Source organism: Bufo gargarizans, chromosome 1 (genome assembly GCF_014858855.1).
Source record: "Bufo gargarizans isolate SCDJY-AF-19 chromosome 1, ASM1485885v1, whole genome shotgun sequence".
NCBI lineage: Eukaryota > Metazoa > Chordata > Amphibia > Anura > Bufonidae > Bufo > Bufo gargarizans.
Genome location: NC_058080.1, coordinates 271,138,080 through 271,282,258, shown reverse-complemented (window position 1 = coordinate 271,282,258; position 144,179 = coordinate 271,138,080). Strand labels below are relative to the sequence as shown.

Genomic DNA, 144,179 nt, shown 5'->3' with positions numbered 1-144,179 from the left:
CAGTTTGATAAATGTGCCCCAAAGATCCTTCTTTCTAATCTTGGACTACCACTTTGAAGGGGTTGTTCAACCCTTAACTCAAAATTAATTGAGGGCTGGAATTTGTTTAAAATAATTAAAAATGGCACCTCTTCCAAGCAGCTCAGTTACAATACCACTGGTCCTGCCCTGCTGCTTCCTTGCCATTCACTGGCCTTAGCACTCATATGCTGCTTTGGGACACATCGCCAGTGAAGCCTTTTGAATAGTTGCAGTGATGCATGCGACAACAGATGGGATGTCACACTTGTGGTCCACAGGGGACCTGAAGCAGTGGATATGTGCAGCTTTGGACTAAAGTCCCTTGGGCGCACCAGAGAAAATTATTCTGAAGGTCCACTTCTGTGTATGTCACCTCATTTTCACCTATATAACTAACAGCATTGCCTCACAGAAGATTGCAAACACATTCCAAACAGCTGCAGAGCTGGGCGGGTTTGGTGTTCTAAGTGCCCATTTCCAGCTTTCAGACAATATCAGACTTAGGCCTCATGCACACGACCGTTGTTTTATTCTGTGTCCGTTGTTCCGTTTTTTACGATTTTCTGCGCACCCATTAACTTTCATCCGCGTCCATGATCCGTGGTTCCAGTCTGTCCAAAAAATATAATCTGTCCTATTATTTTCGCGGAACACGGTTTGCGGCCCCATGCAAGTCAATGGGATCGCAAAAAAATACGGAGGCACACAAGATTGTCATCCGCGTCCATGCGTCCGTTCTTTTCCTATCATTTGCATGGCAAACCTGACTTAGACTTTTTTTTACTTTCCTTTATGTCTGGTGGTCCTCCAAAAATAAAGGAAGACACACGGAAACAAAAACAGAAATGGACCACGGAACAACGGAACCCCATTTTGCAGAACGGAACACAACAACGGTCGTGTGCATGAGGCCTTACACCATTATATCCATTACATCTGAAGATACAGCTGTTAGAATTCAAGTCAGGAGTGAAATAAGTGAAATCTGCATTCTCCGCCATTCCAATTTCTAACAGCTACACATGCCGATGTAATGCCGTGATACCCATATCTCTAGCTGCTACCAATCCCAATATATGAGCAGCTAAAGCAGCCCTCCTCTACTTAAGTCTAATTTGCTCTGGGGACTTAGAACAATACACCTCGTACAGCCAGACACTTGGGAGCTGTCTGTGTGGCAATGCTGTTGGATTGGCGAACATGATGTGACAGATTCCCCTTAAGGGCCCTGTTTTATTAGGGCTCCATTTTTGTCAGGACTTGGACCCACCGTAGGATTCTCTGGTGGGACAGTCAACACTGAAACGAAGCTGTATGGAATACGAGAGGTCTTTTTTCTTTATTGTAATTTATATATTAGCAATATTGATGTACATCAGTAAAAAAGTGGCAAGTGATCCTTGCCACTTTTAACAGTGATCTATGCTTAAAAGCTAAAAGTGAGATTAGACCTGGCTTACGTCTTATTTACTCTGTGCGACTTTTGCAAAAGATGCAAAAAAGTCACAACCCAAACCAATCAACCCATTGGTCTACTTTTACATCTAAAGGTGTAAACCACATTACACTCACTTCAAATATATTATTGCTGTGTGCCATTTCATAAATTTGGTGCAATCACACAATGCAAAACCAGACTTAAAAGTGACATGAAAACGATCTCCAATGATAATTTACCCCCTAAGTGTTTTAGACACTGCTTGTCCGCCAAGGGGCATGACTTGAGTATCACTTATCAGAAATGGACATGGTATAAGTGCACCAATGTGCGCAAAAATGTTGCCACAAAATTCTTTCATAAAGTTTCATAAAGGTCTAAAAATGTGCCAAATTTATCATCTAGCATCAGCCACTGTGATAAATGTGGTGCATCTAAAAATTAGACAGGATAAAAAAAATCACGCTCACATCTTTACAGGGTACTCTCCTGTACTTTAAATAAGAATAATTATCTATTATCAGTGCTACTATAGTGTGCGGTCTACCTCCGCATCCTACAGTAAAGTGGCTCATTGCATTATCTCCATAGGTTCTCTGGTCTTTGTGCTACTATAGCATGTGTTTTACCTTTGGGCCAGAAGGCACCTACACCTCCTTTTACAGTCTCCATTCTGCACCCTCACACCAGAATCTGCACAGGCCAGATTGCACTCACAGTGCAAAGAGAAACCTTAGCCTGCATCCTCCATCTTGGCCCTCACTAGTCTTCACCAGCCTTCCTTCTCTGGAGTCCCTGGTGAACACATATGCCATCCAATTACAGCCTAAACAACTCCTTGAGTCTGAATGGGTATTGTCCAACCCCCACAGCTCCACTGAAAAACTGGAGCAGAACCACCAAACTGCGGCAACAGAACCGGTCCTGCCCTCTCCACCTTAGGACCTGCTACCAGGTGCTGCCTCTTATGTCCTCAGCCATAACTGATGAAAAGGTAAAGACTAGGGATGAGTGAATCGACTTCAGATGAAACATCCAAAGTCGATTCGCATAAAACTTTGTTTCAATACTGTATGGAGCGAGCGCTCCGTATAGTATTAGAATGTACTGGCTCCTGAGACTTTGCATAATAACTTCGGAAATTTTGGCTCCAATTCTAATACTAATACTGTACGGAGCATTCGCTCCGTATAGTATTGAAACAAAGTTTTATGCGAAACGACTTTGGATGTTTCATCCGAAGTCAATTTGCTCATCTCTAGTAAAGACCACAACCCCCAAGGAGACACTAGAATGACTGCTCTCACTGATGCAGGAGTCAATAGGAAACATGCTGCCTGTAATACCCTATGATCATAGCCTTGCAAATACTTTTGATTGAGTAGAGGTTACTTAGTATAAGACCTAGTGGCATACATACAGAAGTAAGGGCCCCATAGCAAGGATCATACCAGCCCCCCCACACAGGACAGAAGGGTTTCTGCCTAAACCCCTTTCAATGACCCTTGGGCCATTTTTCCACTGCCTCATTTGCTAAAAGTTGTTCCTTTAGAGCAGCGGTCCCCAACCGCCGGGGGAAGCACTTCATTAGTACCGCGGTAAAGACTGCCCTGAGCGCCGCGGTCTGGCAAACAATCTTCCAGGGCCCGGTCCTGGGTTGCGGCGCTCAGGGCAGTCTTTAATGCGGTACTAATGAAATGCTTCCATTATGGAAGCGCTTCATTAGTACAGGAGGACCAGGAAGCGGTGAATAATCTGTACTCATTGCTTCCTGGTCCTCGGCTTGGCTATCGGCTGTGCAGGGTTGCGCACAGCGTAAGGTCGCTCTGTGACCTCACACTGTGCGCTGCGATACACAGCAGACAGCAGGTTGAAGAGTATTGCATTGTTGACCAGAAGCAGGAGGGCTAAGTGTTTTTTTTTTGTTTGTTTTTTGCCCTGGGGGCTGACATAAGGGCTGATGGCTCACATATGGCTAATGGCTGACATAAGGGGCTGATGGCTAAAATGGGGGACTGATGGCTGACATGAGGGACTGATGGCTGACATTGGGGGCTTATGGCTGACATTGGGGGCTTATGGCTGACATAGGGGGCTGATGGCTGACATGGGGGACTGATGGCTGACATAAGGGGCTTATGGCTGACATGGGGGGATGATGGCTGACATAAGGGCTGATGGCTGACATAAGGGGCTTATGGCTGACATGGGGGTTGATAGATGGCTAAAGGTTGGGGGGTTGATCTGAGGCATTGGGGGTCTGATCTGAGGTCTGATTAACATTGGGGGTCTGATTGCTGGTCTGACCTGAGGTGTGATGAAAAATATTTTTTCTTATTGTTCTACTCTAAAACCTAGGTGCGTCTTATAGGGCTAAAAATACGGTGCAGCAGAGACCCTAGAAGAGGGGAAGATCCCAACTAAGACTGGGCCCCCTCTTGCCCTGGGCCCCATAGCAGTCACGTGGTCTGGTAGTTACACCCCTGATAGGAACTTAGTAAACATTACATTGGAGCATATTTAAAGTAAGCCACAGAAAACATTGTTACAGGACAGCAGAGCCCCCCTTTGTAAGAACTCTAATCAACATGAATTGTGGTTATGAATGGGTTCAACAGCCAAAATTAGACAGTTGTAAGTTCTTTCCCATTTTTTATAGATTTACACACTCCAAATAGATACTGATGGGTTACTTGATTTCCTATGAAACTGGTCAAAGCGTGTGCTTGATTAAACAACATGGTTTGTGAGCCTTCATAAAGGAAAGGACTGATGTGAATGGTGACATTCTCTGTTGTACTGGATCAGTATTTACCAGAACCTCGAGGAGCACCATGGAACCACAATTTGAATATTAGCCCTCAGGAGAAATGTTAAGATATAAAGCAACTAGTCAGCATATTTGAATTTCATATGACACATTTATAACTTCGTCTGTGGTAGATTAGACAGTTCAGCATTACTGTTTTGTCTACTACCAGATCTCCTTACAGGAGACAATGTCATGTACACTCCTTTGCCAAGTAAACGTTCCCTCCCCACCTTGTACCTTTTACATATTGACATACTTTATTACTCATCCTCATCAACAAATGGCCCAGACAGATATTCAGTGACAGTGGGGATGATTCATACTCCGGAGCGTGAATTAGGGAGGAGGAAAGCGTGCACGGAACAGATGTTATGTCAGAGCTTGTTTAACAAGCTAATAAAAACCACTCAGTTCTTAGATTCAAAGCTGAAGCGAGTTCACATCCACAGTATATTATTAAAGTATTCTAACTTTCAAGGATGGACCAAAAGCTTATATTTCACTGTCATTAGCATTGCTTAGTGCCCCATCAGTACCTGAGCAATACAGCCCAACATGTAGTATTCTGCATATGGATCCAGAAGGCACTACTATGTTGCAATTATATTATGTATATACAGGTCCTTCTAAAAAAATTAGCATATTGTGATAAAGTTCATTATTTTCTGTAATGTACTGATAAACATTAGACTTTCATATATTTTAGATTCATTACACACAACTGAAGTAGTTCAAGCCTTTTATTGTTTTAATATTGATGATTTTGGCATACAGCTCATGAAAACCCAAATTTCCTATCTCAAAAAATTAGCATTTTTCATCCGACCAATAAAAGAAAAGTGTTTTTAATACAAAAAAGTCAACCTTCAAATAATTATGTTCAGTTATGCACTCAATACTTGGTCGGGAATCCTTTTGCAGAAATGACTGCATCAATGCGGCGTGGCATGGAGACAATCAGCCTGTGGCACTGCTACCTCATGGAGGCCCAGGATGCTTCGATAGCGGCCTTAAGCTCATCCAGAGTGATGGGTCTTGCGTCTCTCAACTTTCTTTTCTCAATATCCCACAGATTCTCTATGGGGTTCAGGTCAGGAGAGTTGGCAGGCCAATTGAGCACAGTAATACCATGGTCAGTAAACCATTTACCAGTGGTTTTGGCACTGTGAGCAGGTGCCAGGTCGTGCTGAAAAATGAAATCTTCATCTCCATAAAGCTTTTCAGCAGATGGAAGCATGAAGTGCTCCAAAATCTCCTGATAGCTAGCTGCATTGACCCTGCCCTTGATAAAACACAGTGGACCAACACCAGCAGCTGACATGGCACCCCAGACCATCACTGACTGTGGGTACTTGACACTGGACTTCAGGCATTTTGGCATTTCCCTCTCCCCAGTCTTCCTCCAGACTCTGGCACCTTGATTTCCGAATGACATGCACAATTTGCTTTCATCCAAAAAAAGTACTTTGGACCACTGAGCAACAGTCCAGTGCTGCTTCTCTGTAGCCCAGGTCAGGCACTTCTGCCGCTGTTTCTGGTTCAAAAGTGGCTTGACCTGGGGAATGCGGCACCTGTAGCCCATTTCCTGCACACGCCTGTACACGGTGGCTCTGGATGTTTCTACTCCAGACTCAGTCCACTGCTTCCGCAGGTCCCCCAAGGTCTGGAATCGGTCCTTCTCCACAATCTTCCTCAGGGTCCAGTCACCTCTTCTCGTTGTGCAGCGTTTTCTGCCACACTTTTTCCTTCCCACAGACTTCCCACTGAGGTGCCTTGATACAGCACTCTGGGAACAGCCTATTCGTTCAGAAATTTCTTTCTGTGTCTTACCCTCTTGCTTGAGGGTGTCAATGATGGCCTTCTGGACAGCAGTCAGGTCGGCAGTCTTACCCATGATTGCGGTTTTGAGTAATGAACCAGGCTGGGAATTTTTAAAAGCCTCAGGAATCTTTTGCAGGTGTTTAGAGTTAATTAGTTGATTCAGATGATTAGGTTAATAGCTTGTTTAGAGAACCTTTTCATGATATGCTAATTTTTTTAGATAGGAATTTTGGGTTTTCATGAGCTGTATGCCAAAATCATCAATATTAAAACAATAAACGGCTTGAACTACTTCAGTTGGCGTGTAATGAATCTAAAATATATGAAAGTCTAATGTTTATCAGTACATTACAGAAAATAATGAACTTCATCACAATATGCAAATTTTTTTAGAAGGACCTGTATGTGATCTATTAAAATCCACCAGTCATCAATACTTTCCTATAAAGGAAATCAGTTTTTGAGATTAATAATGTTGATGACGGGGGGCATGGCTTGGCAGCCGAACGAGATGGCCGCATGAACTCATAGCTCCGGCACAAACCGACAAATTTAAGGCTAGTTCCCCCTCTCTTAAGCAGCATCACCTCTGCTAATTGTGCCAGGTTCCCCACACAAACACTTCCAAGATGCCAAGAGGAAAAAGAGCTCATGCCAAGCAAGGCAGGCTCGAATTTTACTTTGAAAATGGTGCGGACGCTGCGCTGACTGTGCCGGCTGAGCCTGCAACCTCCTCACCATGTTCTGGAGCGCCACATGCACCCTCCTCACCAAGACAACATGTGGATCCTCAGGGTGAAAACAGTCCCCGTCACTCACCTTCTGGCTCCGGGCACGCAGCTGGGGGCTGAGAGAGCTGTGGTACAGCGAGAGCTTCTCCTCTTCAGGACCACGTGGGAGTACGGTCGCCATCTTCCCCGGCAGTAAGGAGCCCTGTAAAACAACGGCCCAGACTTCAGGCTGCAGCCTCAGAAGAGGTCCCCTGCCACTTACCCTATCACAACTGTATTGCAGGAATCCCCCACCTCTGATCACCCTGCTTTCAGGCACCTTTCTGAAAAATATGCTGATAGCGTTCAGCACAGCTCTGCACAGAGATTTCTCCTCACTATTGACCCAACTTCAATCCTTTATCATGGGCCTGGATTCCAGACTCTCACATGTGGAGTCTAAAATGGGAGAGTTTGCTGCCTCCTCCAATCAACTAATTGATAATCAGGAGGAAATGTCTAGTGAGCTTGACCTCATCAAAGCTAAAATAAATGACCGGAGGACATAGGGTCCGCTGACCTCATGAACTAAAATCCCTTATGCAGAAGCTTCCACCCTTCTTCTCCACCCATGATTTGATTATTGGTCGGGCCCATAGGATCCTTAAACCAAGGCACCTATGAGAAACAGCCCCCAGAGACATTCTAGCCAGGATCCATTTTTACAAGACCAAAGAGGCTGTCCTGTCAGCTGCCCGCTAACTCCCAGAGTTGCCAGTGCCATAACAGTCAGTGAGACTTTACACAGATTTATCGGCTGCAACACTGTGCCAGAAGCATCTGCTGGCCCCTGTCACTATTTGCTCTGAGGGAGCACAAAATCCCATACAAGTGGGGCTTCCCCGTAAAGTTGATCCTCAATGACAATGGCATGGGGGACGGAGGCCTGGCTGCCTCATGACATTTTCCCTCCAAAGCATTTTCCCTTGGAGTTCAGACTAACAATTTAAGCTTTCTGAAAATATCTCATGGTTCTTAATATAGTCCCTTGAATGTTAAGGGCCTAAACAGCCCTCAAAAGCGATCCTATTTGTGGTCATAAGCATTACACTTAAAAGCAGATATACTGTATAATATAATTTCTATATAGTGCATTTGTATTGTTCAGCAGTTGTTTGCGGTTCTGCAGTGATACCGCAGCTATACAGAGGGACAAACGCTATTGGAACAACTAATTGCATCTAGTGTGATACACCAGTTGCCCCCCAAAAAACTAACTGAGGCAGGGGTGTGATATACCTATAATATAATTTCTATATAGTGCATTTGTATTGTGCAGCAGTTGTGTGCGGTTCTGCTGCAATACAGCAGTTATACAGAGGGACAAATGCTATTGGAACAACTAATTGCAACTAGTGTGATACACCAGTTGCCCCCCAAAAAAACTGATTTAGGCAGGGGTGTGATAAACCTATAATATACTTTCCATATAGTGCATTTGTATTGTGCAGCAGTTGTGTGCGGTTCTGCTGTGATACTGCAGCTAGATAGAGGGACAAACGCTATTGGAACAACTAATTGCAACTGGTGTGATATATCAGTTGCCCTCCAAAAAAACTGATTGAGGCAGGGGTGTGATATACCTATAATATAATTTCTATATAGTGCATTTGTATTGTGCAGTAGTTGTGTGCGGTTCTGCTGAGATATCGCAGCTATACAATAGGACAAACACTATTAGAACAACTAATATCAACAGGTGTGTTATATATGTTGCCCCCCAAAAAACTGATTAAGGGGTTGGATATACCTGCTTCCAGCAAATAATCATTAAAGTCTGGGATCCCTGATGTTGTCTGTGGATGGGGGGAGGAGACCGAGGACGACATTCTCCTGGGCGATGGCACATTATGGGGGCACTATAGGGACATTAGCTCAACTGGGGGCATTACAAGGGGGTCATTTTTTTGCACTGCCACATTATAAGGATAATTATTTCTACTGGGGGGGGGCATTATGGTGGGCTTTATTACTCCCCCATGGTATGAATCCCTGGTAGCAGCACCAGCCTCTCTCTGCTCTGCTATCCCTCTGCCCCTTCAAATCCTTATTATAAAATCTTTCTCATTAGGATAAAACACAACATCAGCTCCAGCGAGCCCCCCAGCAACGTGTTGAAGTGGTGTCCGAGATCCCCAAGGGCCAAGCCAAGTAATTGTAAGTTTTCATGTGAAATATGTTTGTTATGTACAGGATTCGTAGGTTTCGAGATTCGAAAGGTTCGAGAACCTTTTTGGATTCGGTTTCGGATTCGAAAAAATTTGATTTGTCCCACCTCTACTAAAAATGAATGAGGCATGGATCTTGGAGGAATACAACACCTGTGACGACCACATTTAATTGATTTTCACCTATTACTATTGTTTTTTTTTTTTCAAGAGGGGGATTTCGTTAGCCATGTTTTTATTCCAATTTAATATTTTTAGTTATTTTAAACATATGTATTTGACATGTATTTGTACTGGCCTGCAGTAAAATTGATATCGAATGACCGTCTAATATACCTCCAGCCACATAATCACTTGATATTTTCTGTCCGGTGAATGCCTGATGTTTGGGGCCTATACTCCACTGGCCTGCAGTAAAATTGATATACAATGACAGTCTAATATACCTCCAGCCACATAATGACTTGATCTTTTCTGTACGGTGAATGCATAATTTTTGAGACCTGTAATCTAACTGACCAACAGTAACAATTTTATACGGTGAAAGCCTAATGTACCTCCAGCCACATAATGACTTGATCTTTTGTGTACGGTGAATGCATAATTTTTGGGGCCTGTAATCTAGCTGGCTAACAGTAAAATTGTATATGGTGATCGCCTAATGTACCTCCAGCCAGATTATCAATAGAGATGTTGCGAACATAAAATTTTCCGTTCGCGAGCAGCGAATTTTCGCAAATGTTCGCGAACGGGCAAAGCGGGCGAACCGCCCATGACTTCAATGGGCAGGCGAATTTTAAAACCCACAGGGACTCTTTCTGGCCACAATAGTGATGGAAAAGTTGTTTCAAGGGGACTAACACCTGGACTGTGGCATGCCGGAGGGGGATCCATGGCAAAACTCCCATGGAAAATTACATAGTTAACGCAGAGTTGGATTTTAATCTATAAAGGGCATAAATCACCTAACAATCCATTTTTTTTTTTAACAACGTGGTTTAAAACATCCAGTGTGTATATACGATCAGGTATGATGTTGTATCGATCAGGTAGTGTAAGGGTTACGCCCGCTTCACAGACATTGACAGACCAAACTCCCCTTTTAATGCACCGCAAACCACCGCAAACAGTCCATTTGCCCAACCGCAAACTTCCCATTTGCACAAGGTTGGATACCAAGCTAGCCATGTCCCGTTAATGTCATTGAAGGTTTCTTCCTCCACCCAGCCACGTACAACACCAAGGGTCCCGGAAAGGTGAATTGAATAGATTTTTCGAATGGGGAGATGGTTAAAAAAAACGCTGGCTCCCTCCCCTTTGTTTGAATACACGGTCACTGCGTCTGCGCCGTGCAATTTACTGTCCCACCCGATATGAGTGGTATTTTCTATAGTTCTCTCTTCTCATCAGTTTAATCCCTGTTACGTCCCCAATCTGGGGTCCATTTATTAAATAGATTTTTCGAACGGGGAGATGGTTAAAAAATTGCTGGCTCCCTCCCCTTTTTTGGAATGCACACCACAGTCACTGCGTCTGCGCCGTGCAATTTACTGTCCCACCCGATATGAGTGCTATTTTCTATAGTTCTCTCTTATCATCAGTTTAATCCCTGTTACGTCCCCAATCTGGGATCCATTTATTAAATAGATTTTTCGAACGGGGAGATGGTTAAAAAATTGCTGGCTCCCTCCCCTTTGTTTGAATCCACGCCACAGTCACTGCGTCTGCGCCGTGCAATTTACTGTCACACCCGATATGAGTGGAATTTCCTGTAGTTCTCTCTTCTCATCAGTTTAATCCCTGTTACGTCCCCAATCTGGGGTCCATTTATTAAATAGCTTTTTCGAACAGGGGAGATGGTTAAAAAATTGCTGGCTTCCTCCCCTTTGTTTGAATCCACGCCACGGTCACTGCGTCTGCGCCGTGCAATTTACTGTCACACCCGATATGAGTGCTATTTTCTGTAGTAATATTCTTATCAGTTTAATCCCTGTTACGTCCCATATCAGGGTGGGATTGCCTTTTGCGAAAAAAAATTTTTAGGCCGGGTATCTTCGACTGCCATTACAGTGACAGACCAAACTCTGATACACCAAACTGAATTGATTTTAGGAACCGGGAGATGGAAAAAGCAGCTTGGTCGGTCCTCTTACTCCCAAGTTGGGGCACTGCGCGTGCACGGAGCAATGTGCTGTGACACCCTATATGAGTGGTGTCTTAACTAGTCCTATTCCTATCAGTTTAATCCCTGTTACGAATTGATTAACCATTGTCGAATTAACGAACCATTACGACATCCTGGAATAATTTAGTTCTGAGCTTTGTACTTGATTTGTATTGGAATTGTTGGGGATTTTTTAAATTGTCTGCATTATTTCTAATAAACTATTAAGAGACTTAATGATTTTTTTATTTTATGTATTAAAAACCCACCCATACAACTTAAAAAAATAAAAATAAAAAAATTCTATGAAAAAACATCCAGCCGTCCCGATCGCTTTTGGTCTGATCATAATGAAGCAACGACCTTATCATCTGGGGTGTGGCAACATTGCCAACACACTCATAGAGGTGATGATCGCTTCATTGTGATACGCAAGCCCCTTCACCACAACAAGGTAACAATCACGAAGGGGAATTGACACTTGTATGTGCCTTTTTTTTGTTTTGTTTTTGCAGCCACAGTGCAGCACCAGAGGCCAGAAAAATTAGGCATGTACACATGCCTGAAAAACAATGTTATTGTTGCAGCCGCTGTTGTAGCAGCAGCCGGAAAAATTGATGTTTTCAAGGCAGAAAGGTGACTAAAACATTGCGGCTTGAACCCTAGTTGGTGGCGGAGAATTCACGAAAGTCATCCGGTATGCAGACATTAAATACAGCAGCGTGGGGACCATTTTGAGGCCAAGGCATGTCATCAGGCCTTTTGTTAGTTAAACGTATCCCCTACTGTCAGTCCCTTCGGGATCCATGCCTCATTCATCTTAATGAAGGTGAGGTAATCAACACTTTTTTGACCGAGGCAACTTCTTTTGTCAGTGACAATGCCTCCTAATGCACTAAAGGTCCTTTCTGACAGGACACTTGAAGCGGGGCAGGCCAGAAGTTCTATCGCAAACTGGGATAGCTCAGGCCACAAGTCAAGCCTGCACACCCAGTAGTCAAGGGGTTCATCGCTCCTCACAGTGTCGATATCTGCAGTTAAGGCGAGGTAGTCTGCCACCTGTCGGTCGAGTCGTTCTCTAAGGCTGGATCTCGAAGGGTTGTGGCGATGTGTAGAACTGAAAAAGCTCTGCATGTCCTCTATCAACAACACATCTGTAAAGCGTCCTGTCCTTGCCGCCGTCGTTGTGGTAGGAGGAGGATTACTTTGACCTCTTCCCCAGTTAGATTCCCGTTGTGCTGTGACATCCCCCTTATAAGCTGTGTAAAGCATATTTTTTAGTTTGGTTTTGAACTGCTGCATCCTTTCTGACTTCCGGTAATTTGGTAACATTTCCGCCACTTTCTGCTTATACCGGGGGTCTAGTAGCGTGGCCACCCAGTACAGGTCGTTCTCCTTCATCCTTTTTATACGAGGGTCCCTCAACAGACATGATAGCATGAAAGACCCCATTTGCACAAGGTTGGATGCCGAGCTAATCATTTCCCGTTCCTCCTCCTCACTGATGTCATTGACAGTCTGTTCTTCCCCACAGCCACGTACAAGACAACGGGTCCCAGATAGGTGACAACAACGAGCACCCTGGGATGCCTGCTGTGGTTGGTCTTCCTCCTCCTCAAAGCCACATTCCTCCTCTGACTCCTCTTCCTCATACTCCTCTTGCAGCGTTGCCGCAGGTCCGGCAAGCGATGATGACAAGGCTGTTTCTAGTGGTGATGGTGACCACAACTCTTCCTCTTCCTCTTCCCGCTCATCTACAGCCTGATCCAGCACTCTTCGCAGGGCACGCTCCAGGAAGAAAACAAATGGGACGAGGTCACTGATGGTGCCTTCGGTGCGACTGACTAGGTTTGTCACCTCCTCAAAAGGATGCATGAGCCTACAGGCATTGTGCATGAGCGTCCAATAACGTGGCAAAAAAATTCCCAGCTCCGCAGAGGCTGTCCTAGCACCCCGGTCATACAAATACTCGTTGACAGCTTTTTTCTTGTTGGAGCAGGCGGTTGAACATTAGGAGTGTTGAATTCCAACGTGTCGGGCTGTCGCAAATCAAGTGCCTCACTGGCATGTTGTTTCAGCGCTGAATGTCTGCAAAGTGCGCCATGGCTGTGTAGGAACGCCTGAAATGGCCACACACCTTCCTGGCCTGCTTGAGGACGTCATGTAAGCCTGGGTACTTAGACACAAAGCATTGTACGATGAGATTCAACACATGTGCCATGCACGGCACAAGTGACAATTTGGCCAAATTCAATGCCGCCAACAAATTGCTTCCATTGTCACACACCACTTTGCCGATCTCCATTTGGTGCGGGGTCAGCCACTGATCCACCTGTGCGTTCAGGGTGGACAGGAGTGCTGGTCCGGTGTGGCTCTCTGCTTTCAGGCAAGTCAACCCCAAGACAGCGTGACACTGTCGTATCCGGGATGTGGAATAGCCCCTGGGGAGCTGGGGGGGTTCAGTTGATGTGCAGCCAGACGCCGCAGCAGAAGAGGACTCAGCCGAGGAGGTTATGGAAGAGGATGGAGTAGGAGGAGGTGGCAGTAAGCCTGCCTGCAAGTCGTGGCGGTGTCACCAACTCCACTGCAGAGCCACGCATTCCATGGCAGCCGTCAGCAGGTTGACCCAATGCGCAGTGTAGGTGATATACCTGCCCTGACCGTGCTTTGCAGACCAGGTATCAGTGGTCAGATGGACCCTTGCCCCAACACTGTATGCCAGAGATGCCATGACTTCCATTTCAATCACCGAGTAGAGGTTTGGGATTGCCTTATTAGAAAAAAAAAATTGTCCGGGTACCTTCCACTGTGGTGTCCCAATAGCGACAATTTTTTTGAAGGCCTCAGACTCCACCAGCTGGTATGGTAAAAGCTGGCGGGCTAAGAGTTCCGTCAAGCCAGCTGTCAGACGCCGGGCAAGGGGGTGACTCTGTGACATTGGCTTCTTACGCTCAAACATTTCCTTAACAGACACCTGACTGTGCGCAGATGAGATGGAACTGCTCAAGGTGAGAGGCGGAGTGGCGGGTGGTTGAGAGGGGGCAAGGAGGACAGCAGTGGTTGACGTGGCTGAAGATGCTGGACCAGGAGGAGGATGGTGGCTTTGAGCTTGTGTGCTGCTTCTACTCATCATGTGTTGATCCCATAGGCATTTGTGATGTGCGACCATGTGCCTTCGCAAAGCAGTTGTACCTAGGTGGGTGTTGGATTTCCCACGACTCAGTTTCTTTTGGCACAGGTTGCAAATGGCATTGCTGTTGTCAGAGGCAGACACACAAAAAAAATGCCACACTGCTGAGCTTTGCAATGACGGCATTCTGGCGGTGGCAACAGCATGCGTTGATTGGCGTGCTGTCTGGCTGACCCCGAGTGCCGATACGTGCTGTCTGACTGTGCCACTAGCTCCTTGCGACGACCTCCCCCTGCTTCCAACTCGTCTCCTCCTTCTCTCTGTCTCCCCTTCTGAACTTTCCCCCTCTTCTTCTTCTCTTCGAGCAGACACCCACGTGGCAACCACGGACACATCGTCATCATCAACCGCTTCACTTGTATCTGACACCTCAGCAAAGGAAGCAGCAGCGGGTACAACATCATCATCACACTGTACGTCCATGTGTGTAATGCTGCCTGACTGAGACATATCCCTGTTATCTACATCCCCTGGCAATAATGGTTGCGCATCACTAATTTCATCCAACTGATGTGTAAATAACTCCTCTGAGGGATCAAGTGAAGCGGCTGTGGTGGTAGTGGTGGTGGTGGTGGCGGGCGGGAGAGTGGTGACCAAAGATAAGCTGGAGGAGGATGGTGCGTCAAGGTTCTTAGCGGAAGCTGTTAAAGATTGGGTTTCCTGTGTAAGCCAGTCAACTATTTTCTCAGAATTTTTTGGGTTCAGGGTACGTGGCCTCTGAACACTGGGCATTATTCCAGGGCCAGTGGATATCACAGCACCACGAACACGACGGCCCCTGCGGCGTGGCCTGCCTCTGCCTGTAATTTTTTATTAGATAAGTGTTACTATGCGAGCAAGGTACTGTGCCACTCTATATAAGTGGTGGGCAGTGGGCAGAGTACAGTCTGTGTGGGCCTGGCTTACACACACGGGCTTGCAAATGTGATTAGATCACAGTTAATGTTTAAATAGAAATGTTTTTTTCTGAAAGGTATTTGGGCGAATGATACTCTGTAACGGTATGAGTGAAAGCCGAACCAGCCACTAGCCAGTGGACACAATACAGTATGTGTGGGGGCCTGACACACACGGGCTTGCTAATGTGATTAGATCACAGTAAAATTTTAAATATAATTTTTTTTTCTGAAAGGTATTTGGGCGAATGACACTCTGTAACGGTATGAGTGCAGGCTGAACCAGCCACTAGCCAGTGGACACAATACAGTATGTGTGGGGGCCTGACACACACGGGTTTGCAAATGTGATTAGATCACAGAAAAATATTAAATATATATTTTTTTTTATCTGCAAGGTATTTTCTGTCACACCCTGTATGAATGGTGTGCACTGTGCACACAGTGCTGTCTATGACTGAGCCTGCAGCCTCTCACACACAGGCAGCCAGGCAACTGCAATACAGTTGCAAGAAAAAGTATGTGAACCCTGTGGAATGATATGGATTTCTGCACAAATTGGTCCCAAAATGTGATCTGATCTTCATCTAAGTCACAACAATAGACTATCACAGTCTGCTTAAACTAATAACACACAAATAATTAATGTTACCATGTTTTTATTGAACATACCATGTAAACATTCACAGTGCAGGTGGAAAAAGTATGTGAACCCCTAGACTAATGACATCTCCAAGAGCTAATTGGTGTCAGCCAACTGGAGTCCAATCAATGAGATTAGATTGGAGGTGTTGGTTACAGCTGCCCTGCCTTATAAAAAAACACACACCAGTTCTGGGTTTGCTTTTCACAAGAAGCATTGCCTGAGGTGAATGATGCCTCGCACAAAAGAGCTCTCAGAAGACCTACGATTAAGAATTGTTGACTTGCATAAAGCTGGAAAGGGTTATAAAAGTATCTTCAAAAGCCTTGCTGTTCATCAGTACAAGGTAAGACAAATTGTCTATAAATGGAGAAAGTTCAGCACTGCTGCTACTCTCCCTAGGAGTGGCCGTCCTTTAAAGATTACTGCAAGAGCAGATCGCAGACTGCTCAATGAGATAAAGAAGAATCCTAGAGTGTCAGCTAAAGACTTATAAAAGTCTTTGGCATATGCTAACATTCCTGTTAGCTAATCTACGATACGTAAAACACTAAACAAGAATGGATTTCATGGGAGGATACCACAGAGGAAGCCACTGCTGTACGAAAAAAAAAACATTGCTGCACGTTTACAGTTTGCACAAGAGCACCTGGATGTTCCACAGCAGTACTGGCAAAATATTCTGTGGACAGATGAAACCAAAGTTGAGTTGTTTGGAAGAAACACACAACACTATGTGTGGAGAAAAAGAGGCACAGTACACCAACATCAAAACCTCATCCCAACTGTGAAGTATGGTGGTGGGGGCATCATGGTTTGGGGCTGCTTTGCTGCGTCAGGGCCTGGACGGATTGCTATCATTAAAGGAAAAATGAATTCCCAAGTTTATCAAGACATTTTGCAGAAGAACGTAAGGCCATCTGTCCACCAGCTGAAGCTCAACAGAAGATAGGTGTTGCAACAGGACAACGACCCAAAGCATAGAAGTAAATCAACAACAGAATGGCTTAAACAGAAGAAAATATGCCGTCTGAAGTGGCCCAGTCAGAGTCCTGTCCTCAACCCGATTTAGATGCTGTGGCATGACCTCAAGAAAGCGATTCACACCAGGCATCCCAAGAATATTGCTGAACTGAAACAGTTCTGTAAAGAGGAATGGTCAAGAATTACTCCTGACCGTTGTGCACGTCTGATCAGCAACTACAGGAAACATTTGGTTGAAGTTATTGCTGACAAAAGAGGTTCAACCAGTTATTAAATCAAAGGGTTCACATACTTTTTCCACCTGCACTGTGAATGTTCACGTGGTGTGTTCAATAAAAATATGGTAACATTTAATTCTTTGTGTGTTATTAGTTTAAGCAGACTGTGATTGTCTATTGTTGTGACTTAGATGAAGATCAGATCACATTTTATGACCAATTTGTGCAGAAATCTATATAATTCCAAAGGGTTCACATACTTTTTCTTGCAACTGTATATATATATATATATATATATATATATATGCAGAGAATCGGACAGCACTCCAAGACTTGAAAAAAGTAGAAATCTTTATTCACCCATGTGAAAAATAATTGCAACGTTTCAGCTCACAATCGAGCCTTTCTCAAGCTTCAAGCTTGAGAAAGGCTCGATTGTGAGCTGAAACGTTGCAATTATTTTTCACATGGGTGAATAAAGATTTCTACTTTTTTCAAGTCTTGGAGTGCTGTCCGATTCTCTGCATATATTAGAAGGTGGAAAGCTCATTCCTTTGGACATAGCACCTGAGCCAACAGACTGGTGCCGCCAAATCTCCTTTTCTGCTATATATATATATATATATATATATATATACAGGTCCTTCTCAAAAAATTAGCATATTGTGATAAAGTTCATTATTTTCTGTAATGTACTGATAAACATTAGACTTTCATATATTTTAGATTCATTACACACCAACTGAAGTAGTTCAAGCCTTTTATTGTTTTAATATTGATGATTTTGTCATACAGCTCATGAAAACACAAATTTCCTATCTCAAAAAATTAGCATATTTCATCCGACCAATAAAAGAAAAGTGTTTTTAATACAAAAAAAGTCAACCTTCAAATAATTATGTTCAGTTATGCACTCAATACTTGGTCGGGAATCCTTTTGCAGAAATGACTGCTTCAATGCGGCGTGGCATGGAGGCAATCAGCCTGTGGCACTGCTGAGGTGTTATGGAGGCCCAGGATGCTTCGATAGCGGCCTTAAGCTCATCCAGAGTGTTGGGTCTTGCGTCTCTCAACATTCTCTTCCCAATATCCCGCAGATTCTCTATGGGGTTCAGGTTAGGAGAGTTGGCAGGCCAATTGAGCACAGTAATACCATGGTCAGTAAACCATTTACCAGTGGTTTTGGCACTGTGAGCAGGTGCCAGGTCATGCTGAAAAATGAAATCTTCATCTCCATAAAGCTTTTCAGCAGATGGAAGCATGAAGTGCTCCAAAATCTCCTGATAGCTAGCTGCATTGACCCTGCCCTTGATAAAACACAGTGGACCAACACCAGCAGCTAACATGGCACCCCAGACCATCACTGACTGTGGGTACTTGACACTGGACTTCAGGCATTTTGGCATTTCCCTCTCCCCAGACTTCCTCCAGACTCTGGCACCTTGATTTCCAAATGACATGCAACAGTCCAGTGCTGCTTCTCTGTAGCCCAGGTCAGGCGCTTCTGCCGCTGTTTCTGGTTCAAAAGTGGCTTGACCTGGGGAATGCGGCACCTGTAGCCCATTTCCATGCACGGTGGCTCTGGATGTTTCTACTCCAGACTCAGTCCACTGCTTCCGCAGGTCCCCCACGGTCTGGAATCGGTCCTTCTCCACAATCTTCCTCAGGGTCCGGTCACCTCTTCTCGTTGTGCAGCGTTTTCTGCCACACTTTTTCCTTCCCACAGACTTCCCACTGAGGTGCCTTGATACAGCACTCTGGGAACAGCCTATTCGTTCAGAAATTTCTTTCTGTGTCTTACCCTCTTGCTTGAGGGTGTCAATGATGGCCTTCTGGACAGCAGTCAGGTCGGCAGTCTTACCCATGATTGCGGTTTTGAGTAATGAACCAGGCTGGGAGTTTTTAAAAGCCTCAGGAATCTTTTGCAGGTGTTTAGAGTTAATTCGTTGATTCAGATGATTAGGTTAATAGCTTGTTTAGAGAACCTTTACATGATATGCTAATTTTTTTAGATAGGAATTTTGTGTTTTCATGAGCTGTATGCCAAAATCATCAATATTAAAACAATAAAAGGCTTGAACTACTTCAGTTGGTGTGTAATGAATCTAAAATATATGAAAGTCTAATGTTTATCAGTACATTACAGAAAATAATGAACTTTATCACAGTATGCTAATTTTTTGAGAAGGACCTGTATATATATAAAAAAGCAGACTGATGTACCAGCCCTGAAAAGGGCTTTTTGGGGTGCTGTCTGGATGCTGTCCTTACAGCAGATGAGTCTGTGGACACAGAACAATGCCCTAGCTAACGCTTTCCCTATTGAATCAGCAGCAGCTACACTCTCCCTCCTCTCTCTGTGAAAGCAGATTCCGAATGAATCTAAAATGGATGCTGTCCAGGAGGTGGGAGGGTCTGGGAGGGAGGGTCTGCTGCTGATTGGCTGGAATGTGTCTGCTGACTGTGAGGTACAGGGTCAAAGTTTACTCAATGATGATGTATAGGGGGCAGACCGAACATCACATATGTTCGCCCGCAGCGGTGAACGCGAACAAGCTATGTTCGCCGGGAACTATTCGCCGGCGAATAGTTCGGGACATCACTAATTATCAATTGTTCTTTTCTGTACGGTGAATTAATAATTTTTGGGGCCTGTAGTCCACTGGCCTGCAGTAAAATTGATATCCAATGACCGTATAATATACCTCCAGCCACATAATGACTTGATGTTTTCTGTCCAGTGAATGCCTAATATTTGGGGCCTGTACTCCCATGGCCTAAAATAAAAAATTTCTAGCCTCCAGCAGGGCACATTTTTGAGAGTTTCCCTTTAAGACACATAAAAATGGCCCCTGATTAAAATACATATTTTTGTGGGAATTTTTGCTATTGATCCCCCTCTGGTATGTAACTGTCCATGTTGTGGGATGATTTGTGCAATTCTAGTAAGTATTTGGTGGCTGAAAATATGACCTGAAGGTTTTTCAGGTTCGCCTTCCATAAAAGTGAATGGGGCCCGCCGCAAACTTGCGGTTCACGAACATCTGATCGCGTTCGGAAATCGTCCCGGCCGATGTACGTCCATCACTACATACAACACATCCAGAAAGCTGTTATAGAGGGGAGGTTCAGACTACACAACCAGACTGCTGTTATATGGTGAAGTCCATACTACACATCCAGAATGCTGTTATAGAGGGGATGTCCAGACTACACATCCAGAATGCTGTTATAGAGGGGATGTCCAGACTACACATCCAGAATGCTGTTATAGGGATTAGTTAAGAATATACAACCAGACTGCTTTTATAGGGAGGAGGGTGAGACTACAACTACCAGACTGCTATAACAGGGGGTGGTCCAGATTACACAGCTGGATTGCTGCTATAGTGGAAGGTCCTGAAAACCAGACTGCTGTTATAGGCGGAGGTCCAGACTACACAACTGGACTGTTGTTATAGAGGGGATGTTGCGACTACACAACCAGACTGCTGTTATAGGGGATGGTCCAGATTTCACAGCCTGACTGCTGTTATAAAAGGGAGCTCCAGACAACACCAGTTGTTAGAGGGGAGGTCCAGACATGACAACTTGACTGCCATTATAGAGGATTTTACTAGTTTTAAATTTTACAAATACTAATGGCTTTCAAGGACACACATCACATTTAGGCCTCATGCACACAACCGCGGTGTGTTTAGCGGTCAGCAAATCGCGGATCCACAAAACACGAATGGCGTCCGTGCGCATTCCGCAATTTGCGGAACGGCATGGACAGTCTTCAATATAAATGCCTATTCTTGTCTGCAAAGAGTGGACAAAAATAGGACATGTTATATTTTTTTAGAGGGACCATGGAACGGAGCAACGGATACGGTCAGCACACGGAGTGCTGTCCGCATCTTTTGCGGCTCCATTGATGTAAATGGGTCCGCATCCGAGCCGCAAAAATGGCAGTTCGGATGCGGACCCAAACAATGGCCATGTGCATGAGGCCTTACTCCAACATCGCAGTATGAGATCTGTCAGCTGCTGTATTTATTGCTTTAATACATAATGTGCAATTTCACATCATTTTGTAAATAGTTTCCATCCAGAATATACATCAATATAAGAGGCCATGAAAAAAGTCCCAACATTTCGGGTGGATAACGACTTTTATAAAGGGGTGTGTGGCCTAGGTAGAAAAATCTTGCTCTTTGTCTTCTATGAGCACCCACCACTGAAGGGTGTACAGTAGGGCTGGGTGATATGGCCTAAAATCTATATCGCAATATAATTTGAAGCATGTGTGATATAACGATATATAGCGATATATTATTTTCTTCTGTGTGTATACAAATTACAAAACGCCATCAGCCCCATGCCATCATCCATGTCCCCCAGCCAGCGTCATGAGCCCCATGCCATTGTCACCTTCATGTACCACAGCCAGCGCCATCAACCCCATGCTAGTGCCACCATCATCATGTCCCCCAGCCAGCACCATCAGCCCTATGCCATTACCACCATCATGATGTCCCACAGCCAGCGCCATCAGCCCCATGCCATAGCCATCCACCCCCCGGTAGATTCGGGCCCCTGCTGATATACCTACATTTCCTTCAGGGTGCACGGCTGGCTGATGGAGTCCGCAGGGGACGGACCGCGTCTTCTTCCCAGCATGCACTGCGAGAGACCTGAGGTCACACACACATTAGCCAGCGCGCTGACGATGTGTGAACGCAAGGCCCTGCAGCGCAGTACAGAGTCGGGAGGCCACGGAGCGGTGAGTGAGAAGCTTATTTAATTCACTACCGCTCCGTGGTTATCTATCGCGATATAACTAAAATCTATATTGTTGCCCGAATTTATGATGATAATGTCATATATCGTTTATATCGCCGACCCCTAGTGTGCAGGTCTCATCTTCTCCAAAGATCAGACTGTAATGGCCTCTCCTGAAGACAAGCCACCAATATGAAAATCCAGGCATACACACCTGGTGGTGGTGTCACACACAGCTTTTTGTGGCAGATTTTGTGCTGTATTATAAAATTTTCCAGATGATTAGACTGTTAAAGATCTGAAATTCCATGAGCACAACCCTATTTGCCGCGTTGGAAAAGAATGCAAGTCTATAACATTTTCTCAAACGCCAAATTAAAGCAATTATACTTTAATAGTTTCCAACCCACAAGAGTGAATCAGGGCGGAAAACCCTGTGTGATTATTAACATTCAATATCCTTAGAAACATCCTCCTTGGAGGCATTGCAATTATAATGCGTAAAACATTTGATCATGTTCTCTTCTGGGTAAAAAGAGTGGGGCAGATATACTAAGACTGGAGTTATATATGCCATCCTTAGTATTAAGTTCATCCACGCAAAATATGCAAAATTTACTAATAGGCACAGGTCTCAACAATTTTGGATCACTAGACAGCAGCACATGCACCAGAAATTCTAATCTATGCTAGCTTAAAATATTACAATATTCTAGAGGGATCTTCACCCTCTAAGCCCACATATCTTTTACAAAGGGAGAAGGAATTAGGTCTCTATTTCAGAAAGTGAGATCAAGTAAATTCTTCAAAATTCACAGGTCATCTCTAGATACATCCGAATACAGAAGAATTCATACAAACTCGTGACGAGGTGGTATCGGACCTCAGAACTTCTGCATAGAATTAATCCCTCGCTACCTGCGGAGTGTTGGAGATGCCATGGCGCTCTTGGCTCAACTCTACATATTTGGTGGGAATGCCCGCACATCTCCCCTTTTTGGAACAGTGTAAACCAAGCCATCAACCAGATTTTCTGCAATTCCATATCTCTAACACCTACCTTAGCTTTACTCAACTTGCCAGATCAATCTTGCCCTGTCAAAAAGGCTCACTTAGCTACCATACTCAAAATGGCAGCTAAATTGTTAATACCCAGGCATTGGCTCAGTGATGCCACCCCTTCCAAAGGAAAGTGGGTGGAGAAGTTACAAGAAATCTATAGAATGGAGGAAATCTGTAGTTGGGCAACCCTTTCGCATGACAAATTTTAGGACCTATGGTCCCCATGGCGCATTGTGGCATCTCCGGCACTCGCTCTCTTCGACGTCCCCTAAAATGGAAAACACTTGCATGCTTTGATTTTACTTTAATTTCATTTCACTTTTTATTTTAATCTCAGGTTGCCCTGAACCACTTAGCGCTCTTTATATATGAGGCATAGTCTATGTACAATATGTCAAGCCAATGTCATAGATTCTCACTGTCGAGTCTTTAACCATGACCATTGATTATCTTGAATGTTCTTCGATGTACTATTCATGCTATTATAAATAAAGAGTTGTTAAAAAAAACTATAAAAATAACTAAATAAACCTGGTGCAGTGCTGCTCCCAGCATAAAACACCTCACCCTCTACCCCTTTAAAAAAATGTGCGCGGAGTAGTATGTAAAAAAGGTATATAACAATCAATACAATATATACTAATACCACAGTCAGTTGTATTGTCATCTTGAAGAAACCAATAGCCGCTGTACTGTACAAATATTACACCAGATAAACAAAAGTACAAACCATACAAATTGTATGCTAGGGCTAGAGCAGCCAAGTACAGAGGGAAGCACTGAAATAGGTGTATGGGAGCTCATTCAATAAGACCTGTTTACACATGATTTTTGCATCATTTTTGGCATCATTTTAAAAATTATAGCAAAAATTTTATTTTTTAATAATGTATAAAATACCGCAAAACTATGTATGAACAAAAAACATTGCTGTGAAATAAAACCTTGTGTTAAGTCACACCCTCAACAGCACACTAGCGTATACTAGTGCATTTTTCCTTTTTTTTGCATTTTCACTAGATGCACATTTTGGCAACAGCACCAGGTCTAGCCAAAAGAGGCCAGATTGGGTAAACATCACTGCAGGAAAGTATGGGTGCAGGGACAAGAGAGTATTTTTTTTTAAATGGCAGTTATTGTAATATTTTGGAGCATATATATCATGTAGAAGGATCACTGCACTCCAGGGATGTGAAAAAAGTTGCATATTTATTCCTCTGTATACATAAAAATGCAATGTTTCTACCTGGAGTTTTTTTCAAGCACATGGGGTGGGATTGATCTATCTATCTATCTATCCATCCATCCATCCATCCACACAAATATCCTTCCAACTTTCAATGTATTCTATGTATCCATTTTGTTTGCATTTCCACTTTTTTTCCTAACTTTTACTGTACCTTCTGTCTTCATTGTGGTTTCTGAATGTAATCTGCACTTCCATTTTCATCTTTAAAGAAAATATTCTGAAAATATTCTACAGTTTTCAAACCAGCACCTGGATCAGAATTATTTTGTAATCGCATGTAATTGAAATTTTTGTACAGCCACTGAGGTAATCAATAAAATGTGTCTGTGTAGCGCCACCTGCTGTTTGCTTTTTTTCTTATTTCTTTGACCTGCTCACTTAGATGGCCGCACATGCTCAGTTTCATCCTTCACCTGCTTCCTGAGCTGGGTTAGGGAGAGCATGGACACACCCCCTTAGCTGCAGCAGAGAAGATACTCCCTTTGAGCTGGGATAGGGAGAGCATGGACACGCCCCCTTAGCTGCAGCAGAGAAGACACGCCCTTTGAGCTGCCAGCTTGATATCAATCTAGCAGAGCATTGAATGGGGAGATCTCTAGATCCATGTGAGGTACAGGACTGGTTCTAGCTTTGTTAGAAAGAGGTTGTCATGTACTATATGATGTCTGATTTTAATTTTTTACATTAGTAATGGGTTAACCCCTTTAACCACTTCACATCCGGGCCATTTGCCCCTTCCTGACCAGGCCTAAGTTTGCAAATCTGACATATGTCACTTTATTTGGTAATAGCTTTAGAACGTTTTTACTTAGCCAAGCCATTCAGAGACTGTTTTCTCGAGACACATTGTACTTCATGATAGTCCTAAATTTGAGTCAATATATTTCACCTTTATTTATGAAAAAATCCCAAATTTACCAAAAAGTTAGAAAAATTAGCAATTTTCAAAATTTCAATTTCCCTGCTTTTGAAAGTGATTCCTCTATAAAATATTTATTACTTAAATTTAGAGTTGAGCGAACACCTGGATGTTCGGGTTCGAGAAGTTCGGCCGAACATCCCGGAAATGTTCGGGTTCGGGATCCGAACCCGATCCGAACTTCGTCCCGAACCCGAACCCCATTGAAGTCAATGGGGACCCGAACTTTTCGGCACTAAAACGGCTGTAAAACAGCCCAGGAAAGGGCTAGAGGGCTGCAAAAGGCAGCAACATGTAGGTAAATCCCCTGCAAACAAATGTGGATAGGGAAATTAATTAAAATAAAAATTAAATAAATAAAAATTAACCAAAATCAATTGGAGAGAGGTTCCATAGCAGAGAATCTGGCTTCCCGTCACCCACCACTGGAACAGTCCATTCTCAGATATTTAGGCCCCGGCACCCAGGCAGAGGAGAGAGGTCCCGTAACAGAGAATCTGTCTTCATGTCAGCAGAGAATTAGTCTGCATGTCATAGCAGAGAATGAGGCTTCACGTCAGCCACCACTGCAACAGTCCATTGGCATATATTTAGGCCTAGCACACAGGCAGAGGAGAGAGGTCCCGTAACAGAGAATCTGGCTTCATGTCAGCAGAGAATCAGTCTGCATGTCATAGCAGAGAATGAGGCTTCACGTCAGCCACCACTGCAACAGTCCATTGGCATATATTTAGGCCCAGCACACACACAGGCAGAGGAGAGAGGTCCCGTAACAGAGAATCTGTCTTCATGTCAGCAGAGAATTAGTCTGCATGTCATAGCAGAGAATGAGGCTTCACGTCACCCACCACTGCAACAGTCCATTGGCATATATTTAGGCCTAGCACACAGGCAGAGCAGAGAGGTCCCGTAACAGACAATCTGGCTTCATGACAGCAGAGAATCAGTCTGCATGTCATAGCAGAGAATGAGGCTTCACGTCACCCACCACTGCAACAGTCCATTGGCATATATTTAGGCCTAGCACACAGGCAGAGGAGAGAGGTCCCGTAACAGAGAATCTGTCTTCATGTCAGCAGAGAATCAGTCTGCATGTCATAGCAGAGAATGAGGCTTCACGTCAGCCACCACTGCAACAGTCCATTGGCATATATTTAGGCCCAGCACCCAGGCAGAGGAGGGAGGTCCCGTAACAGAGAATCTGTCTTCATGTCAGCAGAGAATTAGTCTGCATGTCATAGCAGAGAATGAGGCTTCACGTCAGCCACCACTGCAACAGTCCATTGGCATATATTTAGGCCCAGCACACACACAGGCAGAGGAGAGAGGTCCCGTAACAGAGAATCTGGCTTCATGTCAGCAGAGAATCAGTCTGCATGTCATAGCAGAGAATGAGGCTTCACGTCAGCCACCACTGCAACAGTCCATTGGCATATATTTAGGCCCAGCACACACACAGGCAGAGGAGAGAGGTCCCGTAACAGAGAATCTGTCTTCATGTCAGCAGAGAATTAGTCTGCATGTCATAGCAGAGAATGAGGCTTCACGTCACCCACCACTGCAACAGTCCATTGGCATATATTTAGGCCTAGCACACAGGCAGAGCAGAGAGGTCCCGTAACAGACGATCTGGCTTCATGTCAGCAGAGAATCAGTCTGCATGTCATAGCAGAGAATCAGGCTTCACGTCAGCCACCACTGCAACAGTCCATTGTCATAAATTTAGGCCCAGCACCCAGGCAGAGGAGAGAGGTCCCGTAACAGACAATCTGGCTTCATGTCAGCAGAGAATTAGTCTGCATGTCATAGCAGAGAATCAGGCTTCATGTCAGCCACCACTGCAACAGTCCATTGGCATATATTTAGGCCTAGCACACAGGCAGAGGAGAGGTTCATTCAACTTTGGGTAGCATCGCAATATAATGGTAAAATGAAAATAAAAATAGGATTGAATGAGGAAGTGCCCTGGAGTCCAATAATATATGGTTATGGGGAGGTAGTTAATGTCTAATCTGGACAAGGGACGGACAGGTCCTGTGGGATCCATGCCTGGTTCATTTTTATGAACGTCAGCTTGTCCACATTGGCTGTAGACAGGCGGCTGCGTTTGTCTGTAATGACGCCCCCTGCCGTGCTGAATACACGTTCAGACAAAACGCTGGCTGCCGGGCAGGCCAGCACCTCCAAGGCATAAAAGGCTAGCTCTGGCCACGTGGACAATTTAGAGACCCAGAAGTTGAATGGGGCCGAACCATCAGTCAGTACGTGGAGGGGTGTGCACACGTACTGTTCCACCATGTTAGTGAAATGTTGCCTCCTGCTAACACGTTGCGTATCAGGTGGTGGTGCAGTTAGCTGTGGCGTGTTGACAAAAGTTTTCCACATCTCTGCCATGCTAACCCTGCCCTCAGAGGAGCTGGCCGTGACACAGCTGCCTTGGCGACCTCTTGCTCCTCCTCTGCCTTGGCCTTGGGCTTCCACTTGTTCCCCTGTGACATTTGGGAATGCTCTCAGTAGCGCGTCTACCAACGTGCGCTTGTACTCGCGCATCTTCCTATCACGCTCCAGTGCAGGAAGTAAGGTGGGCACATTGTCTTTGTAGCGTGGATCCAGCAGGGTGGCAACCCAGTAGTCCGCACAGGTTAAAATGTGGGCAACTCTGCTGTCGTTGCGCAGGCACTGCAGCATGTAGTCGCTCATGTGTGCCAGGCTGCCCAGGGGTAAGGACAAGCTGTCCTCTGTGGGAGGCGTATCGTCATCGTCCTGCCTTTCCCCCCAGCCACGCACCAGTGATGGACCCGAGCTGCGTTGGGTGCCACCCCGCTGTGACCATGCTTCATCCTCATCCTCCTCCACCTCCTCCTCATCCTCGTCCTCCTCGTCCTCCAGTAGTGGGCCCTGGCTGGCCACATTTGTACCTGGCCTCTGCTGTTGCAAAAAACCTCCCTCTGAGTCACTTCGAAGAGACTGGCCTGAAAGTGCTAAAAATGACCCCTCTTCCTCATCCTCCTCCTCCTCCTCCTGGGCCACCTCCTGTTCCATCATCGCCCTAAGTGTTTTCTCAAGGAGACATAGAAGTGGTATTGTAACGCTGATAACGGTGTCATCGCCACTGGCCATGTTGGTGGAGTACTCGAAACAGCGCAACAGGGCACACAGGTCTCGCATGGAGGCCCAGTCATTGGTGGTGAAGTGGTGCTGTTCTGTAGTGCGACTGACCCGTGCGTGCTGCAGCTGAAACTCCACTATGGCCTGCTGCTGCTCGCACAGTCTGTCCAGCATGTGCAAGGTGGAGTTCCACCTGGTGGGCACGTCGCATATGAGGCGGTGAGCGGGAAGGCCGAAGTTACGCTGTAGCGCAGACAGGCGAGCAGCGGCAGGATGTGAACGCCGGAAGCGCGAACAGACGGCCCGCACTTTATGCAGCAGCTCTGACATGTCGGGGTAGTTGTGAATGAACTTCTGCACCACCAAATTCAGCACATGCGCCAAGCAAGGGATGTGCGTCAAATTGGCTAGTCCCAGAGCTGCAACGAGATTTCGCCCATTATCACACACCACCAGGCCGGGCTTGAGGCTCACCGGCAGCAACCACTCGTCGGTCTGTTGTTCAATACCCCGCCACAACTCCTGTGCGGTGTGGGGCCTGTCCCCCAAACATATGAGTTTCAGAATGGCCTGCTGACGTTTACCCCGGGCTGTGCTGAAGTTGGTGGTGAAGGTGTGTGGCTGACTGGATGAGCAGGTGGAAGAAGAGGAGGAGGAAGCCGAGAAGGAGGAGGTGGCAACAGGAGGCAAAGAATGTTGCCCTGCGATCCTTGGCGGCGGCAGGACGTGCGCCAAACAGCTCTCCGCCTGGGGCCCAGCTGCCACTACATTTACCCAGTGTGCAGTTAGGGAGATATAGCGTCCCTGGCCGTGCTTACTGGTCCACGTATCTGTGGTTAGGTGGACCTTGCTACAGATGGCGTTGCGCAGTGCACACTTGATTTTATCGGATACTTGGTTGTGCAGGGAAGGCACGGCTCTCTTGGAGAAGTAGTGCCGGCTGGGAACAACATACTGTGGGACAGCAAGCGACATGAGCTGTTTGAAGCTGTCTGTGTCCACCAGCCTAAATGACAGCATTTCATAGGCCAGTAGTTTAGAAATGCTGGCATTCAGGGCCAGGGATCGAGGGTGGCTAGGTGGGAATTTACGCTTTCTATCAAATGTTTGTGAGATGGAGAGCTGAACGCTGGCGTGTGACATGGTTGAGACGCTTGGTGACGGAGGTGGTGGTGGTGGTGTTGGTGGTACATCCCCTGTTTGCTGGGCGGCAGGTGCCAACGTTCCTCCAGAGGCGGAGGAAGAGGCCGAGGCGGCAGCAGCAGAATAGGCCGAGGCGGCAGCAGCAGAAGAGGTAGCAGGGGGAGCCTGAGTGACTTCCTTGGTTTTAAGGTGTTTACTCCACTGCAGTTCATGCTTTGCATGCAGGTGCCTGGTCATGCAGGTTGTGCTCAGGTTCAGAACGTTAATGCCTCGCTTCAGGCTCTGATGGCACAGCGTGCAAACCACTCGGGTCTTGTCGTCAGCACATTGTTTGAAGAAGTGCCATGCCAGGGAACTCCTTGAAGCTGCCTTTGGGGTGCTCGGTCCCAGATGGCGGCGGTCAGTAGCAGGCGGAGTCTCTTGGCGGCGGGTGTTCTGCTTTTGCCCACTGCTCCCTCTTTTGCTACGCTGTTGGCTCGGTCTCACCACTGCCTCTTCCTCCGAACTGTGAAAGTCAGTGGCACGACCTTCATTCCATGTGGGGTCTAGGACCTCATCGTCCCCTGCATCGTCTTCCACCCAGTCTTGATCCCTGACCTCCTGTTCAGTCTGCACACTGCAGAAAGACGCAGCAGTTGGCACCTGTGTTTCGTCATCATCAGAGACATGCTGAGGTGGTATTCCCATGTCCTCATCATCAGGAAACATAAGTGGTTGTGCGTCAGTGCATTCTATGTCTTTCACCGCTGGGGAAGGGCTAGGTGGATGCCCTTGGGAAACCCTGCCAGCGGAGTCTTCAAACAGCATAAGAGACTGCTGCATAACTTGAGGCTGAGACAGTTTCCCTGGTATGCATGGGGGTGATGTGACAGACTGATGGGGTTGGTTTTCAGGCGCCATCTGTGCGCTTTCTGCAGAAGACTGGGTGGGAGATAATGTGAACGTGCTGGATCCACTGTCGGCCACCCAATTGACTAATGCCTGTACCTGCTCAGGCCTTACCATCCTTAGAACGGCATTGGGCCCCACCATATATCGCTGTAAATTCTGGCGGCTACTGGGACCTGAGGTAGTTGGTACACTAGGACGTGTGGATGTGGCAGAACGGCCACGTCCTCTCCCAGCACCAGAGGGTCCACTAACACCACCACGACCATGTCCACGTCCGCGTCCCTTACTAGATGTTTTTCTCATTGTTATGGTTCACCACAACAACAAATATATTATTTGGCCCAATGTATTGTATTCAAATTCAGCGGGATATAAATTTGAGGCCTAGTATTTAGGCGCTGGGTGACCGGTATGGATTTAGTGACAGAATTAGACTTGGAAATGCACAGAAGCGTGTGTGTGAAGTTATTCTGAATGACCCAATGTGCACCTTGAATATTATATACCCTTTTTGGGATAGATTTCAAATAGCTCTGATATAGCAGGAACCACTAAATTATGAAATTGCTAAATTGGGAATTGTACTTCAACCCAGAACAAAAAATGTGCTTTGACGGGCACTAAATAACTTTCCCAGCTACAACAGTACAGCGGTAACGAGAGATTTAGAGGGATTTAAATTTGAGGCCTAGTATTTAGGCGCTGGGTGACAGGTATGGGTTTAGTGACAGAATTAGACTTGGAAATACACAGTAGCGGGTGTGTGTGAAGTTATTCTGAATGACCCAATGTGCACCTTCAATATTATATACCCTTTTTGGGATAGATTTCAAATAGCTCTGATATAGCAGGAACCACTAAATTATGAAATTGCTAAATTGGGAATTGTACTTCAACCCAGAACAAAAAATGTGCTTTGACGGACACTAAATATCTTGCCCAGCAACAACAGTACAGCGGTGGGTAACGAGAGATTTAGAGGGATTTAAATTTGAGGCCTAGTATTTAGGCGCTGGGTCACCGGTATGGATTTAGTGACAGAATTAGACTTGGAAATGCAAAGAAGCGTGTGTGTGAAGTTATTCTGAATGACCCTATGTGCACCTTCAATATTATATACCCTTTTAGGGATAGATTTCAAATAGCTCTGATATAGCAGAAACCACTAAATTATGAAATTGCTAAATTGGGAATTGTACTTCAACCCAGAACAAAAAATGTGCTTTGACGGACACTAAATATCTTGCCCAGCAACAACAGTACAGCGGTGGGTAACGAGAGATTTAGAGGGATTTAAATTTGAGGCCTAGTATTTAGGCGCTGGGTGACAGGTATGGGTTTAGTGACAGAATTAGACTTGGAAATACACAGTAGCGGGTGTGTGTGAAGTTATTCTGAATGACCCAATGTGCACCTTCAATATTATATACCCTTTTTGGGATAGATTTCAAATAGCTCTGATATAGCAGGAACCACTAAATTATGAAATTGCTAAATTGGGAATTGTACTTCAACCCAGAACAAAAAATGTGCTTTGACGGACACTAAATATCTTGCCCAGCAACAACAGTACAGTGGTGGGTAACGAGAGATTTAGAGGGATTTAAATTTGAGGCCTAGTATTTAGGCGCTGGGTCACCGGTATGGATTTAGTGACAGAATTAGACTTGGAAATGCACAGAAGCGTGTGTGTGAAGTTATTCTGAATGACCCTATGTGCACCTTCAATATTATATACCCTTTTAGGGATAGATTTCAAATAGCTCTGATATAGCAGAAACCACTAAATTATGAAATTGCTAAATTGGGAATTGTACTTCAACCCAGAACAAAAAATGTGCTTTGACGGACACTAAATATCTTGCCCAGCAACAACAGTACAGCGGTGGGTAACGAGAGATTTAGAGGGATTTAAATTTGAGGCCTAGTATTTAGGCGCTGGGTCACCGGTATGGATTTAGTGACAGAATTAGACTTGGAAATGCACAGAAGCGTGTGTGTGAAGTTATTCTGAATGACCCTATGTGCACCTTCAATATTATATACCCTTTTAGGGATAGATTTCAAATAGCTCTGATATAGCAGAAACCACTAAATTATGAAATTGCTAAATTGGGAATTGTACTTCAACCCAGAACAAAAAATGTGCTTTGACGGACACTAAATATCTTGCCCAGCAACAACAGTACAGCGGTGGGTAACGAGAGATTTAGAGGGATTTAAATTTGAGGCCTAGTATTTAGGCGCTGGGTGACAGGTATGGGTTTAGTGACAGAATTAGACTTGGAAATACACAGTAGCGGGTGTGTGTGAAGTTATTCTGAATGACCCAATGTGCACCTTCAATATTATATACCCTTTTTGGGATAGATTTCAAATAGCTCTGATATAGCAGGAACCACTAAATTATGAAATTGCTAAATTGGGAATTGTACTTCAACCCAGAACAAAAAATGTGCTTTGACGGACACTAAATATCTTGCCCAGCAACAACAGTACAGCGGTGGGTAACGAGAGATTTAGAGGGATTTAAATTTGAGGCCTAGTATTTAGGCGCTGGGTCACCGGTATGGATTTAGTGACAGAATTAGACTTGGAAATGCACAGAAGCGTGTGTGTGAAGTTATTCTGAATGACCCTATGTGCACCTTCAATATTATATACCCTTTTAGGGATAGATTTCAAATAGCTCTGATATAGCAGAAACCACTAAATTATGAAATTGCTAAATTGGGAATTGTACTTCAACCCAGAACAAAAAATGTGCTTTGACGGACACTAAATATCTTGCCCAGCAACAACAGTACAGCGGTGGGTAACGAGAGATTTAGAGGGATTTAAATTTGAGGCCTAGTATTTAGGCGCTGGGTCACCGGTATGGATTTAGTGACAGAATTAGACTTGGAAATGCACAGAAGCGTGTGTGTGAAGTTATTCTGAATGACCCTATGTGCACCTTCAATATTATATACCCTTTTAGGGATAGATTTCAAATAGCTCTGATATAGCAGAAACCACTAAATTATGAAATTGCTAAATTGGGAATTGTACTTCAACCCAGAACAAAAAATGTGCTTTGACGGACACTAAATATCTTGCCCAGCAACAACAGTACAGTGGTGGGTAACGAGAGATTTAGAGGGATTTAAATTTGAGGCCTAGTATTTAGGCGCTGGGTCACCGGTATGGATTTAGTGACAGAATTAGACTTGGAAATGCACAGAAGCGTGTGTGTGAAGTTATTCTGAATGACCCTATGTGCACCTTCAATATTATATACCCTTTTAGGGATAGATTTCAAATAGCTCTGATATAGCAGAAACCACTAAATTATGAAATTGCTAAATTGGGAATTGTACTTCAACCCAGAACAAAAAATGTGCTTTGACGGACACTAAATATCTTGCCCAGCAACAACAGTACAGCGGTGGGTAACGAGAGATTTAGAGGGATTTAAATTTGAGGCCTAGTATTTAGGCGCTGGGTGACAGGTATGGGTTTAGTGACAGAATTAGACTTGGAAATACACAGTAGCGGGTGTGTGTGAAGTTATTCTGAATGACCCAATGTGCACCTTCAATATTATATACCCTTTTTGGGATAGATTTCAAATAGCTCTGATATAGCAGGAACCACTAAATTATGAAATTGCTAAATTGGGAATTGTATTTCAACCCAGAACAAGAAATGTGCTTGAACGGACACTAAATAACTCGCCCAGCTACAGCACTAGGGACAGATTTAGCTGGATATAAATTTGAGGCCTAGTATTTAGGCGCTGGGTGACCGGTATGGATTTAGTGACAGAATTAGACTGGGATATGGCCAAAAAATGAACAGACTATTGCTGGTTAAATGCACTTGGTGTGACAGCTTCACCCTGATGTAGGCTTTAGCCAAAAAACAACCACACCATTGAGGGTTAAATGCACTTGGTGACAGGCGCAGCTTGCCCCTGATTTTGTATATGGCCAAAAAATGAACAGACTATTGCTGGTTAAATGCACTTGGTGTGACAGCTTCACCCTGATGTAGGCTTTAGCCAAAAAACAACCACACCATTGAGGGTTAAATGCACTTGGTGACAGGCGCAGCTTGCCCCTGATTTTGTATATGGCCAAAAAATGAACAGACTATTGCTGGTTAAATGCACTTGGTGTGACAGCTTCACCCTGATGTAGGCTTTAGCCAAAAAACAACCACACCATTGAGGGTTAAATGCACTTGGTGACAGGCGCAGCTTGCCCCTGATTTTGTATATGGCCAAAAAATGAACAGACTATTGCTGGTTAAATGCACTTGGTGTGACAGCTTCACCCTGATGTAGGCTTTAGCCAAAAAACAACCACACCATTGAGGGTTAAATGCACTTGGTGACAGGCGCAGCTTGCCCCTGATTTTGTATATGGCCAAAAAATGAACAGACTATTGCTGGTTAAATGCACTTGGTGTGACAGCTTCACCCTGATGTAGGCTTTAGCCAAAAAACAACCACACCATTGAGGGTTAAATGCACTTGGTCGCAGCTTGTGCTGGCGCACCACAAGACACAAAATGGCCGCCGATCACCCCAGAAAAATGAGACTGACAAACGGTCTGTGCAGCCTAAAAACAGTGAGCAATTGAGGATCAGCAGCTCAATGATCCACAGCTGCAGATCGATCAGTTAATCAAGTCCTTTGGAGGAGTTAATCTGCCTAATCTCGCCCTACTGTCGCAGCCGCAACCTCTCCCTACGCTAATCAGAGCAGAGTGACGGGCGGCGCTATGTGACTCCAGCTTAAATAGAGGCTGGGTCACATGGTGCTCTGGCCAATCACAGCCATGCCAATAGTAGGCATGGCTGTGATGGCCTCTTGGGGCAAGTAGTATGACGCTTGTTGATTGGCTGCTTTGCAGCCTTTCAAAAAGCGCCAAGAAAGCGTCACAAAAGCGCGAAGAAAGCGACGAACACCGAACCCGAACCCGGACTTTTACGAAAATGTCCGGGTTCGGGTCCGTGTCACGGACACCCCAAAATTCGGTACGAACCCGAACTATACAGTTCGAGTTCGCTCATCCCTACTTAAATTCCCCATATGTCTACTTTATGTCGGCATCATTTTGTAAATGTCCTTTTATTTTTTTAGGACTTTAGAAGGCTTAGAATTTTAGAAGCAATTCAAAAAAAATTTAAGAAAAATGCCAAAACCCACTTTTTAAGGACCAGTTCAGGTCTGAAGTCACTTTGTGGGGCTTACATAGTGGATACCTCCCATAAATGACAATATTGTAGAAATCACACCCCTCAAGTTACTTAAAACTGATTTTACAAACTTTGTTAACCCTTTAGGTGTTCAACAAGAATTAAAGGAAAATGAAGATCACATTTTTTAATTTCACTTTTTTGGCAGATTTTCCATTTTAATTCATTTTTTTCTTTAACACATCGAGGGTTAACAGCCAAACAAAACTCAATATTTATTACCCTGATTCTGCAGTATACAGAAACACCCCACAGGTGGTTGTAAACGGATGTAAGGGCACACGGCAGGGTGCAGAAGAAAAGGAGCACCATATGGTTTTTGGAAGGCAGATTTTGCTGAACTGGTATTTAGATGCCATGCCCCATTTGAAGCCCCCCTGATGCACCCTTACAGTAGAAACTCCCAAAACGTGACCCAATTTTAGAAACTAGGGGATAAGGTGCCAGTTTTATTGGAACTATTTTGGGGTACATATGATTTTTAATTGCTCTATATATAACGTTTTTTGTGAGGCAAGGTAACAAAAAAATGGCTGTTTTGTCACTGTTTTTCTTTAAAAATAATTTGCAACATTCATCTGACAGGGTAGATCATGTGCTATTTTTATAGAGCAGGTTATTACGGATGCAATTATATCAAATATGTCTACTTTCTTTCTTTGTTTGCTTCAGTTTTACATAATAAAGCATTTAAAAATATATATGTTTGTCTCCTTTTTCTGAACGCCTTTTATTTTGCCGATCGTCTTGTGCAGGGGCTAGTTTTTTGCAGGAAGAGTTGACGTTTTTATTGGTACCATTTTTGGGTACATATGATTTTTGATCATTCATTATAACACTTTATGGGGCAAGGTGACCAAAAAATTGGTTGTTTTAGCACAGTTTTTATTTATTTTTACAGCTTTCACCTGCGGGGTTAAGTCATGTGACATTTTAATAGAGCAGATCGTTACGGACGTGGCGATACCTAAAATGTATACTTTTTCTTATTTAAGTTTTACACAATAATAGCATATTTGAAACCCAAAAAATGAAGTTTTAGTGTCTCCATAGTCTGAGGGCCATAGCTTTTTTTATTTTTTGACTTATTATCTTAGTTATAGTCTCATTTTTTGTGGGATAAGGTGACAGTTTGATTGGTACTATTTTGGGGGCATACGCCTTTTTGATCGCTTGGTGTTGCACTTTATATCATGTTAGGTGAAAAAAAAATGGCTTTTTTGGCACAGTTTTTATTTTTTTTTATTTTTTATGGTGTTCACCCGAGGGGTTAGGTCATGATATTTTTATAGAGCTGGTTGTTACGGACGTGGCGATACCTAATATGTATATTTTTTTTATTTATTTCACTTTAACACAATAATAGCATTTTTGAAACCCCAAAAATTATCTTTTAATGTGTCCATGTTTTTTTTTTTTGTGATTTTCTTATGTAGGGACTCATGTTTTGCGTGATGAGGTGACGGTATGTAGGGACTCATTTTGTGGGACATATGCCTTTTTGATCACTTGAAGTGGCACCTTTTGTGATGTAAGGTGGCAAAAATGCCTTTTTTTTACATATTTTCTTAATGGTGTTTATCGGATGGGGTGGATCATGTGATATATTTATAGAGCTGGCCGTCACGGACGTGGCAATATCAAATATCTCTATTTTATTTAATTTTTTCTATTTTTTCTATTTTTTTTAAATTACTTAATTGGGGAATTTATTTTTTACATGTGAAACCTTTTTTTATTAAACACTAGACCAAGACCTCTGGGGGACATTTAAAATGTTATTTTTTTCACTACTGATTTCTCCTGTAACTGGGGCTGACATAGTAGCCTCAGTTACAGGGGAAATACACCCCCCAGAGAGGCTGTACAGCACAATATATTATATTACAGGCTATAGCTACTAGAGAGGGGTCGTTGATCCAGGGAGTTATTCTGATTGCCTGATTGGAGTTGGGAAGGAATTTTTTATTCCCCTAAAGTGGAGAAAGTTGCCTTCCTCTGGATCAACTTGCAGGTTAACAGGCCGAACTGGATGGACAAATGTCTTTCTTCAGCCTTATGTACTATGTTACTAATACAGCGCTGTACAGCCTCAGTGCAGGGCTCATCGAGGTCTGTAGAAGACCCGACAGCTCCTGCACTGCCCCGGCGGTCACATAGCGCTTCCTGCTCTGCATACACAGCGCTCGGTGAGCGATGTGTATACAGCGATCTAGATGGCAGGGACACCTGGGAACTGTCCCTGCCTTCTCTCTGGGTTGCCCTGACAGCTGGCAACCCGTTCTGCAGCTGCACGATTAGCGTGCAGCTGCCATCTCTGAATGGACGTTCAGAAACGTCCATTCAGAGATAGAGATCCACCACCCGGACATTTATAGTCAACGGGAGCTAGTTAAGATATTTTGGGCACAAACTGAGCCACAATTGCGGCACATTTAGCTTAGTAAATCTCTCCTAGTCATCATACATAATGCCACTATTTTCAATCATAGCAGCATATGTATTATAAATTCAAATGTAGGAAGAGTTTACATTCACTGTTACCACTAATGATAATGAATGTATTCCCGTGAATGTATGCCACCACTTTATGATCGATCAGGTTCAACCTCCACTAATAATGAGAAGAAGGGGTCCCCAATGCTTGCATAGTGCATTACAGCGTTCCCTATGCGCTAAAAATGACACGTCATTCTGTAGATCAATACAATTTCGGCAATACCAAATACTTTTTTTTGCATCACCATTTTTTGACAGCCATAATTTTTTTATATTTCCAACCTCAGAGCTGTATGAGTTTTTTACGGGATGAAATGTTGTTTTTATTGGTTCCATGTTCGGGGTACATACAACTTTTTGATCGCTGTTATTCAATTTTTGTGGGTGAGGATAAGGTAACCAAACAATGGTAAATCACTTTTTTTTTCTGTTACATCGTACACAGCGCCAGAAAAATATATTTATATATTAAATAGTTCAGACATTTTCGGATGCGGAGATACCTGCTATGTTTATTTTTATATATTGTTTATATATTTTTATATGTAAAATCTAGATTTGAATAAATTTATATTTTTTTAAACTTAGCACTCTTAGGGATCTTTTGATACCTTGCTCCATTAATCATACTAGAGATCTATGACTCTGCTGCTCTATCTGCTGAACTACGCCTTGTGCACAGCTTAGCATGCAGATTACCATGACAGGCCTGGGAACCTTCAGCAGGCCTCAGGCTGTCATGGCAACCAATCCAAGCCCTGCAATTTCACTGCGCGGGCTCCGTTTTGAAGCAGAGGGAGCCGCATTCCTCTGCCTAATCGCACAGATGCGGTCAGGTGCCTGCTGTATTGTACAGCCAGCACCTGTCGTGTATGGAGCAGTTTCAGCGCAGCAGTCCTCTCCATAAAATCCCTCAGTCACTATGATGTACAAGTACATCACTGTTGCTGAAGGGGTTAAAACCTCTGCTGCAGCCTCCTTACTTTCAGGGTAATGGCACATCCTAGTGATACGCTATCACTTTATAGCATGGAAAAACCCTTTTAACAATACTGTGCAATGTTATCATACTATCAGATATCATAATGCGTTTGTAATATCTATCACAGACACCCAAAGTAATCATTTAAAAAAGAAAGTTCCAATGTTCCCAGGCTACTTACTTTTAAAGAGGTTGTTGTCTTATCCCATGTCTCATAGTTATATTCACTGTCTTACTGCTGTTGTTGACTGTATTTGCCTTTGGATGTTTGGCCCTGCTTTCTCCCTGTAGCCTGGCTCTGATGTAATGTCTGGCACCCATTTACATAGTATGATATAGTACTATTCACATCTTGTGTTTAACCCTGGCAAAAAAAACATCTTTCACCTAAAGTTGGAGCATAATTACAAGTATTCAGCCTGGAAATTAATCGGATTTGGATTTTCCATACATGTTGGCATTCTACTTCTACAGAATTATACTGACAGCATTATGTCAGTATAATTCAGCAGATACAGGTCATACAGAGACACACAGCATTATAAAATCAGCATAATGCTGTGTGCTCCTGTGAAACATGCAGTGTCCATAACGGGAAATCACACTCATAAACGGAGCACGATTTCTGCACAGACATTAGTAATGACTTTGGGCGCACATTTATTGTAATATCGATAGATATTACTGTTTTATACATTTATAGTTAGATGACATTGTGTCTATGTACATATGTGTTTTGGACATGGCATGAAACGAATAAAACTTTACACATCATTAGTATAATTTCTGTAGCACAAACTTAAATTGAGAAGTCATTTTTTTATGTATATTATCAGGCTTACCACCAGGTGGCAATATATTCCAAGCTTTCTACTATGCACAAAAGTACAGTACACAAAAATGATTAGATACAAAGTAAATACAGCATACTTTTATTAATAAAACATTTATTGAAATATTTTAGTTTCTTCTACAAAAATAGTTTATGATGATACAACAATAACTATAGAAGTGACAGTGTCAAGAATATACCTTTATACAGTACATTTCATTAATAGCTTTTTCTAATACATGTAATATGGATTACAGAACTCCATTATTCATGAAATTATGGCTAAACATAGAAAACCATACATATGCTTAAATGTGACGAAGGCTCAATAGTTAAAGAGGTTGTGCATGGGTTTTATATTGATGACCTATCTGTGACCTCTTGTAACAATTTTAAAATATTTCTCAAAAGCATAGTCATAGCATTCGTATTTAAAGGGTTTGCGTCCTCTTGCCGTTACGCCTCTGTTTCCCAGTAACCTGGTGGTCGGGGCTTAGTCCTATCTCGCCTAAGTAAACCAACCTTTTTTGGAGGTGCCCCCTTTTCACTACTTGAAGTATACAAATGGACCAGACAGCTGAAAGTCCAAACAGATTTAAATTGAATTTTGGCTTCCCCAACAGTACAGGTCAAAGGACTGACTGGCAGCCACAAGTTTTGAGACTGTCAAAGGATTCCCATGTAACGATTGGGTGCTGACAAAGGAATTATGAACAGATAACAGAATAATGTCTGCTAAAAGTCTAAAGGTGTCGAAAACATTAGATAGCATTCCCCTCCCACTTGGCAGAGGGAAATAAGCTGCTTCCAAACAACTCAGATGGCCATATTCCGCAATTGGGATCAAACAATCAGACGTTGAAATCCAACATGTCCAAGCCTACTGTACTTTCCTCAGAGCTTCCACTAGGGGAGAGTTGGAACACAGCCCTACACATTAGGTGGTCAGTTTTAGCTGACATTGGTCTAATGTGTATGGCCACCTTTAATCTTGAAGCACTTGTGTTTTAGACAACCAAAACAGCTGAGAAAGGCAAACAGATCTAGACATAAGCTAAAAAAAAAAATATAATAAGCTAAATAGATGTATACATCTATGCCTGCACACCTATTTCTTTTACAACTGCATACATGTTATATCAATCAAATTCTATTATTCCTAGATGTCCTAATGTTGTGTGACTAAAGTTATCTGGCCTTATGGTAGATTTTAAGTAGCTCCAGGAGCTTATTGTACCTAGTAAAAAACTCATACTCATCTACTTCTGCCGCTCTATTCCAATACCCTGGCTGCATTCTGCCATCTTCCCCTCTCCTGCCTGTAAACCTCCAGATGCTGGAACATGCACCGCTGCTGCCAATGATTTGCCTCAGTGGTGGCATACCCCTAAACAGGACATCCCTCTTAGGTCACATGCCACTTGGTGACACATCTCTGCTGAGGCCAGACATTGGCTGCAGAGGCAAACATGACCCCGTCTCAAAGTTTACAGACCAGAAAGGGAAGATCACGGAATGGAGCCAGGGTACTGAAACAGAGGAGCAGGTAATTATGTTTTTCACTAGGTACAACATACTGCTAAAAGATTAGCAAAGTTGAGGAGGTAATACATAAATGGAAGCTTGGGGAGGAATTCCTTTAATAGCCATCTGAGCTCTTCAGCATGCAGTTATCAATGGAGTTTGGCACATTTATGAGGGCACTGTGATAGAGATCTTTCTGTTGTTTAAAAACATTTTTATAAAAGTTTCCATATCATATCTTTGTGTAAGGTAGAGAACTTTGATCTAGTTCCTATCTCCATAATTCCTCTTGAATCATAGCTAAGGGTTGGCCAAAGCTGATAGTACCATCTACAGGTCATTTTTAGGTAATGCATCCTAACAAAATTAAATGAAAGCTTAGTCATTAGCATATTTGCATCACCAATTACTCTAAATCAGGCATGCTCAACCTGCGGCCCTTCAGCTGTTGCAAAACTACAACTCCCAGCATGCCTGAACAGCCTGCAGCTATCAGCCCACAGCCGGGCATTGTGAGAGTTGTAGTTTTACAACAGCTGGAGGGCCGCAGCTTGAGCATGCCTGCTCTAAATAATCCTATAAAGTACATAAGCTACAAGTATAGAAACCATTCTTCTATTTCTTATTATTTGACATTTATATGAAATGAAAGACCTGGAGACATAACCACCTACTGTTTCAGTTAAAATAACTGATTAAAGTCGTTATCTGAGAATAAGTACGTTTTTAAAGGTGCCCGCAGCCTGTCTCTGCTCATAAGCACTTGCTTCCTGCTACTTCAGTCCTGCATGCTGGCTCCCACATGTCCATCTTCCCGTCCACGGCTTGTTTACTTCCTCCCCAGCATGGGCATGATCACCTGCTCCTCAGCATCCAATGACTGTCTATAAAAGAAACGTCACCATTAAAGCCAGTCGCTGGCTGGTGACCATGCCCATGATTCTTTCCATAGCAGAGGCAGGCTGCAGGCACCTGTGAAAAGTTATTTATTCCTGAACAACCCCTTTAAAGTTGGTCAAACAATATTGCAAATTCATACCAATAACCTGTGCAGTAAACATCCATGCAAATACTTTAAAAGTACCAGGAAATTCACTGTTATAAGGGTACAACACCTTGTGGACAGGTCACCGCTGAAGCCAGTCATTGGCTGCAGCAGAGAAGTTGATACCGTGCAGAAAGGAAACAAGCTGAGGATCAGAAGATTATTATGGTTTAGCATTACATAGTGCAATCGACTGCAGCTCTGTCAATTGACTTCTGATACTCAAAGTCCCATTATGTCATATGTGTTTCTTTGACAGTAATAGGATTTAATAGGCGATGGATTATCAGATATTCTGTATTGTTTCACACAGATTCAGTCTTATTTGTTATAGAAGAATATAAAACACTAAGGAAAATAAATTCATGGTTCATTTCTAGAGCAGTACAGTCCATCAGGTCCAGTAATATTCATTCAACAGGATAGCATTCCATAACTAGAAAAGGTACAATTTCTGGGGAAATTGTGTGATGTGTTCTTGCCTCCACCAGTAGCTTACAACTGGAGTGGGCGGAGTAACTGGGTGGAGTGTAGACTCCGCCCACTTTTATAAATTTTGACCTTTGTCTCACACTGACCCACCTTGCCGAGTTTGGGTGCTGTGAGAATGACAGCTGTTTAAAGGTTTCTTATTGAAGTCAATAGGGAAAATCTGATTGGTTGTTTTTGGCCCCGCCCACTTTTCTGAATTTTAATCCTAATCCTAAATTGTCCAACTGTACCAAGTTTGGGGATCCTGCCATTAACAGTCTAAGAGCAGCGGCAGTTTTAAATTTTCCCATTAAAACATATAGCTGAAATTTGATTGGCCGTTGTAGACCCCGCCCACTTTAAAACATTTGAATTCTAGTCACCTATTAACCGAATATATTAAGTTTAACAACCCTGCCATTAACAATGTTGAAATGGCAGCAATTTAAAATTTTCTCATTGAAGACAATAGGGAAAATCTGATTTGTTGTTGTTGGCTCCGCCCACTTTTAAATTTTTTGAATCCAAAGTAATCTATGACCTGATCTCAGCGATTTGAAGCCCCTGACATCAATCATGGCAGCATTTTTCAATTTTCTGAATTTTTTTTTTTCCATATTGAAATCAATGAAAGAAATCTGATTGGTTGTTTTTGGCCCCGCCCACTTTTCAAAATTTTAATCCTAATCCTAAATTGTCCAACTGTACCAAGTTTGGGAAACCTGCCATTAACAGTCTAAGAGCAGCGGCAGTTTGAATTTTTCCCATTTAAACAAATGGCTGAAATTTGATTGGCCGTTGTAGACTCCGCCCACTTTTTCATTATTTTTTGAATCCAGTCACCCAATGACCTACGGTGCCAAGTTTGGGTATTCTGGCTTAAATACTGTGAGAATGACAGCAATTTAAAGGTTTCTCATTGAAGTCAATAGGGAAAATCTGATTTGTTGTTGTTGGCTCTGCCCACTTTTTAAATTTTTGAATCCAAAGTAATCTATCACCTGATTTCAGCGATTTGAAGCCCCTGACATCAATCATGGCAGCATTTTTCAATTTTCTGAAATTTTTTTTTTCCATATTGAAATCAATGAAAGAAATCTGATTGGTTGTTTTTGGCCCCGCCCACTTTTCAAAATTTTAATCCTAATCCTAAATTGTCCAACTGTACCACGTTTGGGAAACCTGCCATTAACAGTCTAAGAGCAGCGGCAGTTTGAATTTTTCCCATTTAAACAAATGGCTGAAATTTGATTGGCCGTTGTAGACTCCGCCCACTTTTTCATTATTTTTTGAATCCAGTCACCCAATGACCTACGGTGCCAAGTTTGGGTATTCTGGCTTAAATACTGTGAGAATGACAGCAATTTAAAGGTTTCTTATTGAAGTCAATAGGGAAAATCTGATTGGTTGTTTGTAGCTCCGCCCACTTTTTAATGTCCCCAAAATGTGACAGAAATTTCCAGGTTGACCCCATGACTGAGTGACCCAAGTTTGGTGAGTTTCACTCCGAAGCTGTATGAGTGACAAACATTTGCATTTTTCCAATAAAACTCTATGGGAGAAAAAAAGAGGTTTTCGGGGGCCCGCCCCAGGGGCCCGGAGGGTGGGATCGGTTAACAAAGCACAAGCAAGATACTCGGGTATGTGCCGACCAAGAGTGCAAAGTTCGGTATTTATACTCCTAAATCTGTGGGAGGAGTAGCAATTTGAACGTCTCATTGTAGTCAATGGGGAGAATTTGATTGGTTCTGTGTGGCCCCGCCCAAATTTTCGGGTCTCCGAAATGTGCTAACAAATTGCGCGTTGACCCCATGACTAAGTGACCCAAGTTTGGTGACTTTAGTTTAAAATCTGTGCGACTGGGAGCGATTTGAAAATTTTCCCTGTCAAAGTCAATGGGAAAAACTTGGATTTTGGGGGCCCTGTCCCAGGGGCCCGGAGGGTGGGATCGGGTAACAAAGCACAAGCAAGGTACTCGGGTGGGTGCCGACCAAGTCTGCAAAGTTTGGAATTTGTACTCCTAAAAATGTGGGAGGAGTAGCGATTTGAAGGTCTCATTATAGTCAATGGGGAGATTTTGATTGGTTCTGTGTGGCCCCGCCTACATTTTGGGGTCCCCGAAATGTGCCAAAAATTTTCGGGTTGAGCCCATGACTAAGTGACCCAAGTTTGGTGACTTTAGCCTCAAAGCCTGGCGAGTGGGAGCGATTTGAAAATTTACCCTGTCAAAGTCTATGGGAAAAAAGGGGGCTTCCGGGGCCCGCCACGGGGGCCCCGGGGGTGGGATCGCTCCACAAAGTAATAGCAATCCGATCGGGCACAATCTGCACGTTTTGGTAAATTTTTGTCTATGTAGTGTAAAAACTGTGGGAGGAGTTAGGGTGGCAAATTTGGCTATAATAAGAATAAGAATATATATGTGAGATAACATTATGAAGTCTTGCTATGCAAGAACACATAACTAGTGATCACACTGTATAAAATAGGTGCTTGAGCCTCCACACAGCATTTGTGTACTGACAACACAAAAAATATGGTGAAATACCTTTTTTCTGAATAAATTCAAATCAACAGCCTATACCATGTCTGCCATATGTATAAACATTTAATATACTTCCCATGATATATTATAATATACAGCCAATAAGATACAAAAAAATATACTGAATGTCACCACATGCCTACTATACAGAAATAAATAAAATAAAATAGTATCTACAAATTATCAAATAGGCGTACGTATGCTTTTATATCAACTTGTGATGAATACAATACTTCATATATAGAAGCAACGATAACTAAACATTGATATAATGATTATAATTTTGCAGCCTACAACATTATTAGTATGGATTCCACTTACAAGTGAAAGGGGTTGTCCAGGCTTTTACTATTGATGACCTATCCTCAGGATAGGTCATCAACATCAGATCGGCAGGGTCTGACACCCGGCAACCCCGCCGATCAGCTGTATGAGAAGATGGTGCGCGAAGTGTTCACCTCTGCTGTCTATGGCAAAGACCATAGACAGCAGCAGTAGACAGGAAGAGAGAAGGGAAATGGCACGTGCACGTCTCCTCATACAGCTGATCGGTGGGGGTGCCAGGTGTCAGACCCCCATCTATCCTATCCTATGAGGATAGGTCATCAATAGTAAAAGCCCGGACAACCCCTTGAACTCCATTTTTCACTAAATAGTAAAAAAAAAAATGTACTTCTATTGCCAGTTGTACACCACTGATAGGAATGACATCAAAATTGCATCATTAAAGGGTTTTTTCCAGGACTAACTTATTGATAATCTATCCCTAAGGATAGGCCATCAATATCAGATCAATAGGGATCCAACTTAACAGTCCCAATGATCAGCTGTTTACACAAGCTCTGACGCCTTTACCAGGCACCAAAACTACACAGCTCAGTACACTGGGAGCAGCGCTGCAGTAATCAGGCATAGCCACTACAAAGGGTACAGAGCTGTGTAGTTCCGGTGCCTGGTTTCAGCACCAGAGCACGTGTAAACAGCTGATAGGAGGGAGCGCCAGGAGTTTAATCAGTGCTCATCTGATATTGATGACCTATCCTAAGGATAGGCCATCAACAAGGTTAGTACTGGTAAACAACTTTAAAACCAAACTCTAGTCAGGGGGTCACTGTACATAGAATTGTTGGGCAGTGAGAGTTATATTCAACCCTGATATTTTAACTACTAATAAAACAGTACTTTGCTGCTTTGTTTGGGACATACTGTAGGGGCTGCCAATACTTTAAATTACCCTAATCAACCATGCTGGCTGCTATTACTATACATTAGTAATGACTTTGGGCGCACATTTATTAAGACCGACATTTTAGATGCCGGTCTTAATAAAGGCCCATAGCTAGTTGTGGATGCGCCGAAGTTATGAAGAGGCGCAGGCTTCTGAGCTTCTGAGCTGTCTTACATTTAGACAATTTTCTACGCTTAAAACAGGTGTAGAAAATTATTAATGGGACAGGCCTGGCGGCCGCCCCCTTCACTGCCCACACCACTGCCAAAATTTTAGACTTGGCGTGAGCGGGGAAATGTTGCAGATAGCAGCGCAACTAACTAAAGACAAGGGGGTACTGCCTCCAACTGGAGAAGAAAAAAATCAGTCTCTAGAAGCGTCAAGGCTTCTTTACTGTAAGAACTGTGAATCTGTGGAATAGACTTCCTCAGGACGTGGTCAGAGCAGGAACAGTGGACAATTTTAAAAAGGCTTTAGATGAATTCTTAAAAGTAAATGACATTAATGCTTATGAAAATGTGTAGAAATCTGAGTCTCACTTCTGAGTCTCACTTCCTTCTGGGATTCACGTCCCCACCTATCCTTTGGTTGAACTTGATGGACTTATGTCTTTTTTCAACTGTATTAACTATGTAGCCGTTGCGCTGACATCTGCGCCTGAAATACACCTACATTAAGAGCATTTCAGATTAGTAAATGACCCTCTTTAATCTTGAACACAGGGGTAGAGAAACGTGGTATCTTCACTTGTGTCTGCTGATACTACAGTTGCAAGAAAAAGTATGTGAACCCTTTGGACTGATATGGATTTCTGCACAAATTGGTCATAAAATGTGATCTGATCTTCATCTAAGTCACAACAATAGACAATCACAGTCTGCTTAAACTAATAACACACAAATAATTAAATGTTACCATGTTTTTATTGAACACACCATGTAAACATTTACAGCGCAGGTGGAAAAAGTATGTGAACCCCTAGACTAATGACATCTCCAATAGCTAATTGGAGTGAGGTGTCAGCCAACTGGAGTCCAATCAATGAGATGAGATTGGAGGTGTTGGTTACAGCTGCCCTGCCCTATAAAAAACACACACCAGTTCTGGGTTTGCTTTTCAAAAGAAGAATTGCCTGATGTGAATGATGCCTCGCACAAAAGAGCTCTCAGAAGACCTACAATTAAGAATTGTTGACTTGCATAAAGCTGGAAAGGGTTATAAAAGTGTCCCCAAAAGCCTTGCTGTTCATCAGTCCACGGTAAGACAAATAGTCTATAAATGGATAAAGTTCAGCACTGCTGCTACTCTCCCTAGGAGTGGCTGTCCTGTAAAGATGACTGCAAAAGCACAGCGCAGACTGCTCATTGAGGTGAAGAAGAATCCTAGAGTGTCAGCTAAAGACTTACAAAAGTCTCTGGCATATGCTAACATCCCTGTTAGCGAATCTACGATATGTAAAACATTAAACAAGAATGGATTTCATAGGAGGATACCGCAGAGGAAGCCACTGCTGTCCAAAAAAAACATTGCTGCACGTTTACAGTTTGCACAAGAGCACCTGGATGTTCCACAGCAGTACTGGCAAAATATTCTGTGGACAGATGAAACCAAAGTTGAGTTGTTTGGAAGAAACACACTACACTATGTGTATAGAAAAAGAGGCACAGCACACCAACATCAAAACAGCATCCCAACTGTGAAGTATGGTGGTGGGGGCATCATGGTTTGGGACTGCTTTGCTGCGTCAGGGCCTGGACGGATTGCTATCATCAAAGGAAAAATGAATTCCCAAGTTTATCAAAACATTTTGCAGGAGAACGTAAGGCCATCTGTCCACCAGCTGAAGCTCAACAGAAGATGGGTGTTGCAACAGGACAACGACCCAAAGCATAGAAGTAAATCAACAACAGAATGGCTTAAACAGAAGAAAATATGCCTTCTGGAGTGGCCCAGTCAGAGTCCTGACCTCAACCCGATTGAGATGCTGTGGCATGACCTCAAGAAAGCGATTCACACCAGACATCCCAAGAATATTGCTGAACTGTAAAGAGGAATGGTCAAGAATTACTCCTGACCGTTGTGCACGTCTGATCTGCAACTACAGGAAAGGTTTGGTTGAAGTTATTGCTGCCAAAGGAGGTTCAACCAGTTATGAAATCCAAGGGTTCACATACTTTTTCCACCTGCACTGTGAATGTTTACATGGTGTGTTCAATAAAAACATGGTGACTTAGATAAAGATCATATCACATGTTATGACCAATTTGTGCAGAAATCCATATAATTACAAAGGATTCAGATACTTTTTTTTGCAACTGTACATACTGTAGCATTAAAAGCATGAAAACATGTCTACCAATGCAAGCCAACAGTATTTGCAGGCTCACACATGTCTGAACCAAATCTTTCTGTCCAAGAATAATGTTAGCCGATGGTTTGTCTTCCACTTCCGCAGTACAGTACAGAACTTTCTAAATACTACTAGTCACACATACAAATAACATATTGGTCAAAATATTATTGAAAGTTATCAAAATATAATATTTTCTATATACACATTCTCATCGTCCATCCAAGTGAGGATAAGTTGAATTCATTAGACATATCTTGGGCCATTTGGTTATAGAAAACCTTGCCATAGTATTTGCAGTACACATCAGTTTAGCAGAAAAATGATTCCATGGTGTAAATTTTATAGAAAGTTTGTGCTATAGTCCCAATGAATGGATGTACCATCCGTTTTCCTTCACCCTTACCCAAGGGTGCCGAATATTTTCTTTGGTAAAAGTAGCATGATACCTGCCTGCAGGTGTAGTAGCTTCATTGCAACCTGTGTGAACACATCAACATCGGTTATCAAGACATATGGTATGTAGATTTGGAAGCTAGTAATGATACATTTGAATTATTTTCATTATCTGACTTTTATGTTGTTAATATTGTCATCTATGTATGAGTTTATACTATATGGTCATACTATATATGGGTATGTATTTAGTAAATGGGCTTATACAGCAGTTACAGGATTGAAAATCTAGGTTTTCAACCTATGGCATGTGCATGTCAAGGTACATGGACAGTAGACCTCAATTGGGGAGATTCGTCATTTGAATACTATTTAAATGCTACTTTTAGAGACGTGAAAATGTCGCAAACTGCACATTTTCAGCTTTTTCAACAGCACTTGAGCTGTATTTCTTCTCCGGGCTCGCCACTTTTCTGAAAAGGGCTGGGATTGGGAAGGGCCAGCAGTCCCGCTAGATTTAACAATTTCTAGACCAGTTTTCTGGCATAGAAGAACAGTGAAATCTACGCCTGTCTGGGGCTGGCCTAGATTTCCGGATGCTGCAACTAATTTATGATGAGGCATACGCCTCGTCATAAATCAGGCGTAGCATTCGGCAGCGCGTCTGATCATAGTCTAGTGTACGCCACCAGGCTATGATATATCTGCCCCACATGCCTTGTATATGTGCACTGTCCCTGCATTGTGCTTTGATGCCATTTATTTGAGTAGGGCATATTTCACTAGGAAAAACACAGAAACGTTAGTTTAGAAGAGAAGTTCTTTCCAAACAAATCTAAAACCAAAATAAGATTGGAACAGATAGGAGTGGCCACAAAATCAGCAGATGCAAATATATCCTAAAGTATCTACAGAAAAACGGTGGATTTGGTCAACAGTACTGTAATGTGCATGGAGGCAGGAAATGGTCTCCCTCTTAGCTCCTTCCAGCAGTACCTTGTTAGAATAGAGGGAGTACTGAGCAGAATAAGCTTTATCCACAGCTATCTAGTGAACATTTAGAAGATGAAAGGAAAGATAAAGACCATTCATTTACCTTTAGGTAAAATGGGTTTCCTCCATTTTCCCTGTGGGATCATTACTGAGGCTTTCCACTTCCTTTCCTTTCATTTTTCTTCTGTGTGATTTTCTGTAGTGACTGTTACAAGAAAGTATTATATTAAAACGCAGCTCCAACCGCAATGCATCCTTCTCATCAAAATAACGTACATCACATTGCTAAATATCGGATAAGCCCCAAAATTGTCTAATATAAAAAAAAAAAAAATCATGTTGTACTCACCCCTTACAAACTGAAGAAGTCATGTGTCGCTATACGGATCGTGACCGCTGCAGCCAATCAGTCCTCTGCTGCAGTGGTCATGTGCCATATACCGCCATGTCACATCTGCAATTTGTAAACAAGCAGTGGCAGAAGGACCATCTTGGTGGAACACAGAGGGCACTGGAGAAGTAAGTACATTGCGTATGACTAGATTTTTTTTATTTTAGGCGATTGGGGGGGCTTGTCTGAGGTGTTGAATTATCTTATTAATGTACCACTGTGGCAGATTTTCAATATATAAATTAAACAACACTAATAGCTATTTGATTTATAATGATGACAAACATGCTCAAAGCCAAGTCTACTAGCAGTATGAAAAAATAGCAATATTATCCAAACCTTTGTGCTTATAAGTTTAGATACCTCAGGCAGAATTTGTAAGAGTACCATTTTTTCGGAAGTCAAACCATAAACTTTATTTAGATTCCTTCTACAGAGGCTGAAGAAGGTTGGGGTGCATGTACGGTATTAAATAGGATTGCATGATCCCTGCATATTATGTGGACTCATACAACACACTGGTGCAGATAACAAGGTGTCCAATGCTCAGAAGGATTAATATGAGGGTTGTGGAAAAAACGCTTCACCCCAGGGGAATTTATTGGTTTGGATCCATAGGTGCTCATAGGCTATGAACTCTAGGTGCTGCACCTTCAGGTATGTGTTCGGCATACAGTGGGCCATGCTGGGCAGTGCCACTATAAATTTCAGGCTCTTCCAGGTGCCAGTTGCATCTCCATGCCCAAATACAGGCGACTCTGGTTTGCCGCAGTATGACCAAGGATATCAGAGAGTCTACGCAATGGCGTCATGATGAGTACCATTTTTTTGAAAATATGAGATCCTACAAAACATCAATGTTCATTTAGGTATATTGGTCAGCATTGTGGCTGTACTTTAGTAATTATAATGATAACCAAAAGAACACATATTTCCCTGATCATAAGTTTACATACCCTTAAGAGTGGGGTACCAAAGCGTGACACCAAGTTGGTGTGGTTCACAAAAAAATTAACTGGTTGTTGAGTGTTACTGGCCATGCATTTAGGTCTTGAGGTAGCCACTTTGCAGGTGAGCTTATAATATACGCTCAAGTTGACAAACTGTTTGAGATGAAAAAGCATGGTATGTAGTCACACCCAGATCCTGTTTCATCAAATTTAGTATCTGTGCATAGTCATAAGTTTCTTGTACATTTCATCCATTCTGCACTGACTTTGCTGGTCACGTAACCTTATAACCACCAAGCTCCATACAGACAATGAGTGACTGGTTGCTTTCCCATGCTGAAAGAAAAGGAACCTGTCAATCATCATCCAAAGGTGGAGAAGGCCTGGGGTAGCGAGTGGCACTGGAACCATCTACAGCAGAGATCCCAACCACCGGGCCACAGACCAGTATGGGGCTGTGGATCATTTGGTACTGGGCCGCTGGGGTTAAACAGCGAGGACTGGAACCATTGGCTCCTGCGCTAGGCCGATCAACCTAGTGTTTTTCAGCCTATGAGGTAGTGGTACGGTGCAAGATGGTCACAATGACTTCATTGCAACCTCCTGTGTTGGATCACGGGTGGTGTGACAACGTCATCATGCCTAGTGCCTTACGGATGATGAAATTCGCGACTCCCTGCGCCATGACGTAGGCAGCCAGGTCTGCAGCATGAGTGAGGTATTTTATATTTAACTTTTTTTGTTTGTGGACACTATTGAGAGCACTATGGGGAGGGGTTGGGGCATAATATGTACAGAGGGTGTTAACTGTGAAGAGGCCAGGTGGGGCATCATGTAAAGAGGCCACTACTGGGAGGGCATTATACATAAACAGGCCACTACTGGGGAATATTATATGTAAAGAGGATAGAACTGGGAGAAATTATGTGTAAAGATGGAGGGCATTATTTTACCGTATACAGGGGGTACAACAGGGGGGCATTATATGAACAGCACACTACTGGGGAGCATTATATGTACATATGGTACTACAGGGGGGGCATTAAACAGGGGCCTAAATGAAAATTACTACTGAGTGGGACTGTGGCCTAAATAGAGATCATTACTAAATATGGTCATAAAAGGAGGCATTATTACTAAATAAGTGTGTTCTGTGTGTCAAAATATAAGAAACGGAGGAGACATCAGAGTGATCTGTGCAGGGCTAAGAAAAAAAGAAAAGAAAGAGAACAAATCCAGTCAGAGGAGACATCACCTGGAAGTCACTGAGTGGGGGTCTAAATGAAATTATTAATGACTGCTCCACCATGGTCATGGTGGTGCATTATTATTTGGCCTTTATATAATGTTATTATTGGTAATGTTGGCCACTGAACCAGCGCCGCTTCTAAATGTAAGCCAGCTTCTTAGCTGTCTTAATAAATGACCTCCCTTATTTCTAAATTACTAAAAGGTCATAAACACTTTCTTAAAGGGAACCTGTCACCGGGATTTTGTGTATAGAGCTGAGGACATGGATTGCTAGATGGTCACTAGCACATCCGCAATACTCGATACATATGCAAATTAACCTGAGATGAGTCCTGTCCCGGACTAATCTCAGGGACAGGACTCTTCTCAGGTTAATTTGCATATGTATAAAATCGGTTTTTTTACACAATAAAAGCACACAGAGCTATGGGGACTGGGTATTGCGGATGTGCTAGCGGCCATCTAGCAACCCATGGCCTAAGCTCTATACATAAAATCCCGGTGACAGGTTCCCTTTAAGCCAATTTCTAAGATAAGAATTGAGCTATATTGATTGTTTATAAAGTCAGAGATCAGAGATAAGGAGCCCCTCAGAACAGAGTGAAAATTCAGACACTACTAAAGAAACTCAAGACTGTTCCTGAAACAATGAAGGCACCTCCACACTGCCCTGGTGAGTGGCAAGTAGCTACCAGCACAAGCGCTCCCCATTCTGGGTTGAGCGCTCGCAAGCAGATTACCGCATTCATTACTACACCGCAATCCAGGTGGTAAGAGAATTACTGAGATGTACTGCCTGAACAAGCAGGTTCAGTCATACCTAGACTGTGGCCTCTCTCCAGCGCATACCGTGTTCCCTGACCCCATGTATTTCAGGGTAGGAAGACTGAAACAGTGGCCAGAACTGGCCCAGTCTACTCTTTGTGATCTCTTGTCTAGCCATCAGTGTCATCTCAAAGGGTTTTCAGTGTGGTAGGTGGTGTTGGTAGCAGAGAAATGGGTCGGCACTGCGGTTTGCAAGTGTCCAATAAAGAAGGAACAGCACTCACTTTCTTGACGATATGAAGAAACTTTTATTCAAAGCATAATAGCATCATCAGTGACACTGCTTTGTATAAAAGTTTCTTTATATCGTCAAGAAAATAAGTGCCTGTCCTTCTTCGCTCTATATTTGTAGGTGGTGTTGTCACACCCAAACAAATAAACTTGTCCTCTGGCAAAACATCACATTTGTCAAAATAAAGGAGACATGAATCTATGAGGATTTTCACACACCTCTGGTTGAGACTGATGAATAGATCTGCCATTGTTGATGGTGACTACTTACCAACGGCCTCAAAATGCCACAGCCGCTGTCTGCCTGCCTACAATCATGTTCTGTAGAGCTGCTGCCACCACCGCAGCTACTACTCCCCCTACTGCCACTACCGTATGCCCTACCCATCTGCCACTACAACTACTATTATTATCCCTACAGCGGCACAAACATCTATTTCCTTGTCTGTCTCATGCTGTGCTGCTACTGTTCGCACTATTTTTGCTGCCTCATGACACTATTACCCCTACATACCTTAGACCTAACCCTTCCACATCCACACTGTACTGCTGCTGCTCCCAAAAAAAGTGAGCAGCAGCAGTACAGCAGCAAGTCTTGTTCATAACAAGATGCTGTTTCTTCCAACACTACAATTTGTGTTTATAAATGGGGCAGGAAGATGTCCCTGTTAAAGAGAATCTGTCAGCAAATATATCTCAATAAAATCAGCAGACATGAGAGGTGATCTGAGAAATTCATAATTTAATAATATACAAATGAGCCCCTAGGTGCAACAAAGACAGACACTGCATTTGTTGCTCTGCTCACTTTCTTCCATGACGCGCCCCCACCACTGACCTGACTGACAGGGCGAGGCAGTGAAAACATAAACATATGCATGGCCCCGAAGTCTCATACCTACATGTTGGCTTCAATGTTTGGCACAGGCGTAGTACAGAATCTATCAGCCAAGGCACTTCTGTACTGTACTGTACCTGCGCCGAACACTAAAGCTAACGCACAGGCACAAGACTTTGGGCTCAGGTGTGATTACGTCTTCACTAACTGGTCCTGTCAGTCAAAGAGGTGGGGGAGCTTCTGGGTGCAATGAGATACAAGACACCACCTCATTGCAACTAGAGGCTCATTTGCATGTTATAGAGAAAAAAAAATCTCAGCAATGCAGGCACATAGCAAGACTGTCACAACAGGGGATAGTGAGCCCTAACTCCATTGTCCCTGCCTAACTGCATGATTTGTCCTAGGTGACGGCCCACTGGTGCTGAGATCCAAGGGGAAAAGGCGAGGAGAACATAATAAACAAAGTGACAGACCGGAACACTGATAAAGAGATGCAAAACCTGAATAAAACGGAGTTGGACGGACCGGGTCAAAACCAGGAGAGTACATTCAGAGCGTAATCAGAATCAAAGAGAAGTATAATACCGAGCTGAAGTTAAATACGAACGGTCAAGTCAGGTACTGATATAAGTACCAAAAATAACAAACACAAAATCCCAGGTGGGGTGACAGAAACCACCCTATACGGTTAGTGGAAATAAACAAACAATATAGAAACATTAGAAAAAAGTATAGGAGAGGCGAGATTTCCTGTGAACACGCTCACACAGGAGCGCGCGTTCACAGGATCGGACGGTAAACCAGTGGATCTACAGCCTACCAGCGGCGATCATTCGCTGGCAGGCTGTAGATGCAATTTCTTTTAACCCTTGAAAGGTATATCAGACGCTGTTTTGTTAACAGCATCTGATATACCTGCTACCTGGTCCTCTGGTGGTCCCTTTTGCTTGGATCGACCTCCAGTTAAAGGGGAAGTGTACGTGCAAACCACAAACTATGCGTTGACCCCAGCAACGAGTCTGCACGGCAACCGCCTCACGGTCAAACAACAATATGACCGTGACAATAACGCTCTGCTAACAATCTGCACTATAACATGCTGGCCACGGATAGAAAAAGCAGGTTCAACGTGACAGATTTGCTTTATGTTTTAATCGTCAAGTTCACAAACAAACTGTCTAAGGGTCACGTGAATTGGAAATACCTCAGTACATTCTGTACATTTTTAGTACATTCATAAGCAGCCAACTAGTCATACTTAACATCTTCGTTAACAGGGTCGTACCTTACATGAAAGGAGATCATGCAACAGCTGTGGGGCATGTGGTGGAAGGTAGACCCAGCAATGACTTGCTTTACCAACACAATCGCCACTAGGGGGAGCTCACCACATAGAGGTGCATACAGCTACTATTGAGTTCTAATCGAATTGTATAAATTATTATGGACTGAGCAGCCATCCAGAGTTTTAGCATTTACAATTAGAAGAAAAGCAATAAATATTTAGAGCTCAGGGGGGTAGAAAAGTTGCATAAACTGTCATGGAACCATGAACCAGACGTACAACAGGAGATAAGTGGAAATAAGAAGGCTTTATTGAAAATAAAGCTGTAAGGCAAAAGTCCAAACGGATGGCTAAACCGAAGCAGGGTCTTGCGAAGCCAGAGGTCAGGAACCAGAAGGGTAGTCAGACGAAGCCTGGATCAGGAACCAGCAGGGTAGTCAGACGAAGCCAGGATCAGGAACCAGCAGGGTAGTCAGACGAAGCCTGGATCAGGAACCAGCAGGGTAGTCAGACGAAGCCAGGATCAGGAACCAGAAGCAGCTGCAGTCTTGGAAGCATGTGAACACAGGAGGACCAAGCAAGGAACTGAAGCCACAGACATCCTATATATATGAGCTAGGCATCCAGCTCCTCCCAGTGGGAAGGAGAAGCCACAGGGTGGGAGGCTACAAGAAACCCAGAAACCAAGATGGCCGCCAGCACATGTCAAACGAAGGAGAACAGCAAGAAGGTAAGACCATGACAGTACCTCCCCCTCAAGGGCCCCTCCTCCGCGGAGTAAAGAACGGTTTCTGAGGGAAGCATGCGTGGAAGGCTCGGAGCAAGGCAGGAGCATGGACATCTGCGGAGGGAACCCAGGAACGCTCCTCTGGACCATAACCACGCCAATGGACCAAAAACTGCACCCGACCGCGGACCAAGCGTGAGTCCAGAATATTGCTCACCTCATACTCCTCACGATTGCCCACTTGGACCGGACGAGGCCGAGGAACCGAGGAAGTGAAACGATTACACACCAGTGGCTTCAACAGGGAGACATGAAACACGTTGGAGATCTGCATGCCAGGAGGAAGCGCAAGGGCATAGGCTACCGGGTTTACCCTGCGAAGCACTCGGAAGGGACCGACAAAGCGAGGCGCCAGCTTGGGAGTGGGCACTCGAAGGTTGAGGTTGCGGGTGGACAACCATACGCGGTCTCCGACCTGGTAGGAAGGAGCGGGCGCTCGTCTGCGATCAGCCTGGAGTCTCTGGCGCTGCGCAGAGACCTCAAGGGACCTCTGGATCTGTACCCAAGAAGCACGTAGGACGGAAAGGTGATCCTCCACAGCCGGAATATCCTGGGGAGAGAATACCTCCGGTAACACGGCAGGTTGGAACCCATAATTGGCCATGAAGGGAGACGTCCCAGAGGAAGAGTTCACCGCCGTGTTCCTGGCAAACTCAGCCCAAGGCAGGAGGTCAACCCAATTGTCTTGGTGATCGGAGACATAGCAACGAAGGAATTGCTCCAAGGCCTGATTGGATCGTTCTGCGGCCCCATTGGACTGAGGGTGGTAGGCCGAGGAGAAAGAGAGATGAATCCCCAACTGGGAGCAAAAGGCGCGCCAGAACCTGGACACAAACTGACTCCCCGATCCGACACAATCTCCTTGGGCAAACCGTGCAACCGGAAGACCTCCCTGGCAAAAATCGAGGCCAACTCTTGTGCAGAGGGTAACTTCTTGAGAGGAACACAGTGGCACATTTTGGAAAACCGATCCACAATCATGAGAATGACCGTATGGCCTCGGGATGCAGGGAGGTCCACAATGAAATCCATCCCCAGGTGTGACCATGGACGCTCCCCGGTGGCTATGGGTTGCAAAAGGCCCAACGGAAGGTGCCGAGGGGACTTACTCTGGGCACAAACGGAGCATGCCGCACATATGCGGCGATGTCGGAACGTAGAGAAGGCCACCAGAACAGACGTGAAACAGCCCAGGACAGCTGATTCTTTCCAGGATGCCCCGCGGCCTTGGAGTTATGGTAGGTTCGCAACAACCGAGTGCGCAACTCCTCAGGCACAAAACATCTGCCGTTGGGTCTCCCAGAGGGAGCACCAGATTGAGCCGCCAAAATCTGCTCACCCAGGGGAGAGGTCAGGCTGGTGCGAATAGCGGCCAGGATCTGATTCGGAGGTATGACCGAAGTCGGTATCGACTCCTCCCCGGACAGCTCGGAGTACTGCCGTGATAAGGCATCCGCTCTGATGTTCTTGGAACCGGGTAGGTAGGAGACCACGTAATTAAAACGTGACAAGAACAGAGCCCATCTGGCCTGACGTGGTGTCAATCTCTTGGCCTCAGAGAGGTAGGTCAGATTCTTGTGGTCCGTCAGGATGAGAACCGGAACCACCGAGCCCTTGAGCAAGTGCCTCCATTCTTTAAGGGCCTGCACGATGGCCAATAACTCCCTGTCACCAATCTGATAGTTGCACTCCGCGGAAGACAGTTTCCGGGAGTAAAACCCACAAGGAAGCAGAGGACCCTCTGGTGTTCTATGCTGAGACAGGAGGGCGCCTACTCCCGTCTCAGACGCGTCCACCTCGAGGACAAAAGGCAACCCAGGGTTGGGATGCGACAGAATCGGAGCCGACACAAAGGCGGACTTTAGAGCCTCAAAAGCTCGGATGGCCTCGAGCGGCCAGACCTGGGGATTACTGCCCTTCCTGGTCAGATCCGTGAGAGGCTTGGCTAGCATGGAAAAGTCCCTGATGAACTTCCGATAATAATTGGCGAAGCCCAAAAAGCGCTGCAGGGCACGAAGACCACTGGGCTGGGGCCACTGTAAGACAGCCGAAACCTTCTCAGGATCCATGGAGAACCCCTCAGCGGAAATGATGTAACCTAAGAAGGTTACCTGGGATCGGTGAAATTCGCATTTCTCAAGCTTACCGAACAGCTTGTTCTCTCGTAACCGTTGCAACACTCGTCTGACATCCAGAATGTGGGCCTCCATGGATTCAGAATATACCAAGATGTCATCCAAATAGACCACCACACACTGCTGCAACAGGTCACGGAAAACATCGTTGATGAATTCCTGGAAGACTGCGGGCGCATTGCACAACCCAAAGGGCATAACCAAGGATTCATAATGACCGGTCCTGGTGTTAAACGCGGTCTTCCACTCGTCGCCCGCCTTGATCCTTACCAGGTTATATGCCGCCCTCAGGTCGAGTTTGGTAAAGACCGTGGCCCCTTTGAGGCGATCGAACAGCTCGGAAATCAAGGGTATCGGGTAAGCGTTCTTAATCGTGATGCGATTGAGACCCCTGTAATCGATGCGAGGCCTCAACTCACCGCCCTTCTTTTTCACAAAGAAAAATCCAGCCCCTGCCGGGGACGAGGATTTGCGAATGTGTCCGCGTGAAAGCGCCTCCCTCACGTACTCCTCCATGGCCTCATTCTCCGCTACCGACAGTGGATAGACTTTGCCACGAGGAGGAACGGCACCAGATTGTAACTCTATGGCACAATCGTATGGGCGGTGCGGAGGTAGGGCAACCGCACGCACCTTATCGAATACATCCCGGTACTCCTCGTATTCAGGAGGCAACAGAGAGTCCGAGGAAGTACACAGCAACTTGACAGGCCCATGGATGCAACTAGCCCCACACTGCGGTGACCACGAGAGGATCTCGGCCGATCTCCAATCGAAAGTCGGATTATGCTTCTGGAGCCAGGGGTACCCCAAGACCACCGAGTAGTGTGGAGACGAAATAACCTGGATACAGACCGACTCTCTGTGAACGGCACCAATGGCCATCCCCACTGGAAGGGTCTCCTGAGTCACGTGTGGCGGCAGAAGGGGTCTGCCGTCTATCGCCTCAAGAGCCAGTGGGGAACCTCGAGGCTGCAGAGGAATGGAATTGGCGGCAGCGAACACACTATCAATGAACAAACCACCAGCACCAGAGTCCACCAACGCCTGGGTCGTCACCGAGCCCCCGACCCAGGAGAGGACAACAGTAATCAGTGGTTTGTCAACACGGGAAACCGGGGACGAGGAGACTCCACCCAAGATCTGCCCCCGACAGGATCTCAGGTGCGAGCGTTTCCCGGACGGTTCAGGCATGCCAACCGAAAATGCCCACCGAGACCACAGTACATGCATCGGCCCTCGCGTCTCCGGAGTACCCTCTCCCCCTCGGACAGGCGAGCAAACCCCAGCTGCATGGGTTCACCCCCAGACAAGTCATCCCCAGGAGGCGTGGGAGGAGAGGGAGGCACGGGTGGGACAGCAAACGTAGGCGCCAATCTGTTAGAAGACCTCCGCAGGCTCTCCTTAAAGGAAGGTCTCTCCCTGAGTCTGGTGTCAATCAAAATCAGGAAAGAAATAAGGGACTCGAGCTCCACTGGTAGGTCCTTAGCTGCAACCTCATCCTTCAAGGCATCCGAGAGACCATGAGAGAAAGCAGCGACCAGAGCCTCATTATTCCAGCCCACCTCTGCTGCCAGGGTACGAAACTCAATGGCGTATTCAGCTACGGATCGTGAACCCTGTCTGATGGACATAAGGAGCTTCGCAGCAGAGGCAGCACGAGCCGGCACATCGAATACCTTCCGAAGAGAAGCAACAAAACCGGAAAACTCGGCAACCACCGGATTGTTGTTCTCCCATAAAGGGCTGGCCCAGGCCAAGGCCTTGTCCGAGAGCAGCGAGATCAAGAAGCCCACCTTTGATCTCTCAGTAGGAAAGGCATGTGGCAGCAACTCGAAATAAATGCCCACCTGGTTAAGGAAACCTCGGCACTGAGTTGGCTCTCCCCCAAAGCGCTGTGGAAGGGGGGCAGAACCGGTCATACCCCGAAACACCGCAGGCGCAGCAACAGGTGTCGGGGTAGACTCTGGCGCAACAACCGGAGCGGCAGTAGGAGCGGGCCCAGGAGCGACAACCGACCCATCGGCAACGGAAGCTAAATGAGCCGTGCGTTCAAGCAGGGTTTGCAACGCCACAGCGAACCGACCCAACAGGTGATCCTGCTGATCAAGTCTGGCAACCAGCGTAGGTAGCGAGGATGGCCCTGTACCGTCAGAATTCATGGCTTGGTCCTAATGTCATGGAACCATGAACCAGACGTACAACAGGAGATAAGTGGAAATAAGAAGGCTTTATTGAAAATAAAGCTGTAAGGCAAAAGTCCAAACGGATGGCTAAACCGAAGCAGGGTCTTGCGAAGCCAGAGGTCAGGAACCAGAAGGGTAGTCAGACGAAGCCTGGATCAGGAACCAGCAGGGTAGTCAGATGAAGCTAGGATCAGGAACCAGCAGGGTAGTCAGACGAAGCCTGGATCAGGAACCAGCAGGGTAGTCAGACGAAGCCAGGATCAGGAACCAGAAGCAGCTGCAGTCTTGGAAGCATGTGAACACAGGAGGACCAAGCAAGGAACTGAAGCCACAGACCTCCTATATATATGAGCTAGGCATCCAGCTCCTCCCAGTGGGAAGGAGAAGCCGCAGGGTGGGAGGCTACAAGAAACCCAGAAACCAAGATGGCCGCCAGCACATGTCAAACGAAGGAGAACAGCAAGAAGGTAAGACCATGACATAAACACATTGGAAAATATACCGTCTGGGCTGAACACCATACTTTTCCCAGCATGTGTAACTGTGTCACAGAAGTGTTAACAATCTCTGTCAGTATAAGGCCTCATGCACACGGCCGTTGTTTTGGTCCGCATCCGAGCCGCAGTTTTGGCGGCTCGGATACGGACCCATTAACTTCAATGGGACCGCAAAAGATGCGGACAGCACTCCGTGTGCGTTCCGCATCCGTTGCTCCGTTCCGTGGCCCCGCAAAAAAAAAAAAAAAAACTGTCCTATTCTTGTCTGCGCTTTGCGGACAAGAATACGCAGTTATATAAAAGGCTGTCTGTGCCGTTCCACAAATTGTGGGACGCCATCCGTGTTTTCCGGATCCGCGATTTGCGGACCGCAAAACACACAATGGTCGTGTGCATGTCGCCTAAAGGTGATTTAACAGATTTAAAAAAAAACACGTTTCAGGAAAATATAAAACGTTCTACAAACTGCATTTTTTGTGGCATTTTTCTTTGCTGCATTTTGGAATTTTTTCCAAATGTATCTTGTTTTCATGTGCAATGCTTCTCTATATGACTATAAGGATGTAAGAAATTAGTGAATGAAAAAGCGACCTAAAAACCACATGAAATTCATGGTGTTCTTTACAACACCAAAAAAGAAACACAGAAAAATAATATGGGATGTGATGGAAAACATTGCCAGATCCAACTACTCCACATTAACCGCCTAACGCAGGATCGCGGTCCGGAGGCGGCAGTCTGAGGCACAGTCATACATATATGCGTCATCTCGCGAGACACGAGATGACATGCTCAGCCGGCCTGCGCATGCGCATCGCGGGCCGGCAAAAGTTAGAGGGGGGTCAGTGGCTGATCGTGGCTGGCAAGCTGATGATTTTTAAAAAAAAACTAATCAGAAGCCAGTTAACACATTATATTTATAAATATAATGTGTTAAATGGCTGCTGTGCTCCTCTGCTGATTCTTTTCGTCGGTTGGTCTCAGCAGAGGAGCACAGTTCACAGTGAGTACACAAGACACAACACTTAGCCCCCAGATCACCCCCCCATCACCCCATTTAACCCATTGATCGCCCCTGTCAATCACCAGGGGCTATACCACAGGCTATACCCACAAATTTCGGATCTATGAGGGTAAAGATCAGACACTGGAGCCGGTCGGTTGCCCTGACTACCTGGGGAGCAGTGGGAAGACAGTCTGGGACTTGGTGTCACCCTTATTTGGCAAGGGGTACCATCTTTATGTGGACAATTTCTACACAAGTGTGCCCCTCTTCAGGCATTTGTTCCTAGAACAGATTGGCTGCTGTGGCACCGCACAAACTAGTCGCACGGGCTTCCCCCAACGGCTCGTTACCACCCGTCTTGCAAGGGGGGAGAGGGCTGCCTTGTGTAACGAAGAACTGCTTGCGGTGAAATGGAGAGACAAGCGTGACGTTTACATGCTCTCCTCCATTCACGCAGACACGACAATACAAATTAAACAAGCAACCAGTGTCATTGAAAAGCCCCTCTGTGTCCACGACTATAATTTGCTCATGGGAGGGGTGGACTTCAATGACCAGATGTTGGCTCCTTATCTCCTTTCCCGCAGAACCAGACGCTGGTATAAGAAGGTGTCTGTATATTTAATTCAATTGGCTCTGTATAATAGTTTTGTTCTCTACAGTAAGGCTGGGAGAACAGGATCCTTCCTCAAATTTCAGGAAGAGATCATCGAAAACCTCCTGTATCCAGGAGGTTCCGTGGCCCCATCCACCAGTGTAGTTAGCCGTCTACACGAGCGACATTTCCCCAGTGTCGTTGCCGGTACCTCAACCCAACCGTCACCCCGAAAAAGATGTTGTTTCTGTAGCAGGAGTGGAATAAGGCGTGACACCCGCTATTTCTGTCCTGACTGCCCTGACCACCCTGCCCTATGCTTTGGAGAGTGTTTCCGGAAGTACCACACACAGGTACACTTAGCATAGGGATTGCATCTCACAGGACAGGCACACAGGGCTATTAGGGCCCATTCACACAGAGCTGCTGCAAACCTCTCCTTTCACCTGGGACAAAGTGCATAATGTACTTCGCCACAACTTTGGGCGATTTGCGCTTTGCATATTGTCCCATGGGGAAGGACAGGTTTGTCCTATAAAAGTAAAAAAATAAAATAAAATCACCAGTAAGCAAAAAAGTTAACGTTATGTTCAAAAAGTTAAAGTTTATATGTTCTGTTCAAAAGTTATTATAAAGTTAATAAATTTATTGCGTTGCGGCCTGGTTTTTTCTTTTTTCTTTAGTTTTTTTTACCTTCCAGGTGGACCAACCGATCGACTAGCTGCAGCACTGATGTGCATTCTGACAGAAGCATTGCGCTGCTGTCAGATTACACAAAAGTCGAGATTTCTCCTCTGCAGTAAAAGATACGTTTGCCGAGGCATATGAGCTGAGGAGGCGGCGGTGTTCATATGCTTTGGCAAACACTTTGTATATATATAAAAAAATAAAAAATCCCGGCAATGATTTATTTATCCACATCGATTGAGCTAAGTGGGTATGGATGTTGGGCGGAGCTCCTATGTCCAGGACACCCAGCATGGGTATATGTAAAATGACACCCCAAAACACATTCCCCAACTTCTCTTGAGTACGGCGATACCACATGTGTGACACTTTTTTGCAGCCTAGGTGGACAAAGGGGCCCACATTCCAAAGAGCACCTTTCGGATTTCACAGGCCATTTTTTACAGATTTTGATTTCAAACTACTTTGCACGCATTTGGGCCACTAAAATGCCAGGGCAGTATAACTACCCCACAAGTGACCCCATTTTGGAAAGAAGACACCACAAGGTATTTCATGATGGGCATAGTGAGTTCATGGAAGTTTTTATTTTTTGTCACAAGTTAGTGGAATATGAGACTTTGTAAGGAAAAAAAAAAGGAAAAAACAAATAATCATTTTCCGCTAACTTGTGACAAAAAATAAAAAGTTCTATAAACTCACTATGCCCATCAGCGAATACCTTAGGGTGTCTACTTTCCGAAATGGGGTCATTTGTGGGGGTTTTCTACTGTCTGGGCATTGTAGAACCTCAGGAAACATGACAGGTGCTCAGAAAGTCAGAGCTGCTTCTAAAAGCGGAAATTCACATTTTTGTACCATAGTTTGTAAACGCTATAACTTTTACCCAAACCATTTTTTTTTTATCAATAAAATTTAGCGAAAAATTTATATATGGATGTGTTTTTTTTAAAAAAAATTTACAACTGAAAGTGAAAAATGTCATTTTTTAACAAAAAAAGTAAAAATGTCAGCAGCAATGAAATACCACCAAATGAAAGCTCTATTAGTGAGAAGAAAAGGAGGTAAAATTCATTTGGGTGGTAAGTTGCATGACCGAGCAATACACAGTGAAAGTAGTGTAGTGCAGAAGTGTAAAAAGTGGTCTGGTCATTAAGGGTGTTTAAGCTAGGGGGGCTGAGGTGGTTAACAGACATTAAAGGGGTTCTCCGGGAATTAAGAAAATGAATATATTGAAATATTACTTTAGTGTAAATATATTCCCAAATACATTTCATTAGTTATTATGGCTCATTTTGTCTAGGGAGCAGTCATCAGGAGAAATTAAATGGCCGCCGTCCTATTAGTACACACAAAACCTGTCCTAATCACACAGCAGGACAAGTTACTTCACAACATTAAGCGAAAGAGCTGCCTCATCCTCCTCTCTGCTCTGCTTGTCAGGGTTTATGATCCTGAATACAGATGATAAAATGTTCAGCTCAGTCTATGTAGGAATGGAGGTCATTAAGGAGACATGAAGTACAGAGAGGATGGACAGGACAGGCTGTTGTAATGCATACAACTGCTGCTGCTCATCAGCCGCAACCCCACCTCCTCTCTGTACTTCATGTCTCTAATGAACTCCATTCCTACAGAGATTCTTCTGAAGATCATATTAAATGGTATTAGGGATCATAATCCCTGACAAGTAAGGCTACTTTCACACCTGCATTAGGTGCGGATCTGTCTGGTATCTGCACAGACGGATCCGCACCTATAATGCAAATGCTTGTATCCGTTCAGAACGGATCCGTTTGCATTATTCTGTCAAAAAAGTCTAAGTCAAAACGGATCTAAGTCCTGACTTACAGTACATTTAAAGTCAATGGGGGACGGATCCATTTTTAATTGCACCATATTGTGTCAGTGAAAACGGATCCATCCCCATTGACTTACATTGTAAGTCAGGACGGATCCATTTGGCTCCGCATCGCCAGGCGGACACCAAAAAGCAGCGCTTTGGTCTCCGAATCCAGAGCAGAATGGAGGCATAACGGAGCCAAACTGATGTATTCTGAACGGATCCTTATCCATTCAGAATGCATTGGGGCTGAACTGATCCGTTTTGAACCGTTTGTGAGATCCCTGAAACGGATCTCAGAAACGGAATTCAAAACGCCAGTGTGAAAGTAGCCTAAGAGAGGAAGATGGTGCAGCTCTTTAACTTGTCCTCATGTGTAATTAGGACAGGTTTTGTGTGGACTAATAAGACGGTGACCATTTTATTATCCCTGATGATCGCTCCCCTGATAAAACGAGCCATTATAACTAATAAAAGGTATTTGGGAATATATTTATAATAAAGTAATATTTAAGTATTTTCATTTTCTTAATTCCCGGAGAACCCCTTCAATTTTGAAGTAGAGCCTATTTGAAATTTTGCTATAGGGCCCTAAGATTTCTGTGCACATCCCTGTCCATCAGTATATTATTTCCCTACCCCTTTTAATAAACAAAAAACAAAACCAAAACAAAAAACGGATGAATTGGAGAACAAATATCTTACTGGGAGCAAATGCATATACAAATGATGACAAGAATGAGAGCCACCATGGCAATGATTAGGCCAATCACAACAAGTTGTCCCCTGTCTTCTTTCAAGTAAAACAGGTCCAGTCTTTCACATCTTGCCCCAGTATAGCCTTTTTCACATCTAGAAAAGAAGACAGAAAAAAGGTGACTGCTATAATTTATAATGAACCTGCAAATTACTAAATGTACTCTATCCAGTCATATGCTCGACTTATTTGCATGCCAGATAGTTTGAATCCTGCATTCTCTGTAGTAGAAATAGGTCACAACTTCAGAGACATCTTGTTCTACCATCCAGACAGCATTAAAGAAGCACTTCCACAAACATTTGTATTCTCTTACCTGTTAGAAAGGTACATGATGTAATAAATGCAATTTTCTTACCAGTGACTGTATTTGTGAGTTATAACCTCCCTTATGATCCTCGGTTGTGTCATGTGACCAGCACTATGACTTTCCAAATAACAGCATCTTATGTGTGGACAGGCAACCAGTTTCTCTATGTATTCCTATGGGAGTCTCAGTCTCAGTCTCATAGGAATGAATAGAGAAGTAACTGACTTCCTGTCCTGTGTCAGTTGGAGATCACAGTGCTGGTCACATGACACAGCTGAGGATCAGAAGGAGGTTATAACTCAAAAATACGTTCAATGATGAAAAGATTACATTCACTACAAATTACATCATGTAGCTTTCTAACAAGTCAGAGAATAAAAACTTTTGTGGGAGTGCTACTTTAAAGATAAGACAATCTTCAAGAAGCAATAGCTGTCACTTGCCTATTAATACTGCAATGATATAATGCGTCCACCATCAGCTTCCTTGAATTGGGCAATTCTTCAATTGCTGCATTTACTATTATGCAGCTAAATAGGAAAAGCAGAGAGCACATCTGGTCAGGGCCCAAGTGGATGAGCTCGCAGCCTGTGTAAGTGAAGCGGAGATGGCAACATTTGCAGAGCAAGGACAAATAAATACTAATGAAAGGATACTTCTTCCAGAGGACTGATTTCCTAAAATGCCCGGAGAACCCCTTTAAGGCATGTCTGTAACTGACATCTTTATAAATAAAAAAAAAGCTACTTACATACATGAAGGCTCCTTCAAAACCCTTACAAAACGGCATTTCCCCTTTATGCAGTAATGTCTATATGACTTTGGACATCGGGAAAAATGGCCTCTCCATTTTGCTGGCTCAGAGATTCCTGCAAGTAAGATTGACTGGGCATCAGTCTCCAGGCAGAAGTAATCTATCACATATCACTTCCTTTGGTAGCTCCATTATTTTTGCTAACCGTTCACTTGTCATTCACAAGTATAAGGGAGGGAGCAAAGAGTTCTGAGGAAACAGGGAGAAGTAGAAATGAAGCACTGGATGCACTCTATCGTTGACACTGGTTGGTGAAGGTAGACAATGTTGCCCAGACTGTTAGGATGCACTGGGGTTGGCACCAACTGGATGCACTGTCTGGCACTGCATGCGGGCTAGCAATGTTTTGGAGCATACGTGATTGGCTCTATAGACAATTTATAAGTAAACTGAGTCTGAATATGTAAGTAAGGAAGCAATAGCATCTACAAATCAGCTAGCATGAAGCTTCCCTTCCTCTCCACAAAGAGCTTCTGGGGCAGCTGAGGTCTCAGAATTTCTTTGAGATTCCTTGCAATTTACTCTAATACAATGTAAAGAGGATGTATCAAGAAGACCTTGGAGTTCTTCATGCCTCTAAGGTGCAGTCTCCCACTGCTGATTCCAGCCTGACGCAGAGAAAACTATTTCTGGACATTTCAATGAAGGTTTTGCTAATGATGTCAGTTGTGTAAGGAGTTGCTGCTTCCTATGATGTGCAACCCTGTGAGTCACGGAAGAACACACTTCATTGTAATACTAGCTTCTTCTCCCTTGGCGGATCCTCTTCATGTACTGTACATTATCTGTAGAAGTCATTAAGTAAAAAATTTTTTTTTTTACAGAGGAGCAAATTGTCGTACAGTATCAGATGTCTTAAAGGGCATCTGTCAGCAGATTTGTACCTATGACACTGGCTGACCTGTTACATGTGGGGTTGGCAGCTGAAGACATCTGTGTTGGTCCCTTGTTTATATGTGTCCACATTGCTGAGAAAAATGAAGCTCTAATATATGCAAATGAGCCTCTAGGAGCAATGGGGGCATTACTGTTACACCAAGAGGCTCTGCTCTCTCTGCAACTTCCGGTTCTGGGCTAGGTGTGATTATATTTACACTGCCTGGTCCTGTCAATCAGTGCAGAGGCCGCAGCAGTTCTGAGGGTGTAACAGCATTACCCCCCACCCCCGGGTTGTTCCTAGAGGCTCATTTACATATATTAAAACTTCATTTTTCTCAGCAATGAGGACACATATAAACATGGGACAAACACAGATGTCTTCAGCTGCCAAGTGCACATGTAACAGGTCAGCCAGTGTCATAGGTACAAAACTGCTGACAGATGCCCTTTAAGATATGAATGAATATGCTCATGATAGAAAATAAGTAACTGATTGGTGGGCGTCTGAGCTCTGGGAGTATGGAAATACAGAGTTTCCCAAATGGATGAGCATCTTGTTCTTGTAATCAATGGTTGGACCCGAATAATCAGATACTTATCCCCAATCCCATGGATAGAGGATAACTTTATATTTTGGGACAACCCCTTTAACAACTTTGGAGAATTTGGATGTAATTCAAGGGGTCCCTCCATTTGTACAGCTATTGTAAAGAGTCTCTCAATGGATTCCTACAAATTTCACAAGGTGTCATGTAATGGTGTCCAAGTTCAAACAAACATTTTTCTCTCTATAGTGAAGTGTTATGCAGTTTTCCAAGTTAATTTTTGTATCAGTTCCTTATTCGTTTTAAGATCTCTGCTTGCAGTCATTCAGTAGGTGCTTTATGTATACTTACAGTGATGGTCATGTGATGGGGCTGTGTCTTCTAAATAGCGTGTACAAGTATTCCACCACATGACCTAGACTGATTTACAGTACAGACCCAAAGTTTGGACACACCTTCTCATTCAAAGAGTTTTCTTTATTTTCATGACTATGAAAATTGTAGATTCACACTGAAGGCATCAATACTATGAATTAACACATGTGGAATTATATACATAACAAAAAAGTGTGAAACAACTGAAAATATGTCATATTATAGGTTTTCAAAGTAGCCACCTTTTGCTTTGATTACTGCTTTGCACACTCTTGGCATTCTCTTGATAAGCTTCAAGAGGTAGTCAACCGAAATGGTTTTCACTTCACAGGTGTGCCCTGTCAGGTTTAATAAGTGGGATTTCTTGCCTTAAAATAAATGGGGTTGGGACCATCAGTTGCGTTGTGGAGAAGTCAGGTGGATACACAGCTGATAGTCCTACTGAATAGACTGTTAGAATGTGTATTATGGCAAGAAAAAAAGCAGCTAAGTAAAGAAAAACGAGTGGCCATCATTACTTTAGGAAATTAAGGTCAGTCAGTCCGAAAAATTGGAAAAAGTGCAGTCACAAAAACCATCAAGCGCTACAAAGAAACTGGCTCACATGCGGACCGCCCCAGGAAAGGAAGACCAAGAGTCACCTCTGCTGCAGAGGATAAGTTCATCTGAGTCACCAGCCTCAGAAATCGCAGGTTAACAGCAGCTCAGATTAGAGACCAGGTCAATGCCACACAGAGTTCTAGCAGCAGACACATCTCCTCACAACTGTTAAGAGGAGACTGTGTGAATCAGGCCTTCATGGTAGAATATCTGCTAGGAAACCACTGCTAAGGACAGGCAACAAGTAGAAGAGACTTGTTTGGGCTAAAGAACACAAGGAATGGACATTAGACCAGTGGAAATCTGTGCTTTGGTCTGATGAGTCCAAATTTGAGATCTTTGGTTCCAACCACCGTGTCTTTGTGCAACGCAGAAAAGGTGAACGGATGGACTCTACATGCCTGGTTCCCACCGTGAAGCATGGAGGAGAAGGTGTGATGGTGTGGGGGTGCTTTGCTGGTGACACTGTTGGGGATTTATTCAAAATTGAAGGCATACTGAACCAGCATGGCTACCACAGCATCTTGCAGCGGCATGCCATTCCATCCGGTTTGCGTTTAGTTGGACCATCATTTATTTTTCAACAGGACAATGACCCCAAACACACCTCCAGGCTGTGTAAGGGCTATTTGACCATGAAGGAGAGTGATGGGGTGCTGCGCCAGATGACCTAGCCTCTACAGTCACCGGACCTGAACCCAATCGAGATGGTTTGGGGTGAGCTGGATCGCAGAGTGAAGGCAAAAGGGCCAACAAGTGCTAAGCATCTCTGGGAACTCCTTCAAGACTGTTGGAAGACCATTTCAGGTGACTACCTCTTGAAGCTCATCAAGAGAATGCCAAGAGTGTGCAAAGTAGTAATCAAAGCAAAAGGTGGCTACTTTAAAGAACCTAGAATATGACATATTTTCAGTTGTTTCACACCTTTTTGTTATGTACCGTATTTTTCGCCGTATAAGACGCACTTTTTTCCCCCCAAAAGAGGGGGGAAAAAAGCAGTGCGTCTTATACGGCGAATGCTGATGATTTTGCTGCGCTTTCAATGATACACCCGCCGCGATGCCGTGAGGCGGGTGTATCAGCTGTGAGGGAGGAGGGGCTGGGGGCCGGCATCTGCTTTTATAATGACAGCGGGGCCCGTGCAGTGATTGTATTCTACTACACGGGCCCCGCTCACTGTATAATCCTATGTCTAATAGTTAATTGTATGTAATCGCATAAGGAGCGCTGTGTATTACCGGTACTTACAACTACAAGCGCTCGCAGAGAGGAGGGAGGAGGAAGGAGGCAGGCCGGGAGGACGGGCGCTGGCAGTGTGAGTCATACGTCACACGCCTACGCCGCCCACTTTATGAATGAAGCAGGCGGCGTGGGCGCATGACGTATGACTCACGCTGCCAGCGCCTGTCCTCCCGGCCTGCCTCCTGCCTCCTCCCTCCTCTCTGCCTACCGAGCGGCGAGCGCTTGTAGTTGTAAGTACAGTAATACACAGCGCTGATTATGCGATTACATACAATTACAATTAACTATTAGACATAGGATTATACAGTGAGCGGGGCCCGTGTAGTGGAATACAGTCACTGCACGGGCCCCGCTGTCTTTATAAAAGCAGATGCCGGCCCCCAGCGTGTATTGAGGGTCATTCACTACAGGGACACTTATGGAGGGGATCTGTGGATGACACATAGCATAAGATGCTATATATGTGTCATCCACAGATCCCCCCATAACTGTCATACACAGTGCCATCCAGAGAGCCCAATAAGAGCCACCCACAGATCCCCCATAAGTGTCACCCACAGATCCCCTATAAGTGTCACCCACAGATCCCCTATAAGTGTCACCCACAGATCCCCTATAAGTGTCACCCACAGATCCCCCATAAGTGTCACCCACAGATCCCCCATAAGTGTCACCCACAGATCCCCCATAAGTGTCACCCACAGATCCCCCATAAGTGTCACCCACAGATCCCCCATAACAGTGCGTCACCCACAGATCCCCCATAAGTGTCACCCACAGATCCCCCATAAGTGTCACCCACAGATCCCCCATAACAGTGCATCACCCACAGATCCCCCATAACAGTGCGTCACCCACAGATCCCCCATAACAGTGCGCCATCCACAGATCCCCCATAACAGTGCGTCATCCACAGATCCCCCATAACAGTACGTCATCCACAGATCCCCCATAACAGTGCGCCATCCACAGATCCCCCATAACAGTGCGCCATCCAGAGATCCCCATAACAGTGCGTCATCCACAGATCCCCCATAACAGTGCGTCATCCACAGATCCCCCATAACAGTGCGCCATCGACAGATCCCCCATAAGTGTCACCCACAGATCCCCCATAACAGTGTGCCATCCACAGATCCCCCATAACAGTGCGCCATCCACAGATCCCCCATAACAGTGCCATCCACAGACCACAATTAGTTCAAAACCCACCAAAAGCACACCTTTTGGTTAAAAAATTTTTTTTCTTATTTTCCTCCTCAAAAACCTAGGTGCGTCTTATGGGCCGGTGCGTCTTATAGGGCGAAAAGGTATATAATTCCACATGTGTTAATTCATAGTTTTGATGCCTTCAGTGTGAATCTACAAATTTCATAGTCATGAAAATAAAGAAAACTCTTTGAATGAGAAGCTGTGTCCAAACTTTTGGTCTGTACTGTATGTCCACTCAAAGTAAAGGTTCCTGCAGAATAATATCAAGCAAGATACTATATACCATAGAGCAGGGATGGCCAACCTGCGGCTCTCCAGCTGTTGCAAAACTACAACTCCCAGTATGCTCGGTCTGCCTACAGCAGGGCATGGTGAGCCGCAGGTTGTCCAGCCCTGCCATAGAGAGTATAGGGGATATTTAACAAACTAGTGTAAAGTAGAACTGGCTAAGGCTACTTTCACACTTGCGGCAGTGTGATCCGCCGGATCCGCCGCTGACTGAAAGCATTTGTGAGACAGATCCTGATGCAGATCCGTCTTACAAATGCATTGCAAGGACGGATCCGTCTCTCCGCTTGTCATGCGGACAGACGGATCCGTCTTGTATCTTTTTTCACATTGTTACCAGTCTGCGCATGTGCAGGCCGGAAGGACTGATCCGGCATTCCGGTATTTTGAATGCCGGATCCAGCACTAATACATTCCTATGGGAAAGTCTTCAGGCAAGTCTTCAGTTTTTTGGGCCGGAGATAAAACCGTAGCATGCTACGGTTTTATATTTTGCCTGATCAGTCAAAACGACTGAACTGAAGACATCCTGATGCATCCTGAATAGATTATTCTCCATTCAGAATGCATGGGGATATACCTGATCAGTTATTTTTCGGTATAGAGCCCCTGTGACGGAACTGTATGCCAGAAAAGAAAAACGCAAGTGTGAAAGTACCCTTAGTGCCCATAGCAACCAATTAGATTCCACATTTCATTTATCACAGCTCCTTTGGAAAATGTAAGGTGGAATCTGATTGGTTGCTATGGGCAACTAAGACAGTTCTACTTTACACCAGTTTGATAAATCTCCCCCTATAATGTTTTATTATACCAAGTATATATTTACTGAAACTAAAACAACCCTTTAATTTTTTTTGCAAATGACCTGCCAGCTGATATCTCCAATTAGCCAAGCTTCGTTGATTTTTTATTTTATTTTTTACTGGAGAAAACACCAATTCAGATATCCATGGGCACGCTCTCTGCCAAATGTCTTTTCTAAAGTTTCTGTTGGCAATTATATCAAGTGATGAGTCACAGGGAATTCCCAGTATGAAAAGTCTGACCACATTATTCTCACAGACTTGTTTGGGTTTCATCAAGTCCTTAGCATGCTCCAATAGTTAATATTTCCATCTACTCACTTTCCATGGTATGGACAGTAAAGGAAGATTAATAATAATAATAATAATTTGACAATTTTTATGAACCTTTTATATGATGTAATGGGTGCTTTTAATACAACACTACAAAGTATGCCTGAAAAACGGATTTTTGTAAAGGTTTTTACAGGATGATAAAATCTGGCTCATTTTTCAGGGAGCTGACCAGAAGGTTGTGAACCCTAGGTCTTGAGAAGAGATATGCCGGGTTAATGTGCATGATAAGTGCATGTTTTTACTACTACAAACCACTTTTTATTCATCCTTTGGAAGGCAGTTTATGCCATTTTCCTCCTGCTCCTTGCAGAGTCATCTTCTGCAGTGAAAGCAGGGTGTTGATGGCCATCGGATTGATCCATCCGCTCTACAGTCTTATTACAAGCGTGTTTGTGTGCTAACAAGAGGAGGACGCTGTGTGGAACCAAATCCATAAATTTTTCTGCATGGTGTGAACACAGGAGACATTTTAACCTTAAAGGGATTCTGTCATGAAGATTTTCGATATGGAGCTGTTCATATCATCCTCTCAGTCTCCATTATCTAATAAAAAATATACTAGTTTTACCCCCACCTGTCCTTTCATTTTTGATAAAAATAGGTTTTATAAATATGCTAATTGCCTTACTAACGGGCCCAAGGGGCTGTCCCTTCGGCCGTTTGTGCCCAGCCGCGCCCCTTATTTCGTAGCCCAGCGCCGCCCCACTGCTAATTATGCACTACTCTCATGGCCGATGGTGCGCCGTAATCTCGCGCATGCGACCTGGATCAACGGGTCAGCGCCTGAGAGCGAAGTGCACTGACCAGTGGATTTAGGGCGCATGCGCGAGATTACGGCACACCATCGGCGATGAGAGTAGTGCATAATTAGCAGTGGGGCGGCGCTGGGCTATGAGATAAAGGGGCGCAGCTGGGCACAAACAACCGGAGGGACAGCCCCTTGGGCACGTTAGTAAGGTTATTAGCATATTAATAAAACCGATTTTTATCAAAAATGAAAGGACAGGTGGGGGTAAAACTTGTATATTTTTAATTAAATAATGGAGACTGAGAGGATGATATGAACACCTCCATATCGAAAATCCTGATGACCCCTTACGGATCTTCTGGGCTCCTCTAAAATTATATACCGTTGGCTGTTTCCCTTTGGCCTTCTCAACACCCATGGAAATAAGCGCTACACTATCCGCGCACCAGAGGACCTAAGACAGATTTGGGAGCCACTGAATCTGGAGCCTATGGTCCTATCTTCTTGGATGCCGGTTCCCCTGGATGAGGACTTACCCCCGCTACAAGTCCCGTCGAAATGGTCCACGGTTAAAAGGCAGAAGTACAGAAGACCTGGTGGCCCCTCAAGGATGGATACTAATGATTGAATTAGTTTTGCGTCACCCTATCTGATTCTGACACAGAATTGTGTCCCTTTAAAATTCTAGTCCTCGTTTCTGAACTCGTTTGGATCAGAAGTCTATATGATCTGGTATTGTGCAGGTTTCTCGCTCTTATGGAGTTAGTCCATTTACCTAGCCATCTGATATGGGCTTAGGTTATTGAGGCTTGGGCAGATCAGGCTAACACATGTTGGTGTTCTCCCCAACCCACACATCTATGCGCATAGTTGGATTGCGCATATACGGAGCTTTAAGTTCTGGAAGGCTTCTCTTAGTTGTTGTTTGGTTTTCACAGTTGGATCATTGAGCCATCGTCAAACAGCCTTTTGTTTTTCTAATTCTACTCAGATGACAGCTCTAAAACTAAATGTGACCACCTTTAATGTTAATGGAGGTAATAATCCTATTAAGAGAAGTCGTATTTACAAATAGCTATGCTGCAGGAGACACATTTTAAAAAGGGTCAGGTCCCCAATCTTGCTTGATCCTCTTTTCAAACTTGGTTCCATTCATGTAACACATCTGCATCATCCAGAGGGGTTAAAGTGTCCCCTTGTGTGTAATGGTGGAGATTGCGAACCCCGAGGGGAGGTATTTACTCTTAAAGGGCAAATTGGGTGGTGCGGAGGTCACCTTATGTAACCTGTATGCCCCTAATAACAACACTTCTAAATGGTTATCCAAGATTTTACATAAAATATCAGTTTTTACTTCTGGTATGCTGATTATAGGTGGAGACTTTAACTTAACCTTAAACCCCTTTTTGGATGCCTCCACTCGCAGGTCCGCAGTCTCCTCTGGGGTGCTGAAGGGGATACTCAGTAAGTTTAGGAATATGGGTCTGTGTGACGTTTGGAGATCCATTCATGCTGACAAAAGGGAATATTCCTATTTTTCGCACCCTCATAAATCTTACCGCCTTGATTACTTATTCATCTCTGACAGGTTACTACCTCAGGTTAGTAAAGCTGAAATACACAATATCACAATTTCGGACTACGCTCCGGTATCCCTCTCCTTTACGGTCCCTGGGGCCTCTGGCAAGGAGTGGGTCTGGTCTCTTAACCCTACGCTTCTGAATACCCACGCTGACACTGACTCATTTTGGAATAAGCTGACAGATTATTTCACACTTAATGCTGTGGCCGAGACCTCTCCAGTTTCACTCTGGGAAGCTCATAAAGCCGTTGTGCGAGGTGAATTCATAGCATTGGGCTCTTTCTTAAAAAAGAAACGTGATAGATCTGAATTCCCTGCTTTCCGAAATCTCATCTCTAGAACAAGCCCATAAAAGATCTATGTCGGATGCAGACTTAGAGGCTTTGTCAGTTCTAAGGAGGGAACTGAAAGATCTTTTAAATGTTAAAGCAGCTAAGGCCTACCTCAAAATTCGACATAAACAATACGCACATGGGAACAGGGGGAATAGGTTAATGTCGGCCCTTATTAAAAAGAGAAATGATCAGTCCTATATAACTAAAATGCGTAGTGACAAGGATACCTCAATGTCAGACACCCCAGGCATATCCAAAATATTTAACTCATACTACACTGCTCTATATAACTTACGTAAAAATGAGTCCTCCAATGCCATTCAGGACAGGAATACCCTCACCAACACTTTTTTTATCTTCGCTTAACTTACCAACATTGTCGCAAGTGGACAGTGAATCCCTGACTTCTCCTACCACCCTCAGAAGTTCAAAAAACTCTCAACTCCACCCCCTCAGGTAAAAGCCCAGGCCCTGATGGCCTACCGATTGCGTACTATAAGAAATTTTTCCATGTACTTGGCCCTCACCTTGTGTCCTACTTCAACTTCTTACTTGATGGTGCTTCTCCAGCAAAACAGGCACTAGAGGCTCATATTGTGGTCCTCCCAAAACCAAACTAAGATCCAGAAGTTCCATCTAGCTACAGGCCCATATCCCTTTTAAACGCCGATATAAAACTCTGGGCCAAACTATTAGCACACAGAATTGCCCCATTCTTAAAAAACCTTATTTCCCCTGACCAGACAGGGTTCGTTGGGGGGTGTGAGTGCAGGGACAGCACATTTAGAGTACAGATGTTAATACAACACGCTCTGCGACATAAGAATAGCATGACCCTACAGAGTACGGAAGCCGAAAAGGCGTTTGACAGAGTAGACTGGAGGTTTATGGAGGCCACTCTTTACAGGTTTGGTTTCCACCCTAAACTTGTGGGCGCAGTGATGTCCCTGTACTCAGCCCCTCATGCAAGAGTGAGGGTCAATGGTATACTATCCCCATATTTCAAAATTTCTAATGGTACTCGCCAGGGGTGCCCATTGTCCCCTTCCCTTTTCATACTTTTCCTGGAGACCCTTATCCAAAGAATCAGACAGAGTGACATTATAAAAGGGGATAAAGTTGGCTCCATACAACATACCGTGGCGGCCTTTGCTGATGACATGCTGTTGATTATGTCCGATCCTGTCACAGCTTTCCCAGAAGTCTTGAAATTATTAGAGGAATTTGGCCATATATCTCATTTTTAAATATTTTACCTCAGAACACCATCGCTACTCTAACTAGCTCATTTCCCTTCCAATGGTCCACATCCCATATTAAATACCTTGGGGTCAATATATCACCTACCCCCAGTCAACTATTTCGTTTAAATTACCCCCCTCTACTAACAGACATTAAGACACAATTGGATGACCTTAAGATCCCCTTCTTGTCCTGGATCGGTAGGAAAAACCTTTTGAAGACTTACGCCCTCCCTAGACTATTATATCTTTTCCAGACCCTGCCGATCTCCCTTCCTATTTCCTATTTATCTCAGGTACAAAAACTCTTCTCGGCTTTCGTATGGAGGAAGTCTAGACCTCGGATATCTTATAGTCTCTTGTCCCAACCTATTGCCAGAGGTGTTTTTTGCCTCCCAGATGTCAAAAGTTACTACTTGGCCAATTTGATTCGATTACACTCGGAAATTCCTAACCCTTATTCATGCAAGCTAGGCTGTCAGATAGTCAATATCTCATGGGACCCCTCGGAACTAGCCAGATTATGGGAGACCCCGCCCTCGGCTGTTGTTGAAGATAATTCACTCAATCCCACATTTGTAGGGGTGTATAGGGCATGGAGAGGAAATTCTCTTCTCAACTGGCACTCCCAAGGGGCCTCTCTCCTTTCACGCCTATCCGCTTAGTTCCATTTCACCTGCATTTGGGATTTGTTGACGTTTTTAATCTGTGGCCTGGTTTTAGAAATATAGCTGTGGGTGACGTGCTGAAGGGAAACAAGGTTCCAGACATAGAGAAATTGAAGGAATCTTATAAGATACACAAATGGTCACACTTGCATTACCTTCACTTCAGTACAGTATGCACAGATTATATGAGTAAAGCTCAAAAAGGTTACACTCCCTCTTGGTATGACGCCATTCTCCAGTCCCCCAACCCTAAAAGCAAACTGCTCTCATGTCTATATAACAAAATACTGGAACCATGGGATACTAAGAGACCTCCCTATATTACCCAGTGGGAATCTGACCTTGGCATAAACCTCTCGGATACTGATGTAGACAGGATTCTCAACCACTCACGTGGTTTTTCCCGTTGCAGAACTATACAAGAAAACGCTTTTAAAATAGTAACTAAATGGTATCGCACACGAGATTTGTTGAATAAGATGTTTCCGGAGGTATCTGCGGATTGTTGGAGATGCTCTGCAGAAAAGGGCACAGCTCTGCATGTTTGGTGGTCTTGCCCTGATATCCGCCCATTTTGGGATGGAGTGGCAAATGAAATAAAAAGAATCTGCCCAGCCAGCACGACCCTGACACCCACAGCTGTCCTTCTGAATCTGCCAGAACTTCACTGTCCCCTCAGCAAGCACTCCTTGCTTCCTCATCTTATAGCAGCGGCCAAACTACTTATCCCACTAAAATGGCTTTCTGAGCAGGCCCCAACTGTACAGATGTGGAAAGAAAAAGTGCAAGAAATTTGCAGATTCAAGGAATTGTCTAGTTGGGAGTCATTGTCTCATGATAGATACTTGACCACCTGGGCCAAATGGCTTGACAAATCTTAAGGGGGTTCCCCAGCACTTTGGCATTTCAACACTTCAACCCTAAGTCCCTTTTATTCTTCCATCTCTTAGTCTGGTTCCCCTACTTACACCTTAGGTCGATAGCTCTGGTACATCATTGTAGCTACTGTTTTCTAGAATGTCCTCACAGTTCGTTTACTTGAATATTATCTCTAATCATTAGGAGGTTTGGTCACCTTTCTTCCTTTTCACCATTGATGCCTTAATTCATCTGTGATTTAACATCATATTCTTGACTACGGTCTTTGTATTGCTGAACTCTTTGTCATGCTCATTGCTTTATGATCCAGGGGTATGTTTGCCCTTTTATGTTCAATTGTTTATTACTGGATTTAATCTGTTTAATAAACAGAAATTTGAAAGAAAATCCTGATGACAGTATCCCTTTAAATAGGGGTGAAAGCTACTTACTTTCTCTTTGAAAAGGAATCTGACACTTTGAAAACCGTGTCCTGGGAGCATGTTATAATTAGAGATGAGCGAATTTCATGTTATGAAATTTGTTCACGCTTCATTTGGTGGTAAAATCTGAATTGTGTTATGGATTCCGTTACCACGGACCATAACGCAATTCTATGATGGAATGCATAACGGAATGCCTTTAGAGGCATTCCGTTATTCATTCCATCATAATAGAAGTCTATGGACTGCAAAATGGATCCGTCCCGTTTCCGTTATGCCGTAGTAACGGAATCCATGATGTAATTCACCTTTTACCACCAAACGAAGCGTGAATGAATTTCTAAATATGAAATTCGCTCATCTCTAGTTATATTGATGGAGGAGCAGAGAAGATTGAGATATAAATGTGAAAAAAAAGAAATCAGCGTAACTTGAGATTTCTTCATTTAAAACCTACTCATTCTGGGTTTAGGACGTGGTCTTATCAGACACTGACAGTTTTTCCTGCATTAAGGGCTCTTTACATGGGCCGAGAATCCGCTATATAATTGCTAACGAGTGTTCTTCGGAATGCTCGTTAGTGATTATCTGGCAGTGCAAAGGTGTCGCCGATTACCCGATGAACAAGTGAAACGCTTGCTTGTCAGGTAATCGGATCGTTTGTGCAGGCACCTAAATCGTAGTTTGCCGGCAGCAGAATACTCTGTCTAAACAGCCGGGAAACAACGAGTCTGCATGGGGGGCGAACGATGGCATTAGCGATCGCTCCTCATCATACTGTGGTGGAAATGGCTGCATGTAAATGCAATGGTCTCCTTCATTGACGAGCAAGTGCTTGCTGGGAAGGAACGTTTCCTTCCTAATAATCGTCTGCTGAATTGGCCAGTGTAAAGGGACTTTAGTGTACATTGATAGACAGCTGTCACTCATTAGGGCCACTAATTGCACTCCTAATACAGATCATAGAGAATCTTCTCTTAGAAAACTATCTATCAACCTGCTCAGCTCCTCCTGGTCTGTAAAATAACGCTGGCAGTTGAGACTGATTTTCAGATCAACCAGTCCCTTTTAAGACTTTGTGCATGTTCTAAGTCTGTCCTTGAAGCTCAGGGGAAATTCTGGTCCATCACAATTTTAAAGGGCATCTGTCAGCAGTTTTGTACCTATGACACTGACTGACCTGTTACATGCGCACTTGGCAGCTGAAGACATCTGTGTTGGTCCCATGTTCATATGTGTCCACATTGCTGAGAAAAATTAGCCTCTAGGAGCAACAGGGGCATTGCCGTTACTCCCAGAGACTCTGCTCTCTGCAACTGCTGCACTCTCCCCACTTCGATTAACAGGACCAGGGACATATTGTAATTACACGTGCTCATCGCTGCGCTGTTGACTGCGAGCAGGTAAATAATGAGGAGAAGGCAGTGTTCGCACGGAGCGTGGCCTTCTCTTTAACCAGCTGATCGGCGGGGTACCAGGTGTCGGACCCCCGCCATTCTGATATTGATGACCTATGCTGAGGAAAACCCCTTAACTGTTAAGACTCCAGCACCGGAGTTCCAGTGCCCGTTCCAGTTACCATTGTTTATGCCTGTATACCCACATGACGACTTCACCCAATCACTGGCCATAACAATCTTGTGCTGAATCCAATGATTGGCTGCAGCGGATCATGTGAGTATACAGGCACATCATTGGTACAGTGAAATAAACCGAAGTGACAGCGTTGGAGTGGAGGGGAATTTAACAGGTTCTTTTATTATTTTAGCACATTTGCTTCCTTTGGTGATTTTTTTTTATTGTCTCAGAAAACAGTTTTCCGTTTTTGGTCCACCTTGAACATTTTATAAATGTTTTCCCCTTCACTCATCTGAATATTATTGTCATTTAGACACCAGGAAATTCCCAGCACATGGTTCAGTTAAATTACCTGAGCAGTTTTCTATGTAGTCGCGGCATGGAAAACTTCTTGTTTCAGGTTGTGAAGTTGAATTTCCACCTGAACTCATCCACGGGAAAACGATAAACCCTTATAAAAACGAAACAAAGCAGAAATACAGCATTTTACTTCCAGTCTGAACTACAGGATTCTTCATTTTACAAATAGGTTAAAGCATCCTGATATCGATTACCAATCCGCAGGTCATTAATATCCGAGCACGGAGGGTCTCATCCCCTGCTCCCATACCAACCAGCTGTACCCTGCAGCCTCCTGCACTCTGAATCAAACAGGAAGCACTGCTCCATTCAAAGTGTAGTGGCCATGCCGGGTTACTGCAGCTCAACTCCCATTCACTTCAGTGGGAGCTTACGCTGCAGTACCCCACCATGGCCACTACACTTTAAACAGAGCTGTTCTTCCTGTTTCATTCAAAGTGCTAGTTCCAGTGCAGGAGTTTGCAATGAACAGCTGATCAGTGAGGATACAGCCTCACCAATCAGATCTTAGTGACCTATCCTGAGGATCGGTAATCAATATCAGGAGCCTGGAAAACCCCTTTAAGGCTGCTGCCACAAACAGTATATTTAAGCATTATTATGGCTTGTAAAAATGCCAGGAAACAAAATTCAGCTTTTTTGTTTTCTTGTCTATGGAAAAATTCCTGAAAAAAGTGCCACACCAAGAGCACACTGCAATTTAAAAAAAATAAACCTAATAAATTCCTTTTCAAGGTTGAAAAAACTGCCACTACAAAAAGGACTGGCCCAGATTTACTAATCCTAAAAATGTTGTAACTGAAACAGACTGTCTAGACCTGCATCGGGGCTCAGGCTGGACGATAAATTTGGTGCAGGGATATATACTTTTCAATTACTCTGCGCCATTGGTTGGCTTACTTTGAGACAGATTTTTATGTCAGAATTGCGCCAAAATTGGCGCAAAATTGTGCATTTTAGGCCATGTCCCATTTCTCACTTTCTGCTAAGCCTCACCCCTTGTCGAGCACGTCCAAAAAAGGTGTCCAAACCCTGATTTGCGCCACTTTAAAAAAAAAAACTATTGCGCAAACATATTAGTAAATCTGAGCCACTTTTTGTCCTGCATTAATATTTATCTTAGACTTCCATGCAACAAAAACTGCAGAAAAAAATACACCAGAAAAAAAAAAAACTACAATGGGTTTAGAACATAGGGTACGGAATAAAAGAACAAACTGAAATGCTACAAAACAAATTCCCATTGACGTACAGCTACCGAGAGACATATTTCTATTGACACTATTGAAGACTTAGAGATATAGTGTATGTCCACTTTAAATGTGGTAGTGGTGTGTAATATGACGTTTCTGATCATACCATATTCTGTGCAGTGTTTATATGGGGGCGATAAATTACTTACTGGTACATAGGAGCCAAAACAAAATGATGTCCACTCATGTCACATGGCTTTCTATTTTTGTGGCTCTGCTAAGTAGTGAGTTTGGCAGCTGTTTTGTGCATCAGTTTCTAAAAGTAACTACGTGATTACTAGATCTCTTCTAGTAATACAGACTGACAGAAAGATGGCAGCATTATTTACTGCATATGAAGTTGCTGGGAAAGGAAGTCATGTCTTGCCTTATCGTTCTCGCAATAAGGGAATATTATTTCAACCAGGTTTTTATGATAAATATGTTTTTAAAGGTTGTTTTTTTTTTATTATATGACTGTCCTTAGAAAACAACCATGAAATATTACAGTTTTTCATACTGGCCAGTGGAGTTGGCATTTTGTGTTTTCCGTACCTCACATGTCAATTTAGCTTTCCAGACGGACAAGGTGGTTAGAGCCATCTCACTATAATGAAAGGGCACAGTTAAAGGGGTTGTCTGTTTCCTATATTGATGATCTATTCTCATAAAGGAAACAAGTTCTTGGCAATAACCTTTCCCAACTGTTTCAGGATCCAACTAGAGGGACGGCCATACCGCATTTAGTACTAACCAATAGACCTGTGCAGGTTGGGGGGACACCTGGGAAATAAGGACCATAAAATAATAACCTTCCAATTGTCATTCAAAAGAGTGTTTTTTCAGGAAGGTACACAAATACCAAACTTCGAAAAAGCTAAATTTGACCAGCTAAGAGAGGCCATTAGCATCACTAACTGGGACAATGTCCTAAAAATAAAAAATGCAGCCACAAAAAAGGGTATTTTTAAAAGCATCCTAAACTCTAATTGTGAGCGGTACATACCTTATGGGAATAAAGGGGTGAGGAACAAGAAAAAAACAATATGGATAAATAGAAATGTAAAGGAAACAATAAATGACAAAAATAAAGCATTTAAATCACTAAAACAGGAAGGTAGCGAGGAAGCAAGGAAAAAATCAAATATGTAAGAAACAGATAAAAGTAGCCAAGATGGAGACAGAGAGACTTATTACCGAAGCGTAAAACGAACTCTAAAATGTTCTTCAATTATATAGATGGTAAAAAGTTTAAACCTGAAAGTGTTGGCCCAAGGAGTTGTAAAGAGCGATGAGGAGAAAGCGAATCTATTATATATTTTTTTCTCCACTTTATTCACTGAGGAATATGAACTGCCAGATTAAATGTTTAGTGTAAAAGTAAATTCATCATTAAAAGTGCCCTGTCTGACCCAGGATGAAGTGCAGCAGTGTCTCAAAAAGATGAAAATAGACAAATCATTACAAGAGATTTCTCCCCCTTCTCCAAATCCCTCTCACTAACGCCCTAAATAAAATAAGCTCAGGTGACCCCATCCCTAAGGATATGTCGTATGCACATATTACGGTAATCCATAAGGAGGGTAAGGACCCAACTCCATGCGCTAGTTACCGCCCCATATCGTTACTTAATGTTGACATTAAGTTATTTGCAAAGGTATTGGCTACACGTTTAACCCCTTTCCTGTCAGTTCTTATACATACAGATCAGGTTGGCTTTATTCCTTCAAGGGAGGCGAGAGACAATACCACGAAAGTGTTGCACTTGATCCATCACGCCAAGATACAACGCTCTTCCCTCTGTCTTCTATCCACCGATGCCAAAAAGGCATTTGACAGGGTGGGATGGCCTTGGTTACTTGCAGTACTAAACCATGTGGGCATCGAGGGTCTGCTGTTATCATGGATCCGTTCTCTCTACTCCTCACCCTCGGCGTCAACAAAGGTTAATGGTGTGCTCTCGCCCCCCTTTGATATCAGGAATGGTACTCACCAAGGATGCCCTCTATCACCCTTAATTTTCATCCTTACCCTAGAACCTCTTCTGAGGACAATTAGGAAAAACCCTGACATCTCGGGTTTGGTAGTGGGCGGTCAGCAATTTAAAATAGCAGCCTTTGCGGATGATCTGATGATTATGATTACCAGACCTCGGATCACCTTCCCCAACCTAATTGCTGAATTTAAGGAGTTTCACAACTTATCCAATTTGAAAATTAACTTACAAAAATCGGAGGCTCTTAATATATCCATACCAAACTCCCTTGAGACGGAACTAGCGGGCTCCTTACCTTTCAGATGGACGACGGGTGCCATTAGATACTTGGGCATGATGATCCCCAAGGATCTAAGGGAGCTGTTTTCTAGAAACTACACCCCTGTTTTCTAGAAACTAAAACCAGATAGTGACACATCTCCTTTTTATCGAATCTGTTTTTATTTTTTTATTGCAGATTTTTTATTCTGTTTCCTGAACATGATTATGGGGGCTGCCATCTTGCCTGAGATGTTTTTAATAGCATTTTTAAAAATTGTTTTACGGCATCCCCATGGGCACAATGGTCAGGAAGGGACCTTATTGACTTCTATGGAAGAGTTTTCTAGTGCAGAGATCATTGTACAAGGAAAGAATAGTTAACGCTTTGATAATCACCTCATCATTCTGAATGGTGGATCTTCTCTTATCTGTCATTCTAATCATTGTAATAATATCACCTCTGCATATAGATAAGCAGGTAATTGCAGCAATGGAATCTGTACGGATCAAGAAGTGACGCCTATTATTAGGCTTAGTGGCCGGTGCGAAAACTGCAGGATTTTATGGTTGTTGTTTAATATAGTTATTGACATGGAAAATTAACAATAACATCACCAAAAATTCTAAAAAAAATATGTTATACATAAAAACGTGATTTAAATAGGTCATTTTCTGATTATATATTCCCTTTAAAGGTTGAATACCAAGGAAGTGCTGGAACAATGCCCTTAGGGTTTAACCCAAAGCCAAACCAGTTATGCCTCATTCACACGTCAGTGTTCGGTCAGTGATTTCCAGCAGTGATTCGTGAGCAAAAACCAGGTCCGGATCTAAACACAAAACAGGCAGAACAGGAGCAGATCTTTCCCTTATACGTTATGTCTGTGGAGGCTTCTCTTCTGGTTTTGGCTCACAATCACTGATGGAAATCACTGACCAAACACTGAAGTGTGAAGGAGGCCTTAGGCTACTTTCACATATTAAACTATCTGGCACAGGAACAGCCTGCCAAGTTCATCATATCTGACATAGCCCAGTAGAGCCAGAGCACCGCCAAACCCCATTTACTATAATATTACACAGTGGGGATACGGCCCGTTTCCGGCATTAGTGCTGTGATTCGGCCGGACAAAAAAATGGGGCTTGCACTAGTTTTTGTCCAGAAAAATCCCGGCAGTAATGCCGAAAACCAGCTGGATCCCCACCAGTTCCCATTATAGTGAATGGGCTCTGGCGGTGAACAACATTATCTGGCTATGCCAGATACAATGAACTCCAGCAGGCTGTTCGTCTGCCGTAACATCCTGCAGGATAGTTTAAAGGGATTCTGTCACCTCATTTTCGGTTATAGAGCTGCGGACATGCACGGCTAGATCACCGCTAGCATGTCCGCAATATACCGGTCCGAATGTCCTTCTTTCGTCACAGTTAGATTGCCGTAACCTCGCGATGCACGGGCTCGCGCATGCACAGTGCAGGTATAGTGTTTCTTCCCTGTGCTGGCATCAGCCTCAGGGAAGGAACTGGGCGAGCTCGCGCATCACAAGATTACGGCAATCTAACTGTGAGAAAGGAGGAGATTCGGAGGACATAGGCGGTGCTGGGCTCCTTCACAGGGGGCGTGGCTGGGCACCAGGAAGGTTCGTACAGCCCCTTGGGTACCTTACAAGGCTCATTTACATATCTCAAAAGTAAGTTTTTTAACTAAATAAAAGGACACAGCCCTATAGGACCGGTATATTGCGGACATGCTAGCAGGCGATCTAGCCGTGCATGTCCGCATCTCTATAACCTAAAATGAGGTGACAGAATCCCTTTAAATGCATATGTGAAAGTGGCCTTAGTTGGCACAGTGGGTCCATACTCACTGATCCATGACAACACTAACCCCATTTACACGTCCGTTGTGTATTGCGTATCTGGAAATTGCGGATCCGCAATACACCGGGCCGGCACCCCTATAGAAATGCCTATTCTTGTCCGCTATTGCGGACAAGAATAAGACATGTTCAATTTTTTTCAGGACCGCGGACCGGAAGATCGGGGCCGCGCACCGGAAATGCGGATGCAGACAGCACACTGTGTGCTGTCCGCATCTCTCCCAGCCCCATTGAAAATGAATGGGTCCGGATCCTTTCTGCAATGTTGCGGAACGGATCCGGAACCATTATATGGACGTGTGAATGGAGTACAGGTATTTCAGCATTCCTATATTTTTTTTTACTGCCTACTGTTTTACTGCCTAACCCTTTAAATTGATTCCTGAGAAACAATGAAGAGTATTGTTATATAATAGGGAGAGACTTCTAATAAAGAACAGATAATTGTAATGTATGTTTATCTTGGCAGACAAGATTGCCTCAAGCATAGTACATGTGAAAAAGGTCAACACATCCAAATATATTTCATAGGGCAAGCTACTACTATAAAATATAACTGGCTATATGTATGCAAGAAAGTGTTGTTTAGCCACATTAAAGAGGTCCTGTCACCAGTTTTTTCTTTATAAAAGCAATACCTCATACTGTAGGTTCAGGAGATGCCATCTCGGTATTTTATTCCATCATCCGCTTCTCTGTTGCCTCACTATGCCCCCTGTTCGCTTTTGGCGCCTGTATTGTAAGGGTATTTTTAAGTACTGATAGTTTCTGCCCCTTTAATTTAGTCTCTTTTATATTACTTTTAGTATTCTGTGTAAGATATTCCTTGTTATATAGTGGGTCAGGGATACCCCCCCCCCCCCCCATTTTGTTGATAAGACCACATTCCTGAGTAGTGATCTCAGAGACACATCTCAGGACATGAGTGATGCACGCTGGGGGCGGGGCCGAGGTGTATACATTAGTGGGGACTCCACTTGAAACTCCATCCTAGGTAGGATGAAAGTATTGATTTGTCCTATCTCTTGTACACCCTGGGGTGTCGGTCATGTGTATAACGTGGTAGACATCCATGTGTTATAGCATGGCCGACCACATCCTTGCCACATATTGCATATTTAGGCTAGTGATGTTTATTTACTTTTTATTATTCTGTATGCGATTTGTCTGTGTTATCTTATATTTATCTTATATCTCATACTTATCACACTTAGTAAATATATATTTATTCACTTAGCCTGCGAAAGCTTATTTATTCTCTAATCTTTTGAACTCACATTACAGCGCCTGATATGTTAATTAATAGCATAGGTACAGGGAGGAGAAGATAGCAGCTTTTCTCAGGGGGCGTCTCCTTCTCCCTGGCAGTAATGCAGTCCAATTGCTGCGGACCACTTCACAGCCTGGGAGAAGATGAGCTCATCATAAGATTTGGTAAATCTTGCAAGAACAGGCTACAGTTGTACAGTCATGTGAAAAAATTAGGACACCCTTTGAAAGCATGTGGTTTTTTGTAACATTTTTAATAAAAGGTTATTTCATCTCCGTTTCAACAATACAGAGAGATTAAAGTAATCCGACTAAACAAAGAAAACTGAAGAAAGGTCTTTTCAAGATCTTCTGTAAATGTCATTCTACAAAAATGCCTATTCTAACTGAGGAAAAAGATAGGACACCCTTGCCCCTAATAGCGAGTGTTACCTCCTTTGGCTGAAATAACTGCAGTGAGACGGTTCTTGTAGCCATCTACCAGTCTTCGACATCGGTCTGAGGAAATTTTACCCCACTCCTCAATGCAGAACTTTTTCAGCTGTGAGATGTTTGAGGGGTTTCTTGCACGTACAGCCCTTTTCAAGTCACCCCACAGCATCTCAATGGGATTCAAATCTGGACTTTGACTTGGCCATTCCAGGACTCTCCATTTCTTCTTTTTCAGCCAATCTTTGGTTGATTTACTAGTATGTTTTGGGTCATTGTCATGTTGCATGGTCCAGTTCCGCTTCAGCTTTAATTTTCTAACTGATGGTCTCACATGTTCTTCAAGCACCTTCTGATACACAGTAGAATTCATCATGGATTCTATGATGGTGAGCTGACCAGGTCCTGCTGCAGCAAAGCAGCCCCAAACCATGACACTTCCACCTCCATGCTTCACAGTTGGTATGAGGTTCTTTTCTTGGAATGCTGTGTTTGGTTTACGCCAAACATGTCCTCTGCTGTTGTGTCCAAATAATTCAATTTTGGACTCATCTGTCCAAAGAACATTATTCCAGAAGTCCTGGTCTTTGTCAACTTTATCTCTGGCAAATGTCAGTCTGGCCTCGATGTTTCTCTTGGAAAGCAAAGGTTTCCTCCTTGCACACCTCCCATGCAAGTTAAACTTGTACAGTCTCTTTCTGATTGTAGAGGCATGTACTTCTACATCAACAGTAGTCAGAGCCTGCTGTAGTTCTCGAGATGACACTTTAGGGTTTTTGGAGACCTCTTTTAGCATCTTGCGGTCTGCTCTTGGGGTGAACTTGCTGGGGCGACCAGTCCTGGGCATGTTGGCAGTTGTTTTGAAAGCCCTCCACTTGTAGACTATCTTCCGGACAGTGGAATGGCTGAATTCAAAATCTTTTGAGATCTTTTTAAATCCCTTCCCAGACTCATAGGCTGCTACAATCTTTTTTCTGAAGTCCTCTGACAGCTCTTTTGCTCTCACCATGGTGCTCACTCTCACTTCAACAGTCAGGAGCACACCAAACTAAATGTCTGAGGTTTAAATAGGGCAAGCCTCATTCAACATGCAGAGTAACGATCTACTAATTATGTGCACCTGGTGTGATATACCTGTGTGAGATCTGAGCCAATTTAAGAGGGAATACATGTGAGGGTGTCCTATCTTTTTCCTCAGTTAGAATAGGCATTTTTGTAGAATGACATTTACAGAAGATCTTGAAAAGACTTTTCTTCAGTTTTCTTTGTTTAGTTGGATTACTTTAATCTCTCTGTATTGTTGAAACGGAGATGAAATAACCTTTTATTAAAAATGTTACAAAAAACCACATGCTTTCAAAGGGTGTCCTAATTTTTTCACATGACTGTAAGTGAGTACAGCAAGTACCATGCTCACTTATATAGTCTGTTTTTGTTAGATTTACCAAATCTCATGAGAACAGCTCCTCTTCTCCCTGGCTGTGAAGAGGTCCACAGTGACTGGACAGCGTCACAGTCAGAGAGAAGGAGACGGCCACTGAGAAAAGCTGATGTCTCCTCTTTCCTGTATCGATTCTATTATTTAGCATATCAGGCACCAAAACCAAGTGAGAGGCATAACGGCGCAGCAGAAGAGAGGATCATGAAAAAAAAACTGCGAGATGGCATCTCCTGAACCTGAACTACAGTATGAAGTATTACTTTTATAAAGAAAAAACTGGTTAAAGGTCCTCTTTAGATACAGATGTAGCAGAGTTAACAGTCACAGTCATAACGCGTTAACTTGATGTGATAACTCACCTAGAGTGTGTGTTAATTCTTCTGTATTTGCATAGACTTGCATATTACTTTATAAAACATATGAAAGAAAAGCACGGACCCAAAAGTCCATGAACGCACTTCCGAGTGTTTCCATGGGCTTCTGATCCGTGCCTCCGCTCTGCAAAAGATAGGACATGTCCTATCTTTTGCCAAATTTTGCGGATCGCTGAACCATTCAAATCAATGGGAACGCATCAGCAGCACAGAGTTCACACGGCCGCTGCTATACGGTCGTTTAAATGAGCCCTTAGGTTAGAAAAAAATATCCCAAACTCACAGAAGTATACCTATAAAAATATATTTTTATTGATACATAATATAAAAAAGTTAGTTACTAACTTGAGAATTGATTTGTCTCATAGGTTCTAGGTTTTATTTTTTGTTCGTATTTCTGTATTTGTCAAATTGCACTGAGTTTCTCATTCGGGGTTAGCTGTAGATTTTTGTTGTTGTTCAGCTATATTGGGAGCTTCCTGTCCGTATACCACAGACCCGTGACTGCAAGGCTAACCAACGATTGTAGATATGGGTAATGTTATGTTTAGGGACAATTATTGTAACTTTTGAATTATATTTAGAACTTTTCTATATCTATGTATCAATAAAAATATATTTATATGTGTATGCTTCTGTGAACTCCTGAACTAGCTAAAGGTAAATATATTCGTATTCAGTCATATCTTAACGGAAGAGCGGCAAGAAGAAAGCCATATTTGAAAGCAAGCCACAAGAAAGTCCCATTTGCGAAGCCATGTAGGGGATACAGAAAACATGTAGAAGTAGGTGCTCTGGTCAGATAAGACCAAAGTTAAACTTTTTGGCCCAAATGAAAAATGCTATGTGTGGTGGAAAACGAACACTGCTCATCACTTGAACAACAACAACATCCCCACCGTGAAACATGGTGGTGGCAGCATCATGCTGTGGGGATGCTTTTCTTCAGCAGGTCAGGGAAGCTGATCAGAGTTGATGGAAAGATGGATAGAGCTAAATACAGGGCAATCCAGGAGGAAAACCTGGTAGAGGCTGCAAAAGACTTGAGACTGGGGCAGAGGTTCACTTTCCAGCAGGACAACAACCCTAAACATACAGCCAAAGCTACAATACAATGGTTTAGAGCAAAGCATATTCATGTGTTAGAATGGCCCAGACCTAAATCCCACTGAGAAGCTGTTCAAGGTGTGAAAATTGCTGTTCACAGACGCTCTCCATCCAATCTGACTGAGCTTCCGCTATTTTGCAAAGAAGAATGGGCAAAAATGTCGCCTCTAGTTGGGAAAGGCTGGTAGAGACATAACCCAAAAGATTTGCAGCTGTAATTGCAGTGAAAGGTAGTCCTACAAATACAAATTTTCCAGATTTTTATTTATTAAACTATGTACCATTTCTCTTCACATCACACATACTTGCTACTTTGTGTTGGTCTATCATATAAAATCCCACATTTAAGTTTGTGGGTGTAATTTGAAAAAATGTTAAAAAGTTCAAGGGATATGAATACTTTTTCAAGGCACTGTACATATCTCATACATTCTGTCTACTCATTCATAGATAAAAAACACTTTTCTTTTTGGGCTATGTCATGGGCAAGAATGGACAATGAGCAGACAGTGTGGGCAGCCTACTACTGTGCTATTAGATAGGGAGAGGGAACTAATTTAGGACTGTAAGAGGTTTTCTGGAAGTACAATATGACCTATCTTCAGGATAGATCATCAATATTTGATTAGTGGAGGTCCGACACCTAGCACTGCCACCGATAAGCTGTTTATACAGGCTGCGGTGCTTTGGTGAGCGCTGTGGGCTCCTCACAGCACATCAAGCACAGGTTCATACATTGTATAGCGGCTGTGCTTGGTATTGCAGCTCAAACCTATTCCCTTAAATTGGACTGAGCTGCACATACGTCATGTGACTAATGAACTTGATGTCACTGGCCTAGGAAGAGATGGTGGCACACCGATCAAACAGCTGATTGGTAGGGGTACTGCAGTCATGCCCTAACCGATCAGATATTGATGACTACTTCCAGAAAAGACATTTACCCCTCAAAGGTTTTTTCAGTTAATCTGGTATTGATGGTCCATCCTTACAGTATGCCAATAATATCAGATTGGTAAAGGTCCAACTCACGGCACCTGCAGGATCAGTTGATTGTAGGGGCAACATTGCCCCAAAGAGTGCTGCATCCCCTTCTTTCATGGATGTAAATTTTGTAGCTGCTGTGCCTAGCACTACAGGTCTTTTCAACTCAGTCTGATTCAAGTTAATGGCACTGAGCTGCAATAACAGACACAGCTGACACCCAACGCAGCTATGGGTACTTTCACACTAGCGTTATTCTTTTCCCGGTATTGAAATCCGGTAAAGGGTCTCAATACCACGAAAAAAAGCATCAGTTTTGTCCTAATGCATTCTGAATGGAAAGCAATCCGTTCACTATACATCAGGATGCCTTCCGTTCTGTCCCTTGTACAGTATTTGACCGGACAAAATACCGAAGCATGCTGCAGTATTTTTTCCGGCCAAAATCCCGAAACAATACCGAACTTGCCGTTCCATAGAGATGTATTAATGCCGGATCCGGTACCAAGTGTTCCGGAAATTGCTGCATCGCCAGATCCCGTTTTCTGGTCTGCGCATGCGTCGGGACATAGGAAGAGCTAGTTTTTGCTTTTGATCTTTGAAAAAAACAAAATACCGGATACGTTATTCCGGATGATACCGGATGAGCCGGAACTGCCTGCTGGAATCAAAAAACACTAGTGAGAAAGTACCTTTAGACTGGTGAACAATGAAAGGGGTGCAGCTTTTGCCAAATGCCAAAGTGCAGCAGATCCTTTAATGAGCTGATCTGCAAGGGTGCAGGAAGTAAAAGACACCCACCAATCTGATACTAATGAGCTATCCCAAGGATTAAGTTATCAGTATCAGACTCCACGAAGAGCCCCTCTAAGGACCCGCTCACAGAGTCTTTTAGCACTGATTTTGGCATGTTTTTCAGCATTAGAATCAGCGGCAAAAAAAGACTACAAGCAGTCCACTCATTTCAATGGAAAGCAGCACTTATTTTGGGGCAGAATTCACTCTGAACCTCTTATTGAGAAGATTGGCTCCAAAAAACGGCTAGCTGTAAATGTAGTTTTGCATTGCAGTATACACCGCTCAAAATCCACATGTCCAAAACGTGCAAAAGACATGCTTTTAAAATCAGTGCGGATTGAATGCTGATTTTCAAAATCAGTCTTCTAAACATAACTTAAGGATACTGTCTCTCTGGCGTTCTGTGTCCGTTGGGCAGGCGCATGCGTCGCTCTCTCTGTGTGAATTGGGATTAGAGCTATGTGAAGTTTCCTTCAGCACTGAGAGAGTTAAAGCTTTCCCCCTGCCCCTGTCCAGGTGCTGGTTAAGTTGCTGATCAGCCTCCCTATTTAGCTGGGCTGTGGTTCCATCTCCTTGCCTGAGCTTTGAGGTTATTCCTTGCCAGTACCAATGAAGGTGATCTCATCTGGATATCCGTGTACCAAACCTTGTTTGTCTTGCAATTCTGCTCCTTGCTGCCTGCCCCAACCTTGGAGCTATGACCTGGATTATGCATGTACTCAGCCTGTCCTGAACTTGGAACCGCTATTTGGAATAAGCAAGTACTTAGCCTTCCCCAGACTACGCTTTTGCCTGCATAGACAGCCAACTATACCAGGACTACTCCAGGAGGTAGCAGCCTGGTTGGTTTCCTGCGGAAAAGTCTAGATCCCTGTAAAGGGGTTAAAGGGTGAATACCAGGGAAACGCTAGGACAATGCCCTAATGTTTAGCCCAAAGCCAAACTGGTTAGTTGGCACAGTGGTCCTACACTCACTGTACGTAACAGACACAACCTATTAAGGCTCTTCATTATGCAAGGTCTTCAGTATGATTATAAGGACACTAAAACCGCATCACTTTTATAGTGTACAAAAGCTATTAATTTTCTACTTTTCACACCTCTCGCCACTTTTGAAAAGTGTCGGGACAAGTGTGCAGGGTTTAGCAGGAGTGGGTGGGCCCTACTACGGGCCGACAGATTGCTATCATGGCGTAAATTATAGCATAATGTTATGTGCGCAAGATTCATCAAACACTGCAAGCTAGATCTAGACTACTCCACAAGACCTGCTGTTTTTGAGAAGCTCTGGCCCATCACAATTTGACCATTGTTAGAGTTGCTAAGATCCTTATGTTTGCCAATTTTCTTGCTTCCAACACATCAACTTCCAGAACGACCTATTCGTTGGCTTCTGAATATGTCCCTCCCCTACATCCCACAGGAAATGTGAGTGCTCAGCCTATAATCAGTGATTAGCTGAGTGATCACATTCTGTGTCGAGAGGGACCAGGAAAAGCAGATACTGTCACGAGACATGGAGACATCAGAGAATCAGTCAGTATTACTTTTTAAGACATTCAGAGCCATTGTTCTACTGTTCATCGACCCCCTGCACAAATTTGGCATTCATGCAAGAGTCATCAGAAGAAAGCCTCTCCTGCATCCTCACCACAAAATTCTGCATCAGAAGTTTGCAAAAGAACATCTAAACAAGCCTGATGCATTTTTGAAACGAGTCCTGTGGACCAATGATGTGAAAATAGAACTCTGTGGTCACAATGAGCAAAGGAATGTTTGGAGGAAAAAGGGCACAGAATTTCATGAAAAGAACACCTCTCCCAAAGGGGTTATTCAATATGTAAAACATGCCCCCCAATGCCCGGGCCCCTCAACCACAGCACTGGATGTGTGGGGAAGAGGAGCTTTGCAGGTGCTGGGTAGGGGGGTAAGTATAATTTGAGGAGCCCAGGCATTGGGGGGCATGCTTTATATGCTGAATGACCTATTTAAGTATGGGAGTGGATCAATCATGCTATGGGGTTGTTCTGCAGTCAATGGCTCAGGAAACATTTCACGAGTAGAGGGAAGAATGGATTCAATAAAATTCCAGCAAATGGAATCTCATTGGATCATGTGGATCATGTGATGGACCATGCATGTGATGTGCGCAGTGACGTCACCAAAGGTCCTTTTCCTCCCAGGTCATCAAAGAAGAAGAAAGAAGAGAAGCTGGGCAGCCCGAACAAGTGGATGAGGTGAGTTTAATTTTGTAACCCCTCCATCCCTAATTTACTTAGCATTCTGTATTAAGAATGCTATTATTTTCCCTTATAACCATGTTATAAGGGAAAATAATAAAGATCGGGTCCCCAACCCGATCGTCTCCTAGCAACCATGAGTGAAAATCGCACTGTATCAGCACTTGCTTGCGGATGCTTGAGATTTTCACGCAGCCCCATTCACTTCTCTGGGGCCTGCATTGCGTGATAAATGCACAATATAGAGCATGCTGCGATTTTCACTCAACGCACAAGTGATGCATGAAAATCACCGCTCGTGTGCACAGCCCCACAGAAATGAATGGGTCCGGATTCAGTGCGGGTGCAATGCGTTCACCTCACGCATTGCACCCACGCAGAGAACTCGCCCGTGTGAAAGAGGCCTTACTGTGCCAAAAGAAATAAACCAAAAAGGTCTTCTCTTTATGCACTGCATGCAGCTACTCCAGGTAATACTCTATGTTCCTTTCCATAATCAGACTGGTATACTGTTATCACACTTTTTTTTTTTTTACTGGATTTCCCACAATTTTTCATTTTGGGCCAAGAGTGACAAGTCACAGACACTAGTAATGGTCAGTGATGCATTTGATGTACCACAGGACCCGTTTTGGCATTGTCATCCCACCTCACCCTAATTTTACCAGCTGGCTCACATTCTTATTGTTAGAGCCTTCCATTACGATCAGAAATCTGTTACCCAAATCCACATCTTGAAGGGCTTTGCATTAACACATTGGTTACAGAAAGATACTGACGTCTAGCATGTCCTCAAATGTTCATAACTCTCCAGCAATTACAGCATGACAGTATAGACTTCGCAGCTGAGTCTTTTCAGCAGAGACAGATGCATCATAATCATATCAGATTATCTCACCCAAGCAGTCATCGTATCCACTAACACCCAGAGCACGAAATGAGTATACGTAAAGAAATCTCTACACACCCTTGAATTTTCCACTGACATATTTGATAAAATGCCCACATTATTTGTAGGCTCGCCCTCCTGACTAAGGGAAGTAGATGTTAACAGGGATTTTGTGTGGTCCAGAAGAAAAATGCTTAAAAAATGTGATGCATTTGAAGTATACAGATTCCTGCAAAGCCCTATATCCCACTGCTAATAAGAAAAGAAAGGAAGATTTTCATTATTTGAATTCCTTTTTTTTCCAAGATTCAATATATATTGTATGTTACCAGATACAACTAAAATCCACATTGCGTAGTGTTGAGCAAGAACTGCAGGCAACTGGCCCTAAAATCTGAACATTACTGGGTAACATGTATGAGAAAACGGAGCTAAAGAGGACCTGTCACCACTCCTTACATGCTTATTTTAATAGCTTTATGCATTCCCCGTGCAATAACAATTCTGGAACATCTATTCTTATGGCTCTATATTGTGCCATTCCTTTATTATTTGCACTACAAGTTATGAATGAAATGCTAGCAGTCTGCAGTAAGGGTACAGAGGGGAGGTAACCAGTTGGGGGGTGTACCTGCACAGTCTGACAATGGTAGCACTGATTGGATAGAGTAAGTCTGTGCAGGGACACACAACCCAAGTACACCCCTCTGTACCCTTACTGCAGACTGCTAGCAATTCATTCATAACTTCTAGCAGGAATAATAAAGGAATGGCACAACATACAGACATAAGAATACAGGGAGTGCAGAATTATTAGGCAAATGAGTATTTTGACCACATCATCCTCTTTATGCATGTTGTCTTACTCCAAGCTGTATAGGCTTGAAGGCCTACTACCAATTAAGCATATTAGGTGATGTGCATCTCTGTAATGAGAAGGGGTGTGGTCTAATGACATCAACACCCTATATCAGGTGTGCATAATTATTAGGCAACTTCCTTTCTTTGGCAAAATAGGTCAAAAGAAGGACTTGACAGGCTCAGAAAAGTCAAAAATAGTGAGATGTCTTGCAGAGGGATGCAGCACTCTTAAAATTGCAAAGCTTCTGAAGCGTGATCATCGAACAATCAAGCGTTTCATTCAAAATAGTCAACAGGGTCGCAAGAAGCGTGTGGAAAAACCAAGGCGCAAAATAACTGCCCATGAACTGAGAAAAGTCAAGCGTGCAGCTGCCAAGATGCCACTTGCCACCAGTTTGGCCATATTTCAGAGCTGCAACATCACTGGAGTGCCCAAAAGCACAAGGTGTGCAATACTCAGAGACATGGCCAAGGTAAGAAAGGCTGAAAGACGACCACCACTGAACAAGACACACAAGCTGAAACGTCAAGACTGGGCCAAGAAATATCTCAAGACTGATTTTTCTAAGGTTTTATGGACTGATGAAATGAGAGTGAGTCTTGATGGGCCAGATGGATGGGCCCGTGGCTGGATTGGTAAAGGGCAGAGAGCTCCAGTCCGACTCAGACGCCAGCAAGGTGGAGGTGGAGTACTGGTTTGGGCTGGTATCATCAAAGATGAGCTTGTGGGGCCTTTTCGGGTTGAGGATGGAGTCAAGCTCAACTCCCAGTCCTACTGCCAGTTTCTGGAAGACACCTTCTTCAAGCAGTGGTACAGGAAGAAGTCTGCATCCTTCAAGAAAAACATGATTTTCATGCAGGACAATGCTCCATCACACGCGTCCAAGTACTCCACAGCGTGGCTGGCAAGAAAGGGTATAAAAGAAGAAAATCTAATGACATGGCCTCCTTGTTCACCTGATCTGAACCCCATTGAGAACCTGTGGTCCATCATCAAATGTGAGATTTACAAGGAGGGAAAACAGTACACCTCTCTGAACAGTGTCTGGGAGGCTGTGGTTGCTGCTGCACGCAATGTTGATGGTGGACAGATCAAAACACTGACAGAATCCATGGATGGCAGGCTTTTGAGTGTCCTTGCAAAGAAAGGTGGCTATATTGGTCACTGATTTATTTTTGTTTTGTTTTTGAATGTTAGAAATGTATATTTGTGAATGTTGAGATGTTATATTGGTTTCACTGGTAAAAATAAATAATTGAAATGGGTATATATTTGTTTTTTGTTAAGTTGCCTAATAATTATGCACAGTAATAGTCACCTGCACACACAGATATCCCCCTCAAATAGCTAAAACTAAAAACAAACTAAAAACTACTTCCAAAAATATTCAGCTTTGATATTAATGAGTTTTTTGGGTTCATTGAGAACATGGTTGTTGTTCAATAATAAAATTAATCCTCAAAAATACAACTTGCCTAATAATTCTGCACTCCCTGTAGATGCTCCAGAATTATTATTACATGGGGAATGCATGAAGTTATTAAAACAGGAATGTCAGGAGTGTTGAAGGGTCCTCTTTAAGAGGAGTTACTTTGCAAGGGCCTCACAGTGAAAAACCTATGGTCACTGGTTATTTCCTTTCCTTTGAGGGCATCTGTCAAATTGAACATGTAGTTCAATCTACAGGTAGCATGTTATAAAGGAGAAGCTGATATACAGTTTTGTGGGAAAAGATTCAGTTAGGGTCCAGTCACACATCTGTAGTGCATTGCGGATCCGCAAATTGCGCATCTGCAATACACCCGGCCGGCACCCCCATAAAAAAGTCTATTCTTGTCCGCAATTGCTAACAAGAATAGGACATGCTCTATTTTCTTGCGGAGCTGCGGACCGGAAGATCAGGGGCGCTCTCCGGAAATGCGGATGCGGAGAGCACATTGTGTGCTCTCCGCATCTCTTCCGGCCTCATAGAGAATGAATGGGTCCGCACCCATTCCGGATAATTGCGGAACGGATGCGGACCCATTCTACGGACATGTGAATGGAGCCTAAATTAGCTATTCTGCGGTTCTCCACTGTAACCGTGGAGCCACAGTTATAAAGGAAAGCAGCTCCCAACTTTGCCAGGCTGAAAGGCCACGACTGCCATATGTTCGTCGGGCCAATAGAGGCAGTGACATTGATACTTTTCAGTACAGATACCACTTAGTATGATACAAGCAAAGAACAAACCAATGAATGAAGACAGGATGTACACAAGCAACTCCTCATGGAGTCATAACATCATTCATACAGCTCATGTGTTTCTGTCCTGTCAGGATGTTCTGATGAACGGCTATGCCAGAGTGTTATATTTTGTATTCTTGGCATAAAGAGGTTATCCCATCAGGGAGCCCGCAGAGGAAATGATCAGCCGATGGCAACTTCCTCCAGCATAATCACCTGTTTGCCAAGGATCATGGGAGCCTTTTACATCATAGGCCCAGGCCATTTACCCCCTTCCTGACCAAGCCTAATTTTGCGAATCTGACGCGTCAATTTATGTGGTAAGAACTTTCTAATGCTTTTACTTATCCAAGCCATTATGAGATGTTTTTGTGACACATTGTACATCATATTAATGGTAAATATTAGTCAATATGTTTTACTTTTATAAAAAAAAAAAAAATCCAAAGTTCACTAAGAAATTGGAGAAATTCACTATTTTATCTATTACTATCTATTATAAAAGTAGAAAAATTTAAATTTGGAAATTTGCAAATTTTTCTATATTTTTGGTAAATTCTGTATTTTTTTTTATAAATAAAAATTCTATTTTTTTTAACTCAATTTTACCAGTGTCATGAAGTACAATGTGTGATGAGAAAACAGACTCAGAATGGCCTGGATAAGTAAAAGTGTTTTAAAGTTATTACCACATAAAGTGACACGTCAGATTTGCCCCAAGCGTGGTGCGCTCCCATTCACTTCAATGGGAGAGGCGGGGAGCTGTGCCTGGTGGTGGACGGACCCTGGGAAACCCGGGGTCCTCCAGCCACAACTCCCCCCGGCTTTGTTCTCGTTGTAGGTGCGGGTCCCAGAGGTGGGACTCGCACCTATCGGACAATGGGGGCATATCCTAGCGATATGCCCCCATTGTCTAAGATGGGATAACCCCTTTAAGGTGAAAAGTGGCTCGGTAGTGGAGGGGTTAAGAGCCATAGTGTTTTTATTTTTTTGTTGACTGAACAGTGTGAGGGCTTATTTTTTGTAGGACAAGCTGTAGTTTTTATTGGCAACATTTTGGGGGTACATTTGGCTTTCTAATTGTTTTTTTTTTTGGGACGTGAGGTGGGCAAGAATTGAAATTCTGTCAGTGTTTCACCTTGTGGTATGTATGATATGATAACTTTATTCTGCAGGTTGATTCGATTATGGTAAGACCAAATAAAATTTTTTTTTTTCATGTTTTACTACTTTTGCATAATAAAATCACTTTTTCACCATATACTAACATCTATAACATTAAATTTTTCTGCCAACGTAAATGTCAAATGGATGGACTGTACTTTTTATCAGTACCATTTTGGGGTACATTAGACTTTTTGATGATATTATGTTTTGGGAGGCGAGGTGACAAAAAAAAGCTATTTTGGTGTAATTTTTTTTTTTTAGAGGTCATCTGATGGGGTAGGTCATGTTATATATTTATAGAGTGGGTCATTATGGACGCGGCGATACCAAATATGTGTTTTTTTGTTTAAGTGTTAGACAATAGGAGCATTTTTTGGGGGGAAAAATCATGTTTTTGTGTTGCCATTTTCTTACAGCCATATTTTTTTAAATTTTTCTCGCTTTGGTCTTGTGTAAGGCTTGTTTTTTCACAGGATGAGGTGACGCTTTCATTGGTACCATTTTGGGGTACATACAACTTTTTGATCGCTTGACATTATGGGGCACATTTATTAAGACCGGCGTTTTAGACGCCGGTCTTAATAAAGGCCCATAGCTTACGGTGGATCCGCCAAAGTTATTAAGAGGCGCCGGCCTCTCCATAACCTTGGGGCATCCAGCGGCAGTTCTGAATGTAAGACAGCTTCCTAGCTGTCTTACATTTAGACCATTTTCTACGTCTGAAACAGGCATGCAAAATGGCAAATCAGACGGGCCTGCTGACCCTTCCCTAATTTAGGCGTATTTCAGATGAGTAAATGACCCTCTATGTTTTTGGGGAGGTGAGATGACCAAAAAATAGCTGTTTTGGCATAAATAATTTTTTTTTTTTTAAAGCGTTCACCTGATAGGATAGATCATGTGATATTTTACAGACCCGTTGTTTCGGACGAAGTGATCACAAAGGTCAATTTTTTTTATTTTTACAATTTTTAACAATTTTTACATGACTTAATTGGGGAAAGGGGCATTTTTTTTTTCATGTTTTACTACTTTTGCATAATAAAACACTTTTTCACCATATACTAACATCTATAACATTAAATTTTTCTGCCAACGTAAATGTCAAGTGGATGGACTGTACTTTTTATCAGTACCATTTTGGGGTACATTAGACTTTTTGATGATATTATGTTTTGGGAGGCGAGGTGACAAAAAAAAGCTATTTTGGTGTAATTTTTTTTTTTAGAGGTCATCTGATGGGGTAGGTCATGTTATATATTTATAGAGTGGGTCATTATGGACGTGGCGATACCAAATATGTGTTTTTTTGTTTAAGTTTTAGACAATAGGAGCATTTTTTGGGGGGAAAAATCATGTTTTTGTGTTGCCATTTTCTTACAGCCATATTTTTTTTAATTTTTCTCGCTTTGGTCTTGTGTAAGGCTTGTTTTTTCACAGGATGAGGTGACGCTTTCATTGGTACCATTTTGGGGTACATACAACTTTTTGATCGCTTGACATTATGGGGCACATTTATTAAGACCGGCGTTTTAGACGCCGGTCTTAATAAAGGCCCATAGCTTACGGTGGATCCGCCAAAGTTATTAAGAGGCGCCGGCCTCTCCATAACCTTGGGGCATCCAGCGGCAGTTCTGAATGTAAGACAGCTTCCTAGCTGTCTTACATTTAGACCATTTTCTACGTCTGAAACAGGCATGCAAAATGGCAAATCAGACGGGCCTGCTGACCCTTCCCTAATTTAGGCGTATTTCAGATGAGTAAATGACCCTCTATGTTTTTGGGGAGGTGAGATGACCAAAAAATAGCTGTTTTGGCATAAATAATTTTTTTTTTTTTAAAGCGTTCACCTGATAGGATAGATCATGTGATATTTTACAGACCCGTTGTTTCGGACGAAGTGATCACAAAGGTAAATTTTTTTTATTTTTACAATTTTTAACAATTTTTACATGACTTAATTGGGGAAAGGGGCATTTTTTTACATGTGAAACATTTTTTATTTATTTATATAAAGCACTTTTTTATTTTTTTATTCTTAATTTTACAGACAAGATCTCTGGAGGATATTTAACAAATTTTTTTTTTTTTGCTATTGATTTAACATAGTAGCCCCAGTTACAGGGGGCATATAACCCCCAGATAGGCTGTACAGCATTATACTATGCAGTACTGCCTAACTGCAGGGCTGATCGCGGTCTCGGGCTAACTCGGCAGTTCCTGCAGTCTCCTGGCCCTGACGGGCATAGCACTTCCTTAGCTGTATACACAGCATTCCTTTAGCGCTGTGTTTACAGTGATCTAGAAGGCAGGGTCACTGAGGAACGGTCCCGGTCTTCTCTATGGGGTGCCCTGCTGTCACTGACAGTGGGCCCCCTGCTCAACAGCTGGACAATTAGTTTTAGAATGTCCATTCAGAGATAAATCCCAACTCACAGGACGCTTATTATCTGTGAGCGGTCGGGAACAGTTTAATAGAGCTGCAACACCAAACTGCAGTAATTAATTTAAAGGGAACCTGTCACCGGGATTTTGTGTATAGAGCTGAGGACATGGGTTGCTAGATGGCTGCTAGCACATCCGTAATACCCAGTCCCCATAGCTCTGTGTGCTTTTATAGTGTAAAAAACTATTTGATACATATGCAAATTAACCTGAGATGAGCATGTACCTGAGATGAGTCGACCGGACTCATCTCAGGTTAATTTGCATATGTATCAAATCGTTTTTTTTTTACACAATAAAAGCACACAGAGCTATGGGGACCGGGTATTGCGGATGTGCTAGCGGCCATCTAACAACCCATGTCCTCAGCTCTATACACAAAATCCCGGTGACAGGTTCCCTTTAAATCAATTACTGCTACAAATTTGGGAGATTTCCCTTTTATGCCCCTTTGTTCTTGAGTTCACCTTTTTTTGTGAACAGTCATTATAGACAAGTTTTATGGTTCACATCTTGCACTGATGTTTTCTGATGCCCCTTTTAATATTTTATGGCAGATGAGGGCACCTTTGTATTATCAGGAAAAAGACAAACCTTTTCAACCAAAACTTCTCCCTTATCACAAATTATGGCACATATATCAGTTACGCATGGCCAGCTGTTTTAGGCCAGGAGCTGGACAATACATATACATGTGCACTGCACTTCAGTGCACAGACCCAGTGTCTATAGACTGACAGCCCTGGAGCCATAAGTGATGCACCAAATGTACAATGCATTTGGAAAGTCTTCAGACCCTTAGGCCTCATACACACAAACATTGTTTTGGTCCGCATCCGAGCCGCAGTTTTTGCGGCTCGGATGTGGACCCATTCATTTCAATGGGGCCGCAAAATGTGCTGTCAGCATCCGTTGCTCCGTTGCCCCACAAAAAAAATATAACCTGTCCTATTCTTGTCCGTTTTGCGGACAAGAATAGGCAGTTATATCAATGGCTGTCCGTGCCGTTCAGCAAATTGCGGAACGCACACGGAGGCCATCCGTGTTTTGCTGATCCGCGGTTTGCGGACCGCAAAAAACGGAAAGGTCGTGTGCATGTAGCCTTACACTTTTTCAAGTTTTCCCCATCATTCTGCACTAAATGCCTCTTTTTACTCAGGACTTAGATGAAACAACTTTGGCAGTGATTATAGCTTTCTTGGGTATGATGCCACAAGGTTTGCACACCTGGATTGGGGGATTTTTTGCCATTCTTCTCTGCAGATCCTTTCAAGCTTTATCAAATTAGATGGGGACCATCGGTGGACAGCTATTTTCAGGTCTCTCTAGAGAATTTTGTTCAAGTCAGGGTATTCAGAGTTCTCCCTAAACCACTCCTGTGTTGACTTGCCTGTGTGCTTAGGGTCATTGTCTAGCTGATAGGTGAACCCTTGCCCTGTCTGAGATACAGAGCACTCTGGATCAGGTTTTCACTAAGAATATCTCTGTACTTTGCTCCATTCAGCTTTGCTGAAACCCTGACCGGTCTTCCCGTCCCATCAGATGAAAAACAACCCCACCCCATGAGACTGCCACCAGCATGCTTCACTGTAGGGATTGTATTGGGTAAGTGATGAGCAGGCTTTCATGTGTCTTTTACTGAGGAGAGGCTGTTTTCTGGCCACTCTGCCATAAATCCCAAACTAGAGGAGTGATGCAGTGATGGTTGCCCTTCTGGAAGCTACTCCTATCTGTACACAGGATCTTTGGAGCTCAGCCATAGTAAGGGTACTTTCACACTTGGGGCAGGACAGATCCGGCAGGCTGTTCACCCCGTTGGATCCGTCCTTCTGCTGTTTCGCCGTGCCGCTGGACCACCGCTCCATCCCCATTGACTATAATGGGGACGGGGCGGCACTCCGGCGCAGTACGGCAATTCGCGGTCAGAGGCCTCCGGACTAAAAAGTCAGACATGCAGGACTTTTAGTCCGGCGGCCTTTCGCCGTGCACTGCCGTACTGCGCCGGAGCGCCGCCCCCGTCCCCATTATAGTCAATGAGGACAGAGCGGCGGCACGGCAAAACAGCGGAAGGACGGATCCGACAGGGTGAACAGCCTGCCGGATCCGTCCTGCCGCAAGTGTGAAAGTACCCTAACCATTGGGTTCTTGATCACCTCTCTTACCAAGGATCTTCTTCCCTAAATACATAGTTTGGTGGTGCAGCCAGCTCTAGGAAGAATCCTGGTTCTTCCGAACTTGCATTTAAGAATTGTTTGAACCTTTCTCCAGATCTGTGCCTCCACACAATTCTGTCTCTGAGCTCAGTTCTTTCCTCCTCATGGCTTGAATTGCATCACCAGCTGTGAGACCTTATATAGACAAGGGTGAGTCTTTACAAATCTTGTCCAATCAACTGAATTTAGTACAGGTGGACTCCAAACAAGGTGTAGAAACAACTCAACGATGATCAAGAGAAACGGCAGGCTCTCACTGCCAAATACTTATGTCTATGTAAAATTTTAGTTTTTTCTTTTTAATAAATTAGCAAAAATTTCTAAAATTTTGTTTTCACTTTCTCACTATGGGGCAATGAATGCAGGCTGATGGGGAAAACTAGATTTTTTATTTTTTTTATTTTAGTACCAAGCTGCAAAATAACAAAATGTGAAAAAAGTGGAAGGGTCTGAAGAATTTACTCTACTGTATGTCAACTATCCTACTGAAAACTTTTATTACAGTTCCAAAAATAATAAAAACTCAGGTATTTTGTAAACTCCCATGGAAGTGAATGTACTGAGTTGCGCATGGGCTACCAACTCTCTATTTACATTTACATCAACACAAGATTGAGCATGGCCCTTGAGATAGGAGTGGATCTCAAAGCTTGGACCCACACCTTTTGGACATTTATCTCATATTTTGCGGGGGATGCCATAAGTGTACAAATTGGAATACCCCATTAAAGACACTTATGTGAAGCAAATGCATGTACACTCATATACCGACATATACACATTTTTCCATATTTCCAATAAGCTCATATAAATGAGGCCTACAGCAAAGGGAACACCAGAAGAAAGTGTGATCACACCCACATACTGAGCGCCACACTCTTCCTCTTTTGCAGCCAAATCAAACTATCTGCACCTATAAAAGCTACTTCTAAAGATCTCTATAAAGCATGATTAAAAAAAAGACTAAAATCATTTAGGAAAATATTTAAAACTGATTAGATTACGTGCTGAGAGTGAGGCAATTTGTTATGGGAAGCAATTTGTAAGGTGACGGCAGCTAATTCAATGGTGATGTATTTGACACCTATGTAGACCTCTAATTTAAGGTTTGGTTTCAATAAATATATCACTTCACTGTACCTTGATTTAAGAGCTCTCTACGAACATACCCGAAAATTAAAGCCTGTCATATACCCACTGGAAATTCATCGTTATATGGTATGGATGTAAGTTGGCATCATGTTACCCTGCCCTATAGATGATGCCAATATATACACCATTTGAATCTTCAGTGTAGTTACACTCGTTCTCACACCACTTTTGTGACTATTTGGCAGTATATCAAGCCTGTAAGCCAACGCCTAATGTTTAGGACTTGGCAAATATTTAGCATTATAGCCCCAGACGTGCCTATGGTAGAACAATGTTACAAGTTTTATGTGCTTTAGATATTAGATGGAAGGCTTGCTGTTTTCTCGTTTTTTTTTTTCGTGTTAAAAAGAATTCATGCTATAAGAAAATGTTTTGTAACTTACAGTGTAATCTGCTAAGCTTTTTTATGGGCAGCTGTATGGACTGCCGGTACAGTTAAAGGGGTTGTCCAAGAAATATTTATTGATGACCTATCCTCAGGATAGGTCATCAATATCAGATCTGCTGGGGTCCGACACCCGGCACCCCCCGCCGATCAATATTCGTGAAATATTGTGAATTTGAATATAGCGCCTGCAGCTCATCATTATTAGGAACCACAGCAACTCAGTCACAAAGTAAAAGACCACGTAAAGTTATGGAGTGGGGTTGCCAAGTGCTAAGGCACCTAGTACATAAAAGTTGCCAATGCTCTGCTGACTCAATAACTGTAGTGCTCCAAACCTCCTCTGGTATTAGTATCAGCACAGGAACTTCATGACATGGGTTTCCATGGCCAAGCAGCTACATGCAAGCGTCAATAAGGACAATGTCAAGCGTTGCGTAGAGTGGTGTAAAGCAGGCCACCACTGGACTTTAGAGCAGTGGAAATGGATCCCTTTTCTCTATCTGGCAGTCTGGTGAAAGAGTCTGGGTTTGGCGAATAGTAGGGAAGATTAACTGCATGACTGAATTGTGCCAAATGTAAAGTTTGGCATAGGAGGAATAATGAGATAGGGTTGTTTTTCGGGCCTGTTAGTTCCAGTGAAGGAAAATCTTTGAGGGAAAAAATTTGATCAACCTCAGTTGATTACCCCCAAAAAATGGAAGAATGCTCACCCAGCATTTCCTAGCAACTAATTGTGAAAAAAAAATGGATGCTATAAATTTTTTCACGGATTCACTGACTTGAAAGAGGAGTCTAGCAAATCAGACAAAAATAGTGCATGCTGTTATTTTCTATGCATAGAATGATGGTCCGTGAAGAGAATCAGACGTGAATTGGCCTACTGACTATAGTATAGGAGTGTTCAGTCTTTGTGCTATACAGATATGAAATTCGAAAGAGGTACCTGAGGTAAGACTGATACTGTGCACTGTGTTATCAGAGAGATTAAGAGACAGCCACTGCTTTATGCAACCCTCAACCCTATTCTAGGCATAAAACAGTGTATCGGTGTTGTCCAAATTCCTATGAAAAGTAGCTCTACTTTACATAAATGTTTGATATGTCATTTTGGGCTAAAAATCATTGTTTCAATTGGTCTTTTTTTTATGTTGAGCTGTTCTGACCCAAAAGGTTTGTTTATCTGTGAATACGTACTTTTTACTTTCATTTTGTGCCAGTCATCTAATAAACCTTATCTCTAAATCACTAAAACCTCATACACATTTATTTAAAGCGCCTCTGTCACCCGGATCAACCCTACCTTACCAGGCTATATGCCTGACGCCGATTAAAATGATATTATGCAAATCAACTATTGGAGCACCGGGAGGCAGGTTTATGCACTGCTCCAGCGACGCCCCTATGCTTTTCATCACGCCCCCTGCCCTAAGGGTACTTTCACACTAGCGTTGTTCGGATCCGGCAGGCCATTCCGGCAACGGAACTGCCTGCTGGATCTGGAAAACTGTATGCAAACTGAAATATGTTTTTTCCGGATCCATTTCATCTGGAATAACGGATCCGGTATTTAATTTTTTTCAAAGATCAAAAGTAAAAATAGCTCCTCCTATGTCCAGGCGCATGAACAGACCAAAAACCGGATCCGGCAACGCAGCAATTTCCTGAACATTTGGTATAGGATTCGGCATTAATACATCTCTATAGAAATTAAGTGCGGTAGTGTTCTGGGATTTTGTCCGGTCAAATACCGTACAAGGGCCGGAACGGAAGACATCTTGATGCATACTGATGCATCGGCCCAGCGGTAAATTTCCCTGTAAGCTTTATGGCCAATCCGCCCCTGATGGTGCCCCTGATAGTATAAGCAGCCAACTTGATATTTACCTTGCTTCTGAACTAGTCATTTGACCAAGGAAGTGCATGACCTAGAAGATGCATCCTCAAGCAGCCCACAGGCATCTAATCAAGCATGTCTGTTTGATGGTTACAAGACACATATGTTATGCACCTCTCTAGAGATTTGCAATGTCACCAAAATAAAGGACAAACTTTAATGGATTGGGGTTGTTCTGGACACAAATGTGGACAGCAACCAAAGTAGTCAGATGTCAATTGGAAGTGTACTGCGGTGAAGCCTTGATAAGCTAGGTGGACAACTTCACATGTTCCTTCATTGCATCTCTGTCTCTACCACCTGTATGTCGACATATCACCATAAGCCTATGAAATTGTAAACGCCAAATCACGACTGACACAAACCTTCATAATGATGATATCATAATGGAGCTGGCATTTCTTGAGAAATCTAGGTCTGGATGTAATTAGTATGGTAATTAATGTGAGCCTGAACCAAACACAATTTATAGGATGACTGGCAAATTAAATCTGATACCTAAGTTGGGAGTTCCTGGAACCACAGGTATTCAGAGGCAGGTGCATTCCTGAGCATAAAAATGCCCAACCTCAGTTCTCACACTGTTTAATAATAGACTCTTGTGATTTTCAAGTGCCTCGAGACAAAAAACACCTTGTTTAGGAAGTGACTGTGAAAAATGTCATGGTTATAAGAGGACTAAGTAGATCCTCCTCACACTATCTCCCAGCTGGTCTTATACATGAATTAGCAGGATTAGGCCTCAAGTACACGACCGTTGTGTGTTTTGCGGTCCGCAAAACACGGATGGCGTCTGTGTGCAATCCGCAATTTGCAGAATGGCACGGACAGCCATTGAAATAACTGCCTATTCTTGTCCGCAAAATGGACAAGAATAGAACAGGTTATATTTTTTGGGCGGACCACAGAATGGAGCAACGGATGCGGACGGTACACAGAGTGCTGTCTGCATCTTTTGCGGCCCCAATGAATGGGTCCACATCCAAGCCGCCAAAACTGTGGCTCGGATGCGGACCAAAACAACGGTCGTGTGCATGAGGCCTTACTTGAATACTATCGTATATGTTTGAATATAAATGCCTTGACATCTTTACACTAGGGCTTAGCTGTGATATCGCACCTGACCCATACACAAGACTAACACTGCTTCTGGAAGATTTACAATAAACAAAACTGAGAAGCATACTTGAAGAGGACCTTTCACCGGAAAATGAAAGTTAAACTAAAGATAGAGCCTTGCTTACATGCCCCCGGTATTGCTTATTGATGGCGCCGGCTCCGGATGGATGAAATCTTCCTGGCTTAGAATGGACCGCGCTGATTGGATGCGCTCCGTGCCAGGGAGAAGAATGACACGCCTGGGAGAACTTTTGAAGGCCCGTCCAGTTGAGCCGAATGGCTCATTAGCATACAAGGCGGCAAATAGTCCGTGGGGGCAGCATGGACAAACGTGGGCACTGATTGAAAAATGAATGACTGAATAAGCAATACCGGGGGCATGTAAGTAAGGCTATATCTTTAGTTTAACTTTCATTTTCAGGTGAAAGGTCCTCTTTAAAGGGGTTATCGGAGGCTGGAAAAGCCCCCCACCGCACCCATATTCCCGGGTCCCTCACACTGATTCTACTTACCGGGCTCCCCACTCCCTGCACTGCTCCTGGTCTTCGCACCGCCACCGCTGCTTCTCCCCGTGCGCGGATAAAAACATCCAGTGTCAGGGGAGGGGGTTTGGGTGCAGCCAATGGCAGGTGGTGACAGGGACGAGCCTCCCTAGCTTGACCCTGACTTCCACAGCAACTTGAATTAACTACATGGTGCCTTTTGGTCTGACTAACAAGCCAGCAGATGTATGGGAAAGGACCTGCTAATTACATCACCTGCGGATTGCATTAGTCCCCCTGCTGTGTATTAGGAGCCGTTCAGCCTGTCTGAAGTGGAAAAGCAGTGTCACCATAATGACATTATGCAGTTTGATTGAACTGACAACCAATGATGGAACAGCCACCATTATCTCCCACCATTCCTGTGGGGGCCAATGCACTGAAATGGCAGCTGAGGAAAATAAAAGGGTGGCTGTCCCTGTCATCAGCGGCTATTCTACAGGATGTCAGCTTAGGGACTACAGTTCCAGCTGGTGGACATCAGAACAGCTTTTCTGCCCAACCTCAAGCCTACGGGTTCGATTGAAGGGTCCAGGTGGGGACGATCAGTTTACCTGGCTACATGCCTCGCTGTGCACAGCCAGCTCCCTAAGCTTGCTGCTCCCTCCTCTCGGTGGGTGCCAATCCAAAGCAGGTGATATTGGCTGGGGTAGTTGGTCCTGGGTCCCCTGAAGTCACAGAGGTTTTGTCGTATGTGCCATGCTGTGTCCTTGCTGGGACTGTACTATATGATGCTGACTGTTGATTGTCCAATAAAGTCTTCCTGGAGCGTTGTCCCCTCGCCCTGTGTTGTTTGAGTAGTGTTCCACCCACGGAAAAAGGAGCACGGGCGTTCGGTGGTATAAGCTCTGGCCCTGCGCGGTCTTTATAAAAAATAGCCAGGCCGGTGGACGAGAGTACCCACTGACCCTTGTGTCTCCACAAGTCTCTCACCCAGTTAAGCCAGTACTCTCTGCTCTGCACTGATGAGGTACAATCACCCTGAAACAGCTGTCTGCAGATGAGGTGCTGGCATATTTACTATCAGAGTCATGTCTCAAGCCCTATTTAAAGGATCGAACATTGACTTATAGGATAGCTGCCTTACATCTGGTGGCATTAAAGGCAGGGCTTGTCAGGAGCTCATTTCAGGGCTCCAGATGGCGACCAAAATGGTCGCCAATGCGACTTAAAATTTACAAATGGCGACAAGACTTTTTAGTCTTGTCGCCATTTGCGACTAGACCCACCACCGCAGCTCTGCAGTTGAACAGCGACGGGCACAGGGGCTGATAGTTCTCTGCCCCGCCGCCGATGTTCTCCTCAGTCTGAGTCAGCTCCGTCACAGCACACAACAGCAGAGCCGCTGGCAGCAGGGAGGGGAGGGGCTCGGGAGGAGTGTAATCTGATCCTAGAGTGGAAGCTGCTTCTGCCAGCCCCTCCCCTCCCCGCCCACCAACCAATCAGAGCTGAGGCAAGGCAAGCACTAGCAGCTCTGAGTCTGAGTCACTGACACAAGTACAGGGAGTCTAAGAGAGAATCAAATGAGTCACAGGTGAAAAGAATCTAAAGATCCGACTTAGTAAGAGACTCATTAGATTCTTTGAGTTAAAAGAACCGTGAGTCAGACTCTAGAATTCTCAGCAGCGCAGTGGAGAAGGAGTCTCTCCCTCCCCCTGTGCTGCTTCCGCCCCCAATAAGAAGAAAAACGGGAGGGGAGGGGCCATGGCCACTGCGCCACCAATGAAGATAACTGACCTGTTAATACAAATACAGGAGGCGGGTGCCAGAATCAAATAGCCGGCTCCGGACCTCTAACAGGGAGCTGCGATCAGCGGCAGTTGAGTTAACCCTTCAGGTGCGGTACCTGAGGGGTTAACTGCTGCTGATCGCAGCTCCCTGTCATAGAGGTCGGGTGCCGGATATTTGATTCCGGCACCCGCCTCCTGTATTTGTATAAGAAACATTGGTGGCACAGTGCGCCCCCCCCCCCCCCCCCCAACACCCCAGTATAAGAAACATTGGTGGCTCAGTGGGAAGTGCCAATGAGCGTTAAAAAATAATAAAAAAATTAACTCACCTCCTCCAGTTGATCGCGTAGCTGCCGGTCTCCTGTTCTTTCTTTAGGACCTGTGGTGACGTCACTGAGCTCATCACATGGTCCATTACCATGGTGATGGATCATGTGATGTATCATGTGATGAGCACAGTGATGTCACCACAGGTCCTTTGACAGGTCCTTTGACAGGTCCTGAAGAAAGAACAGGAGACGATCAATTGGAGGAGGTGAGTTAATTATTTTTTTATTTTTTAACCCTCGTTGGCACAGCCCACTGCACCACCAATGTTTATTATATTGAGGGGGGGGGGAACACTGCGCCACCAATGTTTATTATATTGGGGGGGCGCACTGCGCCACCAATGTTTATTATATTGGGGGGCGCACTGCGCCCCCAATGTTTATTATATTAGGGGGGCGCACTGCGCTACCAATGTTTATTATACTGGGGTGTTGGGGGGGCGTACTGCGCCACCAATGTTTATTAGTTTGGGGGGGCGCACTGCGCCACCAATGTTTATTATATTGGGGGGGGCACACTGCACCACCAATGTTTATTATACTGGGGTGTTGGGGGGGTGCACTGCGCCACCAATGTTTATTATACTGGAGTGTATATAATGTTTATTATATTTACCTTCTACTAAGCATTCTGTATTAATAATGCTATTATTTTCCCTTAGAACCATGTTATAAGGGAAAATAATACAGTGAATAGACTTTCATCCTAGCAACCATGCGTGAAAATCGCACCGCATCCGCACTTGCTTGCAATTTTCACGCAGCCCCACTAACTTCTATGGGGCCTGCGTTGCGTGAAAAACGCACAACATAGAGCATGCTGCGATTTTCACCAACGCACAAGTGATGTGTGAAAATCACCACTCATGTGCACAGCCCCATAGAAGTGAATGGGTCCGGATTTAGTGCGGGTACATTCCGGTATTTTCAATGCCAGATCCGGCATTAATACATTCCTATGGGGAAAAATGCTGGATCCGGCATTCAGGCAAATCTTCCGTTTCTTTCGCCGGAGATAAAACCGTAGCATGCTGCGGTTTTATCTTTTGCCTGATCAGTCAAAATGACTGAAATGAAGACATCCTGATGCATCCTAAACGGATTGCTCTCCATTCAGAATGCATGGGGATATGCCTGATCAGTTCTTTTCTGGTATAGAAAAGAAAAACGCTAGTGTGAAAGTACCCTCAAATATTAAGTTTAAATCCCCCCTTTCCCAATTTTACATATAAAATATATAAACAATAAATAAACATATTACACAGCGTTGTCCAAACTTAAATTATTAAAAAATATCTCCTATGCGGTGAGCATTCGCCATTTTTTAGTTACCTTGTCACCCAAAAAAATAGGATAGGACTGTACCCACTGTACACTGGCTCCATACATGACATATATAGCAGTGGAAGCACTGCACACTGGCTCCATCTATTACATATATAGCAGTGTCAGTACTGTACACTGGCTCCATACATTACATATATATATATATATATATATATATATATATAGCAGTGGCAGCACTGCACTCTGGCTCCATGCATGGCATATATATAGCAGTGGCAGCACTGCAAGCTGGCTCCATACATTACATATATAGCAGTGGCAGCACTGCACACTGGCTCCATAAATTACATATAGATATATATATATATATATATATATATATATATATATAGCAGTGTCAGCACTGCACACTGGCTCCATACATTACATATATAACAGTGGCAGCACTGCACGCTAACTCCATACATTACATATATATAGCAGTGGCAGCACTGCACGCTGGCTCCATACATTACATATATATATATATATATATATATATATATATATATAACAGTGGAAGCACTGCACACTGGCTACATACAATACATATATAGCAGTGGCAGCACTGTATACTGGCTCCATACATTACATATATAGCAGTGAAAGGAATGTACACTGGCTACATACATGACATATAGAGTAGTGTCTGCACTGTACACTGGCTCCATACATTACATATATAGCAGTGGAAGCACTGCACACTGGCTACATACATCATATATATATATATATATATATATATATATAAAACATGGGCAGCACTGCACACTGGCTACATACTATATATATATAGCAGTGGAAGCACTGCACAATGGCTACATACATGATATAGAAAATGCAGCGATTATATATGAAGGGTTTGCGCACATAACTGGTTTTTGTGTAAAGTATTTTACTACTGTGTGAAACAAGCTCTCTCTGACTCCTATTGATAAAATAGCCAGCCTCTGTAATCACTATTACGATGAATGCACTGCAGCGAACGGCAGCGAGCAGGCCGGCCGGGGCGTGACTGAGGTCACTTAGTAACGCTCCTGCTTCCTGAAGTGGGAGGAGCATTACTAAGTGACGTCAGTCACGCGCCGGCCGGCCACCTCGCTGCCGCTCGCTGCAGTGCATTCATAGTACTGTGACAGTGAGTACAGATACAGACTACAGAGGCTGGCCATTTTATCAATAGGAGAGAGCTTGTTTCACACAGTAGTAAAATACTTCACACACAAAGCCAGTTATGTTTATTGCAGTTTAGGACACATAGGGCAATGAGGGGGACCAGCATAAGATGCTATATGTGTGTCTTATGCTGGCCCCCCTCATGGCCCTATGTGTCATAGCACATATCCCCTATAACAGTGCCATCCACAAGTCCCCCATAAGTGTCCTCCACAGATTCCCCTATAACAGCATCCTCCACAGATTCCCCCATAACAGCGTCCCCCACAGATTCCCCCATAACAGCGTCCTCTACAGATCCCCCACATAACAGCGTCCTCCACAGATTCCCCCATAACAGCGTCCTCTACAGATCCCCCACATAACAGCGTCATCCACAGATCCCCCACATAACAGCGTCATCCACAGATCCCCCACATAACAGCGTCATCCACAGATCCCCCCACATAACAGCGTCATCCACAGATCCCCCCACATAACAGCGTCATCCACAGATCCCCCCACATGACAGCGTCATCCACAGATCCCCCCACATAACAGCGTCATCTACAGATCCCCCCACATAACAGCGTCCTCCACAGATCCCTCACATAACAGTGTCCTCCACAGATCCCCCACATAAGTGTCCTCCACAGATCCCCCACATAACAGTGTCCTCCACAGATCCCCCACATAACAGCGTCCTCCACAGATCCCCCACATAACAGCGCCATCCACAGATCCCCCACATAACAGCGTCCTCCACAGATCCCCCATAACAGCGTCCTCCACAGATCCCCGATAACAGCGTCCTCCACAGATCCCCCACATAACAGCGTCATCCACAGATCCCCCCATAACACAGATCCCCCACATAACAGCGTCATCCACAGATCCCCCACATAACAGCGTCATCCACAGATCCCCCACATAACAGCGTCCTCCACAGATCTCCCACATAACAGCGTCATCCACAGATCCCCTACATAACAGCGTCCTCCAAAGATCCCCCACATAACAGCGTCCTCCACAGATCCCCCACATAACAGCGTCCTCCACAGATCCCCTGCATATGGGAAAATCATCCACAGATCCCCCCGCATATGGGAAAATCCAAGCAAATAGACCTCTAGCACAATTCCTTAAAATATTGCATCGCATATCGTTATCGCAATTTTTAGGGCCCTAATCGCAATCGCACAAAATACCCATATCGTGCAGCCCTAATATATATATATATATATATATATATATATAAAGCAGTGGTAGCACTGCACACTGGCTACATACATTACATATATAGCAGTGGAAGCACTGCACACTGGCTACATACATTTTATATATACAGTACAGACCAAAAGTTTGGACACACCTTCTCATTCAAAGAGTTTTCTTTATTTTCATGACTATGAAAATTGTAGATTCACACTGAAGGCATCAAAACTATGAATTAACACACGTGGAATTATATACATAACAAAAAAGTGTAAAACAACTGAAAATATGTCATATTCTAGGTTCTTTAAAGTAGCCACCTTTTGCTTTGATTACTGCTTTGCACCCTCTTGGCATTCTCTTGATGAGCTTCAAGAGGTAGTCACCTGAACTGGTCTTCCAAAGGTCTTGAAGGAGTTCCCAGAGATGCTTAGCACTTGTTTGCCCTTTTGGCTTCACTCTGCGGTCCAGCTCACCCCAAACCATCTCGATTGGGTTCAGGTCCGGTGACTGTGGAGGCCATGTTATCTGGCGCAGCACCCCATCACTCTCCTTCATGGTCAAATAGCCCTTACACAGCCTGGAGGTGTGTTTGGGGTCATTGTCCTGTTGAAAAATAAATGATGGTCCAACTAAACGCAAACCGGATGGAATAGCATGCCGCTGCAAGATGCTGTGGTAGCCATGCTGGTTCAGTATGTCTTCAATTTTGAATAAATCCCCAACAGTGTCACCAGCAAAGCACCCCCACACCATCACACCTCCTCCTCCATGCTTCACGGTGGGAACAAGGCATGTAGAGTGCATCCGTTCACCTTTTCTGAGTCGCACAAAGACACGGTGGTTGGAACCAAAGATATCAAATTTGGACTCATCAGACCAAAGCACGGATTTCCACTGATCTAATGTCCATTCCTTGTGTTCTTTAGCCCAAACAAGTCTCTTCTGCTTGTTGCCTGTCCTTAGCAGTGGTTTCCTAGCAGATATTCTACCATGAAGACCTGATTCACACAGTCTCCTCTTAACAGTTGTTCTAGAGATGTGTCTGCTGCTAGAACTCTGTGTGGCATTGACCTGGTCTCTAATCTGAGCTGCTGTTAACCTGCGATTTCTGAGGCTGGTGACTCGGATGAGCTTATCCTCTGCAGCAGAGGTGACTCTTGGTCTTCCTTTCCTGGGGCGGTCCGCATGTGAGCCAGTTTCTTTGTAGCGCTTGATGGTTTTTGTGACTGCACTTGGGAACACTTTCAAAGTTTTCCCAATTTTTCGGATTGACTGACCTTCATTTCTTAAAGTAATGATGGCCACTCGTTTTTCTTTACTTAGCTGCTTTTTTCTTGCCATAATACAAATTCTAACAGTCTATTCAGTAGGACTATCAGCTGTGTATCCACCTGACTTCTCCACAACACAACTGATGGTCCCAACCCCATTTATAAAAAGGCAAGAAATCCCACTTATTAAACCTGACAGGGCACACCTGTGAAGTGAAAACCATTTCAGGTGACTACCTCTTGAAGCTCATCAAGAGAATGCCAAGAGTGTGCAAAGATGTAATCAAAGCAAAAGGTGGCTACTTTGAAGAACCTAGAATATGACATGGGGGCAGCACTGCACGCTGGCTCCATACATTTTATATATATATATATATATATATATATATATAGTAGTGGCAGCACTGCACGCTGGCTCCATACATTACATATATAGCAGTGGCAGCACTGTATACTGGCTCCATACATGACATATATATAGCAGTGGCAGCACTGCACACTGGCTACATACATTATATCAGGGTGGATAAAAATCAATGATTTTTTAAAAAAAAATTAAAAAATCCGATTTTTTTATTTCATTCGGATTTTTTTTATTTAAATCAGATTTTTTAATATAAAATGCTTTTTGAGGAAAATATATTACCATCCAAAAGTTATTTCATTATGAAATAAAGATTACTTTTTTCATTATGTAGAATAAGGCTGTATATGTTTAATTTTTTGTTAAATTCCATTAATCCATTCACAATGTCATGCTCTTCCAGAGGTTTTTGTAAGATTATTGGGCAGTTTCTCTGCCTACAAGATATTATCACAGATGCTTGGTTTACTTTTGGAGTTCTCAAAACTGAATTTATAACATGAAAAGAGTTGAGAAAAAGATCTTAATCCTAACTTCTACAAACTTATAAATACAGAATCAACCCCTTCAGTGCTAAGTTTAAAGTTCAGTAAATAGAATATAAACAATATTTTTCTGATTGTTTGGAGTGGAATAGATCTGCACAAGAAGAAAGTGAAACTAAGTGTAAGGAGGAAAAGGCAAGCAGACAAGGAGTACTACAAAATAAAAAAATGAAACTTTCTAAGCACAGTACTGCACAGCCACAGACAGACAAGTCTTTGGCTCTTTTTGTGTGTATGACCTGAGGTTTATCACATTCTTTCCATGGAGGAAAATAACTATAATGGCAGCAGGCCGTAAAAGAGACCCAGTTTGGCAATATTTTAATGAAGTTCCTATACCTATCGGTAAGGCAGACATGCATGCAAACAGACATGCATGCAAAATGCAAACACTGCAACAAACATGGATGTTTAAGCAAATAACATGCTGTAATGTTATTGTTTCAGTTGAATAAATCCTATTTAAATTGTTATTATTAAGGTAATGATTATTTTTCTCCTTCCTAAGTACAACAGAAAAATTGTCCAAATATGAATCTTTATGTAAAAAACTATGATTTAAATCAAGCCTTACTGACTAGTGATTTAAATTGGTTTGATTTAAATCAAATCCACCCTGCATTTTATATATATATATATATATATATATATATATATATATAAAATATGGGCAGCACTGCGCACTGGCTACATACATTATATATATAACATTAGCAGCACTGTATACTGGCTCCCTACATTACATATATATAGCAGTGGCAGCACTGCACAATGGCTACATACATTATATATATATATATATATATATATATATATAGTAGTGGTAGCACTGCACACTGGCTTCATACATTATACATATAGCAGTGGCAGCACTGCACACTGGCTCTATACATTACATATATATAGTAGTGGTAGCATTGTACACTGGCTCCATACATTACATATATATATAGTGGTGGTAGCACTGCACACTGGCTCCATACAATACATATATAAAGTAGTGGTAGCACTGCATACTGGCTCCATACATTACATATATAGCAGTGTCAGCACTGTACACCGGCTTCATACATTACATATATAGTAGAGGCAGCACTGCACACTGGCTCCATACATTACATATATATATATAGTAGTGGTAGCACTGCACACTGGCTCCATACATTACATATATATATATAGCAGTGTCAGCACTGCACACTGGCTCCATACATTACATATATAGTAGTGGCAGCACTGCACACTGGCTCCATACATGACATATATATAGTAGTGGTAGCACTGCACATTGGCTCCATACATTACATATATAGCAGTGGAAGCACTGCACACTGGCTCCATACATGACATACATAGCAGTGTCAGCACTGTACACCGGCTCCATGCATTACATATATAGCAGTGGCAGCACTGTACACTGGCTCCATAGATTACATATATATAGTAGTGGTAGCACTGCACACTGGCTCCATACATGACATACATAGCAGTGTCAGCACTGTACACCGGCTCCATGCATTACATATATAGCAGTGGCAGCACTGTACACTGGCTCCATAGATTACATATATATAGCAGTGGCAGCACTGCACACTGGCTCCATACATTACATATATAAAGTAGTGGTAGCACTGCACACTGGCTCCATACATTGAATATATAGCTGTGGCAGCACTGTACACTGGCTCCATACATTATATTTATAACAGTGGGAGCCCTGCACAATGGCTACATACATTATATATATACAGTACAGACCAAAAGTTTGGACACACCTTCTCATTCAAAGAGTTTTCTTTATTTTCATGACTATGAAAATGGTAGATTCACACTAAAGGCATCAAAACTATGAATTAACACTTGGAATTATATACATAATAAAAAAGTGTGATACTAGCCCTTACACAGCCTGGAGGCGTGTTTGGGAGGCGTGTTGAAAAATAAATGATGGTCCAACTAAACGCAAACCGGATGGAATAGCATGCCGCTGCAAGATGCTGTGGTAGCCATGCTGGTTCAGTATGTCTTCAATTTTGAATAAATCCCCAACAGTGTCACCAGCAAAGCACCCCCACACCATCACACCTCCTCCTCCATGCTTCACGGTGGGAACCAGGCATGTAGAGCCCATCCGTTCACCTTTTCTGCGTCGTACAAAGACACGGTGGTTGGAACCAAAGATCTCAAATTTGGACTCATCAGACCAAAGCACAGATTTCCACTGGTCTAATGTCCATTCCTTGTGTTCTTTAGCCCAAACAAGTCTCTTCTGCTTGTTGCCTGTCCTTAGCAGTGGTTTCCTAGCAGATATTCTACCATGAAGGCCTGATTCACACAGTCTCCTCTTAACAGTTGTGAGGAGATGTGTCTGCTGCTAGAACTCTGTGTGGCATTGACCTGGTCTCTAATCTGAGCTGCTGTTAACCTGCGATTTCTGAGGCTGGTGACTCGGATGAACTTATCCTCCGCAGCAGAGGTGACTCTTGGTCTTCCTTTCCTGGGGCGGTCCGCATGTGAGCCAGTTTCTTTGTAGCGCTTGATGGTTTTGTGTCTGCACTTGGGGACACTTTCAAAGTTTTCCCAATTTTTCGGACTGACTGACCTTCATTTCTTAAAGTAATGATGGTTACTCGTTTTTCTTTACTTAGCTGCTTTTTCTTGCCATAATACAACATCTAACAGTCTATTCAGTAGGACTATCAGCTGTGTATCCACCTGACTTCTCCACAACGCAACTGATGGCCCCAACCCCATTTTTAAGGCAAGAAATCCCACTTATTAAACCTGACAGGGCACAGCTGTGAAGTGAAGACCATTTCAGGTGACTACCTCTTGAAGCTCATCAAGAGAATGCCAAGAGTGTGCAAAGCAGTAATCAAAGCAAAAGGTGGCTACTTTGAAGAACCTAGAATATGACATATTTTCTGTTGTTTCACACTTTTTTGTTATGTATATAATTCCACATGTGTTAATTCATAGTTTTGATGCCTTCAGTGTGAATCTACAATTTTCATAGTCATGAAAATAAAGAAAACTCTTTGAATTAGAAGGTGTGTCCAAACTTTTGGTCTGTACAGTATATATATATATATATATATATATATATATATACATAACAGGGACAGCACTGCACACTGGCTCCATACATTACATATATAGCAGTGTCAGCACTGCACACTGGCTCCATACATTACATATATATAGCAAAGTCAGCACTGCACACTGGCTCCATACATTACATATATATAGTAGTGGTAGCACTGCACACTGGCTCCATGCATTACACATATAGCAGTGGCAGCACTGCACACTGGCTCCATACATTACATATATATAGCAGTGTCAGCACTGCACACTGGCTCCATACATGACATATATATAGTAGTGGTAGCACTGCACACTGGCTCCATACATTACATATATAGCAGTGTTAGCACTGCACACTGGCTCCATACATTACGTGTATATATATATATATATATATATAGCAGTGTCAGCACTGCACACTGGCTCCATACATGACATATATATAGTAGTGGTAGCACTGTACACTGGCTCCATACATTATATATATATACAGTGGGAGCCTTGCACAATGGCTACATACATTGCATGTATATAGCAGTGGTAGCACTGCACACTGGCTCCATACATTACCTATATATAGCTTTGTCAGCACTGCACACTGGCTCCATACATTACATATATAGCAGTGGCATCACTGCACACTGGCTCCATACATTACATATATATACAGCAGTGTCAGCACTGCACACTGGCTCCATACATTACATATATATATAGCAGTGTCAGCACTGTACACCGGCTCCATACATTACATATATAGCAGTGGCATATATAGTGGTGGCATCACTGTACACTGGCTCCATACATTACATATATATAGTAGTGGTAGCACTGCACACTGGCTCCATACATTACATATATATAGCAGTGTCAGCACTGCACACTGGCTCCATACATTACACATAAATATATAGTAGTGGTAGCACTGTACACTGGCTCCATAGATTACATATATATAGTAGTGGTAGCACTGCACACTGGCTCCATACATTACATATATATAGCAGTGTCAGCACTGCACACTGGCTCCATACATTACATATAAATATATAGTAGTGGTAGCACTGTACACTGGCTCCATAGATTACATATATATAGTAGTGGTAGCACTGCACACTGGCTCCATACATTACATATATATAGCAGTGTCAGCACTGCACACTGGCTCCATACATTACATATATATAGCAGTGTCAGCACTGTACACCGGCTCCATACATTACATATATATAGCAGTGTCAGCACTGCACACTGGCTCCATACATTACATATATATAGCAGTGTCAGCACTGTACACCGGCTCCATACATTACATATATAGTAGTGACAGCACTGCACACTGGCATATATATAGTAGTGGTAGCACTGCACACTGGCTCCATACATTACATATATAACAGTGGGAGCCCTGCAGAATGGCTACATACATTATACATAACAGGGGCAGCACTGCACACTGGCTCCACACATGACATATATATATAGCAGTGTCAGCACTGTACACTGGCTCCACACATGACATATATATCTCTGCACTGTATATTTAGGGTCAGTGTCGGCTCCTGTGCGCGGTCACACAACTCTTCCATGTACAATACACTAGGTGCACACACTTCACCCACTACACTGCACGGCTGTGGTGCGCACTTACCGAGTACGAGAGTCAGCAGCAGCGAGGTGTCCATCAATGTAGCCTGCCTGGCACATAGGGGTGAGCGCCTGGCACATGGGGTGAGACCTTCCACAGTCCAGCGGCAGATAGGGAGGTGACCTGCCGAGCTCTTCTATCCCGGCGACATGCCCCTCCCCTGTGTAAAGCCCTGCCCAGTACCGGCCACCACCGGCAGACGGCTCCTGCCCTGACCGTGCCCGCTGGCTGCCTGCTCTACTCTAGGCACATTCTTCTGTACAGTGCAGGTGACTGCTGACAGACTGCACAGTACAGGGATATGTCACCAGAGTCCTCACACTATTTATAGTGTGACTGGAGAAATGGTGTGTGTGTCTATGGTATCAAAACAAATGGCTTCAGTCACTGTGAACAGGTGGGCTGGCCATGGACCCATGCCAGGAACGTCAGGTGCTGAGGTAGGTACCTGACCGGCTGCCATGCTGTGGCATGTAATGGCTGTTCATTCCCCTAGGTCACTAGTCCAGAGACCTACGAAGTAATGTACGAACGGACAGATGAGACAGTGGCATGGAATTGGACTTAAATGGGTATATACAGTGGGTAGGGGCTGCTGGTCGTAGACCCTAGGGAAATTTACTGGTGGGCTGATGCCCAACCAAGCCCTCCTCACAGCTGCTGGATGTAGAGGTAGCAGTCCCTACCGTGTCCAGGAGCCTGAGGCACAGAGTTGCCACCTGGCCAGTATCTTACAGGCAAGCCCAGTATTTAGTGCCCCTGCTGGCACCAGCACTAATGGGGGGCATTATCAATTTTGGGGGGCTTTAATGGAGACATTATTATTACTGTCTGTACTACTGGGGGCATTAATATTATTGGGGGCACTAATGGGGACATTATAATTTGGGGGGCACTAATGGAGGCATTACATTTACTGGGGGCATTACTATTACTAGGATGAACTACTGGGGGCCTTAATATTATTGGGGAGCACTAATGGGGACATTATTAATTCTGGGGGGCACTAATGGAGGCATTACTATTACTGGGGGCATTATTGATTCTGAGGCACTATTAATTCTGGGGGGCACTAATGTGGGCATTAATAATTCTGGGTGGCACTAATGGATGCATTACTATTACCGGTGGCACTAATGGGGGCATTATCAATTCTGAGGGGCACTAATGGAGGCATTACTATTCCTTTGGGGCACTAATGGAGGCATTACTATTACTGGGCTGCACTACTATGGGCATTAATATTATTGGGGGGAACTAATGGGGACATTATTAATTCTGGGGGCACTAATGGAGACATTACTATTACTGGGGCACTAATGGGGGTCTTAATATTATTGGGGGCACTAATGGAGGCATTACTTTTACTGGGGGCACTAATGGGGGCATTACTATTACTAGGATGAACTACTGGGGGCCTTAATATTATTGGGGGCACTAATGGGGACATTATTAATTCTGGGGGGCACTAATGGAGGCATTATTATTACTGGGGGCATTATTGATTCTGAGGCACTATTAATTCTGGGGGGCACTAATGTGGGCATTATTAATTCTGGGTGGCACTAATGGATGCATTACTATTACCGGTGGCACTAATGGGGGCATTATCAATTCTGAGGGGCACTAATGGAGGCATTACTATTCCTTTGGGGCACTAATGGAGGCATTACTATTACTGGGCTGCACTACTATGGGCATTAATATTATTGGCGGGAACTAATGGGGACATTATTAATTCTGGGGGCACTAATGGAGACATTACTATTACTGGGGCACTAATGGGGGTCTTAATATTATTGGGGGCACTAATGGAGGCATTACTTTTACTGGGGGCACTAATGGGGGCATTACTATTACTAGGATGAACTACTGGGGGCCTTAATATTATTGGGGGCACTAATGGGGACATTATTAATTCTGGGGGGCACTAATGGAGGCATTATTATTACTGGGGGCATTATTGATTCTGAGGCACTATTAATTCTGGGGGGCACTAATGTGGGCATTATTAATTCTGGGTGGCACTAATGGATGCATTACTATTACCGGTGGCACTAATGGGGGCATTATAAATTCTGAGGGGCACTAATGGAGGCATTACTATTCCTTTGGGGCACTAATTGAGGCATTACTATTACTGGGCTGCACTACTATGGGCATTAATATTATTGGGGGGAACTAATGGGGACATTATTAATTCTGGGGGCACTAATGGAGACATTACTATTACTGGGGCACTAATGGGGGTCTTACTATTATTGGGGGCACTAATGGGGACATTATTAATTATTGGGGCACTAATGGAGGCATTGCTACTACCTGGGGGCACTAATGGGGGCATTATTGATTCTGGGGCAGTATTAATTCTGGGGGGCACTAATGTGGGCATTATTAATTCTGGGGGGCACTCATGGATGCATTACTATTACCGGTGGCACCAATGGGGGCATTATCAATTCTGGGGGGCATTAGCCATTCTGGGGGGCACTAATGGAGGCATTACTATTACTGGGCTGCACTACTAGGGGCATTAATATTATTGGGGGAAACTAATGGGGACATTATTAATTCTGGGGGCACTAATAGGGACATTACTATTACTGGGGGCATTATTGATTCTGGGGGGCACTAAGGGGGGCATTATTAATTCTAGGGGCACTAATGGGGGCATTATTAATTCTGGGGGGCACTAATGGATGCATTACTATTACCGGTGGCAATAATGGGGGAATCATCAATTCTTGGGGGCATTATCCATTCTGGGGGCACTAATGGAGGCATTAATATTACTGGGCGGCACTATTTATACTGGAAGGCTCATTATGACATAGTGGTGTGGCTTAAATTGGCTGGTATTTTTGTTGGGAAAGGTGGCAACCCTACTGAGGGGGCCCAAAGACCCTCGTGCCCCATAAAACGACACCAGTATTATAGAAAGTGCTGGATGGTCAAGTTACACCTCTGGTTGGAGATAAGGGGTTACATCAAGAATTTGGCATGGAGGGGGGTATTTCAATTTGTCTCAGGCAACACGGAGGCTATGTGCTTCCCTGCCCCTGGCACAAAGCAATGAGGAAAGGGGGGCCCAACCTGAACTCTTGCACCAGGGCCCATGAGCCTAAAGCTAGTCCCCTAGCTGGTTGGGTAAAGATCTGATGATCCTAGCATTAATTGTACAACACGCCAACTGTTGCAGGTACCCTCCTGAATTCAATTATAACCATCCTCAGGGAGGCGATACAGTTCTTTACTGCGGAGGGGGCGGCAGTATTTTGTGTTGCACTGTATTATTTGGTTCTGCTGGGGCAATGAGTCAAAAATATAGGACTTGTTTATATATTTTTTGAGGAAAATGATCCAATATCACACGACTAGTGTATTGTCGAGTCGTTCCTCCTACCTATACCCCATTTTGCCCCAATAAAACACAACAACTTAAAGGGAACCTGTCACCGGGATTTTGTGTATAGAGCTGGGGACATGGGCTGCTAGATGGCCGCTAGCACATCCGCAATATCCAGTCCCCATAGCTCTGTGTGCTTTTTTTGTGTAAAAAACACGATTTGATACATATGCAAATTAACCAGAGATGAGTCCTGTGCCTGACTCATCTCATGTACAGGACTCTTCTTAGGTTAATTTGCATATGTATCAAATCATTTTTTTGACACAATAAAAGCACACAGAGCTATGGGGACTGGGTATTGTAATTGTGCTAGCGGCCATCTAGCAACCCATGTCCTCAGCTCTATACACAAAATCCAGGTGACAGGTTCCCTTTAAAGGGGTTGTCCAGGTTCAGAGCTGAACCTGGACAGCCCTCCATTTTCACCCAGGCAGCCCCCCTGACATGAGCATCGGAGCAGTTCATGCTCCGATCAGTGGCGGATCCAGAGCCTGGTCTCGGGAGGGGCACTTTCAGATTATTTTCTGTCCGCCGCCACAAAACAATGGTGCTTATAGAACAGACTACACAGTGTAGGCTATATGTGTATAACAAACATATTCCACATGAAAACTTACAGTCACTTGGCCCTTGGGGATCTCGGACGCCACTTCCACACTTTGGCCGGGGGCTCGGCGGAGCTGATGTGTTTTATCCTAATGAGAAAGATTTCATAATAAGTATTTGGAGAAGGGGCAGAGGGAGAGCAGAGCAGGGAGAGGCCGGTGCCGCTACTAGGGGGTCATACCATGGGGGAGTAATAAAGCCCACCATAATGCCCCCCCCAGTAGTAATAATTCTCCTTATAATGTGACAGTGCAAAAAATACCCCCTTGTAATGCCCCCAGTTGAGCTAATGTCCAGTGCTCCACACCCTCCTTCCTCCTAGTGCCCCCCATAATGTACCAGTATAAAATGCTCCAGTAGATGCCCTCAGTGTCCCCCATAATTTGCAAGTATAAAATACCCCTTCTTAGTGCCCCCGTAGATGTCCCCATAGTACTCCTCTCCCCCCTTCCCCATAGTACCCACCATAATGTGTCCCAGTATAAAATTGTACTGTACAGAGAGCCCATATAAAATACCCCTTCTTTGTGGCATCAGTAGATGCCCCTATAGTGCCCCCAATCATGTGCCAGTAATAATAGCCCCCCTGTGCCAGTAATAGCAGCCCCCCTGTGCCAGTAATAGCAGCCCCCAGTAATAACAGCCCCCCCTGTGCCAGTAATAGCAGCCCCCCTGTGCCAGTAATAGCAGCCCCCAGTAATAACAGCCCCCCCAGTGCCAGTAATAATAGCCCCCCTGTGCCAGTAATAGCAACCCCCCTGTGCCAGTAATAGCAGCCCCCAGTAATAACAGCCCCCCCGTGCCAGTAATAACAGCCCCCCCCTGTGCCAGTAATAACAGCCCCCAGTAATAAGAGCCCCTCTGTGCCAGTAATAACAGCCCCCAGTAATAAGAGCCCCTCTGTGCCAGTAATAACAGCCCCCAGTAATAAGAGCCCCTCTGTGCCAGTAATAACAGCCCCTCTGAGCCAGTAATAAGAGCCTCCAGTAATAACAGCCACAGTAATAAGAGCCCCCCTTTGCCAGTAATAACAGCCCCCCTTTGCCAGTAATAACAGCCCCCCCCCTTTGCCAGTAATAACAGCCCGCCCCCCCTTTGCCAGTAATAAGAGACCCCCCTTTGCCAGAAATAAGAGCCCCCCCGTTGCCAATAATAAGAGCCCCTCTTTGCCAGTAATAGCCCCCCCTTGCCAGTAATAGCCCCCCCTTGCCAGTAATAGCCCCCCTTTGCCAGTAATAGCCCCCCCTTTGCCAGTATTAGCCCCCCTTTGCCAGTAATAGCCCCCCTTTGCCAGTAATAGCCCCCCCCCTTTGCCAGTAATAGCCCCCCTTTGCCAGTAATAGCCCCCCCCCTTTGCCAGTAATAGCCCCCCCTTGCCAGTAATAACCGCCCCCAGGTGCCAGTAAAAGTATTGTATATAATGGGGCCCTGTAAACCCGACGGGTAACTGCCCCGCCCCTCATTTAAATTACCTCTAGCCGATAAAATGCCAGCTCAGAGGCAGAACACAGTAACCATGGGCAACAACGTGGGCAGATACCCGCCATTCCACACTCCGGAATCCAATACATGGGGAGTCCAGAGCCACCTTTGGCTCCCTCCCCACTACGCCAGAGCCACCATAACCACCAACTCCAAGGACCCCCTACTGCCGACTTGGCCGCTATGACAAAAGACCATATTCTGCCTGGTCAAACTAAAATCCACCCCTTCCATGACCAACCAAACCCCCGACTTCCGTACCTTGAGGGGTGTAGTTCCAAAAAGGGGTCACTTCTCGGGGGTGCCATGTATTATTTTACCCCAGAGTCTACACAGTTGTAGTGAGTTACCCAAGATGTGTAACTCACTACATTGGGCCTCAAACGCGCATGGTGCTCTTTTAGTCCTGAGTAGGTTTGAGCGAACTTCTGTTTTCAAGTTCGGCGTACAAGGTTTGGGTTCGGGATATCTAAGAATTCTGTTATGGATTCCGCTGTCACCGACTCCCCTGCATAACTGAAGAGGACTCCCCTGCATAACGGAAACGGGACGGATCCGTTTTGCAACCCATAGACTTCTTTTATGACAGAATGAATAACGTTATGCATTCCGTCATAGAATTGCATTATGGTCCGTGGTAACGGAATCCATAACGCAATTCTGATTTTACCACCAAACAAAGAACAAACGAATTTCAAAATATGAAATTTGCTTATCTCTAATTTTAACCCTTTAAGTGTTACTGAAAAAATAGATAAAAATGGAAAATTTGCACACAAAAAAAGGGTTAACAATGTCTGTAAAATCAGTTTTGAATAATTTGAGGGGTTGTAGTTTTTTTTAAATGTTAAAAAGTTGCATCTGAACTTCTAAGCCTAAAAAAAGGCATTTATCAAATTATTCCAACATAAGGTAGACTTAACCCCTTAAGGACTTATGACGTACATGTACGGCATGGTTCCCGAGTCCTTAAGGACCCATGACGTACCGGTACGTCATGTGTATTTCCGATCACCGCTGCCCGGCGGGCCGTGATCGGAAACCGGTGCCTGTCGATTCAGACCTGCGGTTTGCGGCTTTACCTGCGGTTTGCAGCGGCGTTTGGCGGTGCCATCGGGTCCCCCTGCGGCTGTAGGGGGTACCCGATGGCATGGAAGGCAGCGCGATGCCTAAGGAAGGCATTGTGCTGCCTTCCGGTGACGAGCCTGTGAGATCCAGCCCCCTGGATCTCACAGGCCGGAACCTGTATGAGTAATACTCACTGTATTACTCATACAGCCAATGCATTCCAATACAGAAGTATTGGAATGCATTGTAAAGGATTAGACCCCCAAAAGTTCAAGTCCCAAAGTGGGACAAAAAATTAAGTGAAAAAAAAGTTGAAAAAATAAAGTTTTCCCCCAAAAAATTAAAAGTTTCAAGTAACAATAAACAAAAATGTCTTTTCCTCCAAATAAAGTAAAAAAAATAGGGGTAAAAAAAAAGTATACATATTAGCTATCGCCGTGTCCGTATCAACCGGCTCTATAAAGATATCACATGACCTAACCCCTCAGATGAACACCGTAAAAAAAAAAAAAACTGCTAAATAAACAATTTTTTGTCACCTTACATCACAAAAAGTGTAATAGCAAGCGATTAAAAAGTCATATGCACCCCAAATTAGTGCCAATCAAACCATCATCTCATCCCGCAAAAAATGAGACCCTACCTAAGATAATCGCCCAAAAACTGAAAAAACTATGGCTCTAAGAATATGATTTTTTTTGTTTCAAATATGATATTATTGTGTAAAACTTACATAAATAAAAAAAGTATACATATTAGGTATCGCCGCGTCCGTATCGACCGGTTCTATAAAAATATCACATGACCTAACCCCTCAGATGAACACCGTAAAAAATTTAAAATAAAAACTGTGTTAAATAAACTATTTTTTGTCACCTTACATCACAAAAAGTGTAATAGAAAGCGATCAAAAAGTCACACGAACCCCAAAATAGTGCCAATAAAATCATCATCTAATCCCACAAAAATCATACCCTACCCAAGGTAATCGCTTAAAAACTAAAAAAATTATGGCTCTCAGACTATGGAAACGCTAAAACATTTTTTTTTTTGCTTCAAAAATTAAATCATTCAGTAAAACTTACATAAATAAAAAAAAGTATACATATTAGGTATTGCCGCGTCTGTATCAACCGGCTCTATAAAAATATCTCATTATCTAACCCCTCAGATGAACACCGTAAAAAAATTAAAATAAAAACTGTGCTAAATAAACCATTTTTTGTTACCTTACATCACAAAACGTGTAATAGCAAGCGATCAAAAAGTCACACGCATCCCCAAAATAGTGCCAATAAAATCGTCATCTCATCCCTCAAAAAATGAGACCCTACCTAAGTTTATCGCTTAAAAACTGAAAAAATTATGGCTCTCAGACTAAGGAAATACTAAAACATGATTTTTTTTTTTGCTTCAAAAAATAAATCATTGTGTAAGACTTACATAAATAAAAAAATGTTTATACATATTAGGTATCGCCGCATCCGTGACAACCGGGTCTCTAAAAATATCACATGATCTAACCTGTCAGATGAATGTTGTAAATAACAAAAAATTAAAACTGTGCCAAAACAGCTATTTCTTGTTATCTTGCCTCACAAAAAGTGTAATATAGAGCAACCAGAAATCATATGCACCCTAAACTAGTACCAACAATACTGCCACCCTATCCCGTAGTTTCTAAAATGGGGCCACTTTTGGGGAGTTTCTACTCTAGGGGTGCATCGGGGGGCTTCAAATGGGACATGGTGTCAAAAAAAAACAGTCCAGCAAAATCTGCCTTCCAAAAACCGTATGGCATTCCTTTCCTTCTGCGCCCTTCCGTGTGCCTGTACAGCTGTTTACGACCACATATGGGGTGTTTCTGTAAACTACAGAATCAGGGCCATAAATGTTGAGTTTTGTTTGGCTGTTATCCCTTGCTTTGTTACTGGGAAAAATGGATTAAAATGGAAGATTTGCCAATAAATTGAAATTCTGAAATTTCCATTTGCCAATAACTCTTGTGGAACACCTAAAGGGTTAACAACGTTTGTAAAATCAGTTTTGAATACCTTGAGGGGTGTAGTTTCTTAGATGGGGTCACTTTTATGGAGTTTCTACTCTAAGGTTGCATCAGGGGGGCTTCAAATGGGACATGGTGTCAAACAAAACAGTCCAGCAAAATCTGCCTTCCAAAAACCATATGGCATTCCTTTCCTTCTGCGCCCTGCCGTGTGCCCGTACACCGGTTTACGACCACATATGGGGTGTTTCTGTAAACAACAGAATCAGGGCCATAAATATTGAGTTTGGTTTGGCTGTTAACCCTTGCTTTGTAACTGGAAAAAAATTATTAAAATGGAAAATCTGCCAAAAATGTGAAATTTTGAAATTGTATCTCTATTTCCCATTAATTCTTGTGGAACACCTAAAGGGTTAACAAAGTTTGAAAATCAGTTTTGAATACTTTGAGGGGAGTAGTTTATAGAATGGGGTCATTTTTGGGTGGTTTCTATTATGTAAGCCTCGCAAAGTGACTTCAGACCTGAACTGGTCCCTAAAAATTGGGATTTTGAATTCTAATTTGAGATTTGCTTCTAAACTTCTAAGCCTTCTAACAGAATGGCCTGGATAAGTCAAAGCGTTTTAAAGTTATCAGCACTTAAAGTGACACTGGTCAGATTTGCAAAAAATGGCCAAGTCCTTAAGGTGAAATAGGGCTGAGTCCTTAAGGGGTTAAAAGCAGAGAAAGCAGTATATTGTGTTTTTCCAAATTACTAGTAAATTTTGAACAGTTTTTTATATCAACTCAAATTTACCACTAACATGAAGTACAATGTGTCATGAGAAAACATTCTCAGAATGGTTTGGATAAGTAAAAGCGTTCCAAAGTTATTACCATATAAAGTGACTAGGGATAAGCGAATCGACTTCGGATGTAACATCCGAAGTAGATTTGCATAAAACTTTGTTCTAATACATAAATCAGACAACCCCTTTAAGTGGGCACAATGTAGACTTTTATCTGTTAGGGTGCTTATGTTTTTTAAACTTATGGGGCACTGTAGAATATTTTTTTATTAGGTGCAGTGTGGTCATTTTTTTATTTATTTAGTGGGAATTGTTTTATTCAGGGGCAAAGTGGGCAGAAGGAGGACTACCTGTAAATCAGTGGATGTCTTTCTGCCTATTACTGTCTGATGAGTACTGTATCCGCTGGTATATCCTTCAGTATGATGATAGGGGGTTCCATTCTTGTTTGTGAAACAATTCCCACCTTAGCATTGTTGAGGTTAAGGTTCATATCATATGGTGAGGTGTGCAAGTACTTTGCAATAGATCGCTTGGCTTTGATACAGATTAGGTAATCTACATATGGGATTCTGGTACCATATTTATGTACTGAGCTTAGTTTTGGCACTGTATATATAATATGAGCATGGTTCAGGTGTTGTGTGTATAATATGAGCATGGTTCAGGTGCTGTATGTATAATATGAGCATGGTTCAGGTGCTGTATGTATAATATGAGCATGGTTCAGGTGCTGTATGTATAATATGAGCATGGTTCAGGTGCTGTATGTATAATATGAGCATGGTTCAGGTGTATTTATGTTATGAGATTGGTTTGGGTTCTGTAATTATATTATAAGCTTGGTTTGTCTGCTGTATTTACAGTATGAGGTTGATTCGGTGTTCTCTTGTATGTACCGTATGTAATGAGCTTGGAAACATACTATAGTATACTATATACTGTATTATATATATTATTTACATTTGCATCAAGCTTGATTCTGGTGCTGTATTCATGATATGAACTTGCTTCTGGTCCTGTATTTGTTATACGCCTAGTTTTTGGGCTGTATTTAGGTTATGAGCTTGGTTCTAGGTCTGTACTGATGTTATGGCTGTGGTCAGTGGTGTAGACGGACTAGAACGGACTGGGCCTCACAGAGAATTTTTGAATGGACATCCCATCCCCAGAAACCCCCTCCTCCCATGCAACCTTCAATCCTGCGGCTAGTCAAGATAACTGTCTCAGACCAGGCCAGGCAGCTGCCCCGCCTATTTCCTACACATATATACTGTATGTCATGTCACTGTATATAATGTATTGTATAATACTGTTGAGGGTGCCCTGACAATAAAATCTTTCAGTCCTCTTCCTGCGCAGGCCCCCATAGCAGCTGCTTTCACTGCTTCAACTATAGCTACACCCCTGGCTCTGTTATGAGCTTGGTTCGTGGAGTATATTTATGTTATGAGATGGGTTTTGATAAGCATAGTTTTTGTATTTTTTCCCCAAAATTACACCAGTGGACCTCAGTATTAATTGCTGGGTGACTGGATTCCTATTCATTTATTTTAAATTTATGTGTATTTTTTGTATTATTGGATTATTCCTGTTTTGGAGTATTCATGTTGCATGTGCAGGATTTTTGTATAGTATCTTCAATATTACAGCTGGCAAAGCCGAGATCCATGTAGAAATCAAAATCCTATCCATCTATATTACCAAATACCTGCAACTATGGAAATGTTAAATTCCTAAGAAACTACAATAATAATCTTGGATAGTTTATCCACTTTACCCTATCCAGGACTATAAATTCTTGGTAAAACCCTTCAGCCTTAATTTATGTGATTAATAGCAGAGCTATGAAATTCTTATTAAAGTTTGTGTTAATTATAAACTTACGCCCAGCAACAGAAGGGCAGTCATGCTGAAAATGCTAGCCTGTAAAAACAAAGTTCACGAAATGTACGTCTGCACCAAGGATCCAAATGTTACACTTCGCTCAGCTGTAGGAGGGGTTGCTCCTTCTCTAACTATCCTCCTCCAGGTAACAGCTGCTCTCTTTTTATGGGTCATGCAGTCGAGAAGAGGTTAGCGGTGTAGTCATTTCCTGGTTTTTATTATTGCTGGCAATGCGCCCAGGCTGCAAGCTGATAGTATCCTTCTCCATAGCTGGCATGGGCAGTCCTAGCAGCAGCAACAAAGGTGAAGAAGTTCCTACAAGGAAATCTCTTCTGTAGCACACAGGAGACCGTATTTGAAATACAGTATGAAATATGTAAGGACTTGTTTTTCACAGGATGAGTTATATTATTCAGTGTTACCAGTATGTTGATTACTGTTTAGATATTTTTGGAGGGGTGAATAAGAAAAAAAGCAATCCTGGCATTGTTAGTCGTTTTTTGATGGACATTGGCCATGTTGACTTTCTACTTTGGGTTGGTGTCAATGTAGCAACATGAAAAATGTGTATTTGTGTAATGTGTTAGAGTACATAGTATTCTAAAGCCTTATAGCCTATCAGTATTATTATTATTTATTATTATAGCGCCATTCATTACATAGCGCTGTACATATGAGAAGCGGTATAAATACATAATACAGACAATTGCACTAAGCATGAACAAAACGAGTTACAAACTGGTACAGAAGGAGAGAGGACCCTGCCCCTGAGGGCTTACAATCTACATGAATTAGGCCTCTTTCACACGACCGTAAGGCTTTTTCAGTGTTTTGCGGTCTGTTTTTCACGGATCCGTTGTTCCGTTATTTGTTTCTGTTTCGTTTTTCCGTTCTGTTTTTCCATATGGCATATACAGTATACAGTAATTACATAGAACAAATTGAGCTGGGCATAAAATTTTCAATAGATTATTCCGCAAAAACGGAACGGATACGGAAGACATACGGATGCATTTCAGTTATTTTTTTCCGGACGGAAAAAAAAAACGGTCGTGTGAAAGAGGCCTTATACTGACAGGCAACCTATTAGACCAGGCATGTCCAAAGTGCGGCCCTCCAGCTGTTGCAAAACTACAACTCCCAGCATGCCTGGATAGCTTACAGCTATTAGGGCATGCTGGGAGTTGTAGTTTTGCAACAGCTGGAGGGCCGCAGTTTGGACATGCCTGTATTAGACCGTGCCTTAAAGGGGTTTTGTCTCTTCAGCAAAGTAGCATTTATCATGTAGAGAAAGTTAATACAAGGCACTTACTAATGTATTGTTATTTCCTATATTGCTTCCTTTGCTGGCTAGATTAATTTTTCCATCACATTATACACTGCTCGTTTCCATGGTTACAACCACCCTATAGGAAAAAATTCTGGCCTCTCTGGTGACTGGGACAGTGGGAGCTCACATAGGCTGGTGCTTTCTCCTATAGTGTGCAAGCACGACCACCGCTGATGGATTGCAGGGTGGTCGTAACCATGGAAGCGAGCAGTGTATAATGTGATGGAAAAAATGAATCCAGCCAGCAAAGGAAGCAATATGGATAATAACTAAATATTAGTAAGTGGCTTGTATTAACCTTCTCTACATGATAAATGCTATTTTCTTAAGTGAGAAAACCCCTTTAATAGGTAGTGATGAGTGGCAGGGGCTATATTCAAATTTGCAATATTTCGCAAATATTTTGTAGTATATTCGTCATATATTTGCGAATTTCGAGACTTCGAGATTATTTTATTAAACGCGAAAAATCGGCAATGTTAAAATCACGTAATGTGATTTTGTAATGTGAAATACCCACATGGGTCACTATAGCTACATTTTTCAATCTGGTATAAGTTTCCTGAGACTGGAGAAAATGGTTGGCACAGCAAAACATTAGAATAGCTTTATATGCAGATAGAGTCAAGTCCTCCAATATATTCGCGATTGCGCTAATCGGCAGTGATTAGAATATTTTTTCACACTACGTGCAACTTCACATTTTGGCAGGTCTGATTACAGATTACTGATTGGTGCGAACTTGACATTGCTTCCTTCTCATTGGCCCACAAGCAAGAAGCATGTGTTCAGATGGCAAAAAAATTGGAATATTTGATATAACAAATATATAGCACTATAGTCTAAATATTCGCGAATTCTCGAAGTGGCGATATTTACAATAAAAATTCGCTATTCGAATATTCGCGCTCAACACTATTAATAGGCAGATAATGATAGCATGCCAGCAACCATGGCAACCACCAGTACCCATGATTGTGACACAAGGAGCCAATGGGCTGGCAATAGGAGCCTCCTCCCTCTGTCAAACACACAAGGCCCCATATGTATGTTGTTGTTTTTTTATACCACACCAAAAAGCCATCGGTAGCATTGCACAGGATAAGGGCTTGTTCACATGACCGTGCCGTTTTTTGCGGTCTGAAAATTGCTGATCCGCAAAAAATGGATGCCGCCTGTGTGCCTTTCGCAATTTGCGGAATGGAACAGGATGCCCATTATAGAAATGCCTATTCTTGTCCGCAAAACAGACAAGAATAGGACAGGACTCATAATTTATGCGGGGCCACGGGACAGAGCAGCGGACAGCACACAGAGAGGGTAGTTCACTGTTCCTTCTCTGAGGCCAGTAATTAGATGCAGCGATATCCATGGTATAAAGGCATGTTATAAAGGCATGTATAAAGCCAAGAAGATGATATCACGGATGCAGCGGTGGGGGATGAAATATGTGTACAGGTCCTTCTCAAATAATTAGCATATTGTGATAAAGTTCATTATTTTCTGTAATGTACTGATAAACATTAGACTTTCATATATTTTAGATTCATTACACACCAACTGAAGTAGTTCAAGCCTTTTATTGTTTTAATATTGATGATTTTGGCATACAGCTCATGAAAACCCAAATTTCCTATCTCAAAAAATTAGCATATTTCATCCGACCAATAAAAGAAAAGTGTTTTTAATACAAAAAAAGTCAACCTTCAAATAATTATGTTCAGTTATGCACTCAATACTTGGTCGGGAATCCTTTTGCAGAAATGACTGCTTCAATGTGGCGTGGCATGGAGGCAATCAGCCTGTGGCACTGCTGAGGTGTTATGGAGGCCCAGGATGCTTCGATAGCGGCCTTAAGCTCATCCAGAGTGTTGGGTCTTGCGTCTCTCAACTTTCTCTTCCCAATATCCCACAGATTCTCTATGGGGTTCAGGTCAGGAGAGTTGGCAGGCCAATTGAGCACAGTAATACCATGGTCAGTAAACCATTTACCAGTGGTTTTGGCACTGTGAGCAGGTGCCAGGTCGTGCTGAAAAATGAAATCTTCATCTCCATAAAGCTTTTCAGCAGATGGAAGCATGAAGTGCTCCAAAATCTCCTGATAGCTAGCTGCATTGACCCTGCCCTTGATAAAACACAGTGGACCAACACCAGCAGCTGACATGGCACCCCAGACCATCACTGTCTGTGGGTACTTGACACTGGACTTCAGGCATTTTGGCATTTCCCTCTCCCCAGTCTTCCTCCAGACTCTGGCACCTTGATTTCCGAATGACATGCAAAATTTGCTTTCATCCGAAAAAAGTACTTTGGACCACTGAGCAACAGTCCAGTGCTGCTTCTCTGTAGCCCAGGTCAGGCGCTTCTGCCGCTGTTTCTGGTTCAAAAGTGGCTTGACCTGGGGAATGCGGCACCTGTAGCCCATTTCCTGCACACGCATGTGGATGTTTCTACTCCAGACTCAGTCCACTGCTTCCGCAGGTCCCCCAAGGTCTGGAATCGGTCCTTCTCCACAATCTTCCTCAGGGTCCGGTCACCTCTTCTCGTTGTGCAGGGTTTTCTGCCACACTTTTTCCTTCCCACAGACTTCCCACTGAGGTGCCTTGATACAGCACACTGGGAACAGCCTATTCGTTCAGAAATTTCTTTCTGTGTCTTACCCTCTTGCTTGAGGGTGTCAATGATGGCCTTCTGGACAGCAGTCAGGTCGGCAGTCTTACCCATGATTGCGGTTTTGAGTAATGAACCAGGCTGGGAGTTTTTAAAAGCCTCAGGAATCTTTTGCAGGTGTTTAGAGTTAATTAGTTGATTCAGATGATTAGGTTAATAGCTCGTTTAGAGAACCTTTTCATGATATGCTAATTTTTTGAGATAGGAATTTTGGGTTTTCATGAGCTGTATGCCAAAATCATCAATATTAAAACAATAAAAGGCTTGAACTACTTCAGTTGGTGCGTAATGAATCTAAAATATATGAAAGTCTAATGTTTATCAGTACATTACAGAAAATAATGCACTTTATCACAATATGCTAATTTTTTGAGAAGGACCTGTATATGCATTTTTTTTTTATTATTTTATCACAATTGCTGAATTCAGGGGTATTTTTGGAATAACTCAGGCAATGGCTTAAATTTTTCTGCCACTTTGCTACAGATACAACAGGTGGCGGGGATTTATGAGGCGAGTACTGTTTGTTTTTATTTTATTACATTTACTGTAGATCTTTTTTAATTCTCAGAGAACCTCTTTAAGGCCTCTTGCACACGAACCTTTCTTTTTTCCGTTCCGTTTTTTGTGTTCCATATACGGACCATATACGAAACCATTCATTTCAATGGATCAGCAAAAAGAAACGGAAGGTACTGTGTATACCTTCCGTTTCCGTATTTCCGTTCCGTTCAAAGATAGAGCATGTCCTATTATTGTCCATGTAACGGATAAGGATAGTACTGTTCTATCAGGGGCCAGCTGTTCCGTTCCGCAAAAAATGGAATGCACACGGACGTCATCTGTATTTTTTGCGGATCCGTATTTTGTGGACCGCTAAATACTGAAAAAGCCATATGGTTGTGTGCAAGAGGCATAAGTGTTGCAGATTTGAGGCAGACATTTCTGTGACTGCCCCATACATCTAAGGTCGGGTTCACATCATAGTTTATTTTTCTATTCTTCTGATCCGTCACAGAAAACTAAACAGTGATGTCAACCCGGCCTTAATTGGATTTGAAGAAATCCATGCACTTGTTGCAGAAAAACACCAGTTACATGTAACATAGTAACATAGTATATAAGGTTGAAAAAATGACATTTGTCCATCCAGTTCAGCTTGTTATGCAAGATGATCCAGAGGAAGGCAAAAAAAAAACTGTGAGGTACAAGCCAATTAAGGGGGGGGGGGGGGGGGATTCCTTCCCGACTCCAATAAGACAATCAGAATAACTCCCTGGATCAACGACCCCTCTCTAGCTATAGCCTGTAATATTATTACACTCCAGAAATTCATCCAGGCCCCTCTTGAATTCTTTTAGTGAACTCACCATTACCACCTCCTCAGGCAGAGAGTTCCATAGTCTCACTGCTCTTACCGTAAAGAATCCTTTTCTTTCCCTGACAGGACTTTCTGCTCTATGGGTATCCACAGGGGTGGTTAGGGCGGAACATCTGATGCACCTAGAGGAGAAACGATGGTTGACTCCTTCGGAATTGAAGGAAAAGTATGCCTTGCCAGATTGTCATTATTGATCATGCAGACTTTGGGTTTTTGTAAGCACAGATTGCGAAACTTATCGAGGGAGGCAGTTACAAATTCCTTCGATAATATTCTCAATTACTCACCTCAAACAGTGTCGCTCTCAAGGTTATACAGGGCACTTTCTGGAAATCGTACAAAAGCTAAGCCTTCCACTCTGTTTCGGAAATGGGAACACGATACAGTGGATGATGAGATCGGGGGAAAATTTTTAGATGGCTGGGGCAAGGTCCTACATTCTATATTGCTGATAGCTAAGCGAGTTCTACTGCAACGATGGCTTGTAAATACATGCCAGACATTGGTGTGGTGATCTCTGAATTGAAGGTTTTGATGGGTTTCGAAAGGGTGGAGGCAGTAAGGCGTGCTCGGCCTAAAAAAATTTCAGCAAATGGCAGACTTTTATCACGGCCCATCTTAAACCCACAGACATCACTGAGTTAGTCAAACCTTTTCAGTACACATCCTGGTATCTCAAATCCTCTCTATGAGGTACTTTGGGTTCTCTAGCAGTGTAGCCCTGCCACCCTACCCCACTACCCCTTTTTCCTCTTTCCTTCCCCTCCCTCGTATGTTTTTGAGAATTGTTCTAATAAAAGTGCAGCCAGACAAGATTTATGAAACTCACGGTAAACTAAATACTGTACCGATTTATTTCTACTTGACTTATTGTCATAGGAGGCTCATTTTTATATGTCTTGTTTTTATCTGGACATTGTATTGTCACCTTATTGATTTGCTTTCAATAAAAAGAATAAAAAAATAAGAATCCTCTTCTATGTTTGTGTACAAACCTTCTTTCCTGCAGACGCAGAGGATGTCCCCTCGTCACAGTCCTGGGGATAAATAGATGATGGGAGAGATCTCTGTACTGCCCCCTGATATATTTATACATAGTAATTAGATCTCCCCTCAGTCATCTTTTTCTAAACTGAATAACCCTAATGTTGATAATCTTTCAGGGTACTGTAGTTGCCACATTCCAGTTATTACTTTAGTTGCCCTCCTTTAGACCCTCTCTAGCTCTGCTATGTCTGCTTTGTTCACAGGAGCCCAGAACTGTACACAGTACTCCATGTGTGGTCTGACTAGTGATTTGTAAAATGGTAGGACTATGTTCTCATCACGGGCATCTATGCCCCTTTTGATGCAACCCACTATCTTATTGGCCTTGGCAGCAGCTGCCTGACACTGTTTTTTGCAGCTTAGTTTGCTGTTTATTAAATTTCCTAGATCCTTTTCCATGTCAGTGTTACCCAGTGTTTTACCATTTAGTATGTACGGGTGACTTGCATTATTCCTTCCCATGTGCATAACTTTACATTTGTCAGTGTTAAACCTCATCTGCCATTTCTCTGCCCAAGCCTCCAATCTATCCAGATCCATCTGTAGCTGTATAGTGTCCTCTTCAGTGTTAATTACTTTAGACAGTTTAGTGTCATCTGCAAAAATTTATATTTTACTGTGCAATCCTTCTACAAGATCATTAATAAATATATTGAAGAGAATAGGGCCTAATACTGACCCCTGAGGTACCCCACTAGTGACAGTGACCCAATCTGAGTGCGTACCGTTAATAACCACCCTCATAGAAACTGATTAAATTAGTTTGACATGACCGATCCCTCATGAAGCCATGCTGATATGGCGTTATTTGCTTGTTTTCATTGAGATCCTCCAAGATAGCATCGCTTAGAAAACCTTCAAACAGTTTACCCACAACAGATGGCCTATAGTTTGCAGGGGTCTGTTTTTGCACTCTTTTTTAATATTGGCTCCACATTTGCTATGCGCCAATCCTGTGGAACACTCCCTGGCAGTATAGAGTCTGTAAATATCAGAAATAAGGGTCTGTCTATGACATTACTTAATTCTCTTAGGATACGGGGGTGTATGCCATCTGGCCCTGGCGATTTATCTATTTTAACCCCTTAGTGACCACCCATACGCCTTTTTACGGCGGTCACTAAGGGGCCTTAGGCTGGGCCGCTGCGTTTTTACGGCGGCCCAGTCTAAGTGCTGCACATGAGAGTCGGGGCCCTGCTCTAACAGCCCTGACCGGCATAAGTGCCGATCCGGGCTGTTTAACCCTTTGCATGCCGGGCGCAATGGCGCCCGCTGCATGTAAAGTAGTGACAGAGGGAGCGGTCGCGGGGTGCTGATGTGTTGTGAAGCTTACCTCGCTTCTGATCAGGGCCCTGAGACTGTCTGCAGTTCTCTCCAGCAGGCTGTGCCTCTCTGGCGCAGCCTGCTGGTCAATCTTTGAATAGCATTGCTATTGAAATGTAAAGCATTATAGAGATAATGCATTACAATTTAAAAGCTATCAAAAGACAGAATTTCTAATTTATTCTTAGTTTCCACCAAAAAAAACCGGAATAACAAGCGATCAAAAAGCGGCATTTACTCCAAAATGATACCAATGAAAAATACAAGTTGTCCCTCAAAAATCAAGCCCTTACACAACTCCATAGGAAAAAAAAAAAGTTATGGGTCTTGTGAAGTGGCAATGCAAAATAATTTTTTGGGTTAATAAAAGGGGTTTTATTGGAAAAAAATGTAGTAAAACTAAAAAAAATTATAAGTATTTAGTATCACTGTAATCATACTGACCCAGAGAATAAAGATATTATGTTATTTGTACATAAAATTTGTACAAAAAATTTATAATGTAAAAACGCAGTGGCAGTATTGCTATTTTTCCCCATCTCCCTCCCAGAAAGAGTTAATAAAAGTTAATCAGAAAGTTATGTGTACCCCAAAATGGTGCCATTAAAAACTACAACTTGTCCCGTAAAAAACAAGCCCTCATAAAGCTATATAGATGAAAAAATAAAAAGTTATAGCTCTTTGAACGAGACCATGAAAAAAGGAAGAAAAACGCTTGGTCATAAAGGCCCAAACAGGCTTGGTCACTAAGGGGTTAATCTGTTTAGGTCACTGTTGTACTTCTTCCTGGGTCAGACAGGGCACTTTTAATGGGGAATTGACTTTTACATTCTGCATTTCATCTGACAGTTTATTTTCCTCAGTGAATACAGTGGAGAAAAAAATATTTAATAGCTTTGCTTTCTCCTAGTCGCTCTCTGCAACTCCCCCCTCATTGCTCTGTAGAGGGATGACACCTTCAGATTTATACTTTTTACCATTTATATAATTGAATAACATTTTATCGTTAGTTTTTCTCTCTTTGGCAAGTATTCTCTCGGTCTCTAGTTTTGCGGCTTTTATTTGTTTTTGTCATGGAACCATGAACCAGACGTACAACAAGAGATAAGTGGAAATAAGAAAGCTTTATTGAAAATCAAGCTGTAAGGCAAAAGTCCAAACGGATGGCTAAACCGAAGCAGGGTCTTGCGAAGCCAGAGGTCAGGAACCAGAAGGGTAGTCAGACGAAGCCTGGATCAGGAACCAGCAGGGTAGTCAGACGAAGCCTGGATCAGGAACCAGCAGGGTAGTCAGACGAAGCCAGGATCAGGAACCAGAAGCAGCAGCAGTCTTAGAAGCATGTGAACACAGGAGGACCAAGCAAGGAACTGAAGCCACAGACCTCCTATATATATGAGCTAGGCATCCAGCTCCTCCCAGTGGGAAGGAGGAGCCGCAGGGTGGGAGGCTACAAGAAACCCAGAAACCAAGATGGCCGCCAGCACATGTCAAACGAAGGAGAACAGCAAGAAGGTAAGACCATGACAGTTTTTTACATATTCAATTTTTTTCCTTATAGCTTTTCAGTGCTTCCTCGCTAACCTCCTGTTTTAGTGATTTAAATGCTTTCTTTATGTCATTTATTGCCTTCTTTACAGTTCTATTTATCCACATTGGTTTCTTCTTGTTCCTTAACCTTTTATTCTTCTAAGGCAGGGGTGCACAACCTGCGGCCCGGGGGCCACATGTGGCCCTCTATACCATT

At 43.4% G+C, this 144,179-nt stretch overlaps 1 protein-coding gene across 1 annotated transcript; it reads right to left on the bottom strand.

Annotated features, from left to right (window-relative positions):
- Positions 1-48,867: 48,867 nt before the first annotated feature.
- Positions 48,868-123,743, bottom strand: BTC (betacellulin). The gene is made up of 6 exons (XM_044277176.1): positions 123,443-123,743; positions 81,851-81,949; positions 67,700-67,817; positions 66,587-66,733; positions 50,475-50,576; positions 48,868-49,462 (listed from the first exon to the last, which is right to left on the bottom strand). Exons 1-5 carry the CDS (start codon positions 123,474-123,476, stop codon positions 50,477-50,479), a joined length of 498 nt encoding a protein of 165 aa, XP_044133111.1. The 5' UTR covers positions 123,477-123,743; the 3' UTR covers positions 48,868-49,462; positions 50,475-50,476.
- Positions 123,744-144,179: the final 20,436 nt, after the last annotated feature.

What these genes read in the sequence shown, in the direction of transcription:
- BTC (XM_044277176.1), bottom strand. Translation starts at nt 123,476, where the DNA reads ATGGACACCTCGCTGCTGCTGACTCTCGTACTCG. An exon ending in CTACATAGAAAACTGCTCAG is followed by an intron (nt 67,818 to 81,850) that starts GTAATTTAACTG and finishes TCTTACTTGCAG; the next exon opens with GAATCTCTGAGCCAGCAAAA. An exon ending in TTGAAGGAGCCTTCATGTAT is followed by an intron (nt 66,734 to 67,699) that starts GTAAGTAGCTTT and finishes CTTCTTTTCTAG; the next exon opens with ATGTGAAAAAGGCTATACTG.